General features: G+C 41.5%; 5 protein-coding genes and 2 long non-coding RNA genes across 24 annotated transcripts; 4 read left to right on the top strand and 3 right to left on the bottom strand.

Annotated features, from left to right (window-relative positions):
* Positions 1–25,515: 25,515 nt before the first annotated feature.
* Positions 25,516–39,381, bottom strand: LOC125336259. Its single transcript, XR_007207712.1, has 7 exons — positions 38,124–39,381; positions 34,020–38,010; positions 33,365–33,608; positions 32,852–32,920; positions 32,087–32,180; positions 30,167–31,689; positions 25,516–28,086 (listed from the first exon to the last, which is right to left on the bottom strand). It is a non-coding gene; the product is annotated as an uncharacterized LOC125336259 (long non-coding RNA).
* On the top strand, positions 35,820–55,532 carry SLC13A5 (solute carrier family 13 member 5). 4 transcript variants are annotated; one of them, XM_048324613.1, is made up of 14 exons: positions 39,394–39,477; positions 40,141–40,273; positions 40,755–40,862; positions 43,187–43,315; positions 44,139–44,275; positions 44,700–44,914; positions 46,227–46,398; positions 47,523–47,645; positions 48,181–48,393; positions 49,165–49,286; positions 49,560–49,678; positions 50,814–50,975; positions 51,966–52,103; positions 52,873–55,532. In XM_048324613.1, the coding sequence occupies exons 1-14, from the start codon at positions 39,410–39,412 to the stop codon at positions 52,999–53,001; spliced, it is 1,968 nt and encodes a 655-aa protein (XP_048180570.1). In that variant the 5' UTR covers positions 39,394–39,409; the 3' UTR covers positions 53,002–55,532. The 4 variants fall into 4 exon arrangements, with proteins under 4 accessions (XP_048180571.1, XP_048180572.1, XP_048180573.1 ...); XM_048324614.1 differs by lacking the exons at positions 39,394–39,477; positions 40,141–40,273 and adding an exon at positions 35,820–35,908; XM_048324615.1 differs by lacking the exons at positions 39,394–39,477; positions 40,141–40,273 and adding an exon at positions 35,924–36,011.
* Positions 55,533–62,230: 6,698 nt separating this feature from the next.
* LOC125336472 lies at positions 62,231–63,269 on the bottom strand. Its single transcript, XR_007207760.1, has 2 exons — positions 62,961–63,269; positions 62,231–62,737 (listed from the first exon to the last, which is right to left on the bottom strand). It is a non-coding gene; the product is annotated as an uncharacterized LOC125336472 (long non-coding RNA).
* Positions 63,270–63,863: 594 nt separating this feature from the next.
* Positions 63,864–66,324, top strand: MED31 (mediator complex subunit 31). The gene is made up of 4 exons (XM_048324461.1): positions 63,864–63,966; positions 64,434–64,511; positions 65,116–65,212; positions 65,945–66,324. The coding sequence occupies exons 1-4, from the start codon at positions 63,957–63,959 to the stop codon at positions 66,135–66,137; spliced, it is 378 nt and encodes a 125-aa protein (XP_048180418.1). The 5' UTR covers positions 63,864–63,956; the 3' UTR covers positions 66,138–66,324.
* Positions 66,325–67,314: 990 nt separating this feature from the next.
* On the bottom strand, positions 67,315–69,539 carry TXNDC17 (thioredoxin domain containing 17). Its single transcript, XM_048324462.1, has 4 exons — positions 69,339–69,539; positions 68,514–68,595; positions 68,219–68,294; positions 67,315–67,601 (listed from the first exon to the last, which is right to left on the bottom strand). Exons 1-4 carry the CDS (start codon positions 69,478–69,480, stop codon positions 67,533–67,535), a joined length of 369 nt encoding a protein of 122 aa, XP_048180419.1. The 5' UTR covers positions 69,481–69,539; the 3' UTR covers positions 67,315–67,532.
* KIAA0753 (KIAA0753 ortholog) lies at positions 68,639–83,816 on the top strand. Of its 10 annotated transcripts, none has more exons than XM_048324450.1 (15): positions 68,639–69,032; positions 69,894–70,034; positions 70,825–71,425; positions 71,924–72,027; positions 72,319–72,381; positions 72,506–72,721; positions 73,794–74,004; positions 75,081–75,280; positions 76,388–76,557; positions 77,587–77,674; positions 77,878–78,051; positions 79,110–79,191; positions 79,847–79,967; positions 80,094–80,318; positions 81,106–82,237. In XM_048324450.1, the coding sequence occupies exons 2-15, from the start codon at positions 69,945–69,947 to the stop codon at positions 81,221–81,223; spliced, it is 2,463 nt and encodes an 820-aa protein (XP_048180407.1). In that variant the 5' UTR covers positions 68,639–69,032; positions 69,894–69,944; the 3' UTR covers positions 81,224–82,237. The 10 variants fall into 10 exon arrangements, 8 of the variants coding, with proteins under 8 accessions (XP_048180407.1, XP_048180413.1, XP_048180412.1 ...); XR_007207695.1 differs by lacking the exon at positions 68,639–69,032 and adding an exon at positions 83,423–83,816 and having other exon boundaries at positions 69,583–70,034; positions 81,106–81,313; XR_007207696.1 differs by lacking the exon at positions 68,639–69,032 and adding an exon at positions 83,148–83,366 and having other exon boundaries at positions 69,583–70,034; positions 81,106–81,313.
* Positions 83,817–86,606: 2,790 nt separating this feature from the next.
* On the top strand, positions 86,607–138,288 carry PITPNM3 (PITPNM family member 3). Of its 6 annotated transcripts, none has more exons than XM_048324442.1 (20): positions 86,607–86,739; positions 95,415–95,510; positions 103,134–103,241; positions 111,934–111,981; positions 116,185–116,261; positions 118,247–118,482; positions 119,457–119,646; positions 122,276–122,395; positions 123,268–123,449; positions 124,231–124,400; positions 125,931–126,101; positions 130,653–130,847; positions 131,595–131,743; positions 131,990–132,106; positions 132,760–132,876; positions 134,065–134,213; positions 135,221–135,370; positions 136,202–136,385; positions 136,784–136,912; positions 137,298–138,288. In XM_048324442.1, exons 1-20 carry the CDS (start codon positions 86,718–86,720, stop codon positions 137,604–137,606), a joined length of 2,919 nt encoding a protein of 972 aa, XP_048180399.1. In that variant the 5' UTR covers positions 86,607–86,717; the 3' UTR covers positions 137,607–138,288. The 6 variants fall into 6 exon arrangements, with proteins under 6 accessions (XP_048180399.1, XP_048180400.1, XP_048180401.1 ...); XM_048324443.1 differs by lacking the exon at positions 86,607–86,739 and adding an exon at positions 87,353–87,452; XM_048324444.1 differs by lacking the exon at positions 86,607–86,739 and adding an exon at positions 94,416–94,603.
* The last annotated feature ends 3,876 nt before the right edge of the window (positions 138,289–142,164 follow it).

Raw genomic sequence — 142,164 nt, 5'->3', positions numbered from 1 at the left:
CAAGGACAGTGAATGAAATGGAACAAAACTATAATGCCTTCAGGACAGACACGACCAAAGCAGATATTAAGCTAAAGCAAATCAAAGCAAGTCTACTGACATCGCTGCAGCAATGCCATACAGAGTGTGTGGTCCATCACTGAAGATGAGTTCCTACAGGCTGTTTCCAAGAACAGGGAAGTACAGAAATAAAGAACCTCCAACTGGGATCCACAGTGGGAAGTACAGAAGTGGCCATAATTTTACATTGCACATTTCTAACTCTGTTGCTTTGGTCAGCCTGAATACTACAGAATAACCAAACATGATGAAGATAAACAGTGTGATTGAACCCCCTCACTGTAAAATTGCAGTTCTAATGTCATAAACTGTGATCTCTATGGGGACAGAACAAGTCTGCTTTTCCCAGAATTAGTCTTGGGCTTTGTAAAAGTCACATACTGCAAATACATTTAATACAGTATTTTTGTAACATAGCACTGTGGGGCCCAGAACATTTAGCAATAAACTCTAAGTGCTGATTTGCCATTGCCAGAGCTGTTCCTGTAATAACATTTAAAGTACCATGTTCAATAAAGTCTTTTCTTCATTGTACATGGGTGTGTATGATCTTACTCCGAAGAAACCTTGCTGGCTTCTGAATGCGTACACAGTGTTAACACTGACAGCAACCTGAACGTTCATGTACCCTCCCTTCTGTTCACATAAGGGAGGTGGAAGGGCTGCCCAAGAGGGTCCAGGCCTCTTCCACCATCTCCATAAGTGACAGGCTTTGGCTTGGACACACACTGGAACTGGGGCAGGCAGTGCCAAGCAGCAGCACAGGCTGGTGGGGCAGGGAAAAGCTCCTACAGCATGGGCACACCAGAGACAGCTAGAACTGACATCTTCCGTTCTATTACACTGGTCTTTTCTGTAATAAAGGACAGAATGACCCCGTCCCTTGAAGCGTGATTAAGATAGGGTCTGGTTTCTGCCTATTGTAGGGTATCCTGACTAAGAATCTTATGATATGTATTCATTTCTCAGATCAATGCTTGTTATTAGTTTCAGGGTTAGCTTTGTTCTTCTACTCAGGAGGGACTTCTGATGTGTCCTGACAGCTCTACCCATGTTTGAAGGTGACTATTGATACATGTATATGGGATTACTTCAATTCCCTCTAGACTGTCAGCTACTGAAAATGGATTGACAAATGCCTACTAATAACCTAAACCAGTAGAACCAATCATAGTCTTAGGAGAAAAAATGTGATATCTCAAATTCTGTTTTCTTCCACAAAGCAGAGCCCTACAAGACTTGCTCAGAAGCCATTTCTTCTTTGAGCAGCACATGAAGTTTCCTTCCATCTATAGCTGGCAGATTTAGGTCATTTAACCTCTGACAATAAGCCTTTTCTTAATTTCACACATAAATAATGAGGATTTCCTCCAGACAGAGGACTACGCACCAGAAGGCAATGGCCAAAAGGAAGCCCAAATTCTCATTATACCCAGATGCCCCCAGCAGCCTGAAAGCACCTCAGACTGGAGAGCCCAGCTGTTCCACCCTTAATGAAAAGGTGACAAATAGCCACGTACTGCAGGGGACACCTCCAGAGAAAACAGATTCTCACACACTGTCTCCTTGAACTGGGGAGACAGATTCTTATGGAGTATTTCCATGTGTGGCTTATTAATGCAAACAGCTGCATAGCAAGAAAAAAAAATCAATGACTTGTAAAAAAATCCATAAGTCTCCTGCAGTATGTTGCTGTCTTCTTTATGGTAATGGTCAATACTGAATATTAATTGAAAATCAATGGTACCAATAATATTTCAACTAAATATAGACCATAGCTCTAAGTTTTCTTGTATTTCCTGTGTGACGATTTTTCCAGTATCATCTTAAGCACTTCATTTTTTGGCAATAATTAAAAATGCTATCATGTGCTGTCTGAAAACAGATCACAGTCTGTTCATAAAAACCTGCTAGTAAATGTGTCACTGTGATCACAGCTTTACACAGAAGCTTCTCCATGGAGCCAAGGCAGTGGCATGCATCCATTCAAGATGATCAACTGGGCCTTCAGAACACAGAAAGATTGTTTTTCCTATTAATGGGTACAAAAGCTGCAGTTTAATTTATATAAATGATACTCTTAGTACCTTCCCAGAAGCATGGCTTTGAATGACAGGCACCTTGATTTTGTAAAACAACATCTGAAATAGAGTGGCACAAAAATGCTGTCTCCAGCGTGTCCATAGGGCCACTTCACTGCCCATCAGGACAAATGTCCTGGGGCACTAAAGAGATTGAATTTATAATAATTATGTTAGAATTACAATGATGAATTCTGACAGCTGTATCCTCTTCAGGGTTATGACTGGAATGCAAAATTAATATATTATCTCTTGATCCTTTACCATTTGACTTGCATTTCCTTCAGCAAGATGTAGAAAACCTGAAGTTAGTGTTAGCATTGATACACCTCCCCTGCAGATTCACAGCAAAAAGAAGGGACCCATTTCAACTGATTGCCAAATTCATACCCCTAATAAAGGAGGGTTTAAATACAGTGTAACATTAAGTCTAGTAGTAATACAGAGTAAACAGATTACATCCTACTGACAGTTCACAAGAGATGCTGCTGCATTGTTCACAGAAGTAGATCTTTGACACTGGAGTTACAGTCATTCATCCCCAAGCAGATCCTATAAAAACAATTACAGAAAAGGATTCTCTTAGCAGGTTAAAACAGTTTGATGTCTTGGAAAATGATCCCTTTAATGCAATGAGAGCTGCACAAATATTCTCTCAGCTGTCCTTAAATAGGAACTTTGTACATCGATCATCTGAGGAACTACCAACAGAATTACAAGTGGAGCCATTTTTATATCTTGTGCCATAGGCACAAATTTGTGATGCAGAACCCATCACCCAGATGTGCTGAGGGAGAAAAGTGCTCAGCATGCCAGAAATGAAGGCTAATTACAAGTATCACATGAACTCACTCAACATGGAAATCATTCACTGGTTGGTATCTTCCACTTCATCTCCCAAATATTGTTCCACTGTACTTACTATAGCTTTGTTGTGAATCAGGAACCACTTGTTCACTAAATGTAAATGCTTGAAAAACTTTGCAAAAACATTCAATCCAATATAAATCACATTTGGCAACCTGCTCTGCTTTGATAACCAAATAACCTGGATCTTTCATAGCATCTCTAGATTGCATCTTGTTCCCATGCTCTTCTTGCTGTCTGCAGCCTGATGTTTCAGCACACTCCCATTTCTATGCACTATGAAGCCTCGTTAGCATTACAGGCAGGGAATTAAATTCCAAACTCAGCCCTTGGAGTGCACAAGCAACTCCAGAGGAAAGCCTAATGACTATGAACAGAACCAAAATGAATAAAAGAGAGGCAAGTGCTGGCAAAACATGAAGCAAAGTCTTACCTAAAATCATGCCCTTCTGTGAGTCTTCCAATAGTATCATCCTGATACTATTTACTCCTCCTGTTGGGAATGCCTCAATCAGTGCATTATGCAGAGGGTGTCCTCACATAAAGGAAAGCAGAAGAAAAATTTCAATTGGGCATTTTTCTGACAATAGCCTGTGCAGGTATTTACATTCCATCATTGCTTTCTGGGACCCTTCCTATATCCACAAGTGCATAGAGGGGAGCAGAGTTAAGAGCTGAGACATTTCCCCCCCCCCCCCCTAAACCTATCTAAATTTTGGGGATTGCACAACCAAGTGCCCCCAGCTCCACCATCTAACACCCACACAGACACCCAGCTGTGCCACTCCCACCTGTGATTTAGAGATAGTCTCCTTGCTTTGTGCAATCCAGAGCTACAAGCAGCTCCCCTGGCATCTGGTTCTAATCACATCAGTGGCATTATATGCAATACAAAGGAAAACAAGAAGTGGGATTTTGCTCCCTATGTCAACAGTTGAGGGGAATAATTTATTCATGAGCTCAACCAACCCAAGGCAACTCATACCTGATAAAAAAGAACATCTAAGTAGTTCACCAAATGGTACAACCAGAGTCAGTACGTGAAACAATTACAATTAAAAAACCTGAAAATAGAACCTAAGCTGTAAAACTAATAAAGCTCTGCAGGGATGAGAATTTCCATTTCTCAATGTTGGACAGTTTTGGACTACAACTAATTCCAAGTCAGAAATTACTTTTCTTTTTAACACAATGATATTTTATAGCATTTCAATCCATTACACTACAAACTGCAAGTAAACTTCTGTATGAAATATGAAGATGCATTACTTAACTCTCAAAAGGTGTATTTTGACAATGTTTTGTTTGTCCCTGACTATTTCCTTGATATATCAATACACCCCCATTTTCAGTATTAATGAAGTAGCGATTTCCAAAGGAAAAGTGTCCCATCAGAAAACTCTCCATAGCTGTAATCGTCAGCCAGAAGGCCAGGCTGCCAAAAGGCAGCAGAAAAATTGATGAATGCTTCAGCTGTCTTTCTGGAATACCTTATCTCAGCTATCAGTTCTGAGGTTACCTGTCCAAACCTCTGACCGCAGGTCCTAGGCTGCAGTTCTGCCTTGCTCTGAGCACTTCTGTGGAAAGAACAGCTCTAGGGAATGGGACTTTTCAGGACAGCAGAAACCAGGAACATTCTTTCCTTGGTGCTATTCTTAGACTGAAATATTCATCCTTAAATTGCTTCTGTGTCTCCAACTGGGTTGTCTGGCAAGCTGACAGACAAATCTTAGTAAAAGACATACTTGATAAATATGCCAGAAGTACTTGCAGTCTTGTTACACAAAGAAAAAAAATGGGGGGAAAGTTAGGAAAAGAGCAAAAGAATAAGACAGAAGAAAATGCAAATTGCTCAGCTGCTCTGGCTCTGTGGATAACTTCTGGGAAAAGGCAGTGAGGAAAATGATCATTTATGCCAAACAAGGCAAGGCAAAATATTTAGGCTTTTTCTTTGCCTGATGTACAGAACAGAACCAATCTTCTGGGTCTCCTAGATCTAAGCAGGGGAGACTCTTGCCAGGCTTGCTCCCACTGCAGCTGTAGGAAAGACCCTCCCAAACACCACACCGTGAGTTGAAGTTGGGATGTTCCATTGCTGTTCCGCAGCTCAGAGCTCAGGTAGAGGCTTGGAGACAATGAGCAGCAAGACCACAAGGACAATAAAAAGCATTTCTGTTTCTATTTCATTTTGCAACTGAGCCCCAGATTGTGACTTGAATCAGTTTCTCTACAATAAGTCAACAAGAAAGGTGCTCTTAAATACGGACTTGATATTCTTCTGTAATCACACGCTTTGGAACAGTTTCAAAACACTTTGGGATGTTCATGGTAAGCTATTGCAAGACATCTAAATTCAGGGTACCTGAACAAGCTGCCCCATGCTCCCTCTGCAATGAATGGGTCAGACCCTTCCCAAAAATCACAGGGTGTCAGAAGGGAGGGCTAAGTCACCCTCAGAAGTACTTTTCTACCTCTTCTGACTACTTAAAGTAAAATTAGGCAAGGTAGATCCAAAGCCATCTTTGCATTTTTATGAATATCAGATAGGGATTTGTTTTCTTTCAGCATGGGGCCTGGACAGTCATTGTATTGTTCTTCCATACCTCCTGCCTGCTGGCAGGGTGCCTTCAAGGGATGATCTGAAAGCTTTCCCACCAAGTCCTATTTCTCCAGGCCTGAGCCCACAGATCAGTAAGCCTGTCAGTCTCAGCAGCTTTGCCCAGCTCACAGAGGTAATGAGAAAATGCTGCTTTTATGTCCACACAGATGGCACTTTTGTTCACAGCAGGATACACACAGGAATTAAAAGGAACTGGCTACATTTCCCCAGGTTTAGGTCTCTGGCCTGGAGGATTATTATAGGTTGTTTGCTCTGGCATTGCTTTGACCACCAATAAATATTAAATAACCAAACTGCTCTTTCAGAGGAGGGCAACAACTAAAATTTATTCTGTAAATGACCCAGCCCAATACTGAAGATTGGTCAAGTGAATTCAGTTCTTTTATCAGTGACTTTGTTAAATGTTATGCACTGACTTGATCAAGCTAAAGGAAAGAGGAAGAAATGTAAAATTATAATTCAGAGGACAAAAGATTCTCAGCAGACACAACATGTTGAAACAAGGTAGAACAGCAGACTCGTGCCACTTTGTTACCACAATTAACAGAACACAAAATCAGAGACAGTTATTTTCTCTGTTTTGTTTGAGGGAGCCTTGAAAGCCATTAAAACCAAAATTAAATAAATGCACGACAGCTGAGAGCATATTCACCAAAAAGTGAGTCAGCCAGCAAAATCAGAACCAATTTCAACATGTCTTTAACAGGTATAAGTAGCAGCCACAGGAGTCAAAGAGATTGTGACAGCTTCTTCCACATGTAAACCCAATGCAATGAAAGGGATTGTTCCCCCTCCAATTTTTTTCCTATTTAAATCCATGACAACTTGCACACCAGTGTAAAAATATTATATGCATAGTGTATATCAAAACTGGAAAAGTCCCCAGTTTCCCTCTAAATACAACTGAGAGTCAGGCCATTAAGCTCTCCTCCCCCTGTAATAGAGGTCTTGCTTACTTCAGTGAAAAAAGAGAAAAGTTATATAAAGGATTAGCAAGAATGACAATTTCAACAATTCGCTTAATGTCTTCCAGCAGATACAAGATCTGTTGGCTGCTGAGTTCAACAGAGCCTTGACTTGCAGGGCCATGCAGTGCGACCTCACTTCAGCGTGGTGAGAAAATGATTGATTGATTGCCAAGGCTCTGGTGCTGAGCTTTGTTTTCTCCCTATGGTATTCACAGCAAGGTAAGCAACGTAAATTAGTGGCCCCGAGGTACATTAACTCCTCTGAAAGGAAAACGCATGATCCTGTCATAAAGCATTCATCCAACAATTCTTCAAAACCATAAATTAGGCCGTAATTTGCTGTCGCTGTAATTCAGACATTCATTTACTTTTCCAAAATTGTTCTTTCCACAGAGATCATTCTGCCTCGAAAGCAAAAGTCAAAATCGTATCACTGACCTGTTAGGTTTAGGTCTTAGTTTTGAGGATTTTTGTTGTTTGATTTTACAATGAGAGGGATTAAACACCTCAGAGCTCAGTTGCCCCAGCAAACTGTCTGCATCCAGAAGACCCCCAACAGGGCTAAGCTTCTCCTAAAGAGTTAAAAGAAAAAAAAAAGGCAAAATGAAGAGGGATGTTTCCATGAAATAAACTTTTCAGGAGAAAAGATTTACTGAATACATAATTTTGACTGATTTTTTTTTTTAACCACAGCTAATTAGAATGTATTTTAATAACTCCTGAACCTTTACAAAAAAATTAAGCCCTGAACAACACTTCCTCTGCCACACACACAGTCAGCAGTGCTTCCCTGTGGCAGACTTAATCAGAAATGGAATTCATTTAGCTCATAATTGATTTATCATTATGCCACAGCTCTTCAACAAAATGGAATTAAAAGGACCCATGTAATATTGTTATATAGTTTCCTTGTGGGGAGCAGAGTGAGACGTCTCACAATTCACACTGGTTTTTATTACAATGTCATTTGTTATTTGCAATTTGACTCCTTTTAAAATTGTTTTTTGGCGTAGGATTTATTCATTGTACCACTGTAGTTCCAACAGCCCTGTAGTCAAAGGGCCAGGAGGCCCCTGGGGACAGCTGGCCCCACACACACCCACTCCCTGCGTGGGACTGGGGCAGCGAGACACAGCCAAGCCTCACCACAACTTCCCTTGCAAAATTTTCCACAGGACTGTGGGACAAGGCAACCCCTCTGTGGAAATTTTTTTACACATTTTTCAGAATTTGTAGATCAATGACTTTAGAAACCTTTAGGCTATAATTAAGTGCCTGAACTTCACATGCGAATCAACATGGAAATTAAAACCAATTACACTGCAAAATAACACCGTGCCCTTCTGCAGCACCAAAAAATCTTGTCTTAAAAGAATTATCTCTGATTACAAGGGACTGAAAAAAACCAAGGTAGCCATACATTTAAATTTAATGTGCATGGTCTCATTGAATTTATTAGGCTTTGAAAGCCTGTGGAGGGCTGCAGAGTCTTGGCATGGGCACATCTCCCCTTGACATGCTGAGAGTTTGCAGGTTTGGGATCCACCTCAAGCAGCTCTGCCAGTCACCATGCAGCCAACAAACAGCAGCTCTTGGCAGCTGCACTCCTCAGATCACTGTTTCCCCCTGTAAATCCTGCCATCTCACATCTCCCCCTCGATGTAGTATTTTAAAACATCTCTTACAAGAGTTCCACAGCAGCTGCTCAGCATAAATCCAGTTTTCACACAGAGAACAGTTTTCACATAAAGAACTCGTTCAACTAGAGCAAAATAAAAGAGCACCACTACTTATCTTATAAAAGCATTAACTACACTTGCATTATCTTCTGAAGACATGGCACCTGAAAACACATTAATGCTCTGTTCCTGAGAGAAGCAGAAGAACTGAAAACCAGACAGACCACATGGTGGGTGTGGGAAGTTACTCCAGTAAAATGACCTTCTCACAGTGGCTGAAACCAGTGGGGGAAGCCAAATACCCCACCCCTTCACAAAACAAAACAAAAAAAAAGGCAAGGTGAAAACTGGAGCAAGCGTCCACTTGAAAAGAATTGCTACTACTGCATTCACACATCTGGTGAAAGCTACCTTCTGCTTAAACCATGTTCCTTTATGCTCTTCATTTATGCCAGAAAAAAATGTTAAAAGCCAAAGCACTCCCAGAAGCAACTGCTGATGCCCCATCTCTGCTGGAGCTTGTCCATGTTTTGCTGGGAGCCATTGTTGATAGCAGCACAGAGCAATTGCTATGAACCTCTTCAATATCTCTTCAAGTGACACAAAAACCTACCCTCAAAATTAACCCCAAATGATCATCACAAGAACTGGGGAACGTTCCTTGATTCTGGGCTGCCGTATCACCTGCCCGCTGTTTGCGGAGAGACTACTCAAAGGCTTCTCCCCCTCTGAACCTTCAAGAAGGGACAGTATCAAACAAAAGGATGGCACATTAATGTCTCCTCACTCTGGTGTCAGAGTCCACAGTAGAAAAATGAGCAAGAATGACACCAAACACAGAAAAAGGAACTCACTTTTTCCAGAAAGCTACGCGAGACACTCTAGGCACAGATGTTCATGCAGCTAAAAAACACAGTCAGAAAAATCAAGATGGAAAGATCAGGAAAAAGGTTTTGTAAGTTCCTTTATGTGCCAACCACATGACCTAGGAGCTTCTAAGGGACCTTGCATGAAGTGCACTTTGCTTTCTCAGGCTCATCACTGAGATCCACTACCAAGCAACAAGAGATTCAGCTTAAATAAAGGTATAAGAGGCTGGCTTTAAGAGTTAATTCTCATTTATCAGAGTGTTCTGTTTTACATCACTGACCTTGAGCCAATGCCTTTACACAACACGTGGGGGTGTTTTCTACTTTTCCCAGAGTCAGCAGTCCTGCTGAAATAAACCTTCTTGGTTTTGTTCTCCTCCAGCCTTCAACACAAATTCATGGCAAACATCCCTTCTTACAGTCTTTCTGAAAACTAGGTAATTCTGTCCTTCCTCTTTCAGCTTCCCCAGCCACTAGCAGCTACTAAAACTGAAGTCCATACTCTAATGAAAGCAAAAGTTGAATGCTATATAGCAGTTTGGAATTACAATGCTAATGAAGTCTCTGAAATAATTGCATCTAAGGTTACAATCAATGGCACTAATTGTCTCAGGGATAGGCAATTACAAAAAAAAGGATAATTAGAATCACTTCTGCAAACAAAATCCTTTGTTATTAATTAAGGTGAAAATTAACTGTCAATCGTGTTTACCAGAAGCAAATTCAAGATTTACCTGATAACAGTGTAATATGCATTATCTCACTGCTCCAACAGGATACTGAGCAGACATCTCTGGGCTGAAGCATCCAAGGCTGACACTTTTGAGACAATACACAGCAAAAGCCTAATCTTTAGCTGAGGTCAAGAACATGAGTCATCCTAATTTGATTGCTCAGTCAGAATGAAACATATGTTTATAAGTTTATAAACTCTGTCCTAACCTTATATCTTGAAAAAATGCCAACTTGCAGGAAACAGGATACTTGATACCCATGTGTTTGCTGGCCCAACTCACAACATTGCTGACACCACTAAAAATATAATCTGCAGGTGAGAGCAGAAGAATTTGAGCAAATCAAAACCATCTTCTATTGGAATGTTCTAAATCCCTGTCATGAGCAGCCTTGCACCTGTCACAGGAGCTTCCTGAGAGCCACAGCATGAGGCAACCAGGGGGCTTGCTCAGAACCTGCCCCCAGCAGAGCACAGCGTCTTGCAGGAAGCCCTTGGAGTAAATAACCTTTCTGGGTCAGAGCTTGGCACCCCACTGTGGAAAACTGCATCAGTAGGAAAGCATTAATAGCAGTCCTTACTTCATAACCATTCTCCTGGACAAGCTGGCAGCTCACAGCTTGGACAGGTACACCCTTCACTGGGTTGAAGTAGCTAGATGGCCAGGCCCAGAGAGTGGTGGTGAATGGTGCCACATCCAGTTGGCATCCCCTGGAGATCAGCTTCCCCCCCAGTGTCTCCTAATGACCACCCTGCCTCTTGTCCCATGTTCAGCAAGCACAAGGGCCGCGTGATGGGCTTACAGTGGTGAAGCACCTCACTCAAGGTGTCCTACTGGAGTACAGCCCCCGCCTCATAACCCACTCAGCAAACACATGAGCTCAATGTGCCATCAATCTCTAAATCTCACAGAAGAAACTTGCATATTAGACTTCAGCTTCAAGTCCCAGCAAGGTGTGAATTATTATCCCACAGTGACCATCTAAATCTCATAATGGCAATATGTGATGATAATACCTACATTGTAGATCCTTTTTCCGATAATAAAAAGGACATAATGATCAAGTGAGCAGGTATAAGCCCGGTGACTCTGCTAAGATTTTCAATATGTGAAACAAAATTGGTATGTGTGTCCCTGTACTTCCTGACTGCTCCAAGTGCAGGATTTATTGCTCTGCCTTATGTTTTTAACTCATGCTATGGCTGGAGGAGGCACCTCTTGCTTGGAATATGCACTAACATATCTTCTGTGTCATTGAGCTTTCTGGAAAACAAGATGTAGTTGCAGGAACTATTCCTTACTCAGTTTCACCTAATGACAGGCAGCATTTCATAGATTATTCCAATGCCAGAAAAACAGAAAGAATGAAGAATTTTAATGGATGCAAGGATACAAAACACAGATGGCTGTTAGTGGAAAGAGCTACTTATTCCCTTGGGCAAATTCAGTGGCATCATTGAATCATCTCAGTGACAAAAAAAAAAGCCTAACAAAAATTCCCTGCAAAACCAGTCTCAGAAAAAGTGTCACACTTTGATATAAATGTTCAAATGCAAACACAGACCATCTGCAGGCTGTGGTGAGTTCAGCAAGAGATCGATTTTAGTTCATGCAAACGAGGATCACACCCAAGGATCAGCCAAGTGGCCAGTGGGAGGCAGCAGATAGAGGCAACCTTTATTCCTTCAAATTTTAAAAGTTTGAATCAAAGGCCAGTGAAAATAATGTAAGTCCAATGACCTCACTGGACTTTACCAAGATGTTCATTTCCATGTCACTCCATACAACTTCTGAAGTACTGGTTCCATCCCAGAAACTGGGCCCTGCCTGCCTTGGGTAAGGGCAAGAAGGCACAGAAACTGAGCCACAGCTGCTTTGATAAATTTTGCAATTTACTGCAAACATTAGTATCCAAGACAAATTCAGATACTTTTTGCTTACGCTGACAAATTGGCTGATTTTTGGCACCCTCAAATCACCAGAAATCCATGGAAAGGATGGAACCATCTCAGCACTTCACCACACCCCCAGGGAGGGCTCATCTCCAAGCACACAGCAGCCTGCAGCTGGTGTTGTGGCTTGTATTGTCTAAAAGCAAATGTGAACACCAGCAACTCCTGCTTACAAAGACATGCCAGTTGAAGACAAGCTCTGCTCTTTCTTAACATGACTTCAGTCACAGACAGATGCTGCTTTAGTGACAGCATCAGAACACAAGCAGTGTCAGTGCCAGCATGGGTTGTCTTTCCTCCAGCTGCACACTGTGACTCAAGGCCATTAAACCAGGGAGGAAGATGTTAATCATCATGGGGCTTTTTGTGATTTTGTTCCCCAAGGCTTCAAAGGATAACAGGAAAATTGGAATTTTAGAACCACTCAATGCCCAGCTAGGCACAAAGTCACACCATCGGATTTTCAAGTCAATTAACACAGTAGGAGGGCATTGCACACTTCTGAAAGCATCTCTTGTTTAAACACCTCACTGAAAACTGGGCTCTGAAACTGAGCCTGAACTTTTACTGTGCCCCTGTTTACTGGCTCTCTACAAGTTGCGTTTCATACTTACACAAACGTTTTTTGACATTTCAATAATGTCATATTGAGTAATATCTACCTAAAGCAACTTGTTGACCCATTTTCCAGATGACACTTAATGCTTTCAGAGAGTGACTCCAAGTACGGTCTGAGTGGCCAGGCTCTGGTAACACTCCAGGGAGGAAGAGGAGGGACATTATGCATCAGCTCATTGACCACAGTCTGTGCAGCCTTCTCACACTGTCTTACCCAGAGACATTACAAACAACAAATACCCAGAGTATTTGTTTATTTCCCCTACAGACAAAGCATTTACTATTGATGAAATTCAAAGAAAACAAAACTGACAAAAATTACTAACTTATTTCCAAACTCAGGAAAACTTATTCCAGGAAATCATGGCCAGTTCTTCAGCTGATATAAATTGCATCATAGCAAAAGAAGAATTAACAATTTCAGTAACTCTGGCACTTTCAGTATCAAGAAAAAAGTATGAAAAAAAAATCACATTAATAATTATTAGTCACAGTAGTCAGTAAAAGCATTGCCACACTCTCTTTGCTCCCATTCTTCATGCCTTAGCAGCCTTTGCCACTGCTAAGAAAAATTGGGGTGGCAAAGTCCTTTTTTAGCCAAAAGCCTCATGCTTGTGGCAGGTCCTTTCAGAAGACTTGACTGCATAAAAATATATGAGGCAGTTTCATTTAGCAGCTAATTTTAATCTAAATCTCCAAGCCCTCTTCTGCTCTTTTCACCAGCATCTCACACTGTCCTTACCACATCACTAGAGTCAGCAACAGCTCTGAGAAAACACTGAAAAAAGCATGTTTTAGGATAAAAACAAGATAATTTAGAGCCCCACAATTTTTTTATCGTAGGAATACTACGCATGATTAACTATTTTCTAGGTATAAAATGTAATCAACTTTTTGACCACTTGCCTTCATTCAAATTTAAAGAGCAATTAGTTAACCTATTAAACCAAAAGCACTTAATGCATTTCTTGACCTACTCACAGATATAAAAGTTAGAAAGATGTTCAAAAAGGCAACCCAATTTCTTCCACGAATCATCAGGGCTATTGTTATTGCTCTTTCTTGGCTTTACAAAACAGGAACGAAATTGTTCATTAAATTATACAGCCCACTATTCCATTTATCCCCATTTATAGCATTTTAAGGAAAGAGAAAGTGTTTGAGATGAAATAATGTTGCCTGGGCTGAAATAATGCTGACAATCAGGGGTACATGAGACTGATCAATGCACAGCAGTGTCCAGAAAGGGAGGAAATTGGTATATTTACGACCATCCTCTTGCCCATCATGCAGTAAGTTACTGAAACAAGTTTAATGTACTTCGTTTGCAAACAGTTTTTAGAGTAACTGGCCCTAAGGACAAGATATTTGCTCATAACACCTCATCCTTTAAGTCTTAGAAAGTCCATCCGAAAGGTTCTTTAGAATTATTGTCACTCCTTTGGCAATAATGTGAGCAGCTGAATCAATACTGAGCTGACTTTGGGAGCTGTCTTAAGTTTGAACTATGGATTTATGGCACTGGGCTCATGATTGATAGAGTGCAACTCATACAGACAGGCATCACTGGCCTGTTTCCATCTATGCTAAAAGCCAGTAAAATTTCAGTTGCTGTCAGAGTTCCTGATTGCTCCCAGTACTGCACAGAAAAATGGGGTTCTTCAGGCTACCAAAATACTGCTGAATCCTTACCCCCAAGGCACATCATGCCATGCTCCTGCTCTCCCCTTTTCATAGGCAGGATCAGAGGGATGGAAAAACTAATTAGCTTTCCTAGCCCTTCTAGAACAAAACCAAGACTAAAAAGGAGACTGGGAAACATTGCCTCTTCACATACATACTTGGAAAACTAAAGAATGCTGGTGGAACTGCTGTTTCAGATGTGACATGCACACACACCATTCTGCCATTTGAAGAGCAATGTCCCATGTCTAGAACATTATCTCCACAGCAGAGCAGAGTCCCTGGTGGAAGGAGAAAAAAAATCTCCAAAAAATACTCCTGTGTGACCAACACTCGTGGGCTGCCTTCTCCCAGTCCCTATGCTCAGGAACTCTTTAATTAAAGCCAAACCATGTGCTCCAACAGCTGTGTTTACTTGAGCAACTGTGGCTTGCCCTCCAAAACTAGTTCTTAGATGTTGTCAGCTGTGTTTATACAGACATGGGAAACTTCATGTGGCAAGCCATTTGCCAAATACCCTGTCAATTCAGCTATTTTCCCTATGCTGAGATAATACTGGCATTATCTAGTTTTAAACTTCAACACATTTGTATGACAGCACTGCAGATAAATCCTCAGCTAAAAGTTGAGCCTTGAAAGCAATTCTTTGGCAAGCACGTATATGCTGAACACAAAGGACACCCTGCCTAGTATTTCTTTGCTTTTGAGGATCACAAATCAAAGCCACTGTCTTGCTCAGCCACTGCTATTTTGGGAACAGCACTCTTCCTCCTCTGAGGAGGGAGGTTCACAAGGAGGAAGAGGCAGGAGGTCACATCATCCTGCATGGTACAAGCAGGGTGTCTGGGAACATCACACCTCTGAAGTAACCAAATTCATGTCTTTTCATTACCTGGAGCCCCTAAATTGAACATGGTAGCAATGCTTAACACAGTAAGTGTGTCACAGGCAGAAGCATACAAGAGATACAGAAAGTCTTGCCCATTATTCCCTCTGGATCCTTTTGAGGCATGGATAATTGACACCCTAAACCCAAATGGTGCTGTGCCAGATTTGTGGCCAAAGCAGTGCTGATAGCACAGGGATATCTCAACTGTTGCTAAACACTGAGGCACAGCACCAAGGGTTTTTCTGCTTCCCCTGCTGCCCTCAGTCAGTCAGTAGGGAAAAGGCAAGAATAACAGGCTAGACAAACACACAGGGTAAGAAACATCTGCCTGTGCAGCATTCTGCAGGACGGCATCTATGATCATCATGGATTATAGATGGAATGTGAATCAACTCGTGACATTGCTGCAAAATATCAACTGGAGAGAATCCAGAGGGGAATGATCTGAGTTCTCAAAATTGCTTAGGAAAAACAAGTGAAAGAACAATTTAATCTAAAGAAGATCAGACTAAGGAGATCAGGTACAGATGTAACAGAGGGAAAAAGCAGTGAACATTAACATTATAGGGCTCTTTTCAGAGCCCTATATTTATTTATATTTTCAGAGGCATTTAGACACGCTAAATATTAAACTCTGTCAGGATTATGCTCCAAGTCACTAACCCTACTACTGAAAACAAATGCATGTCTTAAATTACAGCTAAACACTCATACAAGAAAATGGCTTCTAGAAAGTCAGAAGCATCATCTCAGTAGAAGAAGCACGCTTCTGCTCTTTGAAGAGACTTAAATTCAGAGCAAATCAAATTAAACTTGGGGATATTAAATCTAATTCAAGCCATGTCTATGCAAATGATTCCAACAAGACTGATGGATTTTATACAAACGAAAGGAACAGAACAATCCTGCTCACCTGCAGCAAGAGGCAGTCTCATTATGCATTCCACATCAAGTACCTCTCAACAACTTACTGGAACATGATGGTTAAAAATCTGAGCAAGCAGCTGTCAAGAAATTTATCATTCTAATAACGTTTGAGGTACAGAAGTCAAGCGTTAATAGACCTGCTACAGTGTAAAAGAGCAGGAAGTCTCAGACCTTTCAGTTCAAAAGGAATAGTAACTCAAAGTCCTTTTGATCTGGTGATGACCTGCAAATCTGCACTTATCCGTTCATTCTGCTGACTCCCAAGATAGTCAAGCAGAAAAACCTCATGACAAGCAACTTGGCAATGCAGATGGTTACAGGATACACAGCAGAAAAAACCCAGCTGTAGTAAGTTTATAGTGATCCTTTCCCAGTATGCCCCTTTCTCGGGACCTCCATTCTGCACTTGGGCTTTCTGAGTCATATATTTTTTGCATTTCTCAGTCCACAGTAATTGTCAAGGCAGTTTTTTAACTAACTTAACCAACTTAAGTTGTTAAAAAGCAGATGGTACAACAAACATGGAGATTGTGATGCCCAAATGCTAAATACAAGAGAAGTACCTCACCCCACACTCACCAGTTGAAAAAGAGACCAGGCAGATGCAGACAAAAATTTCTTCACTTTGTACATTGCACCTACATGCCTGCCTCCACAGCAGACCAAAACTCTACAGAGACCAATTTCTAGCCTTAGAATGTCACCTTAGCTTTTCTTACTCTGTCATTAGGGGGATTTTCCTTATAAAACTCTTCCATCCTCAAGACGGAAGGTCCAGGATGTGTTTTCCCCTAACAGTATACTTCTCACATACCCAGCAACTTCTGTCATTTATATTTTCCTGAATTATTTACAAAATTTGATAGCAAAGTGTGTTAGAAATAAACACAAACAGTGAATCTATAAATAGAAACATGCAGCACTCAAGTCAGTGAAAAATGGTTCCTGACATGTGATACTTGGTTCACAATTGTTCTGAAAATTGAAAGATGAAGATAAACTATTGCAACAAGAGATTGTCTTTCAGAAAAGTCAATTGATAAAATAGTATATAAACCAACTACTTCAGGAAGCCTCCCCTGACAGTACTTCCAGATGACTCTACAGTTCCCAACATAGGCTGTTCCAGGCTGTCACAGTATTTTGTTCATACACCCAGCAGTAACTCAATAGTCTGATCCTTCACAATGCTGACATTCACTCTGCTAATACAATACAAATCATCCAGCTCTTCCTGAACTTTATGGGAAACAAACGTCATATTACACCAAATCCACTTGCATGGAAGGTTTTGTGGCTCCACATGCCAGTTCCCCCACAGCACAAGAAGCAGAGGGAGCTCACACTCCCCGGACAAGCTGGGGGCACCCCTGCTCTCTCCAAGCACACTGAGGTTGTTACAGGTTATGGTGATATTTGACCTCCCAGGGCAAGCATTAGCCAAGGGGAAAAACCAACAGCAAGAGACGCAGAGATTCACCAGGTTCCAGGACAAACCTCCCGTAGTACAGCTGCAGTACCTGTGATAGAGCTGGGCGTGAGGCTGTGGCACCGCAAGGAAGGGGGAACAGGGTTGGTGGAGCTCAAAGAGGGCCACGGGGGTGGGGATGGTGTGGAATTTCATGTCCCAGGTGAGGCTGCTTGGGTCCAGCTGGCCCATTAGCCACAGGGTCAGGAACACCTGTGTGCCTTCCCACAGAGCGCTCCCCTCCAGCTTGTGGGGTCCTGAACCAGGGGGAGGGGAGCCTTCCTCGAGCCTAAACAATGCATTTCTTAATAACTGCAACAACTTATCTTTTTCTTGGTGTTTCAATTAGACCAGATCCCAAAACCAGTGAAATCAAGGAAAATCTTTCTGCTGATCTCAGGCACTTTGGACTAGTTTCTTATGAAGTGATTTGTGTTTCATTCTGCATTGCAGGTTAAACTTGTGTTAATCAAAGCACTGGTGACACTATCAGAAAGACAATGTGACATTTCCATGGCATTCCACCAGTTTAAACAAGATTCCATGAAGAATTTGACCTTTTCTGAGCCAAAATAAAAATGCCAAACTTGCAGGAATCTATCTTTCAATTACTGTCACCTTGATAGTGAAAAATGCTGTAAGCACTACACCTAAAAAACATTACCAAGACAAGATGTATTTCAAATGCAATCTCCCCTTTCAGGGTGGATTCCTCATTTCTGAAATGCAATGAATCTTATGCAACTTTTCCACACAAATGTGACAATACTGGGGATTAAGACTAGCTTTAAAGAGGGAAGGACTACGAAAATGTTGGGGAATGGCAGGAGCACCAGGCACTTGCCTGACTATGAGGAGGGGCTCTTGGCCACGGGCTGTTTGGGGCAATTAATGCCCCTCAGTCCTGCAAAGAGAGGTCAGAACTCAGGGTCCCACTAAACTGGCAATGTTTCTGCCGGCTCTGTAGGGAATGCTGCCAGCCAGGGGCAGAAGGCACAGGCACCAGTAGCAGGGAAGAGGGGTCCCTACTTCCTGGGGAAAAAGTGTCTTTCTTACCCTCTTCCCAAGGGTTCCACTTTTGCCAGAAAACAGGCTTCCAAATGAGTTCCCTAGGAAGCAGAAAATAAAGCCCAAACCCCAAATTTTTAAAACTCAGCCTGAAGCAACCACAGAAAAGTTCTGTTTAAGAAGAAATGCTGTAAGGAATAAATGATCCAAAGTCCCTGCTGCTCTTTAAAGACATTTTTCCTTTTGCTTTCCTTCTCCTTTGAACTGAATGAGGCTACAAGTCCAGCTTGTCAAAAGAGTAGTAAATATTGCTCTTAAAAGCTCACAGAGCTGAAACTTTACACAAGCTCAATTCTACTTCAGTTTCATTTGATATTCCAGATCAGGATTCTTCTCTACACAGGTGGACGCCAAGTGTTTAATCCATCCCTCTGTGTCACTGTACGTCTGTGCCATTATCCATACACCCGTGAAGTTACAGGATGGTCACAGTCATGATATATAAGCCCCTGCCCTTCAGGGAAAGGATTGCTGCTTTTAACACAGAGTTTTGGCTCAAAAAAAAAAAGTAAACAAGAATTTATACCAAAGTATGTGAAGACCCCTAAACTTCAGTTATTGCTTCAATTTCCCAAAGAAGGCACAAACTGCAGTGCTAAGTGACCGCATAAAACCCTTAGATAGATGCATAATAATTTATTAATTACCTCTAATATAGACAGAAGCCCTTGGACATAGACATGATACAAGGAAATTGTCATGAATCACTACTACAGATTAAGAAATATCTGGTTTTTTGCTTCCTGTTCTCACTCATTCAATCTTTTTCATTTCCTATTCTTTCATCTCATGGTAGCAATGCTGAATACTAACAAGACATATGTATTTAACTGTGCTCACTCATTTCCATGCTAACTAATTCAGGTTCCAATATATGCATTTTGTACAAGTTTGATAAATCCCTCTTAAGCTGGTAATTTGAGCCCAAATCTTCTCCCAGGGCAGAGAGAATCATTCAGCTTCTGGCCATCTCTGCTTATGATGTCAGTGCAGAGATTATTTTAATTAAAATGTAGGTGAGAAAAGCAATCATAAGATAACAAACAGGCCAGATCACCCATTACCTGTAGACAGTATATATATATGGGATTCTAATCCAATTTATGAAGCTTTCAAGCCAGTAAACCAATTAATTTTAAAATGTGTTTCAGTCAAGATGAAAAACTACTTTGTCTTGTGCTTTGTTTTTTAAGGTGCAGGATGAATAAGCCACAGAAGACAACAGAAAAGCATTTCCTTCTTGTTTTTGTTTTTTAGTGACACAAATGCAGTGATTACTCCTAAGTAATATCCATCAGAAGTCTCCTAACAGATTATATACAACTTTTGCAATAGTTGAAGTACCTCAAATACTTTGAGAGTGATGTTAGCAGACTGTTTTTCTGCTCTTATTTGCTTTCATTCTGACACATTAAACCACGAGACAGAGGGAACCTACTATGGTCCTGCTGTGTTCTTCTTGGTGCCTTGCCATTCACAGATGCCAGAGACTCTGAAAGCCTTCAAGGGAACAGTAAATATTCAGGAAAAGATATTGAAATTATTAGATATGGGGCCACTATGCAAGTACATTAAATATAATTACCTTACATCAGGTATTTCACTGACCTAAAGATTGTAATCATTATTTTAGGTTATGTTACCATTTAAAAAAAATAGGAAAAAAATGTGATGCAGCAAAAAAGCTCTTCACTATACAATATTAAGTAAAAGTATTGAAAAACAGGATAGTGTATAATTAGACATAACATGTATCCAAGCAGATATTTACAGTCTTCAGGACAGTAAGACAAACAAGAAGCAATAACCTGCCCAAATACAACAAAAGTCACCTTCAGTTTGGTGTACCAGAGGAACCCTTACAATGAACAGGAAAATGTAATTTCATTCTGCATCACCAAAAATGGTTATTCAGTTGTGATGTGTTCCATTCTTCTGAGCATCTTCTCCCAGTTTTTCAGTTTGCTTTTTTGTCAGGGAGAACAAAAATGGGAGGAGGAAGGAAAATGGGAACAAAAAAATTTCTGTCTCACCCAGCATAAAATGTACTTCATAGTAAAAGCACTCAGGAATCAGAGGAGAAGAAAAAAAATCCCTATTTTTTTTTGCCAAAGCTATAGCATAAAATAATAGTTTAAGAACTGCCTGTATTCATAACCTCAGTTTCAGTACAAATGCTGCATTCATAAAAAGAAATATAGAGTGGTAGGGCTGGATTTATCACTGGAATCTGCACACTGCCATAAAGAATGTCCTCTATTAGTGACAACAGCTGTTGGTTTAATAACCCTAGAAAAGATCATTAAATTCCTTCAAATTTCCCATAAACAGATGGAAGAAATACAAAAGTGTTAAAACATATGGGAGAACATATTGGAATTCTGCAGCCTCCTGGAGCAGCCAGGAATCCCAACACTGCAGCCTCCAGGTTGCCACGGGTCCCCCCACAGCGCTGGAGGTGGGTATGCTGTGGAAATACTGGGAGATGATGGAAGGGGCTGGATGTCCAGGGGCAGGGCTTGCTCTGACAGCTCACCCTCATGGTCTTTGCGGGCATGGATTTCCTTCCCACTCTATTTCCTTGGGAAGTTCTTTGCACCCAGAACTTCAGAACACGCAAAATCTCAACACACAGAGGAACCCCTTCCCCCAAAAGCTGTAACAAACCCGTGACTGTGGATCCCCTCTGCACTTCCTAGAACAAGAAAAAATTCATTTTAGGAAATAGGAATTTCCCAACAGCTTGAAAGGGAAATCACAACAGGTCCCAGATGAAGTGTTTCCTGTGATCAGGGACACTGTGACAGTCCTACATTGACATATAATTTATGCACAAGCCTTATACACCGCATAAGAACATCAGGAACATTTCAATGAAATATTGTTGGCATTGTTGCTAATGCAGGCAAACAATGGTAGCAAAAATTGAGGAAACTCAATTGAGGAAAGCTGCAAGGAAAGTAAAGTGGAAGTATGTTTCAGAGATCTGGCCCTGGGTGTGCTGTCCCCACCACTACCTCAGTCAAAGTGGCACCATTTCTTTTCCTCTGTGATGGGGGCAAATGGGTAGTGTCGGCCTTCAGAGGAACATGTGCAGCGTTTTCATTTTGAGGAGTAAGAAAGCACTAAAATGTATAAACCAGCTGTTCTTTGGGGAAGAAAACACTATTTATAAGAGAGAGAATTCACAAAGGCATCGCCTCCCTCTGTGTTCCCCAGTAGATCCAATATCAGTACACCTCAGCCCTCCCAAATTAGTCATTTAACCTTCACAGTTTAATCATCCCAATAATACTTGTCCTTTCCTCACAGCACCTGACAGTTGCTGTAGTCATGACGTAGAGCCACACATCCTTCTGGAGGAAGCACTCGGATCTCAATCAGCCCCAAGGCTTTTATTTTCTCCCCAGGTGCCAGCCAAGTGTTTGGACATAACCTCCGTGACATCCAGTAACTCCAGACGGTAACAGCTTTTGTTCAGCCACCCAGAAAGGTTATGAAGTTTTTCAGGCATTTGTTCTGGGCAGATTTCCCCTCAGTTCTAAAGAGCACTCCTAAAGTCCTTTTGCTGTCTCTCCTCTCCCTGGTCTAGAGTGTAACAACAGAGTTGTTGCTTCAAGGTCAGTTCAAAGGGGCCCTCTGAAAAGTTCTGTTTTTCTCCCAGCTGTCTTCAAACAGTCCCACCTATTTATCCAATGAAGTCTTTGAATGCGTGCTCCAGTAAAGTGATAAATGTAATAGATTCATCAGGTTATTAATCACTGACGAATTGTCTTAAAAAGAAATATTAATCTTTGCTTGGGAATTTTATTTTTCTGTTCTGATCGCAGATTAAAAGTCTGCCTATTATTAATGTTTCAATTAATGTTCCAATTAATGAACAGTTTGCTTAAGCGAAAAAATAATTCATTAGATTCAAAAAGACAGTCTGATAAAATGTTTTCATTATAAGATGTATATCTTCCCAGTGAACGCAATTCCCACCCAAACAAGCTGACAGGCAGTTCATGAGCCATCTGCAATATGCAGCACCTTCCTTGTGTACACAAATAATTGTAAGTTCGCGCTTTCAAAAGACTACTTTTTCTTCAGTAAAACCCAATTACAATATTAAGCCATAAATCTAGGTCTTGTCTCATTGTTTATTTATGGTAAGTTTTCATAAACAAATGGTTCCTGTCCTCTCTAAATTGATAGCACAAAATGAACAAGTTTATCAAAGTCATCCCAAATTATATATAACATAATAGTGGTTTTGTAAATCCAAGTCAGTCAGGTACATAATTATTGCAAATAATATTTCCTGCATTACTCACTTGAGCAGAAAGGCATTTCAGTGAAATTTTGGCTAGTAATTGACTGTTTTGAAAATCCATCATTTCAACTCACAAGAACACATGCACGTTGATATGTTTTATTTATATACACACACTTCTACTTGCCACCTCACACGCCTGCCTACCAAACCTGCACGTCACCAAACCTGGAAATTCAACAGCTCTCCGTTCTGTCCCGATGAAATGTTATAGATTGAAAGGATTTACTCCCTACACCTTTTTTTGGCTTTTGTTTTGTTCAAAGTGCCGCCAAGCAGCACAGTCCATGGTGAGGATTGTAACAACCAGAAATAGTTGCTCTCTTTTTTGAGCACTGTACACAAGCTGCCAGCCCATGCTGCTTTCTCCTCCTTGCCTCTTGCTTTCCCCTCAGCTCTTCAGCCCCATTTTCCAACCCTAACTATTCTGTGACTTCCTTTTGTAGTGATGACTTCAGACTGGAAAACCAAGTTATCATCCAAATCAATTGCTTGTGCATTCTTGCAGAGCAGGCTTTTGATATACCAGGAGCAGATACAGGTGAGTTGTGGGGAGTTTTAGGAGGGAAAGGTTCCCTTCACTGTTCAATTTCTGTATTGCACTGAGGAAGCACAACATTCTATTATTGGCATCTAATAGCAGAACAGATCCTTTCCCTAGATAAACAGCTGATCTCTACTTGCTAATGCCAATCTGCTACAGTGGGTAATGTAGTGACGGATACAGACCAAGCTCTGCTCCTTCTCAAAGCTATCAGTTTCAAATTCATTCCACGCCTTTGTGTTTAAAACCCCACTCTGGAGCTACAACCACAAACTATTAGTCAGCCAGCCTCTTGCAGAGCTCCAGACCCCTTCTCACACCCACCACCCTGCCCTCAGTTTTTGCAAGTGGTTAGATTCCAAAGCAGCTTTCAGTGACAACCTTTAGAGCCAAGGGAAAATGAATTAGAGTCTTTGTGCTTCAGGAATAAAATATTTCTTGTTTGTCTGCTTGTTTTGCCTAGCCAGTGTTTTGAAGGTCAGAGTATTGTTTCTCATACTGCTGGGTACTTTACACTTCAGTGGAAATAAAACCAGTCTGCAAGCACCTTCACAGCAGTATGCAAACTCCCTCCCACTTCCCACTCAATACATGGGAATGAACTAGCATTCCTACTTACTGGCAGATGGAGATTGGGAACGCTGGGAAATCTTGATTCTGCCAAATCAACTGAAAAACCCCTTAGGAGCCCACCAAGAACTGCTCCTCAACATCCCCATGAAGTTTGGGGATTTCAACTGTTCTTGTCCTTTCTGGTGAGGGAGAGAGTGAGCCTGTCTCCGACTCACCCAGGCATGGCACCTGAAAGGTTTCAGGGAGGGCAGGTTTCCCAGCACATTTCCCCAGCAGTCACACCCTGCCCCAGCAACAAGGCAGCTCTTGGAGATGTCTCTGCTCCCACCAGAGCAGGCTCTGACACGGAAAACACTGCCATGGCCATATTTCAGCATGGTAAATATTTAATTAATTTGCAGATTTTCATTATCGTATACGACTCAGTATTGATTTCTCTTTTATTTTTAGCCAGCTGCAGCACACTTGATACGCCACTTCCCAAACCTTCCGTCTCACAGTGACCGCTTGTCTTGGCAGCGTTCACAGGGTGCTGAAGTGTCACAGGTGTGCTAGCCAGAAAGAGGGAGGTCATAACACCTGTGACAAACTTCCTGTAGCACCAATACCAAAACACAGCAGAGCCAAAACACAGATCTAGGAATGTCTCTTGCCCGTTTCACCCGTGCGACGCCAATGTGTCATTAACTTGTAGGAGGATCCACATGTGGGGAAATGAGATTCAAATCTAGGAGGGTAAGGCCCCTTGCTACTGCTGTGCCTCTAGACCCCCAAGACTGCCAGCAATGGGCCAGCTGGGAAGCCAGATGTAAATTTTTAAAAATGTGAAATGGATGCACAAGATGCTTACTTGAAGGCCCTCATTCAGAAATGGCCTTAAATTGTCATTCCTTATTCCTCCATAGCAGATGAAAACTAATTTATCTTTGAATGGAAACATCTGCAGGAGAGCTAATGTGTTTTAAAATATGCATAGTGACCTCACATTGAGCTGGACCTGCTTCAGCTTTCCCGAGCACTGATGCAGAGATCAGCTGCAATGCAGGGATTGGATCTGCAGCAGGAGCCCCTCTGACCCCCACTGCAGAGCCGTGGGACAGGAGATGGAGAGGAGCTCTTGAGGACTCCACAGAGCCAAGGCTTGGCTGAGCTGACATCCTCTAGCAGACAGAAACACTTCTGCCTCTTTTATTCAATGGCCCAAAGAGGTGCTTCACCTGTGGGCTGACTCCTGCAGTTTTAGAGGGAAGTTGGTCTCAAATAGGGCCCTTGGGCTGTTCCTGTGCTGAGGCTAAGGCTCTCCTGCAGAGACTGGGTACGTCCTGGTGCCTCTGTGAGTCACGGCTTTGCTTGTTACTGATGCCCAATCTCTAATCCCTGCTTCCTGTGAGGCCTGTTGAAAGGGGACCAAAAAAAAGCAAATAAACAAAAAACCAACAAACAAAAAACCCACAAACATCCAACACAAAAACCTCCATGCAAAAACAGTGCTTTCCTCAACAGAATTAGCTAATAAAGAACATAAAGGTACTTGGAGTTTTACTGGGTTAGGCTTCAATCTTTATTACAAAGTTTATCAATTATTGAATAATATTTATCTGAATTATTTAGCAAACCTTTTATTTAAACAGGCATTTGGTAGCAGCGGAACTGGAACACACCATTTCAATCCTCAGTTTTATAATCTAAATAGGTAGGCTTAGCAAAGATAAAAGTCACATTTCACAGGAAAAATCCATTTGCTGGACTCATTTCACCTTCCAAATTTGTTTCCCCTCCGCAGGAACAGCATGAGATGAAATCAAAAAGCACCTTTGGTGCCTGGTGCTGGTGTGGAGCACGACATCCTTCCCAGCACCCCACAATCCCACCACAGCTTCCCCAATAGTGATGGCAGAAGAGGCCAAGGGCCCCTGTGCACCCACCAGCACCATGGGGAAGGACAGGGCTTCTGCCTGGCCCCAGCCCTGCCCTACCAGAGCAGAGGCTCAGGGGGTGGTCCTCATCATTCAGCTAGAGTGAACCTGCAAACCACAGCTCTCTTCTCACTCAGAGCCAGGGGCAGCTCCTACTGTGCCTTTCAGCTCCAAGGCAAACGTTCTGATGGCTACACCTTGGATCTTGCAGCCACTCGATCCTGGTGCTACCACAGGACTCATCCCACTCACACAAACAGGAGACTCACACCCTGAAGTTGGAAAACTGAGGATAAGCCTGTACAGGATTGTGACCAGTAATTCCGTCTTTCCAGTCAATATTTAAACTCCAGCAGTGGAGTTTCATGAGGGAACTTGTCCCAAAGCTCCCTTTGAAGGCCATATGTGCCTTTCCTTAGTGCTCTGCAGCCAGCACAGGGCTCCTTCAGTGCACAGGCTGTGCTGCACCTGGGCTTTATGAGTGTCATCCTCAGGTGACACTGCAACGTACGTGTGTGTGTGTGTGTGTGTGTGTGTTAAGTCTCACCTCACTCAAAGCAATCAAATTGTTTTAATTACTTCAGTGCTCTTTATGCACAGTAATAGAACAGACCTGTTAAAGCTGAATCGTTAAAGATTTGAGCTAGTTCAATAAATAATTATCTGTGCCATACCACTGTGCTCATAAACAGAACCTTCCAGACGTAGACATGCTGGAAATAAGCAACAGCCACACGGACATGTGAAAGAAGGAAAACAGACATTCCTTACAAAAACTACTTTTTTTCCTAAGAGTATAATAATGAGATTTGTGAAGTGACAGAGCTGTGAACTGATAATTTATTCCTAAAACAATTAGAGGCTTTTGAAAACTTTGTTTTGCCAAGAGCAGCTTAATAATTACCATATCTGGTATTACTTCTGCACTATAATTTTAAAACTGACCAGATATGTATACGGGCACACAAACATGAGCAAAGTGATCGTGACACACCAGGGAGCAGTGATGACCTGTGTAGGAGTTTTATGTAACAAATTTCCTGCAATAATCTAAAAGTTGTGAGAGAAGGGGTAACAAAAAGTAGGCATCCAGTCACTGCCACCATTAAACTCCATTTTAATGCCCATGACATTTTGGAGAAATGCCTATTTAATTATCTCCTAAAGAGGAGCCCTCCCACCCCCTCATGTCTCAGATCCCTTCCTCCTCTCAGATAACTCTGGGAACTGGAGCTTTAAGAAGAAACACCAAGCACTGCAAGACTTCAAATAAAAATGGCAAGTCATGTCAGCCCTGCTGCTTGAATGTTTTCCTGTTTTCAGAACTGAGCCCTCTGTGCTCCACCACTGTGCTCACCCCAAGACAAGACGTCACAACCAGGCGCCAGCATCCCAGCTCTCATAAACCACCCCTGCAATGTACCTCTTCAGTCTCTCCAGAGACACAAGTCCTTTTTTCAAGAGGAACCTTGCTCTAGTTTCAGCACGTTTCCAGGACTGAAATTCTTACACAAGATTAAGAAAACAAAAGTAAACAAAAAACAAAATAATTCCTATGCTCCTTTAATAAAACCTACATAAGATAATGCAATTTTTATAGTGCATGAAGATAACAAAGGTTCAGCTCTTGTAGAAATCAATGAACCTCCTATTTCAAAGGCTTCTGGGCAAACAATATTTCCTTGAACTAATACAATACATTGAAGTGAAAATTTTAATTTTACTATAATTGCATCAATAGAGCAGCCACATTCCTCCATACAAAACTCTGAAGATTAAATTTTGAAGCATGGTTCATAAATACAGGAACAGAGAACAAAATAGCTTCTTTTTTGATAATTAAACAGTTAGCAGCTAAATTGCATTGTAATTGATTGGAAAATTGCTTTTTAAATGAGATTTAGTCACTAGGAAATGGCTTTTTTCTTCAATACACCCAATGTGCATTGGGGTCATTTAAAGAGCAAATTGCCTTCCTGGGCTCTCCTGTAGAGACTGAACTTTCTGTAAGAAAAGTCACATAACCCAGCAAAGGAGTCCCAGCCCTGTGAGGCTCAGCCCTGCAGCTCAGCTATGCTGGGCATCCGACAGCTGCAGGGCAGACGCAGGTGGGCACCCAGGCAGGTACAGGTGTGTGCAGGTGGGCACTCCTCACTCCCCCAGGAAATGAACTCGCACCCTGCAAGCTCTGCTGTCTGGCTGATGCTCGGGTGGATCAGGAACAGTGCTCCAGCAGAGGCTCCAGCCTGTGCAGTCTAAATAGACAAAACAGTGTGAGAGAAAGTACTGAAGTATCTTTTTAAAGATGTATTATTTCAGATCTAATATACTACTATGATTAATACAGTGTGTAAAAAGATAAAGTAGCCTTTCTTCAACAGTAGAAAGACCATTAAAATATTTGTTTTCAAGGATATAGGAAACAGTGTAAAAGAAACCTTGTCCAGCTACGTGAAGAGCACTGAATAAGCATGTATTAAATGTAAATTATCATTTGACAACCATCAGTTAAAGGAATTTTCCAAATGCTACAGGAAAAAAAGCTTTCGAAGAATCCTGGTTATTGCGAACAACCTATTATGTACAACAACACATGCATTATACAGTTAAGTCAGATTTTTAGTGTTTAGTTTCCAATATCTCTATTGATGTGACTTGGACTGCAATATAAACAGCAGCGATCGCAATCATTTGTTGCTGCCATAGCAACAGAGAAAATTAAAAGGGCAAACACTGAAGCTGAAGTGGCATCACAGTTGTAGCTTATAATTGCCTGACAGTAAAATGCTGTGTGCAGGGTGGCAGCAGCACTTGCAGGTATCTGTGAAGCAGGTTTGCTTGCAGAGATCAGTGTCATTTAGGTCAGATTCTGAAACCAAGAATGAGCACCAGCTCTCATTTTTCTGCAGTTTGTTCTCTCTTTCTTTCTCTCTCTCTCATGTAGGTAGATTTAAAACAAAAAAAAAGAGTTCAGAGCAATCTTATGGAGATTTAGGCTATGTCTCCATTCCCTAGGCTTCTAATTTGGAACTCAGACATAACTATTATTTGCCACTTCTGTTCTGGATTTTAGAATGTGGCAGAGAACAGAATCCCCACTATTTATGCAGTTGCACTATACCAGTTTCCACAGCCCAAGGAGAAATTTCCTTCTGCTCTGCTGCCTCTGCAAGGTTTGCCATCACTTGGAGACATTTCTGCCTACCTTAGTCCACTCACTCTCCCCCACTGGCTACTTGCACTTTTACTGCATTTCTTTCTGAATTTCAGGGACATGTGTTCATATACCATAGGAGAAGGTGGTCCTGGTCACCTATCTAATAGTTTGTTTACTTTTTGCAGGGTTTTTTCTAAATAATCAAAAAAGTACTTGAGCTCAAGTTTCTGCCGAATTTTATCCCAATGTGACTCAACTCAAGACACCCAGAAAGCCCTTCAGCAGCAAATGAAGAGATGTCAGTCATGAGGTACTACACAAGTTACATAGTTGGGTATGGTTCATAAAATATATGCTGTTTGTTTCAACATGCTGAGGCAGTATGGGGGCCTTGTGTTGGCTCAACAGATGACTTTTACCCTCTGGATTATTGAAAATCCACACCCATAGAAGACAACAGTAAGACAATGAGATCTCACATTGTCTTTTGCAACAGAACCACTGAGAAGCAGCAGTGGGAAAATTCAAAAATAGGTCATTTAGCTTCTCCCCATCAGCTCACTGCAGGGTATATTGTCAGTTTAATTTCCTCATTTAGTTCCTTCTGCTTCCCATAACACTGCTTTCGAATCACAACAGTGTCTGGGAGTAGGATATGCCAGCTGGCTTTGCAATGTTTTGTGTACACACAAAAATCCTCCCTTCAAATGAGATTAACCTTTGAGCAAAATTAATATACACAGAGCATAGTGAGGAGCAGCCACCAGCACACAGCACCTAGGAAATGGAGGAATACAAGGTGTCCTTCATTCTGGTGTCTCAGAGATTGGTGTTAAAGTTGTCACTGTGACAAAGGATTGTTTAAAAAAATACTATATGGAGAGGCATGTAGGTAAGGGGTTACTGGGGAAGGAGGGTCATACAGAAATGGATTGCCTCCTGCCACTGCCAAAGTATAAAAATATTAAGCCTCAAGGTAAAATACTGAAATCCCAGAGTATTTGAAACCTCAGCAGTGCTTCAGGAGTATGATGCCACATCCTCTGAGTACCTGTCCTGGGAAGGCTGAGCTTCCTTTTCTTGCACAGAAATATATTTTTAATCTGATAATAGTTTTGTGCCTGGTAAAGATCTATTTTTTGTAAGAAACAGACAGTAACTAAACAAATCCTCATTACCAAGCAGAACGACGGCACACTTATTTTCTCGGTTTCTCTAGTATCTTCCAGTCCTATCTCCTGGGGCAAATCCAGGCCGAACTCTACAATCCTCCTGTGCCGTCCAGGGAAGAGCACGTCGGGTCTTTATTGCCATCTAGTGACGGAAACGAGCACATTGGCACACCGAACACATCTGGGAATTCGGAAACCGAACAGCGCTGCTTCTCTCTCACCCCGAGAGAGGGTGAGGTACCTCGTGGTACCCTGTTCCCCGCATCCCTTACGGACCTCGGGCCTCAGGTTTGCAGACGTGTGGGAACTGCAGCTTTCACACAGTGACGTGGCTCTGCAAATGAACAGGCCCTTCACCTTCCCACCAGGACCCGGCAGTTTAGACAGAGGCCATTCACAAAATCGAAGAGTCGCGGTTTGTCCCCCGAGGACTCACCGAGCTTGGGAGCAGATTCCCCGCGCTGGGCAGCACATTCAGCACCAGAGTGACATTTGAGGTGGCCGTAACAGCCATCTCCTCACGCTGGGAGGCCGGAGACAGATTGCTTGCAGGTATTCTGAAGATCCATCAGAGAGGTATTTTGTTTTGGAGACTCTCTTGGTATTGAGACAGACTCCCGGCAGCTGGTACGCCTGAGCATGCCGGGGAGGCTGCAGAGTGCTCCAGGCCATGGACACTTGGCTCGCTGCTCTCTTTATCCAGACGCTGTTGTCTTTGACCCAGCTGGGATCCTGACGTTATTAATAATTAATTAATTATTTACCGACCGGTCCCGCGCCCGGGCTGGCCAGGCTGCTCCCGGCTCTCCCCGAGCCCGAGCCCGAGCCCGAGCCCGAGCCCGAGCCGCGGCCCTGCGCGGGTGAGCCGGTGCTGGTCTCACCGTCAGCCACACGGTGCCCCCACCAGCCACACGGTGCCCCCACCAGCCACACGGTGCCCCCACCAGCCACACGGTGCCACCGTCAGCCACACGGTGCCCCCACCAGCCACACGGTGCCACCGTCAGCCACACGGTGCCACCGTCAGCCACACGGTGCCCCCATCAGCCACACGGTGCCACCGTCAGCCACACGGTGCCGCCGCAGTACCGAGCACCGAACACCCTGTGAGCCTTCGCGGAGGAAATACTTCTTCAATAGTCCAGGCCTTCCCACCCCTCCAGAGGGAAAGGCTGGAAGGCTAAAGCCGGCCCTGTGATCTGAGGTAGTTTTGTGGCTCTTTCCAGATACAGTAACTTTGGTCCCGGTGTTGCAGTACGGGGTGTGACCCCGTTTGCTCTCACAATAACCTGTGACAGAGCACAAAGACAGTCTGCAGTGGTCTTGGGGTAACAGGGCTGGTGTGTGCACCATCCCCTTACCTGCCTGTTCCTGCCCATTTGCTGTCCCGTGAGCATCCATTTTCCTGCCATTGGACTCTATCAGTTTCCACTTGTATTTCAGGAGACGAATGCCCTCAGTTATCCCAGGATCTGTCTGTCATCTCCTGAGATGAAGATGTTTGTGCTGGTCCTGGGTTCAGTGGCTCACTGAAGTGATGGAGAGCAGGATTTAATGTTTTCTACTTTCACTGGGCCATGACCTGATAAACACAAAGTTCTCAACTATCAGTGAGTACAAGAGGAATTGGTGGCACTCAACATGACAAGCTATTCTGAATTCCTTATTTCCTTCTCTTCCCCAGAACAAGTATTTTAAAATAAACTGCTCTCCCTGCTGAAGCGGGTGGGAAAATTACATTCCTAAAGCAAGCTTACACAGAAATATTTGAAATTATGACAGCTGTTGAGCCCCCATCACTTTTACAGTTTTCTGGTGAAACCTTTAAATGCTTCTCTTGATAAGGAATAAAAAATCCGAGTCAGTCTTTGTTCTTAATCTAGAGTAGCAAGTTTACACTTTTATTTGCTGATAAAGCTATCATACTTTCAGTGCCTTTTCCTAAAGATGAGCTGAAGCTTCAATCTGGAGACGTGCCTCTATTTCCAGACTTAGTCACGAATGCTGTAGGAACAGTCTTCTGAAAACAAAGACCAGTTATGAGTGGTTTTAAAGTTTCAGGTTTACAGCCTTCCTATGTCATCACTCAGTTGAACAATATATAAAAACTCGCAATGCAGTTCAAATAATCCATGTTATTACCATGTATTCACTTTCATTTCAAGACCAGAGTCCTGTAATTCAAAACTAGACATACCCCCTATTTCTCACTTTGGTGCTTTTTCTCTTTAATTCACCCAGAAAGGAAAGCTTTACAGGGAGAAGTAATACATCATTTACTGAACAAAGTGGAAAAAGGACAGATTGAGAACAACGGCTTTCAGTTTCACTTAATTAAACTGGACCAAGAGGAAATGATTCTGCCAGGATCTGAAAACCAGAGGAGGATATTCTGGTCTCTGCTTCAGTAGGGAAAGTACTGCACTGTTCAGAGTAGATTGATTTGTGAGGCACAAGACATATTAGTCTGAGTCAGGAGAGTGAAAACAGACTGGCTCTGCAGCAATGCTTCTTTAGTGCAATCTCATGGGAACACCCTGTGCGTTGGAATCTAAAGAGCTTTGTGATACTCTGAGTATTAGCTTTACAAGATGCACTTCCTCTGCAAAATATCCCATTGTTCCTGTTAACTCAGTCTAGAATCATCCTGAATGAGGAAATCTATTCTAAATTTCTGAAATTCTGCAGTACCTTTTTCCCTGTGGCTTGATTTTTTTTCATCCTATCATTTTGCAAAGTTGTCCAATGCAGACATTTGATCTAGAAAAATAAGTAACAGTCATGTCAGAGGAGAATTTAACATTATATTCAACAAGCCATCATATTCAGTAGGGAGGCAACTGGATATAATCTTACTATTTGCTTAGCAGGAACAACATGAGCCTTCAGCAAATAAGTACAGTTGCTGAAGACTTTCCAGGATTTGAGCTTAAAATTAATTACTTCAGTCATGGTTATTACTTTCCTAAAACTGAAGCAGACTATAGGCAATGGATCTTGTTTGTGTGGATGTGAGCATAAATAGTCTATGGGATTAACAAATTCCACACTTTACAGACAAGAGTGTACCTGTGGCCAACAGTTCAAGAAGCTTTGGAATACAGAGATGGGCACTGGGATCCTGGGCACTGGGGACATCAGCAGTGATTGTGTAAGTATGGCCCTTTGCAGGTAGGAAGCCAAGTCCAGCGTGTCACTTCTCACCTCATGTTTCTGAAGGGTTGGAAGTGGCAGCAGAATGTTGCAAGAGTCACAGGTCACCAGCATATCAAAAAAAAATTAGTGTCTTTAAGAGCTTGAGGTGGAGTGTAGTCTCTTCTGGGAGAGGGAAAGCTAATCATCTTTCTTTTGTATAGTTTGTCCAATGGCCTTGCTACTATTCAAGACACATCAAGTTCTGCAATCCTCATGGCCCCTTTCAGCCATCTATGAGAGATGGCCAATTACCCTGAACAAAGAAATGAATGTTTTATCACTTAGTTGCAAACATAGCAACAGAAAGAACCACCAGTCATGGGGGGAAATTGAGGCAGCTGCTGGGTTTGGCATGGTCCATGCACTGACTCCTCTCTCTGCCAGATACTGCAAAATTGCCCACAGTGGTATTCTGAAAAGAGAGAACATGCAGCAGGGGAGAAGGATGTGAAAGAAACCTCTGCACAGCAAAGTAGCAAGAGAGCAGCACCTTGGAAATTTGAGATGCATACAAAGTATTTTTCTTTCCTACTCAATGGCTAGTGTACTCCTGATGTGTGGTTCTTCCTCTGCTCCCTCTCTTACAGGAGACCCGGATAACACTAAGGAAAATCCTAGGAACTCTTGAAATCCCCCTCACTTCGTAGGAGTGAAGATCTCTTACCAATTTTTGCAGGACTTGCTCTCTCCTGACATTTTTCTTTTTATTCTGCTGGATATCCTTTCTTCTAAGAGCAGAGAGGAAAAAAACCCAAAAACTGAAAGGCTGTGTTGCAGTAACTCCACCCCAAACAGCTGTTAGCCAAAAAATTCTTTAAAGGAGAAACAGCAGCATTGCCAGAGAAGTATTGGGGTTTGGTTTTCAGTGTGAGTTCCACACACAGATTAGTTCGCTAGTCCTTAGAGAAACTCTGGGGCCTCAGTTTGCTTCTTTCCCATGTAAGTTTGATTTACATTAGCTGGTTCAGTAGATGGCAGGGTTCCTCCACCCCGCTGGTGCTGGTCTGGCTGGCCTCTGCCCCCAGCATCCAGGCATGCTCTGGCCCAGAGTTGAGGGAGCCTGTGGCACCCTGAGGAGGGAGGCACGACATGAGGTCCCTCCCAGGCTGCAGGGCCTCAGGGCTGGCTTGTGGTGAGTAGGAGGGCAGGGGCATGCTGCTATCCACTTCGCCTCTTGAGGGCTGGTCATGGTAGTATTTGGCCCCACAAACCCATCTTGGCCTCCCTGGGGCAATGCTGTTTCCCTTGGAAAAAAGCAGCCAGCTCACGGGAGGTGTTTTCCCTCCATCACCACAGGGGAGAAAACCCATCATTGGTCCCCAGCCTCTCCTCCCCAAGTGCACAGCATGGGCTGCTCAGCCATGCCCCAGCAGATGCCCAGGCCTCACTAATTCCCCAGTTTCCCTTGGACCCATGGTATCCAAATATGTGCCAGGTGAAATCTCTAACCTGCACTAGCCAGCACTGCCTTTCCTCCCTGGGGACACCTTGCTGTGGTTGGGATGGACCAACAGCACGAAGGCCCCAGGAACAGCACGTCCTGTCTCTTGCTGGACCTCAGCAATACATTTTTACATAGGAAACTTCAGAAGAAATATAAGTTAAAGAGAAAAATGAACAGAACTTCATGTTTTCAATGCCTTTTGGAAGGAAGGTCAAGCATTTGTGTACCTGCTGCTACAACTGATCCCTTATAGCTATATGATGTAACCAGTGTCTTTGATGTGACAGACCCTACCCAGTGTGGAACAATGGGATACAGGAGATACAGAAAATACTAATTGACCTTCTTCGTCTGTCAGGTAGGGACACTAATATTAATTCTTCCACCTTGCAGGAGTATCAGAAATAATTATTCACTAGACTTTGCACAATGTATCATAATGCCATAGACAACAGCTGTCACAGATGTTTCTCAGAAATTGGTGTGGTTCATTTCCCATCTAAACAAGCCCCTTCTGTCCCCCATTTTTCTCTGGGAAAAATGAAGGAAGAAGAAAAAGGAAGCGCAATAAGCCATTATTTAAATCTGGGAATAATGAATGTTTATCTGGATTTTGTAACACAAATTATGTAATGAAGCAGAGAAAAGGCTTTTGAACAAATATGTTAATGAGATGGCAGCTAAGGGAGAGGTTACAGAGCTGCCAATTCTGAATCAAATTTTTAACATGATTTTCTTTTGGATCTTTTTTCTTTTGTAGTTGTTAGCCTGCACAGCATTTGAATGGGCTTTAGGGCACTAACTATATGGGAAACACCAGTTCTAGGTCTAGAAAGACTGATCAGCGACATACACTGCCTGAGAAAACCCCACTGACTCAAAATTCATAATGAGGGCTTTTATGTAGAAAGTTGTTGGGCACAGGGATTGTGCCGAAAGGACTGTTCGTTCAGAGTCTCAAGAGCTTTTCTTGGAAAAATATCAGATACTCCACTGGGAACTTAGTTGAAAGCTACTCCTGAAGCAGCACAGTGGACTGGCAGTAGCTGGGAAGTACCGATTGGAGGGAAAATGGAGAGCAATGAAAGAGTGGTTTTCTCTGAATGCTGGTAATAACTCTTTCTATTTAAATTCAGTGTAAACCTTCCAGTGCATAAAATTACCATACAAGACCTCTTCTAGGCATCTTTTTAAGGCAAGAATCACGTAGAGGTAAGTTCTGAGCTGGTTATTTTTTAAATGTGATTTTCAAACGCCTAAGTAGAAAACATTCTTTTTCTGCTAAGTCCTAGAATGACGCAGGGTCAGTTGTTTTAATTTTTGTTTCTCAGTGTCAAATATGATACATCTTACAATCCTGGTTTAATTTTATTTTGTTAAAACTTTTGTACCTCTGGCTGTTGCATGGAGCCTGCAACATGAAAGAACTTTAAAAAGAATGTGAGGAGTTTTTGTCTCGAGAGAGAGTAGCAGTTATCTAGGTCAAATGGACTGCTTTAGAACAAGCAAACTGTACTTGTGTGCTTGGGCAGCATTTGAATTAGAAGCAGAAAATATGTCTATCTGTAATTAAATGAACCAGCTGCTGCCTGTAAAGTCACCTTTTTACAGACCATTCCTATCCACCAATAACTGGAGTAAGTGGGAGGATTGCCTTGTAGAGAGTGCAATTTATCAGAAAAGCAGCTTCTCGGGAATGAACTAAACTATAACAAAATCTTTATTTTTCAATTTTTCCACCTGGACTGACCCTGGAATTCCTACTTTCTAAGTGGGATTGATTTCCAGTCCCTTTCTCTACCAGACAATATAGGTCAGCCTTTCTTAACTGGTCTTCAGCAGTGTCCCACTTCTGACTGCAACTCTTGGCCATGGTTCACATCATTGCCTCTGGTATCTGAAGTATAAAAGAAAAGATTGCAAGACTCTGCATGTGGTTTGACAATGCTGTCAAGCTCATCTTGGCATTTGCTGTCTTGAAAGATGCGGCTGTTCCTGTCACAGCTGTTCCTTGCCCAGCCAGAACTGGCCCAGTCTCTTGAGCTGGCTCTGGTGCTCACTGAACACTTCATTGAACCTATTCAGCTCACTAACAGCAGAAAAATGCTCTGCTTTCTTTGTCAAGTTAAATCAAATGAGCCCCAGAGCCACCAGCTGAGAAAACGTCGCAAAGGCCAGGGAAGGTTAGTGGCGGTGAGCCACGTGATGGGCTTGGCTCTGTTACTCAAACCCTTGATTCTTGACATGCTTCAAAATACCTGTGTTTATTAGGGCGGCAGAACAGCAAATGGGAGAAGTGGTGTCTTGCAGCCAGAAGGGTTTTCAGGTACAAGAGACCTGATTCAGCTCCTGGTTCCACCTCATGTCGCCACCCGTGCCTAAGCCTCTTTGTAATACAAAAATTTGAATTCCTTTGAAAACTGATTTGAAACTTACTACCAAGAAGAACAAGAACAGCACATTATTCAAATTTGGCCCAAAGGATGCTACAATCTTCTGCTTCTAAATGATGTCTGCAATCAAAAGTTAATTTTACCCACTGCCTTTAAAGCAGTATTTAAAACCATTGCTCTCTACTATGTTCAGAGCCGTACTGACTGGAGGAAAGGATTCCTTTTTCTTGAAGGTTTGCAATTAGTGCTCAATTAGCATGAGCCAAATTTCAGGCTGTGGGAGGTTTTTGTTTGAATGCTCTTTGGACCACCTAAAATTCCTCCTGAATGTTTTGGAAGTGCTTAGGCTCTCTGCAGCTCCCTCTACCCAGCTGTCAAACCAGTTCTGTAAAGTAAGCAGCCAAAACTTTGTCTGTCCTCTCCTTGGCACAGTGAAGAGGAAGCTCATCGTCAAATGCTACGAAAGAGCTGCCACTCCTGTAGCACCCTCACGTCCAGACAGTGCCAAATGCACCTTTGTCGTAAGCGTAAGGGAGATGGAGAACAGCTGCAATATTTGCCAAATGGAACATGTTCCTCTGTGTTTCTCTGTGCTGATCCCTTAGCGCTGTGCTGAGTCTCAGCCTGTACTGTAAATTCCTCTTTTCCCCACCTTGATTATGCATTGCACAACTTTCCCACCTGTTTATCTGAATGTAGGCATCTTCTCTCATCCTCTCTCAGTATTCTTTTTTTTGCCAATGTTGTTGCAGCTTGCCATAATACACAATGACGTACTTCTAACATCTGTATTCAGTCAACTTCTCACCCTCCTGGTCCTTACAATAGAACATGAATTGACACATGCAAACCTTCTGTGGTTTATAAAGTAGTGATGAAGTGTGCAGTGGCAGGATGGCTTGAACAAGGTGGTAACAAGGTCAGAATTTACCTTTCAAGTTGACAGGTTCAGTTCAGTACAGGACTTTGGCTTTGCTGCTCTCCCTCAGCCAGCTGCTTTGCTTGATTTTCACTGAATTCTTAGCAGACTTCCACAGGAACTGTAGTTGGCACTAATTTGATTTCTTCTCAGCAGTCAGCCCTGACATTGTTCATGAACAAATATTCCACATGCACTCCAACAAACCTGCTCTCCTCCTGAAGTAAACCTCTAAAAAAGGAGCCTACTTTAGCAAAAGAAGTAAAGAAGTAAAAGTTGCACATTTCCATGGTCCCGCTTCAGATTTCTCCCCACTGCTGCTTTAATCAAAGTCCTGGGAATGCCTTAAATTTAAAGTTTCTAAAGGCAGCTTATCAGTGCTGGTCTTGATTCATGAAAAGATTACAGTGTCCTAGTGTAGGACCAGTGTCTCAGATAAAAAGATGCTCAAATAAAGGAAATCTAGGCATGCTTTCTTTCAAATCTGCACTCAATGTTTTTCCTAGATATCTCTCACTTTTCAACCAAGCAGCTCTGCCAGAAGCAGTATGAAGTGGGTATTTATCTCTAAGGGTCAGGAACTTACTGGTCTTGACTGACACCTCCCTGTTTCCCTCCTTTTCTCCTTCCTTTTTGCTCTGTAATCTCTTGGGAAGCCTGCACCGTCTTCTCATCCCTGTCCAAAGTCAGCTGATCCTAAGAAACCTAGGGAACATTGTGTTTCTCGCATGCCTCTCCCTCTCCTCCCAAGGTACACCCTTTGCTGGTCCAATGCTACATAAGCAGCAGCAGACAGTATCCACTACCTTTCAATCTGGTTCTCTATTATTCAGGTGCTGGTTCTTTTCTATGAGTCTTTCTTTCTCTGTTTTGTTCCATACTGTTGAATGGACTTTGCATGGCACACTGAAGGCAAGTTTGCAATAATTCCACACAATAAAGGAATACTGATTCCCTTTTCTATATTGACAAAAAAAGGACGGAGGCATGAATTAGCTAATTGAATTGCCCGTGGAGTCCTGTGTCTCACCCCCAGGCACAGCAAGCAAGTCTCCTTTCACAAGATTAGTCCATCCAAAGGTATCAACACATTTGTTGTCTTCCTCTTTATTTTCTTTTTTCTTCACTGCATCTTATTGAAACAAGAAAACAACAAATCATATTTGCACTGGTCTATCAGAGTTAACCTTAGAACAACTCCATTAGAGTTAACTGTTTGCATTTTCTTATTTAAGTGCTTGTAGTCCTTTTTCTTTTTTGACTAGGAACCATTTTTTCATTGGAGATAGGCCACAGGAATGCAAGTTTTGGCCGATTCCCCACTTTCTTCTAGACTTTGCACTGGTGTGAAGTTTCCTCTGTGTTGGTAAGTTACCCAGAGGGACTGCTCCGAAAGGTTTGAAGATTTGGAATCTGTCCAGATCCGGTTGGCTACTGTTTTTCTTAGTGGGCATTCACTGCTTTTATAAATGAAAAGTAACATTGGAGTGTCTTGTTTTGAACTTCTGTCACTCAAGTTCCTCTGGTCAGCAGAGGATAAAGAGTGCAAGCTGTAGTCAGAGCTCCCTCATTACTTGCTGTGGAATCTGAAATTCTTTATTTCTGTGAGTAACTGCTTGGTAAGACTGTATTAAGAGACTGCAGGATCAAATTGTTGAGATATGATTTCTGCTGACTTCATTTCAGGTGGCTGTTGCCATCCCAGAAGCAAAACCTAAAATATCAACAATTTGTTTGTCCCCTGTCTAGTTTCCGGTCCCTCTGGTTGTTCCTTTCTGCCCTCTCAGTAGTGCTGGCCACTGTCAGTAGGATCATCCTTTTGGATTCCAAGGCTGCGCTGTAGATGAAGCCACTGAATTCAACAACATTAAAAATAACCTTTCAAGTTAACCTTCCTGGGTTATTTTTAACCCAGATCCAGAGGCACAATGCCTCTCAAAATAATAGCAAAACACAGCCATGCATGCCTGCACAGAACTCTGTTTTGGGGAGACCCCCACTGTGGTTTTCACTCTCCATTTCCCTAAAGGAGCCCAGTCCTTCCCCACCACTGTGTGAATGAGCGAGGGACGATCCTCCCTTGGCGTCACCAGCACCTCCCGAAAGTCCAGCTCCCGAAAGGGGCCGTGTCAGCACCTCGGTCCCTGCACGCGATGCGCTCTGTGAGAATCTCTGATTGCTGGCACCTTTCTGTGGGCTCTGCGAGCAGGGAGAACGTTCTCAAAACATTCGCCCGACTGGTGTGATAGCTGATACACGGCCATTGAGCAAACTTCCCTGGCATGGAGGGGCTGCAGAAGCCCCGCACGAAGGTGGCCGCAAGGGAGGGAGTGCGGGACCGGCCCCTCGCCGCGTCCCGGCGCCCCGGGCAGGGAGGGCGGCTCGGAGCGGGGCCCGGGGCGCTCGGGGAGGCTCGTTCGCTGCCGGCCCTCACCCGCACCGCCGCCCGGGGCGGCCCCGGCGGGGCGGGCAGGACGTGTGGCCCCCCGTCCCTCCCGTCCCCCCCGCCGTGTCCCTCCCGTCCCCTCCCGTCCCCCCGCCGTGTCCCCCCCGCCGTGTCCCTCCCGTCCCCTCCCGCCCCGTACTTAAAGCGGCGGCGGTTCGCGCTGCTCCCACTCGCGCCCTGACCGTGTCACCCCACAGAACATGGCCCCGACGTGCCTGCGGCCCCTGCTGAGGTACCGCTCCTTCGCCATCCTCTTCCTCACGCCGCTGCTGCTGCTGCCGCTGCCGCTCGCTGTGCCCACGCGGGTAAGTGCCTGCGGGGCCCCTGCGGGAACAGAGCCCGGCTCCTGCCCTGCTGCCCCCCAGGTGATCCCCACTCCACCCGTCTCCGGCCCTGCTCCCTGTGGCTCCCATGGACCCAACCCATCGTGCCAAACAGATGCTATTCATTTTGGGCCAAGACAAACCCATGCGTAGCTGGCCGGCGCGTTTGAAATGGTCCCGCATTATGTCGTAGCGACTGGAGTGGGCTGAAGGGCAGGAGTGCGTCCCCCAGCTCTCTGCTGAGGCTCTGCTACTCCCAGCACGTTGCTTGCTGACATTCTCCATCCTGATGCAGTCGGGAGCCGGCGCTGTGTTGTATGTATTGGGCAGGATTTCAAATACCATGTCCTCCAATTCATCCATCTTACTCCAGGGATGGCGATGGCACAACTCCTTTGCGTTCACTGGAGTTACACCAGCATAAAATTGGAATAACCCAGGGAAGTATGGCGTTCATTGTCTTGTAGCCTTCTTGACCAAGTGTGAAAGCTCAGTTCGCATTATTTTAGCCTACTAGAGCTTTGGAGACTATTCTAATGCTAAAACCAGCCTTTCTTCTGAGCAACTTGTGTTGCTCAGTCTGTTTTAAAGTACAGGAAAATTTGATCTGTGCTTATAAACCAAATTGCCAGCTCTCTGGTTTACCTAAGTAATACCAACCTGGCCTTTCAGTTGAATGGTGGTGCTTTATATAGTGAGGAATTCCTGACTGTTAAGCTCTACTTTGGTCAAAGCTAGGAAAGATAATTTCCAAAAAAAAATTAAATATGTCTTCAGTTTGCCATTATTTGTAGGCATATTGTGTCATTAGTATAACCTAAGAAATTACAGTATTTCACAATGGGAAAGTAATACTTCAGTCAATGACTGCTTTTTCATCTCTCAGCCAGGAGGCAGGTCACTGCATTTTGTGTCAACTGTACAGAAACATCAAAGAGACATTCTGTGACTGTTCCCATAAATCACAGATAAACATAGATATACGTACAAATACATATTTAATTGCAAATCTTTGGTCGTTTGAATTGGCCATGGTGGTTGGAGTTAATTTATAAGCTTGGTTGTATTTTTGAACTCCACATAAATTATTTACTCTTTAGTCTCTAAACCCAGTGTTTTGAATTTTATTCACTTAGAATTGTTTATCTGTCTTTCATACTAGCAACAGATTAACCACAGTCAGTTCTAGCCCTGCATTACTGCAGTACAGCATGAATTGTATTGTGGGCTCACCTTATATGTATAAAGGGAAGAGACTTCAATAGGATCTGCCTGGTATCTTCTAGTCTCTGAAGAAATTTTTTTTTTCAAAACTTGTACCTGAGGGGAAAAAAATTCAAATTACTTACGAAAGGTGTTTCCTGGTTCTTAAACTTCTCAACAAAGTTAAGAAAAACGCAGCCCTACTTATAAATATCACCTGATGTCAGTTTTTAAATGTCACTGTCACACCATTTATTTTAGCAATAAAGTCATATTTGTTGTATTAAAGTAAAATCCTATAAACACATGCCCTAAATAGGAGCAAATACTGAACTACAGAACACTGACTTCAGCTTTCAAACAGTTCACTGTTAGCTAATGAAGGCTTGCTTCTCCCAACAATTTTTAGAGTACAAACCACGGAAGGCTGGGATACAGAAATGCCTGATCCACAGCCCAAAAAGACAGGTTGCAAGAATTCTAATCTAGGGAATCCCCTTAGCAGGTAGGGACCATAAGATTTGGGAAAGTTGTTTAATACCTCTAATTTGCTTAGTCACAAAAAAAAAAAAAATTATAAAAGAGTTTTACTTTAGTAGTTACTTTAAAAAGCAGAGAACTTTTAAATTATTCAGTGAAATAGTTTCTGAGTTCAGCTGTGTTACAGGACATACATCAAAGACTTGTGAATTTCAGGCAAGCTAATCATCCACACTGGGAAACTTGGTCATCCGTTTAGAAAAATTAACTCTATATTGCTGTTCTTGGCTTCTAGATGTAAAATCTGCTGACCTCAACCACCAAGAGGTAATTGCACATGGCGAACTGTGCACTTACCTCATGGTGAAAGATTTGTTTTTCTCACAGCATTTATATTGTGTGGATGGATTAAAGCAAACACTATGGTCTTCTTGGTCAAAAAGATGTTTTTAGACAAGTGACTTCAGAACATGATTTAAGAGCACAAGTTTAAGTCCTCATTCAATGTAATTTGTTAAGCTACAGACAGTGGAGTGTGTGAGCCACTTGTAAGAGCTACCAATGTATTTCTTATCTTTAAAAACAGTTTCTAATGCTTAAATGTGTTTTCTATTATGTTGTAGGAGGCCAAATGTGCATATATCATCATCATCATGGCTGTGTACTGGTGCACTGAAGTGATTCCCCTGGCTGTCACCTCCCTCATGCCAGTGGTATTTTTCCCTCTGCTTGGAGTTCAGAGCTCTAAATCAGTAAGGAATTCATTCATGCAATCCAGGTCTGATACAGGGAAATCCAGTGCTCTGATCCCTCATCAATATTTAGCCAACAAGTCTGTATTAGTGTTCAGGGTTCTTATATGGGAAGATGCTGAACTACATACACATTTGCCCAAACTGTTAAGAGGGGAGGGCTTGAGGTGGTAGAGGGAAGGGTCTGTTTTGGGCATGGATCCTGCTGGAGAGCATCCCACTAGTGCCAGCAGTCTGTGTGTTCATAACCTCTGAGAAAGTAGTGCTGACAGATCTTCTGGGAGATCTCAAAATGTATGGGACAAACTTCTAAGAGGATAGATGGCATGGTGCCAGCAGGTATGCTGTGTCCTCTCCAGAACTCATCCTGGACTGTAGCATTAGTACTGTATGTACTCCAGTACATAATGTACTGGAGCATTAGTCCAAGGCAGAGGCTGTATTCAGGTTCTGTAGCCCAGCTTCACTACTGCCCAACAAGCTGGTAAAGGCAGGTGTGGTTGTTGAAGGTGCTGAGAAAGCCATTTTGGAGCTTGACATTTCCAGTGCCTTCCATACTTTGAGCCCCCAGCTGTGTTTTAGGAATCCAGTGTCATTTTGCACAATGATGCACAAAGAGCTCCTGCACAGGCAATTCAGCAGTTACACAGGTGATCAAGGGTTCAGGAAACTGCAGGGAGCTCTCAGGCAGCAGCTGCCTCTTCTGCCAGTGTTGGGTGGGGTTGGGTCCAGTCCGTGGATTTGAGAGGGTAGTAGGCAAAATGCACTAGTGAAGCAAGTAAGAAGCAACATTTGGGCCCGACTTACCTTCTCTGTCTTTCAGGTTTGCTTGCAGTACCTAAATGACACAAACATGCTCTTCGTTGGAGGGCTGATTGTTGCAATTTCTGTTGAACAGTGGAATCTTCACAAAAGGATTGCACTGAGGGTCCTTCTGATTCTTGGGGTGAAACCTGCACTGTAAGAGTATTCCATTGGTTTTTTCTTACCTCTTACCTCAGTTTAGGAGAGACCTAGGGATAACGTTTAACAGTCAGCAGAGAAAGGTTCCTTCAAGAACCAATTGAGCTGTACTTGGACAGAGTTCTCAGAAATGAAGTCTAGCAACAGGAATAGTTTATTTGTCCTTTATCCAAAACTAGCATCTGACTAAATTGTAGAGGCTTGCCATTGGGGACAAAATTATGACAGACTTAATCATGCACTGGGATTCCTTCAGTGAAGGTGGCAGAGCTGTCCTAGAAGGGAGTCTGATCCTGCTCTGTATTACTGGATGCTGCACACATCCCTGTTGGGCTCTGCTCTCCAAATTACAGTGACTACAAAGCTTAGCAGCATCTGTTCACTCTCTTCCCCTCTCCTCTGCGTTTTTCTCTCTTTTCAGCCTCATGCTGGGATTTATGATAGTCACTGCCTTCCTGTCCATGTGGATAAGTAACACAGCTACCACTGCCATGATGGTTCCCATTGTCCAGGCTGTCCTGGATCAAATGGACAACACGGAGTATGATGTGACCATGATGGAACAAGCAGCTGGGCAAACAAATACAGTTATTGAGCTGGAAGAAAAGAGCACATCAGAGTCCACTGCAGTGCATGGTAAGGGCCTGCTCACCAAAAAGCTGATGCTACTGAGCTTGCTACACTCGCAGCTCCCCAACCTAGGATTGCTGTGTACCCTTTCCAAGGAAAGAGGATGGTAACCTGACTGAAACCCCCTAAATACATAACATTTAGGTTTTACAAAATAGCTTCCAATTTTGATGGCTGCCATTTTGTATGCTAGTGCTAGATCCCAGACAGGTTGTTATGTTCTTTCCTTTGAGCTGGAGTCATCCTCCTACAGTTTCCCCAGACTTAACTGCCTGTTTAGGGAAGTGAAAAGCATATCCTGTGGGAAATAACCATCCACACCCCTAGCATCCCACTTTCTAAATCTTGTGATTATCAGTGAGGATTCAGCTTCTAAGCCATGTAGGGCTATTTGAAAAAAATCATGTGAACACAATCTATTTTGGTTCTAGGGTAATAAATATCTCTTTATTGACCAGATTGTATGTGGAGGTGGGGAGAAGAAAGAGGACTACTTTAAAAGCCACGTGGAAAAGAGGAACTGGTGTAATTTGACTCACAGTAGACAAACTGCTCTTGTGTGTGATCTTACCCTGATCTTACCTCAAGGTCCTCTGCCAATACTGTGGTTCTGCAGTAGGTTTTACTTCATTTGAAATATGTGCATAAACTCAGTCCCTCTCATTTCGCTGCTCTGCTGTGCTGTTACAGAGGGCTATATTATTAAATATGATTAAAGATCAGATCCCAAGTGTAGTGAAGATAATTAGAGTGTGCAAAAAATACCCTTTGATATTGTTGAGTTGGTTGTAATTGACATAAATTCTTTGTCCTGCTCCATTAGTCCAGTCAGACTTCAAGATTAGAGTGTTAGCTTCAGAGAACAGTGGACACAGCAGTAAAGTTTCATGGTTATTGTAAACTGGCAGAACATATTGATTAAGTTATGCCAAGCAAGGATTTGGGTTTCAGTGGGGTTTTTTTCTGCCTGTATTCATATCTGTTAAAGCTAGTTGGGTTCTCACTGTGGGATTGGAATGGTTCCAGTGACTACAATATTTGGCTGGTGGTAAGCCTCTCTGTGAAATAAGAAATTACTGATGAGGAACTGTGGCACTGATGTGGACAAGAGCGTCCTTGGATCATGTAAACCCAGACTGTCAGCCTCTTTCTTCAGCTCCTCATGAACATTAGTCCAAAGTATTTAGGGACATGTCTGTGAGTTTTTAAATTAAAATAAATGGCACATACAAACTGGAAGCACTGAGCCTACAGGTCCTATCCTGAACTCTCTGCCTTTCCAGTTTTACCTGAGGCAAGTCATTTTCTTTGTGTCTAGCCATAAGCAATGGACAAGTCCCTGATGACCCCAAATCTTCTGAGGAAAAGAAAATGAGGAAGCGTATATGCAAGGGAATGACACTTTGTGTATGCTATGCTGCCAGCATTGGAGGAACTGCAACACTTACTGGAACAGGACCAAACATGGTACTGAAAGGACAGATGAATCAGTAAGTCATTTTTGCTGCTTCTTTTAGTTATACTGTCATACTGTTTCTGTGACCAGTTGACTGGCCTTAGATGACAATTTGAGTTGCGAACTTTAAGCAGTAAGTTGAGGAGCTGAGAGTGAGAAATGTGTATGAAGAGTTGGGCCTCATTTTTTTTGCCTCAGCATCTTTTAAAAGGAGGCTTTGTGATGGAATTATAGGTCTTCTGAGAAAATTGGAAATGGTTGATTATGAGATATTGGTTCTTGTGTGTCCTCTTTTTCAACTGAAATACAGCACATCAGATGAGGAACTGCAGTAAAGAGCACCAGAAGAATGTAGATTACTTATAAGCACACTGAAGAGCGCCAGAAGGAACTTGGCCCCTCCTATAATACTCTTCCTCCATACTGTGCCTGTGGAAATTGTACAGTTGTGTTGTACTCTCATTGCTAAACTGAGTTTGGGAACTGATTTCCATGACACCCAATCCACAGTGGAAATTTTGCAGACTCAACATCAGTCCCTCAACATTGCTTCCTTGTTTTGAAAGGACTTCAGCCTCAGCTGCTACATTATCTGTTGGTTTTAATACCCAGCTGGAAGTTTGCTATTGATATTTTTCCTCCGATCATTATTGGTGGACACAGGGAAGAACAAAAATTGCCGTTCTTAAAACACTATCTTCATTCTTTCAAGCCAACTAGCAACTTTTTCTTCTGTTGAAGGCAGCAGAAGTGCAGGTATTAATTTCAGGAAAGACATTTCTTGCTCTCTTATTAGAATGAATTGGGAGGAAGAAAAAATATCCTGTCTTGGGATAAATGAGCAGGTGTGCTGGAAGTGAAAGGTACCTAGGATGTATGGGAGATCTTTCAGCCACACTTGTCTGACTGAGACATAAAGTATCAACATAAGCTCCTATATGCATCAAAGTAAGACACGGGGAAAATTGAGGATCATTTGAGTTCTGCTCTGAAATCAGGCTGTCTTCCTCCGTGACTTCAGTTAGGCTGTGGATGTTGCCTATGATTGCTTGTAATGGTTGTCCTAGATGTACATGTATAATTGTCACTAGCACATATTAAAGGGAGAGTAGATTATTAAATGTTTTGACATTCATACAGAAAGTCATTTCTTTACAGGTTATACCCCAACAATAATGATATTGTGAATTTTGCTTCCTGGTTTGGATTTGCATTCCCAAACATGATCCTGATGTTGGTGCTAGCTTGGCTTTGGTTACAGTTCTCCTTCATGGGACTCAAGTGAGTATTTATCTACACAGTATTGTGTAAACCCCTCAGTAAATTAGTGCAGATCAGCTTACTGAGGCATCTGGGTAAAACAAATGCACTGACAAGTTATTAATTTGGTAGCAGAGAGCAGGTCCGTTTCACAGAAATTTTGAGGTCTGGAAACCTTTTGTGTTCATGAGGGTACACTAAGGCAAAAGCCTTATACATTCTTAATCTTCAGACAGAACTGCCTTTTTATTTTTCAATCTCTCATCTGTGAATTTCAGCCCTAGGAGAGCTGGCAAAGCTGGTTTGCAGCCATTGATTCAAATCTGAGTTTTTCATCCCAGGTTACTCCAAATTGCCATCCTTTGATAGATCCCATTCTTCTGTGAGAACTGGCGTGTCCCCACAAAATACTTTGGCACTGTTGTAATTTCTTTATTTCTGGCCTCTGCTGTAGTCTGTGTCTGTCCCCAAGAGTGATAGCTTCAGAGTGATAAGGATGTTAAATCCCTCTAATATGTTCATACTCACAGGGTTTTTTTCTCCATTTTTCTTAAAGCTTTAAAAAAAGCTGGGGCTGTGGGACAGAGAGAACTGCCAAAGAAAAAGCTGCATACAATGTGCTGAAGGCAGAAATGAAGAAGTTAGGCCCTATCTCTTACGCTGAATTCAATGTCCTCCTTATGTTTGTATTGCTGGTGCTCTTGTGGTTTTCCAGACACCCAGGCTTTGTAAAAGGCTGGGCCACCAGGCTCTTCCCAGAAGGAGAAAAGTAAGTTCTTAGGTGTTTTTTCCATCTTTTACCCTCTTGGTTACTAAAAAGATTCCCTTGCTCATATGTTCCATTTTGAGTGTGGGGTCATTAATTCCAACTTTACCTGACTTCATGTTTGCTGGGCTTGATCCAATGGCTTGTACATGACACCACCAATTATCTATGATTTGACAGTTTGTGCTGCAGTGAAAAGGCTGGAGACTGAGACATGGAGCAAGCTGAACCTCCTAAAGGAAGAGAAAATTCTGTAATGCTGGTCTCAGTCACACTGACATACACCTTCGTATTTTGTTTTTATGAGCTCCAATCAGTTGCAGTGACATTTGAATATTTGGTAATATTGCCTCTAACTAATACCTTAGAACTCACTGGAAAATTGATTTTGTGCTTTGAATGGCTTCTTTGCATAGTGTTTGTGCATGGCATGTTAGGAACATAAAATACATGTTTATTATCATTCAGGCCATTTCTTTAGACGTCCATCTTTGAGATACAACTGTTGAATCTTGGCTTCAGCACAGAGAAGGAACCCTGCTCCAGGTGGGATGAGTTGTCATCCGGGACTCTGGTTATTAATGTGTATTGTAGTTTGTTTCTTTTATTACTGTGTTTATGTTATAGCAGGTCTGAGAGACCTCAGACATGAGCTAACGACCCATTTTGCTCAAGCCCCAGATGGCAAAGAGCAGTGACTAGAGTGCTGGAAGGCAGCCCTTTTCTAGGAGAAAAATGTCCATTTTCTAACCTATATCCTCTTTTCTTCATTAGGTATATCACTGATTCTGCTCCTGCTGTGTTTATTGCCCTGCTACTGTTTATCCTTCCTGCTCATAAGCCCAAATTCATAGCCTGGAGTCAAAGCATGTCTGACTCTGAACAGACTGAAGAAGGTATTTAAAAGAGGGACTGTAATATTGTGAAACAGCTAACCCACTCAGCTAACAAGGCAGAAGCATGCACTGGATTTACATGCAGTTCTTTAGAGCAGCTCACCTATCTCACTTGTTGGGCAGGGCTGGGGCACAGTCCGTGCTCACGTGTGTTACCCTCACCCTGTGCAGATTTGTCAGTTATGTGCCTCTGCCCACTGGTATCTTATAGAACAGGAGACAAAGTGTCTTCGCTCTCCTAAAACATGTTCTACTTTTCATTTCTCACTTCAGATATTAAAAAGCCATTTTTATCAGCCCCGCTGCTAGACTGGAATGTGGTTCAAAGGAAGATGCCCTGGAGCATTGTGCTGCTGCTGGGAGGAGGTTTTGCTTTGGCTGATGCAAGCGCAGTATGTCCTGACATCTGTTTTTCTCTGACTCAAAGGCGAACTTCCCTGGTTTGTTATCTAGTCCTGTATTACTGGGCATGCACCCAAAGCCAAACCCAGTAGAGAAGTTCAGATCTGGAGGCAGATCTAAATTAGCAAAAACTGAGGAGAGGTGAACGCTTGTGAGTCTTTTTTAGGAGTTTTTGTGCTCTGACCAAGTTTCTTTAATTTATCTTACCTCTTTGAGACTGCCAAGTAGGTTGGGATCTTCACTGTCTGGACAGTCCAGGAAAGCATCCTTTCTTATTTCTGTAATCATCCCAATCCCAGCCATGGCTAGAAAAATAGAAGCATAGATAACACTTGTAAGATTTTCAGAACCATTTGCGGTTTGTTTAAAGGTTATACATCTTCAGACTTAAACCAAAACCACTTTCAGAAAGAAAATCCTGGGTTGATGCTGTGTTCATAAATTCACAGAAAATGCAGCTAAATTCCCAAACCAGGAAGGAATCTTGAGGTGAACCACATTGTTTCCTTCACCGCTGCTAAGATGCATCTAAATCAAAGCAAGCCTTAGATATCAGTAGGGCCATACTTGGGGGAAAGTCGTGTTCACATCTAAGTTTTGTGGCTAATTAGGTTTAAACCATGGGGCAAATTAAAGCTCTGGGGGCTTACTTTCATCTACATACATCATACATAAATTATTAAAGCTCCAGAGCATTAAAAACCATCAAGTCAGAGATTTTGTAACCTGTTTGTATCAACTACTGACTGTGTTCCTACAACAGAGCATTCAGACAGAATCATAACCTTCAGAAACCCTAGAAGAAGTTTCTGGGCCATACATTAAGTTTTTGCAATGGCCTCAGAAATAACACTTTCTGTTTAGCAAGAAAACCATAATTTTGTAACCTAAGTGTGAGCAAGTATTTGATTTCCAGAAGAATCAGAAAAGTGGGATACAGTATTATGTCTAGTTGGCAAGGAATTTCTTTCCATTTTTGTGACAAATCGTACTTTCCTGGATGGTGTTTGTATAATTCAGGACTCCTTTAGCGTTATTTGACAGGAATGTTGCACATAACATGACTTCCCTGCTTGTGAGTCAGGGATTCTAAACCTCACTGAAACTCACTTTTTTTCTTGTCAGAACTCTGGGCTCTCAGCTTGGCTGGGTCATCAAATGACTCCACTGGGATCTATCCCGCCATGGGCCATTGCAACAGTGCTCTCCCTTATTATAGCTGTCTTCACTGAGTGCACCAGTAATGTGGCCACAGCCACCCTCTTCCTGCCTGTCTTTTCGTCCATGGTAAGACTGCTTCCATCCTGTTGTCCTGTCAGCTGGAAGATCAGAGTTAAACTGGGTGGCAAAGCAATATTACATTTAATGTCTTGGATGTTGCTCCAGTGTTTCCTCACTTAAAAGGAAGCCACGTTGTGCCTTCTGTAAGGTGTGTGCCTTGGCCCTGGAGAAAGTGAAGTCCCTTTTGCAATACAGATCAGCAAACATCAGTTACTTTGGTCATTTTGAACCATCACTTAGAACTGGAAAAACACACACACACAAAACCCAAACCAAAACAAAATCCAGCACTTTCTGATGATGCCTTTGAGTGATGCATCTTCACATTTTGTGCTAAAATACACAAAGTGGCAAGCCTGATTATTAGTAATGTGTCATTTCTCATAGGAACCCAGAACAATTTTAAAACTTAGGGAGGAAAACCTGGTAAGTTTTGCTGCCTTTTCTGAGCAGATTCGAAACTGTGGCATAAAGAGAAAAATAGGTTACTTTGTTCTTTATTTGGGAAAGGAAAAGCACTTTGTTCTAGACTATTTCACCAAAGTAAAATTACCCCAGTCAAGGTACTGAGCTATTAGTGACTTAAATTGGCACTTAAGTTTTGATTCCAACAGAGTTTATGTAAAGTCTTAGAGTGTCACTCCATGTGCCTAGTAATTATAATCCCATTCCTGTGTTCCCTGGAAAAAGGGTGGTCTGAGGTCAAAGAAAAGATTGTTGGATATATTTGAACAGAACTCCAAATTATACCATAGAGCAAAACAAACAACATGAAAGAATCAAACCTTGTTTTTAAGTATCATGGGACAGGAAACAACAGCAAAGTTATGTTTAAGCACATACAGATTTTAGAATAAAATGTTTGTAAATTATTCTGGTGATGTAATACAAGGAAACAAAATAAGCCTATGTATCTCAGTGGCCTGGGGTAGATTGATCCTTTATACTTTTCTTTTCAAACACCTCCAGAGTGATATTCTCTCCATTTCATTTCAGGCTGCATCTGTCAAGATCCACCCTTTGTATGTTATGCTGCCTGGTACTCTCAGTGCTTCATTTGCCTTCATGCTACCTGTTGCAACACCACCAAATGCAATAGTGTTTTCTTACGGCCACATCCGTGTTTTGGATATGGTAAGATGCCTTGTCTCTTATCTGAAATTCTCCATTGCTTTCTTCCTGAAATATGGTGAGCTTAATTTTCTTTGCAGAGTGTTTCCATAGTACTAGGAAGCTCTTACAGGCTGTAACTACCACCCTATGCCCCTCTCTTCTGCAGTGTTAATATTGTGATAAAAATTTGCGTCTCTGAAGTAACAGAACTTTTCTCACAGGCTTTGGCAGACATACAGACTGGCCCAAGTGAAATGAAAAATTGACAAATCATAAGTCTCTGAAACCTGAAGGGTTAAAGTGCGGGCATGCTCTGCAGTGTTCCGGGGCTTTGGCGAGTGTCTGAGGCCTTGTCTCCATTGGAGCTGAAAGCAGAAGGTAGCAATCAGTAGCCCTTGGCTCTGGTCCTCTGATTTTCTGCCAGACCACACAGGGCAGGTTCTGGGCGGAACACACAAACATTACTGGTTTTCTAACTGGACACTTGAAGAGGGCATAAGCAGTTCTCTAACTAATAAGAACAACTTATTACACATGCCTTAAAGCTCCTAGACTCATTATATACATAGCAAAGTGCTCAAAGACTTTGCACAGTGTGTTCCCTGGTATCTCCACCTAAGCAAGAGCATAAGGCAGTGGATACAATGGCTATTTCTGTGATTTATATGACCATCTTTCTTGTGTATGTACAAGTAGGCCTCGCTGCAGTTTGCTGTGCTGGTGTTTGGGTGTTGCTGGTTTGGACTTGCTGTGCTGGTGTTTGGTTATTGTTGGATTTTTTTCCTCACAGGTTAGATCCGGAATAGTGATGAACATCATTGGAGTCTTCTGTGTCACACTGGCCATCAACACATGGGGAAGACCTATGTTTGACCTGGACACATTCCCAACCTGGGCAAACAGCACAACAAATCAGTGAGCGGTGAAGAATTTGTGTGTTAAACAAGGAAAGGACCCTTACTACTCCCTATTGCCTAAAGTCCTGTATAGAGTCTCATCACCACTTTAGATCCAGTGTTGGGTGTTTGCTGCCTTCCAGCAGTCACACATCAGTTCAGGGTTGAACCAACCCAAACGTGCTCCAGTTGTGCTGGAGCCAAAAGTGTTTGCAATTATACAACCTTAAGGATCATGTGTCGGGATCATAAGTATGATCAAATGATCCATTGTTCCTCCAATCAAGGTCAAGAATTAGGATTTATCAAACTTTCAATAAAGAGAGGGGAGGCTGTTGGATGAAATGGTTTGAACTATTATATCACTATATGTACTTGTAAATCATTAGCATTGAACATTGCACTCAGGCAGGGGCTGAACATTCCTTACCTATTCCTTATATCTACAAGTCAGCAACTGTACAGAGAAATCCCTGTTGTCACTGGTCTAGTGAAGAAGGGGTATGTGATGTTATGCTATCTTACGTTTTAGTGGGGCCGCAGCCATGTGGTGGGATCCTTCCAAGTCAAAATCCAGCACTCTTTCTCTTGGCTTGTTTTCACTCCTAAGTCTCACTGCATTTAGACGCCTTTATTGAGGGTTGAGATAACATAATTCCATGCTGGTCATGACTCAGCTGATGTCTCGGACAATGATGCATTAAGGCTGGCTCTGTGCTTCTCGCACTGTGGCAATTAGAGGGAAGGGAGCCTTTCCCTCAGTCACATGTGTGATTTCACATGCCAACCAGTGTTTTCTGAGTGCCAGCCTGGAGATGACTAGTGGCCCATAGGACTTCACACCTATTGCAGAAGTTCCTGGATTAGCCCCTGATGTGCCTTATTAATTAACTCTGGAATTTTGAGCAAAGTCAAGACATGAGAAAGACTCTAATTGATGACCTGGAAAAAATTTAGGGATCCAGATTTTAGTGCTTGTGCTGGCTGACAGCAGTGGGAGTTGTCTTGTGTACTTTGGAATTCATGTCTTGTGAGAAAAGTAGTTTGTAATAGTTTGTAACCTCTTTATGCCATTTCTGTTACAGAAGTAGTCTACAGAATGATTGGTGTAGGGCTGGGTGTACTTCCTCAGTGGTACATGGACGCTTTTCCTTCAGCCCTGGGGATGGAGGCGGGTGGGAGGTAAAGCTGTGTCTTAGAATAGAAGGATGTGTGGGTATGACCTGGGTTTTGCTCCCAGACTTGCTGTATACCCCCGTGCAAGCCAGTTCACCTCTTTTTGACTATTTCCCCTCCTAAAGAAGATGTTATGGAACCTATCTACCTCACCAAGGTGTTGTGAGGACATTAGGGTCAAATTCTGCACCCATGCTGATTTTCCACCTCATGATAATGGGTGCAAGGTGTTAAGTTATAGAATCATAGAATTCTGTGTAGAAGATCTGGCATATAGCATGGTATTGTGTGTAGGCTATTCAGTAGTTCTGTTATTAATGTGAATGTTCTTTATGGAACTGGAAAAACACATTTTTATGTAAAAGTGAGGGAAATATTTATCCACAGAATGACCAGGTGCTTTTTTGAGCAGAAAACTGCTTCAAGAATTGATTTTCGTGCCTTTATCTTCTGTGCTCTTTCAGGGTGCTTAGCACCATAAACTCTCTGCTGAATGTTGTTCCCGAGTGCCACCAAAGGCTCCCTGTCTACCCAGCTGGCTGCATGTGGTGCAGCCTCATACTTCTTCTGGGGAATGGTGGAGCATGTGGATAAGCACGCTTCCACTTGCAGGGTCTATCTAAGGAAGAGGCCAGTTCTAGTGCCAAGAAGTGGCTTGCTCACAGATATTTGTCACCACCTGAAACTTATAACAGTATTTGTTTGAACAAAGTGAAACCAGGAACAGCTGAGCACCTTCTGTTCTTTGGCAGTCACCACTTAATGCTGATTTGCATCTCTAGGTATCTAAGTGCATTTGAGAAAGGGACTTTTTCTGCTTTCTGATGGAGTTCACAGTGTGGGAAGGAGCAGGTTATTGCTTCCAGATACAAGGTGCTTGCTCTGCTCTGTCTTACGAGTAAGATACAGGGGAGCTTGCATAGGTAGGTGACACTGAGCTTGGCTATCTCAGTTCATGCAAACCAAAACTCCTCTAAAACTGGTTCCAGCTAAAAGCTGTAGGACAGCACTTCACTGTCCTGTTTGCCGAAAAGAATGTTCTGAAAGTTTCTTGAAGGGGAGAAGTTGCCCTCACCTCAGCTAGGGAAGAGCTTCACTCTGTTGCTGGACAAGAAGGAAGCAAATGCTATTTTCATCAACAGTCACACAGGGTGATTCATAGTCAGGAGTGCTGGGGCAAGGGAAGTGTGCATGTGGGGTAATAAAGAGTGTTGGGTTTATTGTAACTGTGATTTACTGGATGTGTCACCTCTCTGTACTGTTAACAGCAGTTTCTTTTTGAGACGCTTTTATGACATTCTGTGATTGATTCATATTAATTTAAATGGGTGGGTTGCACAATTAGAGCCTGGCAAATAAAAACTTTCTAGAAACAGCATGGATTGTTTCCTGTGTGCCATAGTGGACCACTTGTTTCTGCATTAGCTTCTGCAGTACCATGGTGTTGCTCCAGTAAGATCCAGGAGGGTACATGCTGTAGTGAATAATGCAAAGCAGAGATTTGGACACCACTCTTAAGTGTCTTCAGACCTGAATATCAGTGGTTTCTCTTCTTTCAACAGCTAAGTGATAACTCAAGTTTGCACCTCTGAAGATGCTCAGGTGGGACCAAATCAGGTGCCATACCCTACTAACTGTCTCATTCATTTCAGAGTAAAGGATTATAAGAATCTAAGAAACACAACCAGTTTTTAAGAATTAGTGTTGTACAAACTTTCCAGTATAACAGGCACAAACAAGCTTTTCTTCAGAATCAAGCATGCATGGTGTCCTGTTCCAGTGCCCTAAGTAAATATACGTTACTTACAATGGACAATGCAAGGACAATTGCTTTGTGATTGGAGCTGGTTTACAGACCCTTCAGCACTGCAGGACAAGTATCATGATAGACACTTACTGGGCATGGCATTTATTTTGTTGCTCATCAAAGGATTATTGGTTTAGATGAAGAAGTTGTGATAGTCCTAAGGTAGTGGCATAAAAGAATCCCTTTGTCCCCCGCTTTAAAACACACAGCCCCAGCACCCACAGAAAACATGGGAGGATCCTCAGTGTGGGTTTTGTCAGGGCAGGTTATTCGGCCACGCTGAGCGAGCAAACAGTACCCATTTTACCATACGAGGGCAGAGTGTGATTCCTCGTGGTCAGTGAGTCTGTCAGCTGGCCAGCTGGCAGCACAGCTGGCAGTGCCACCTCTGAGGAGCTAAATCAATGCTTTCTTATTTTCTTCCCACTCTCTATGGATCCTTGGCTTTTCCTTTCTTCTCTCAAAATACCAGTTTACCAAAATAGCAAGTTGCTAATGCTGTTTCTGCAAATATTGAGTGTCTCAAACCTGCAGAGTCATGATCTGGGCTGCTGTTGCACAGGGCTCCTGCTTGGCCTTGTACCAGTGTGCCAACTTGTTCCCACAATGTACTGGTGCTTGGGGATGGCCTCACAATCATAAATGAGCACATGAATGACCAAACTACAAGAAAACATATAAAGGGAGAACAAAGGTATTTCCTTCCCATGTGTTGAATATCTAGATCTGTGAAATAGAGAAGAAAAACCTTTCAGCATTCTCTATATGATCAAGAAGAAGTCCCCAAGCTGAAAAGTGGTTCAGATTTTTTGGTGTCATCCACTGAATTCAGAGCAGCGGGTAGCGCATTCCAGCTGACTCACTTGAACTCAGTCTTTGGCTTATTCAGCCTTTGTCTTCCAGCTCAGGTGTGTTACCATTTGAAAGAACGACAACCTGGTTGTAGCCAAACCCAACATTTGCAGACAAAGTTGGAATTGGGCAGTCGGTGAAAATCAGCCCAGAAAAAGAAACAGAGCACTGAACCAGTCCTACCCAAAATGCAGCAGTGGTTCCTTAACACACCACCTCTTCCTTTTTAGTAATGACATATCATATACATTTTTCAGATACTTCACATCTTTTTCTTCCCCCCAAATGTCTATGCTAAATATATGAACAAGTGGGTAGTAATGAATCCTGAGCACTTGGATCAAGTGACAGAGTTTCCACGATGTTTTCCAGTGTGGTTGAATAAATGTGTGACTTTTGACAAGTCTGATCAATCTCATTGTGCCACTGAGAGGTCTTCAACACTTTTGTACTTTGCACCACAAGGCTAGCAGTCTGCTGCAAGAGACTTGTTGGGCTCAGCATTTGTCTGCATGGTTTAGTGGCAGGGTGCTGATTCCCCTCTGCTCAGAAGAACCATCTCAGTGGCAGCTCCTCTGCATCAGATTAGACCTTCCCCCTTGTGTATCTTTGCTGGCCCCTGTGTGAAGGATCTGTGGCACAGAGAGGATTTGCCATGCGCTGCAAACTGCCTCTGCTTGGCAGAGAAATTCACCATTGGCAGCACAGAGTAAAAGCAGGCATACCATGCTGCCCTGAGGTGATCAGGGACTACTTAATACAAGGTTTGGCAGTTATTTAAAAATAGAGCTGACTATACTGAAACTATTTTTTGCCCATTTAGGTTTTTCTGGAGCACTTAGTCAATAGCTGCCCATTCATTATGGTGTAAATGTAGATTTACATCTAAGGCTGTAGATTCTGGCCGTAAGAAAGAGACTGTTTCTTCTGTCAGAGAAAAGATGTTATGCTTCCCCAGTTTACTTTAGTGCTTTATTTCCCCCACAAAATTATTTCCCAGTCTTATTTGGCACATGGCACTTCAGTGAGTTTTCATAAGCTGTTTCAGGCCAGAGTGTGAGCCCCATTATAATGTTCATAAAACATTTTTTTATAGACAAATCATTTTCTTGAAAGAACTGAGTGTTCCAGATACTAAATCTAATTTATTGTAGTTTCCTTTGTGAGCTATTCTTTGAGAACAATAACTTGGGTTGGGTCTTAGCAAATATTTTAGAAAGCCAGCTGAAGATCAAATTTCCACCAGAAACGAAGTTAACGCATTCATTTAAGGAATGATTATTCTGGAGGAAGTTTCTATTTTACTTCAATATTTTGCCTTGGCTATAGAGTCAGAAATCAGAAATGTAGGGGTTTTGGGGGGGGGGGGGGGGTTGGGATTGGGGTTTTTTTTTGTTGTTGTTTGGTTGGTTGGTTTGGTTTCTTTGAGGGTTTTTTGTGCACAATACTAAGTTATCCTTCAATTTGGAAAAAAGAATTTCCTCTGAAAAAAGGGATGGGGACGAAGAAAATGAAGGAGCAGGGGGGGCAGAACACAGGACACTTTAACTCCTTTTTTAATAACAAACAATGGGGAAAAAACAACATAAATTTTCCTGGGAACATCCTCCACAAACACAAAATTGTCTTATCTTGCCTCATTTTTGGAGCTCACCTTCGACTGTTTTCATTTCTTTCTTTTTACACAGGTAAGTCAGATCAATACAAAGCAATGTCACCCTAGGATACAAAAAATACCATTAAAGTCACCCCTTTGCGGCGTCGTATTGAGGAATAACTTCAGCCTTGAGTGAAAAGTGGTCAGACAAATAAATTGTTAATGTTTTGGGGATGATCTTGGCCCAGCTCTTTGTTTTGTTTATTTGTGTGTTTTCTTTTGGAATTACTTAAATTGATGATGACCAGTGCTCTGGGAGTTAGGTGCAGGTGTCCTTCATGAAACATCTGTCAGCAGTCATTCTCCTGTGTGGGATGACTCCACTCTACTGCTCTGTGTTTGAATTGATCTGTCAGTAGATTGAGGGCTGCCCAATAAGTTAAACTTGCACAGCAGCTGCCAGAAGTATGGTGTGATTTAGGAAGAAGCTTGGCAATTATTTTTTCATCTTTCTCTCTTTTCCAAAATATTAAAATGAGCCTTTCTGAGCAAGGAATGGAGATGACATTGGCATTCCCAGCAAAAGAAAATGGTATCCTCGAATGTGGTTCCCAGCAATGTGGCCTAGGAAAAGGAGTAGATACAAAAACTGAAAGGCTGTTTTCTCTGAGCTGGGAAAAACTGCTAAAACCCAGAGATATTAATTATTGTAATGCATGGGCAAGGAAACAAGAGAGCTTGAAGAAACCACCCCAGATAAACTGTAGGTTTGTGGCATTTAATCTCCAAATACTTTAATTATATTTTTAACTGCAATACAGAAAGTAAGTGGAATGTAATGCAAGTAACATGGCAAGGTGTGCCTTATACGGTTGTGTACTTAAAAGCTCCAGGTTACTTCATGTTACTAAGTTTATGTGTTAGACATAATTCCAGCATATTCAGCTGTGGGCCTGGTGTTCAAAAGTTATGAACCTTGTCATGAGAGATGTATTTAGATTTGCTCCAAAGAAAATCAGTACTTTTGTTTGCACAAATGATGTATAATCTTGCTCTAAGCACTGGCAGGTTGACTAGCATGCAACTAAAGAGAGGGTTTATATTCTTGCTAAATATTGATGTAGGCATCTGTGAAACTGTAACTATTTGTGCACCACCTTTGCAATGACCAACAATTAAAGTTATTTTCATCCTGAGTGGGTGAGGTTGTAGATGACTGGACAGAATATTTAGTTATACTTGCCAGTAAGAAGGAATCTCACTAATCGTATTTCCATTATTGGAGACTATGCTTTTCTTCATAAAAGTGACTGTAGTGCTAGTCTATATGAGTGTACCTACTAGTTTCAGCACCACATTAACTATTTATTTCTTATCTGCTGAACACATACTAAATGTATTCCAAAATAAAGGAGATTAATTCTTCATTAATTACAAAGTCATGCCAATGATTCCTTTAGTTTTATACTTAATTCTTTCTGGTGTTTTCCCTAAGCCCTGCTGCTCAGTGCCACAGTAGAAGAGCTTAAAAATGAAATAGCACAGAAAGTGGCTCAAACTACCTCATTATGGAAGTGTTATTTGGAGAATAACATAACCATAATGCTAATCTAAAATATCGTGAAAATAAGTGAAATTAATCATATTTGTAATCATTATAAAATAGATAAGATTCCGTTTATTGTTCTGCAAACTTTTCTATGTATCTTGACCTTGAGAAGTTTTACATTCCTTCATTACTGGGAATTAGTTGTTTCTGGCCTGTTTGGTGTTCAACAGAATAAGAGTTCCTTCAGATCAGGCCCCATGTATCCTGGCTCCCTCCAGAATTCTTTCCTTAGAGGACCTTAGGAAGGGCTCCAAACAGTGGCAGTATTTTTTTGGGAAGATGTTCCTTAAAGACCACTGCTCTCAGGTCAATGCATATTGCTCCTGGCAAATGGCTGACTTCAAATTCACCTGCCGTCCAGGCGTCCTAATAGAAGCCTGACATATTTTTAACCAACTTATTAATGAAAAATATAAAATGCTTTCTGACACATGACATTTAATCTTGACTTTATCTTTGATTTCTAACGTTTGTCTGAAGCTAGAGGAGTATCATAGTCACAGAAGTACCAGTGCCAGTGCCTTCAATAAACCAGTCCCTTTACACTATCTCATCCAATTTGCAGCTTGCTTGAATGGTGTTTGGCATCTGCAGATGAAGTGGCTCCACCATGACTGTCATTGGCTGGCTTCTGAAATGCACATTACCTGCCAGTTTCTTGACCTCAAAAAAAGAGAACTCAGTGAAGAGTTAAGCCTTTAATTAAACATGTTCTGACAATTGTTTTAGCCACTGAAAACTATGATCTTGTTTCTATTGAATTACAATTATAGCATTGGAGTATAAAAATTGCAGACTTTGTGCTGGCTTGTTATAAATATAACATAATGCATACTCTGTTCTCTGTTATTTAACCATATTTGAAGCAGGATGCTCTCCAGTCTACAGAAGCTGTCTTGCATTCTATGGGTAAAATCCTGACAGATGTTGCCCATGTTAATATCAGTTTGCATTCTATTCCAAAGCAGTGGGTAAATGGGTGAACAAAATGGGATGTCTTGGGTTTCATGCACTGGGTGTAAAAACTTCACTGTTTCATCTCGACCCGTTTTCAGTGATGAAATTGCTGGACCTTCTTTTCTCTCTGATGCAAATGCATTGCACTATGGTGTCACAGAGGAATCTTTTGTAGCATCTCGCTTCTTCAGTGTTCACATTCAAGATCTAACAGCATAACAAACAAGACATTATTTTCTCTTGTGTCATAAAACCTTGGCGGCTTCAGGTCCCAGAGGTGGTTCCATTTAAGAGCTGTGTCTCTACACCAGTTCTAATAAGTTAAGATATACTTATTGTCATAAACCATCGCATTTCTGGGCAGGCAACAGCAATGATAGCAGTCTAGTCTCTATGAAAGGAGAAACTGAGGCAGTGATGTCATCCTGGTTCTATGACAATAAGGCAAATTCCAGACTCATATTTATGTTAACACATATCCTGCAAGTTTGGCTCACCTGACTTTTAAAAGCAGAAAAAAATCCAAACTTTTCCTAGAGAATGTTCTCAGTTAGTATACTAAAATCCTGATTTTCAATTTTGTTCCTAGTTTTGATGGACAAGAATTGAGATGTTTGACTTAACTCTGGCAAACATACATAGTAATTTATTTTTGTGACCAATCCTTTTTTAGGATTCTCTCCTCTGAAGTCAGTCTTGGGAGAAAAATCACATTCTAGAATAGCAATGCAGACACGTGGGATCTATTTGATCTCTTCTTTTAGCCTAAAGTCTGTGTTTACTGGGGAGTGACTTGTTGTGTTTTGATATAGTAATAGTAGTATTCCACAACCACTAAAATGTTGTCTAAAAAAGCAACCTTTTTTATTAAGAAAAACTATGCACGGATCCTTTTTATATGGTTTTTGTAATCCAATTCCCAGGGAGAAAAATCATAGGAGAAGATAGTATTATAGAAAATTGCTAACTTGGATGCCAAAAATACTTCAACAAATGAAAATAGAAAATAATTAAACAACAAAAAAAGGAAGACATGAGAAGGGTTTCGGGTAAGTTTGTAAAGATTGCTTCCACTGCTGCTGCTGCTCACTCATAGAGTATTTGCTTATTAATGGTTTTACTCTGAGAAAATTGTGCTTTAATTAATGAAGAATTCAGCGCAGAGGTTGACAGAAATCTCCTTGGCTGACTGTAAAGTTACTATGATAAACAAAACAAAGCCCAAAGCTCCAAACTTTGTCCAGTATACAGAAGGAAAATAATACACCAGTTTATTTACCATTAAACTTTAAATACAGTTCAGTATTTTAGGGTTGATTCTCTCTACTTCCTTTTGCTCTGGAAGTGATGAACAGTGGCTTTGTCTAGTACAAAGCTACAATGAATGTTCTGCAAATACAAACAAAAGTTCATCTTCTTTTTATCCTTCCCAGCTCAAGGGTTATCTGGGGAAATAACATGCCTAGAACATTGACCCCAAAGCCACCTTCTAATGGCTCTGGGAGTGACTGGCCTCTGTGGCAGACGGACAAAACACTATCCTTGCTCCTGTCAGAAGGAATGTTCATGTTTGGGGACAGTCGTAGAAGCTGCAGTCCCAGGAATGTCACTCTGTACTCGCACTGGGTCACTGGGTCCCCCTGGCACAAGCAGCGCGTGTCACTGGGTTTTTTCCCCTCAGATGGTGAAATTTTCAAGGGCTGGAGGCTGCCGCAGGACGGTGGTGAGTGACGTCGTCAGGACAAAGCGATTGATGTAAAACTGAAAGTTGGTCGTTCAAAAATACATTGGTTTGCACTTTTATGATTTCTGAGTTCTTTGGGGGTTGCCGTGAGCTGCAGCAGAGCACCGTGAGAAGGAAGGAATTTGTACAGTGCCATATTCAGTGTGGGGTTTATTTGGATATTGGGATCTCTGAATACTCTTTCCAAGAGCAGCTACTCGGTGCCCTGCTGCTGTACCCCAGCAGAAGCTGCTCCCTCACCCGCGGCAGCGAGGGAATGGTGCCAGTTGTTCTCAGCTCCCAACAGCCGAGTGTTTGCAGGCTTCTCTGCGGTACCGGTACGGGGGAAGCGCTCCCGGCAGTGCGCGGCTCCTGGCGGGACTCGTGGGCCGGGAAACCCAACACTTAAAATAACCAGCATTTGTTCAAGGGACGCCGTGTCAGTGTCTAGGGACGAGTGCGAAGGACTGATGTGTCAGCGCACGGCCGGCACCGGCTACGCACCTTCTCCGCGGCAGGGACGCTGCGCCGAAGCGACCGCTCCGCGCCGCCGCAGCGTCCGTGAGGAGAGCCCCGCCTCCGCGCCCCGCCTCCGCCCCGCCTCCGCACCGCCCCGCCTCCGCACCGCCCCGCCTCCGCACCGCCCCGCCTCCGCACCGCCTCCGCACCGCCTCCGCGCCCCGCCTCCGCCCCGCCTCCGCACCGCCCCGCCTCCGCCCCGCCTCCGCCCCGCCCCGCCTCCGCACCGCCTCCGCCCCGCCCCGCCTCCGCACCGCCCCGCCTCCGCACCGCCTCCGCCCCGCCTCCGCACCGCCTCCGCCCCGCCTCCGCACCGCCCCGCCTCCGCACCGCCCCGCCTCCGCACCGCCTCCGCCCCGCCTCCGCACCGCCTCCGCCCCGCCTCCGCCCCGCCTCCGCACCGCCTCCGCACCGCCCCGCCTCCGCCCCGCCTCCGCACCGCCTCCGCACCGCCTCCGCCCCGCCTCCGCCCCGCCTCCGCCCCGCCTCCGCACCGCCCCGCCTCCGCCCCGCCTCCGCACCGCCCCGCCTCCGCCCCGCCTCCGCACCGCCTCCGCCCCGCCTCCGCACCGCCTCCGCACCGCCTCCGCACCGCCCCCGAGCCCCGCCTCCGCACCGCCCCTCCCCGCGGCCGTTGCTAGGCAACGGCCGCTGCGTTCCCAGCGTGCTTAGCGTTGCGTTTCGCCGGGCCGCCGGCAGAGGGGGCGCGTGCCGCCATCCGCCGTCCGCGCCCCGGACATGGACGCAGGTGCGGGACGCTGCGGGGCCGGTGCGGGGCCGGTGCGGGGCCGGTGCAGGGCCGGGACGGGGCCGGGACGGGGCCGGGACGGGGCCGGTGCGGGGCCGGGACGGGGCCGGTGCGGGACGCTGAGGAGCCCCGTGGGGCCGCTGTCGCAGCCGCTGTCGCAGCCGCTGTCGCAGCCGCTGTCGGAGCTTCCCAGGCCCCCGGAGCGCCGGGTCTGACGGGACCGCGCAGGCCGAGAGCTTGCGGCGCGGGAGAGGCTCCGCACGGGCTCTGGGGCCCCTCTGAGCCCGCAGCCCCGAGAAGGCCTCTCACGTACTTGCCCGGGCCGGCCCCCGCTGTGTGGTTCGCTGCCGCCGGCCGTGGCCGTCGCCCACCCCCAGGACTCTTTAGTCCCGGGTTACGCATCGACCGCGATTACTTTCAAATCTGTTGTGTGGGTCCGATTCTTACTGGTTTTTTTCTTGAATCAGATGATACAGGAAATCGACTTCGATTCCAGCTGGAACTGGAGTTTGTTCAATGTCTGGCAAATCCAAATTACCTCAACTGTGAGTACTTAAAGTAAATACCAGGACGCTGAGGAGTTTATATAGTTTAATGATGTTTATTGTTACTGGTAATGTTAAATATAGAGACAGGGCTAAACAAAGGGTTTTTCACAGCATAATCTGTAAATAATTTGTTTAACAGGTGGATTATTATTTTTTAAAATGCAAAGTCTTTTGTTGGTTGGAATGCAAAAAAAAAAGCATTTATTTGATGGAGAAAAAAATAACAAGTTCAAGTCTGTTATTAAACATTAATGTCAAGTTAACAGCATTCCTTTATCTGAAAACAGAATTTTACTAATGTGAATAGTTTCAGGTACTATACATAACTTTCTGCTAATTTTGATGCTACAGTCAAAAAGTTCTTGTTTCAAAAAGCTGTTCCATTCAATGAAAGATACAAACTGTAAGGGAGATGAGACTAATCTATTATTTTGTTGACATAAAAATACTGTTTTTCCCTGTGGTTTTTTTTATTTACCAAATACAAATTATTGAAATTTGATTGTAATGAGAAAGTTTTGAGTTTGTGAATTTGTTCAAGTGTCCAGATTTTTTTCACCCATCTGTAACTGACAATTCCTTATTTGTCATTTTATTTCAGTTCTTGCACAAAGAGGCTACTTCAAAGATAAAGCTTTTGTAAATTATCTTAAATATTTACTTTATTGGAAAGAACCTGAATATGCAAAATACCTGAAGTAAGTGCTAAATTCCCTTAGGTTTCTGCATTTTAATGGTTTGGCATTGACCTCTTTTTACATATTGTACAGTAGCATGTCAGGGTTTCATTTCTGCCTGTAATGTTACTTTTGTCTTCCCTGCAACATAGACTATGCAATATTATGGTTATATGCAACGTAGATTTTCCTGTTTCCAATAGTCCACATGTAGCAGGAATGGGCAAAATTATAAAAATTTCATGAGTTTTGCATAGAATCTTCCTTTAAAGCCTTAGTCTGCACTTTTGATTGATTCAAAATCAAACTATTGAATGTTAGGGTACAAAAGCAGTAAGTGCATTTTAAGATTAATTTTGCGTTATTGATGCTTACATGAGACAAAAGGTGATTTTGTGTTCTTGCAAGTGTGCAAATTCCTTCAGTTTTTGGGAAAATGGTTTTGGTCATCTCCTTTAAGTGGGCTCTGGAAACAGGCATTGTAATTGCTATGGATTTGGTCTATCAAACCAAGACATTGGGGAAGCTACTCTAAGCAAGCAGGAACGTGCATTTATAAATGGAACTGGACTCCTTGTTTCCCGGCCTGATACTGCAGGTACCAAGTCACAGTGTGTAGGCGGAAGTGGTTTCACACTTGGGAAAAGCACATACAAGTCAAAACTAAAGTAATAATCTACAGAAGTATTGGGCACTCTAGATTTAGTGTCCCTTGTAAAAACCTGTATTAACGTGTGTTTGTTTTTAATCCAGGTATCCTCAATGTTTGCATATGCTAGAGCTGCTCCAGTATGAACACTTCCGCAAAGAACTGGTCAATGCTCAGTGTGCCAAATTTATTGATGAGCAACAGATCCTCCACTGGCAGCACTATTCCCGGAAAAGGATGCGCCTCCAGCAGGCACTGGCCGAGCAGCAACAACAAAACAACACCTCTGTAAAATGAAAAGCACGTGCAGTAGTGGTGATAAGGTGTACTTTGTGTTAGTGAAGTATTTACAGGAGGGGAATGAACCCTTGTGTAAGTTTGGCTCTGGATGTGTGTCCCTTTTATTTGAATTTATCGAGTGACTGGGGTTGTTTTTGTTTCATCAACTCTTTTAAAGACTAATAAACACCTGCAATTTATTTTATAGCATGGACAGTTTTGTAAGAGCTTTACTACAATAGTTATTGATTCCTCTTGATTTTGAAAACAAAACCTAGCTTTGTTACTTACTAAGTATCTATAAAAAAGTGTAGCTCTAAAGGCTGGTCTTAGGAAACTTTTTCCCTGGAGAATAATGATGTGTCTTAAAGCATCACTGAGAACTCCCTGCTACTTACAGCTCTGGGACAAGCAAAGGTGAAGTGATGATAGACAAAGTTGAAATGGTGCAGTATTTTTTTTGAAACCAAGCTGAGCTATTACTTGTCATTTCTGTTTCCCTGGCAGTCATTGCTGATGGGCGTTTTGCAGTTTTCCTTATAGCATGTAGTACAGATAGAAATTGAGTGTACAAGGTGAGGACTGGGAAGTGGAGCAGAGACAGGTGCTAATAAACTCTGCAGATAGAGAGGGAAACAAGCTGTAACTGTCTCTGTTCCATTAAACTCGGCTTCCTTGAATCTTGGCCTCTGCCTGTCCAGTGGTGGCTGCTCTGGAGTCTCTTTACACTCCCTGTCATGAGAACAGTGTGTGTGGGGAAACATGTCATTGCTTGGAGTATTGGAGAAGCACTTGCCACTTATTCCTTTATAGTTTTTATTGTAACAACATAGCTCTTGGCAGCAGCCAGGGTTTTTAATTTTCATATTTTTAGACTGTATTTCTGGTGCATTCATGTTGTATTTCCTGCCGTTGTAGGAGCAGGTACTCCCAGCTCTTAACATGTGATCAGTGACACTACAGCTGTCAGCCACCACCTTATTACACTTGGACTGAACAGATAAGCCATTAAACACCTTTGGCATTGAAAATTTATCTTAACAGTTTCAGTAATTATGTGGTCAGGCTTAGAAAGGAGGTTTTTCTGTTTCTCCCCTTCCTCCTTACTCACTGTGAGTGTAACTTAGCAGTTACTCTTCAGTAAGTGCAGGCTAATCTCAGTTTCTAACATGAGCTCAGCTCCTTTGAAAACAGGTTGTTCACAAACTCAAGTTTATTTGGACATGAAAGGAAAGATACAGTTTTTTGTTGTAAGATTTTAGTGTAGGGTTTGGACCCAGAATTTAATGACATTTATCTTGACTAGTCCGAAGTAATTAATCATGAAAGTTTTAATAAAGGTCAGTGATTCCTTGAAAGGACACTGCAGTAATTGAGATTACCATCTTCGTCAATGATTGACTAGGGAGGGCTTTAGTCTTCAGTAAACAACATACGCACAAGCTCTGCTTTAAAACATTCTTCTTCGACCAGCTTCTGAGGCTGAAAAGAAAAGTTCACATGTTTTAGGGGCAATTAAAAAACCTGTTCTAGCCAAGAGCCATCTTAACACACTAACATTAGCCACATCCAGCAACTGTTGTCCGGGGGAGTGAGGTAGTGGGCGCGGAGCAAACAAGGTAATAACAACTGAAACATTCCTGAGGGTTTTCTGACCTTGGAAGAGGCATTTCTAAGAAAGTAACTGCTAATTTAATTAACATGTACAAGTTACAACTTGAGCTGCTGTCTGAGTCGAGCATACTGGTTTCACTCCTGTAGTTCAGCGTTTGGATTTTTCAAAAGTTGAGGAGCTGCAAATCAGGAACATTAACAATATGTAGCTAAGAAGTTTCTCAACCCCTCAAGCACTATGAGCCAAGAGTACATATTCCCTTTACTGCATGTTTATTATAGACATTACACAATAAGCAGAATGGTTCTCTCTTGAGGAACTGTTTGAGTGAGGAACAGGGAGCAGAAGAGCTGTTCAGAATGCTCTGGTCTCCTTGAACAAGAGAAGGTTCTCAGAGAATACACTAACTCATTTACAGCCCTAAACTCCTGCCAGGTCCCCATCTCAATGCCTGTACATCCAGAACATACAACAAATCACTTACTGTTCCGTATTTAAGTAGTGTGGGCACTCCTGTTAGTTTCAGATTCCTCCTGAATTCATTGTTGGGATCCTTCCAGCTGTTCAGAAAGAAGGTGTTAACCACAGCTTGTAGAGGGGCATTTTGAAGTTAAAATAGCTTCAAAATTATTCAAAGGGCTTTGCCTCACACCCTCCCAACCCCTTTCTCAAAACAAGCATGCAGATAGGTCATGTCAGAGATGGTGAAGACCTCGAAAAATGATTGATTCCTTACAGAGAAGGACAGTTCCCACTTGTCAGCAGTCAAAGTTACTTACTAGGCTCTATCTCCTACTAGACAGTAGATGAAAACTGACTCATCAGGCAGGTTATGAAGTTCCTTTCTCACAACTGGCTCAGCTAGAAAATAATTTTTAAAATCTGTTAGTACTTAATACTTGTGACACAGAATCACATGGATTTACTTGGACCAGCAAGGCTGCAGATTAATGTTTTGTCTGCTTTAGTTAGGAATCTGTATTTCATTTCACCTGGCTATCCACAAGTTTTTCAGACTTTATGACATGCTCGAACGTTGACTGGACTTGTGTTTGAGTAAAGACCAATTTCTTCTCTAACACGGAAGAAAAACACTCGTTCGGTCCTGTCCTGGGTGTGGCAGCCCAGAACGGCGCTCACCCTTCTGCAGGGTGACGGTTCCATAACGCACCTCCACTCGTGCTCAGACACGCACGACCCAGGCAGTTCAGTGCGATGATTTCTGAGAACAGCCTTCACCTGCTGCTGCCGGACACCGGCGGGGAGGACACCGCTGCGCCTCGACACGAGCAGCATAGGTGAAACCGACTGTAGGACGCACGTCTGGTTGTTTGCTGGGCCGTGCACCAGTCCTCGCCAACAGCCCGTGCCGTTCGACGGGCGTAACGAAAAGGGCAGCGCGGCAGCTGCGGCTCACAGCCCGCACAGCCCCTTCAGTTCACCAGGGGAAACTGCGCCTAGAGCTTGGGAGCGGCACTGGGACCGGGGCTGCTGTGACCGCCCAGCACGTTCCGGAAAGGCACCCTCCGGAAAGGGCCTCTCCGGCTTCCCCAGCACCGACACGGCCCATGCCGCAGGCAGGGCATTCCCCCCACGGGCCTCACCCGTCACGCAGTCAGGACACCAGCTCCTGCCCTCGGCGTCCTTATCGCCGCAGAAAAGCGCGAAGATGGGTCGGCCGTGGTAGCTCTGCGCTGTCCGCACGAACTCGGGGTACCCGCGGACCTGCATCTCCTCCCAGCCCATGGCGGCAGCGGCGGAGTCCCTGCCCGGCCCAGCCTGCGCGGCCTCCGTAGCTCCGCGCGCTCCCGGCAGCCCCCGCGGCGGCGGCGGCGGCGGGACCGGGTTCGAGCGGCGCCTGGCGGGTCCCGGCGGGTCCCGGCGCGGCCCGGCCGCCCTTCCTTCCTTCCTTCCTTCCTTCCTCCCTTCCTCCCGTCTCTCTTCCTTGCGGCAGCACCCGGGGCCCGCTGGTGCCGGTACCGTCCGGGACGCGATGGGGCGCGGGGCGGGAGCAGCCGCGGGCCCTGGGCGGTTGCAGAGAGGCTGCCCCTATCTCCTCTCCGCGGCTCCTCGGGCTGGTTCTCCCTCTGTTACTCACATCGGACCCGGGATTGCTTCTGCAAGTCTGAAATAACTGTTTATTGTTCTCGCATTCACAGCTGGGATCACAAGCAAGGGGCAACAACGGGGTTTGCTCTCAAGCCAATGCGATGGGGCCGAGCAAGACAGCAGTCCCTGATGATGCGTTTGCATTGAGCACCCAGCGATACGGGAATGAAGCTAAGGCTTTACAAGCACAGGTACCATTCGCCTTCTGCAGCGATGCTGTATTGGTTTCCTTTGTGATTGTAACAGAGAGATGATTCTGACCCACTTTGTGAGACAGCCCAGCAGGGAGTGTCATACTAGCTTTCCTCATGCTGTCACACATAATCTTGACACCGTCCTTTTGTAAGGGGAGAGGTCAAAAAATATAATTATTCTTAATTGTCTGTTGTGGTTCAGTCCCTGTAGGCAGCTGAGCATGCAGCCACTTGCTTACTCTCTCCCAGTTGGGAGGGGAAGAGAACTGGAAAGCAAAAAGTATGAAAAGTTATGGGTTGCAATAAAGGCAGTTTAACAGGGAAAGCAAATGCTTTCCTGTTTTTATGCACAAACAAAGCAAAATAAGGAATTCATTATCTACATCCCATCAGCAGGCAGGTGTTCAGCCATTTCCATGACTTCAGCACATGTTGACAGTGACTTAGGAAGACAAATGTCACCAGTCTCCCCTTCCTCCTTCTTCCCTGCAGCTTTTATGCTGCGCATGATGCCACAGGGTGTGGAATATCCGTTTTGTCAGATGGGGTCAGCCATCCAGTTGTTTCCTTTCTAGTTTGTTGCCCACCCCCAGGCTACTCACTGGTGAGCAGGCGAGGAGCAGAAAAGGCCTTCACCTGTGTGAGCACTGCTTAGCAAGAATGAAAACATTGGTGTGCTGTTAGCACTGTGTTCAGCACAAATCCTAAACAGTGCCATCATGACAGAGTTGCATCATCTGTGTATAGTGTTCTGTATAACATCAGGGTCTTTTTGCACTTTGAACAGCTCCAGTTTAATGGAAATGTTCCTGCAGTTCCAGAGAACTTGGCTCTCAGATTCTCTCACCCTCGTCCAATTATAATAGAAAAACTGAAGGCATCCAATCTAGTTGGAAGTGAGGACCCCAGCCTGAAAAGCTCTGGGATGTTCTCAGTGGTATCTGAAGAGAGACTGAAATTAGCTGTTCAGCTGGCAAAAAGGGACATCAAACAAAGACGTCTCCAAGAACAAGTGAAACAGCGGGAATTTGGAGATGTGGTCAGTAAACCATGGTGGACTCAAAAATCACAACAGCAGAAGACTGAAGTATTTGTAAGTCGAGAAAATAAAAATGCTCTGAAGTCTCAGTCTCGCTTGAGATGTCAGCAGAGGCTTGACCAGCCTTCCCAAGGGGAGTCTGCCAGCTCTGATGCAAACACTTATCTCTGCGTAGTTAAGGAGGGAAAGCCATCACCAGCTGTTTTGGACTCTCCACCCACCCATGACACAGGACCAGACCCCAAGCCAAATTTAAATAAAAAAGAACATAAAAATACGCAGGAAGTCCAGCGTCTGCAGAAAGAATTGAGGAGCTATGTCCAGAAAATCGAAGAAATTATTAAAAAAGGTGTAAGACGGAACAGTAATTATGTTATATAAATGTACACTAGTTTGTTGATTTTCCCCCCCATTTTTTGGGTTGGGGTAGAATTTGTATTTATGTCTGGATTTTTTAGAACCATCTGTTTTTTTGAAAAATAGATAAAAGATAGAATAGCTAGCCAGCTTAAGCAATTGGTTCTTTTGTAATAACGGGCAGGAGGTTTAACCATTCCAAATTTTGAGTGCTTTATCTGCAACTTTGTCATAAAACTAAGGGGTCACATGATTTTTTAAATAACTAATGAGCTATATTGTATGAGACTGTTTCGTCAAATTCTAAACAGAAACAGAATGTAGAGTTTATAATAACTAACTTGCATTACTGTTAAAGGAACCCCCACAAATATGTGGTTTGGTTTTGCATGGAAGAGGCTTATTACTAAGTTATGTCTGTTGTCATGGCTTAATTGGGATTTTCACGGGTTAAATTAAGATATAAAACTTTATATTCTATGCTTTTTAGGGAGAGATAGAGAACTTGATCCTGAAAACAAGCAGCGACTTTGCATTAGGAGACAGCAACAAGCTGCACGGTCAGCTCGGATGCTGTATGTGCTCCAGCAACAGGTAGGAGCCATCATTTTAAACTGGGATGTGTAGTAGCTTAGTTTGTTGTGATAAATTTGACAGACACTAACTGAAACAAGAGAAATTCAATCAGGTTATCTCTGAACTTCCATAGTTTAGATCTGAATGGTGTGACTAATTTCCCTCATGGCTGGACAGAGAGGTGAGCATCAGTGTTGGAAAATCTGGACTTTCGCTCAGATGCTACAGTGAAAATCTATTGTTCATTTATAGACATGGAATTAATTCTGACTGATTTCGCTCCTCTCCATCTGCTTTCTTGATAAACAGGTAAAAGAAATTCAAGATGATATAGAAAAACTGAGTCCTCATACAATCAAACATACTAAAAAGGTAAGATGTAATTATCCTTCAGGCTGTAAGTGACTTATTGACAGAGTTTTCTAGATTACTGGGTTTGATTGTATTCATAGAAACTATAGTTATTAAAGCGTTTATTTGTTTTTCATTTCTCCAGTCTCGAGCAGCATCCAGGTTGGCAGCAGCACACAGAGGAGCTGTACGAACCCTGCAGGCATTTGCCAGTCAGTTTGCAGATCAAACAGATGAGCAGATTCCTGCCCACTACAAGGAACTGGGCAGTCTCGTTCGACAACTGTCTCTATGCTCTGCCAAAGTAGAAGGAGATTCTTCCATTTCTGACGTTATCATAGATATTTTGCTGCAAGTTGAGGTAGGAAAATAACATTTGTTTTTGCTAAGGCAGGAAAGATGTAGTGAAATATGAGATTGTGTTCATGAAATGGCAGAATATATTATTGGTTTTGTTTTTGTTTTTTTAAAGGCCATATTTTCTAAGGTAAAAATGTACTTCTAATGTTTCTAAGTAATGGTGGCGTAAAAGAGAGGTGCATCCTAAACACAGAAACTACCTGCTGCTGGTCTTATTGATTGCTGTTCCTATCTTTCTTGGCTGTCCTGGTAGAATGAGGACTGGTAACAAAGCATCAGTTTCTAATTCATTTGTCATTTTCAGGATTGAGAGAATTAATTTTATAAATTGGTGTGCATTATGTGTTTATTACTTTGGATGCATGCTTTAGTCATCAGTGTCAGTGATGAGCACCTGAGGATCTCATATGGTGGTGGGTGTAGAATTGTCCAGGCAGAAGATAAAGTTGTGGGTACAAGATTTAGTTAGCTCCGTGCCCTTCAAATATCGTTTTTAGTGATATCTGATGGCTTATACATCATTGTCATTGTTATCATAGAAAAGTTCTGATTCATGTTGCCTGCTGCATAAGTAAAAAAAAGCAATACCAGAGCCATAAGATACTTTCCTTAAAATACTGTTAAAACTGTAAGAGCTGTGTTTTTAATTTTACTGTTATGAACTGCTTATGAGAACAGTAATAGTGCTAACTGCCTGGGAATGGGAAAGGAAGTAGTTGTTTAAGTTTGAAGATAGCATTGGAAGAAGTGTCTGTATTACCATAATCATGTGACCATGGGGGTTTTGTTGGTCTGTAGCCTTTGTGTTCAATTTTTTTGAACCTTCTGTAAGCAAATGGTTTGCTGGAGTCAGTTGTAAATACAAAAATGTAAGCCTTTTCAGTAAGATTTAAGTTAATAATATGAAAAAGCTTCTACATGAACAAGCTATCAGGAATAATCACTGTCAGAAAAAGAAAACCAAAACAAAACCAGACCAAAAAAGCTCCAACTGCTTAGACTCTCTTGAATTTGCTTTTCATTACATCAGATTTGCTGAGAGAGTAATTAAAACTCTTAAATATTTGGTGCAGGATCTGAATTCACTGTTGGAAAACAAGCAAACACCAAAAACAGTGAAGAAATGTATTTCAGCTTCTCAGGCCAAATCTCCAAGGAAGACTGAGACATTTCCAGCCAGAAAGCACCTTCTGTCTCCAAAAGGAGAAAACAAACCTGTCCCCTTAAAGGGACAGCTTGGACAAGAGTCTAAAAAACCTCCATGTGCTGGTAGTCTCTTGACTGGTTTGTATTTTGAATTACTAAATACATTTTTATCACCTAGCTCGCCATGTGCAGTTCCATTTTTTAGGATGGTATTGTTGGTCAGAAGTTGGTCAGATGTTAGCAAATCAATCTTAACAAAAACCAGGCTGTGATTGTTTAACTGTTCACACTGAAAAGGTATTCTGTAGCCTTGGCTCAGAATTCCCTTGGTTGGTACAATTTCTCTGCTTCTGGGAGCAGTGGCTGTTTTATCCTGGCCAGTTCATTACTGTCAATGTCTTTTGCACAACAGTCACAGTTTTGTACCTAGAGACACATTAACTGATGGTTAAGCTGAAGACTTGGGGGTTTTCTCCACTATCTTGCCATGCAACTGTTTGGAGTTGGCTTTCTATATTGTTCTTTTACTTTGAAAGAAAAGGAGCTTTATTCTTTCTCAACCTGTTGTGAGATAAATTTACCTGAAGTATTTTGGCAGCTCATGAAAGCCACTGTAAGTTCCTACATTATTATATAGTCTATATTAACTGTTTTTCTTCTTTGTGGTGATTTTCTCATACCTCAGGCTAGTTTTTACTAGAACAGTAAGTATTCTTTACTACCCCCAGGTAGCAAGAATTCCATATGCCAAATTCATCTCTGGCAGTCCTGGGAGACAGTATGTAAACATCTAATGATTTCCATGTGTCTTGCTGCCTAAACGGGGATGTTTTGTTATCACTGCCTGGAGTTCATATGGCAATTGCTACCAAAAGGCTTTCCCATGAGTTGCATATATATGTATATTTTCAAATATCTCTATACATATAAATATGTATATGACCATAAACCCCAAACCTTCCTGTTCATCAAAACAATGGAAGAAAGACAATTTCTTTAATACTTGTCAGGAAATACAAGGCTAGAAATTTTCTTTTTGTCTTTGATTTTTGTAAAATTACGGTGGAGCTTAAAGTTCATGATTCGGTATACCTAGCATAACAGAGGTATCAAATGTAGAAACAAAGACAATTCTTGCCCCTTTCAACTTACAATTAAAAGTTTATGTGTTACTTTTGATACAGATAAACACTGACATGTTGCAAATATTTCAGCAGTTCAACAGGCAAACAGTTGTGCTCATATATTGCACAATAAATACCAAGAAAAAAGTGGCCCACCTATTCCAGAGAGAAATGCCACTTTGCAAGGAAGCACAGTTGCACTGGTGAGAGCTAGAGCTGTAAAAAAAGAGTCTGTCCTTGAAAGTGGTGCTTTGAGGAAGAAAGATGTGTCACTGCCTGCAAAACCACAGGTATGGAAGTGATAAATCATTTATGCTGTCTTCTACTTGTGCTCTGGGATTTGTTGTATAATATAAGACACTGTCAAAGCTTTGCACTTGCTCACAATATTGCCATTATGAGATAGGAGATACAGGAGGATAAACCCTGTCTGTTATTTCTAGTTGTTATGACTATTTTAGCAAATGTTTTTCGAAAATAGTGTTTACTGTTCCTTGGAAATACACTATACAACTAGAAACAGCAACAGAATTAGTAAGGAAAATGCTCACTGAAACTAGTTTCGTGTTTGAAATTAACATGTTTTTTTCAATTTGAAATTAAAGCTGAAGTATTTTCCTCCTATGGTCATCCTCTGTCACAAAAAATGCACTCAGCACTAATGTGCTAATGTTAGTAGGAGAATATAAGTTACTAAGGCTTACTTAATTGATAACAGGAATGATAAAACTTCACTATACAAGTTCTGGTTTCTGCTAAGTCCTTGCAAACAGAAAGAAGCTCCATAGTACAAACAAAACAATTCTTAAAAGACTAGGGCTAGATTTTGCAAATAAGTGTATTTTTCTTTTATTCCTTCCTCAGAGTATCACTTTTAACTAGGAAAATCAAATCTGACACAGTAACATAGATGTATGCTTATGTAACTTTTACTGCTTCCTATCCCTGTGGATCAGCGAGGATCATGGGCAGGAAGGTTAAGCATTTCAATAATTCATATTGAGGGGACAAGTCTAAATGACCTTGTAACAAATACAAATGTGGGAATATTATTGTTTTGTGGCTGAATACAATGTTACCTTGGAAACCTATTTGGATTTATTAATAGTTAGCATAGAGTCTAATTCTGAAAAATCAAAAATAAGTTTTTTCCCCATGAAGAGCAACACTGGAAAAGTTGGAACTGTTTGCAAAAATAATAGTTGCAGGATTAAGCATATGTTCTGTTCAGACACAGCTGTACTTCCCTTTAAAGCACTTGTAAAACCTTCACATACGTCAACTGCAGCAAAGCTAGCAGGTGTAATTTCAAGACAAAGTCTGAAGCAGAATGCAAAAGACTTTAAAAATTCAACAACTGGAATATGTGTTTTCAATGTGATCATGTTAATTTTAAGGGAATGCTGAAATCTTTAAAGTCAAGACGGGTACACCCTCCAGGAAAGCGTGCCCGATTTCGAGAGCCAACTATAGCTTTCCAACTAAAAGAGAACAAACGACCTGTTAAGGAGAGCAAAATGCCCTGCATGCCTTCAAAGGCTCCGCCTCGGTCTGGTTCACCTAAGCGGTATGTTTGCAGTCCCCTGGCAGCCATCTGTACCCTGCTTCCCAGTGGAAATGCTTCTGGATCTGTGCTAGCAACTGGGATAGAGTTGGCCTGGCTTCAGTCCAGGGGGGCCAGTGGCACAGCACAGCTTGCTGTCAGAGAGCTGCTCTGCTTTCCCATTTGGCCCAGAGCAGCCTCATTCCCTAAAGCCTGGGAAGAGCCAGAGCTTTAGTCTTTTGCCTGAGTTACTGCCTGGGAGTCAAAGCCAAACTGTGCAAGGCAGGGCAGTGACAAAACACAGGAGGTGGAGTGGGTATTCCCAGCACTGCTTTGAGAAGGTAAAATATTATCTCCCTGTTCCAGAAGGACAAGATACATGTATTTGTCCCAGACAATAATAAAGTGCAGGTTTGTTTACTCCAAATTTACTTAATTTGGAGACGGGGGTGTCCAAATTTAGGTTGATTTGGGACTGGTGTTTGTAGCATTTGAAGCAGGAGAACCAGATGCTGTATCTATACTAGGCAGTGTGCATGGTAAGATGAGGAGCTCATTTCTCTGGACAGTATTTGTGGATAGCCATGTAGTTCCCGTTTGCCAACAGCAGAAACATGATTCAAGATCCCTCATTCTCAACAGAATTTTCTGGCTTATATGGTCTTAAACTCTATTAATTTTTTCTCTAAAGTTTCTTGTAACTCTTCCAAACTGATGCTGGAAATCACACTACTTCATTCTTCGGTTGTTAGAATGTACATTTTGTAACTCTCTATGCTACTGCGCTGTTTTTGAAGACTAGCAAGGCTTGAAGCAAAAAATTCTAGAGGAGTGAAAGTTCTAACTGACCTTTGCAGAGGAGAAATGGAAAAAATAGAAAAGTTAAGATAATGACTTACTTTGAAAAATATCATAATGGGTGTGAGATCTAATACGAGCTTCTCCCCACTCCCAAAAGTCCCCCTAAAAATACATTTATGTAGTTGGTGTTTTAAATTAATATTGTCATACTAGGTTTCAGAATGGCATTGTCATTTCTTCTTCTTTGTGCAGGTCACAAACTGTTTCTCCAGCCCATTGTGCAGACAAAGATGGGAAGGAGGTACAGGAGTGGTCAGAGCCGCCGTTAGACAGGACACAGGTAGTATAGGCAAGGTCCTGCCACGGGGTGAATGATGCCTTGAGAGCTGTCAAACATTTACAAAGGGGCAACAGACAGTTTTTTTTCAACTTAATGCAAGTTGCTTTTGTTTTGGTTCGGGTTTTTTTTCTTTCTTTCTTTATTGGCTTTGTGTCTTTTTGTTTTCTGTGGTATTTGTTTTTGGGGTTTGTTTTTTTAAGTAGCAGGTTGCAACAAATGCAGATGTTCTGAGTGAAAAGCTATTGGATGACCTTTTGGAAGATACTGCTCAGGAACTGTGGAGCATGGATCAGCATGAGAGACTCCAGACCGAGGCCCTGCTTGTGGCTGACACTCATAGCCTGGAGTCAATGTTGCAAAGAATGGAAGAAATTGAAGTAAGATTTTCTGTCTTGGTTGGTCTCATTAGTGCCAATTTCTTACTTACTGTCCATAAATTATAATATTTATAAGTATCTACATTCTTAAATGAAGCAAGGTCTGACTGGATCAGTGTCTGAGATCAAAGACCTGGCCTGGAGTTTGTGCTTCCAGAAAACACAGTGTAAGAGCAGAAGCAGAGCGTTTGATGAATCTGTTGCTGTAAAGTTAGCAGACCTGAGTTTGCATCCCATCTCAAAACTTTGTGGCTTAAATCATTGTATGTGAATAGGAGAATCAGTATGGTGATTATGTTGATTGTCTAGCAGATTGGAAAGTATTTGAATATTAATTTGAATTTTTCCCTTGTTTTAAACTATAGAATCTCAGTATTCCAGTAGCATGACCATCTTGAGGAAATACGCTCTGGCAATCCAAAGTATTTCACAGGGCAATATGGAGACGTCAGACAAATACATGGTTATCTGTGCCTGTATTTATTCATCTTTCTATATAAATATTCATAAGGTTATTGTTTAGTTGACTTGCGCTTTCTCATATATTGCTTTCTTAAAAATTTTTCTTCAATCAGTTTTTTCATAGTTTCTGGTTTGAGTTCCATTTTGACCTTCCTGTTCTCTGAAATTTATTGTGACTTAGAACTACTCAGTTTAGTGCCATTTACTTGTAGAGATCTGTTCATCAGTTGGAAGTATGAAGCTGACATCCTGCAGTGTCCTTGTCCCTGAGGCACTGGAGCACCCATTTGGATTCACTGTTGGTGAGGCAGGAGCAGCTTGAGGGCCCGTCAGTTGTTTGGCTAAGGGCTGTTGGTCTGAAATCTGAAGAGCTCCCATGGGACTGGCAGTTAGTTTTGTATTCAAGTATGGCATTTTGAATAAGAGAAATATCTGTGTTTTCAATCACCCAACCCTTTTCTATGTTTTGTTACCAGCCAAAATAAGCCTGCTTTGCCCAAGGAGGATCATTACTGGCTTTCCTATTGAGTGATAATCAGTGCAGCTGAGCTGCCAGATACATGGGTGATTGATTGATGTTGTGTGTTCCACTCCAGATGTACCAGGAGGCTGTCCGCAGGAGAGTCACCCAGATTGTGTACAGTGACTCCCAGTTTTGGGCCCAGGAAGACAAAACGGGTAATTGTCTTCTTTAGTACAGGTTGGTTTCCCTATAATCTGTAGGTTTAAATTCAGGTGTTTTGAAATCAAGGTCATTGGATTACGTGTGATCAAATAGCACCACTCAGACACATTTTTTACCATAGGTGCTTCTTTCAGAAGACAGTTTCTAAGATGTAATTCTAAAATCAATACTTTATCAGCATTCCTTTTCTTTATCCTATGGTTTGATTGAGTAGCACAGTGAAGCTACATTGATTTTCCAAGGTATCGGATCACACACAACTTTACTGAAACTGTGTTGTTTAACACAAGTTGGAAAATCTCACAGTAAAATTGGTGAAGATTTACCCCAAATCTATGGATTCTTTTTCCATATCTTGGATGTACCACTAAGTTTAATAGACTGTGCTATTTTTACAGTGGCATTTTCTATCCCTCTGCTAGAATTACCCACTGGCAGCACAAATGATTTATACTAAAGGTAGCATTTCTAAATTGCTAATCGTTAATACACTGAGCTGAATTTGTTTTTTCTTACTTTGAATACTTTACTTACCTGAAGGACTTCCCCTTAAAAGAAACAAAAGTCTTTGTGAGGACTTAACCTGCAGTAGATGTAGTTTTTCCTCTTTCAAAAAACCAATTTAAAATAGTATTTTCTTCCTTCTAGAACAACAAATGGCATCAACAGCTAAAAAACTTACATCTCCTCATCCAGTTCAGATAACCAAATTAACTGGACACACAGAGCTAGAAACAGACATTTTATTTGAAAAACCTTTTGACAGCATGTAAGTGGAATATTTGGCCCTACAGTAAACTGTGGTGCATAAGATCTATGTGACTTCATTACACTGACTCTTCAAAAAGAGACTTAAAAATTTTGTCCTGTCTTGATGATTATTTCATATTTCCAGTGATATTGATGAAAACAAAGAAGCAGAGGAGAAATTGCAGACTGGAGATGACATTCTGCAGCCCTTGCCTCCGAATTCTCTACAGAAAGCGTATTCTGTGTCTCTCTCTGTGCCAAACGATGTGCTCCAGAGCATCTTGGATTATAACAGCAGATACAAGCATCATTTAAAGCTTATTTCCCATGAGGTGGTGGGCAATTTCGATCCATGGCAGATTGCTGAGAGGTATATGAACTATCTTTGTGGTTTGGAAGTGAATGTATCAGCTATTGACAGGTATTTCCATTCTCACTCAGGAGATGAGGGGGGAGGGACCATTTCAATTCCAAACTGAAAGCCAGAAGCAGTTGGCTCTCAGACTATTTCTCCACTGGTACTCAGCGTTCATGGATTTTGAAGGTCTTTGGATAAGACAAAAGGATATTGGAGTAGAGTATCCATCCCTTAGCACAAATAGAAGATGTGAAGAAACAGTAAACTACAGCCTTTCTGCTGTTCACTTCCTGGCAAAGAAAAATTGTTTCTCAGGCTGAATGTCTACTAAGCAAGCAGGGCAACATAAGCCAAAATACACACCTTTGCACTGAAGCTAGAGTAAGTGTTTTGATTGCTCAGTAAAAGGTTTAGCAACTAAATTACATAATTGGTTATAATTTCCTTCCACTTTTCTTGAGTAATTACCTACAAATGCCTAGAAATAATTTATATATTAATATATAATAATTTATATATTTATATATTTATATATTTTTTATATATATATATATTTATATATTTATAATAACTTATATTTCAAAACCTACCTTTGGGTCTTGCAAATTCCAACCCAAAGAAAGCATGGAAATAGAGGCTGAATTTGAACTTTGCTAGCCCTGTTCTTTCAGAACTGCATAAATAGTGGCACAACATCAGTTGGCACAGAGCATTGATATCAATGGCATGAATGACTGGAATTTGAAATCTGACTTTCTGAACCTTTTCCTTCTTTTATTTTGCCCTCCCTCTCCCTTAGTCTTGCAGAGCAACTGACAGAAGAAGCCCTGTGTGACGTGGCAGCAGAGTTGCAGGATGTTTGTGAGGACTATGCAGAAGCTGTGTTCACATCGGAGTTTTTGCAGCCAATGCACTGAATTCTTTCCCACGTGCCCCATCAACGTCAGCCTCAGCCTGACAGTCTGTGAGATTTTCTGCACTGGATCTCCATCAAGGATTCGTCTCAGGTTTTTATAAAACCATTATAATAATGGTTTCCTTTTCAGACTTGATGTTGTCTGATCACCTTAGCACATGCTTAGCACATACACTGGGGTGAGTTCTTTGGGGATGTGGCAATCCAGTGAAGGATTCTCATGGAACAGCACAAATAGATGCAAACACTTGTCACTGGCTGTAGGTGCAGGCTTGCTTGGGCTCTTGCCATCAGCCTCAGAGTGGAGTTCCTGAGTATCTCTAGTACATCATGCACAGGCAAAATGAGACCTTTCAATAGAAGCACATGGTAGAGATCTTACTTTCTTTTTCTTAAACTACTCTAAAATGTTACATTTTTAACAGCATTTAGTGATTCAACCCCACATTCCTTTCTCTTAAGAATCCCAATGAAATCAAGAACAACAAAATAAATGAGCAATTGGCATTTCTGCAACATTAAATTAACTTGTTTCAAGTAATCAAGGTACTAGTTTGGGTTATGTCTGGAGTCAGAGCAATGAGTAATAATTACATATGTAGTATACTAGGGAAATGCAAATTCATCCCTTGAGGTAACTCGAAGAACAATATGAGTCTGTTTCCTTTGTCAATTTTTTTTTCTCCAGTATTATTCAACTTATAACACATTCATTTTTAACCTTCTAAGATTATTTCCTCTAATTAGAACATATATTTTAAAAATAATTTTGTTTCTATTGAAGCCTGGTTTACTATTTCAATCATCTTCAAATTTACATAAAATGTAATAAATGTTACTGCTGAAGCATGACTTTGCTGATACGCGATTCTGTAATTTAAAACAGTTAATTTCTAAGATTATAAGTCAAAAATACTAAAGCAATAGTGTCTCTATGTATGTGTATATATGCGTCTGAAAGTATTTTGAGGATGTCTTATTTTTTAATAAACAACACTTGTTTATTATCACTGAACACAGTTTTAATTTAAGATAACTTCCCTCTGAATCCATTTGGAATAGTCAGCACCCAGCATGCAAGAGAGCACCTGGCAACATTACAAGAGTCAGACTACATACACCTTGAAGTAATGTGGTCATCTGTGAAGGAAGGCATACTTTCTCTCACTTGTGAGGGGTATCCTCTGACTGAGGATGCCAAAATCAACTTTTATTCCGGATGAGAACGTTGTGGCATTTGGCTGCCTTCTGGGAGCAGATATATGTGGAGAGTGAAGGCTTTAAATAAAATTCCCAACTTCACACTCTTCAGTCCTTCTGGAGGAACTTAACTAAGGTGCAGAAGAAAAGTTTGAGACATCTTACTTGTGTCTGCCTCATAGAAATTAAGCAATCCCAAATTTCTGTGGGCTTTAACCTCTTTTAGGGATCTGAGTTTATTTATTGCACTGACTAATTTTTACGTTTGGCTATTTGTTTCCTACTGTGAGTCAGATGTGAGAATAGCAATGTTATGAAAGTTCATGTCTGGGGATTTGGTCTTTAGTTGTTCTGAATTCTTGGCCAGGGACAAGCTCTTAAGGTTTCAGTTGGAGTTTAGGCTCAGCAGGTGTCAGGATTTGGCCTTCAGTTTGGGGCAATCTGCAAAGAAACTGGTCTTCGTATTATAATTTTGCACCTACACCAGTGCAGGCAGCTGAATGAAAGCTAGTTCCCTGTCCAGGTGTTTTCACTGGAACTTTCATTTGCCTCTGATGTTTTTAAATGTGGCTGAAATTCAAGTGCAAGGTTACACTCTCTATAATTGTCTTTTGTCTTTCAATTGAGAAAATAAGCTTGTTCTGAATATGGAACTAAGTAGTACCAATTAAACTAAACATAAGGCAGCAACTGCTGACTCTGGCTTCCGTCTTCTGTTTCTGCAGCCAGTCTGAATATTTAGGCTGAGGGAATAAGCAGCCAAAGAGAACTGGGTGATCTGGAAGGAGACAGAGAGCAAGTAAACTTCAAAGGGGAAAAAGAACAGAGTGGTCAAGACTTCAGTGTGGATTTCTAACCACCTCAGGAGCACGTGCTTAGCAATGATTATATCCGCAGAAGGTGGCACCATGGGTGTCAGTTATTAATAGACTTGTTAAAATGCACATGCTGACTCTTTTTCTTTCTTCTTCCTCTTTTTTTTTTTTTTAACTTTCTATAGCGATTTCTGTCCCTTTTTGAGCTGCCACAGAACAAAACGTCCATAGTATTGGTGAAACATAAATAGCATTGTTCAAATGGACCCAAACTGAGATGCTCAGGGGAGATCGTGCTGGGCTGTTCCATACAGACAACTCCTGGATCTGGCTTTTCCAATGTCCTGAAATTTGTCCAAAACAGAACCAACAGCATAAGATGAAGTCTGCCCAGAGAATGATGCAGTCCATAAACCAGAAGTCATGAAGTACCACATTTGTTTCCTTTATGAAACATCACCCTTTGCTTCTCCAACAGCCCTCATTAGCCTTGTGTCTGAATAGGGGGGAGTGCTGGTGCTAAAATACATGCTCTTGAGGTCTAGCGACTTTGCTTTTCTGTTTGCTGACAAAACTTGATGGCACATTTTTGTCTCATTATTTCTTCCTATGCATTACATATATGGTCCCACACTCTTTTCTTATATGGTACTGGTGAATAAGAGGGCCATGGGTGCTACTGAGAAAAGATATTCTGTAAGTTATTAGTCTGAGAGGGAGCAGAGTGACATTTATCATCATTATTTTTTGAATGCACTGGCCTCTTCTGACTGTCCCCATTTGTGGATTACTGACTTGTTCTGCGTTACACATTAATGATGGCATTTCCCTGCCTTACATCGAGGCCTGATTTTGGAATGGAGCTTATGCATGGTGGGCTGTACAGCCAGTCTCTCCTTGTGCTCCTCTGCCTTACCTGGCTCACGGTATGACTGGAGTGAGCAGGTCCACGCAGGTCCATCATGCAGCGAGCCATCCCTGACCCTGGCTGGGTGCCCTGAGCTGTGGTCCCCCTGGCAGAGCTCGGCCACTTTGCAGTGTTGCTCCTGAGTGCAGGGTGAGCATTTGCCCTGGCTGAGGTCCATCTGTGCCTGAGGAAGCCCATGGAAACTGAGGCTGTCTTTGAAAACAGTTGCTGCACTGTAGAAGAGAAAAGCTCCACAGATGCTTCAAAAAATCCTGGTGTCACGGCTTCTCCCTCTCCCCTCGGCATTCCAGTTAGGAAACATGACTAAAAATAGCCTGCTGCCTAAAGCTCCCAGAGAGCTGTGCTGTCTGATTACTTCCTTAGCATTTAATTTCTGTTCTCATGAGTGTATCCAGGTTTTTGGTTGTGGTTTTTTTTGGTTTTGTTTTGTTGGGGTTTTTTTTCCTAATACCCAGTCCCTCGTTTAACAAAAAAAGCCTGATTTAGGATCAAGCTGGTACTCATCAACAAATCTTGCATTTATCACAGTCCTTCCTTCTGCTGATATTTCCTAATATTTTGCTCTGCTATGGACTAGCAGCCAGGGTCTGGGAAGAAGGCTTCCTAGCACTGCATTAAGCCACTATAGCAATGTTTTTCTAAAACAGGCTGCCTTTTTCAAAATGAGTTTGGGAAACTGATAGACTTTTCCACATGAAAAGAATAGATGCCCTGTGCTTATCCCATGAAATGGAGAGACACTGAAATTTTATCACCGCTTTTCTGTATGGAAAAATCAGAACAGACTCAGTAAAGCAGAGCAAATATCAATAATATTATAGATTGGAGATTCTGGGCTACTCTTTAACAGTGGGGTAAATTATGGGGGAGAGGGGCAAGACAGGACAAAGTCCATACGGAAAGAATGAGATACCTAACCAGATACGCCTTTGGAGTTCAACATGCCTGAGTTCAAGAAGTTTTTAGACAATGCTCTCAGGCACATGGTGGGATTGTTGGGGTGTCCCACACAGGGCTAGGAGTTGGACTCGATGATCCTGATGGGTCCCTTCCAGCACAGCATATTTTGTGATTCCATGGTCTTTCTCTAGGATTGCTTTCTTTGGTGGCTTAGTGACACTGTAGCACCTTTGGGAAAGCAATCCTTGGCAAATCTTTTAAACAGGACTTATGTCCAACAGCAGAGGCAATGTGGCTCGAGGGCAAACTTTACAGCATGTCATAGCACTATCACCCATAGCTGGGGGAAGGTGGACCATAGTTTACTTGCAGCTGGCTCTGGAGGTGGGAACTGCTGGGCATTCTGGCTACCTATTCCACTTAAGGCTCAAGCAAAACCACTTAACTCGCCATGTTCTCAGGGGTATTTGCTGTGGCTCTTGAATGAACTGCTAAGCAATACCCCTAGCAAATCATGTAATTATACTTACCAAGTTGGTGTTGGCACAGAGCCTAGAAGTTGCTTTAGGACTTGGTTGCATTATATTTGCTTGGCTCTTTAATAGTAGGGGTTTGGGAGCAAAACTTTTGTTCACTGCCCTTTATTTGGTGGTGTTCTGACACACTGCAGTATCATATAGTCCCTCCTAAGCTCTCTGCCAGCCTCCTCCCATCGTTTCTACAAGGAGGGCTGTGACTTAAGACGTTCCTTAAGGTGAATTTCTCCCAGTTATTGGGGGTTCTAGAGAAGTTGGCTTCTCTGCTTTTAGAGATATGCTGCTAGTGAGGCTCTTGAAGAGGGACGAACCAAGTCTCACCCTGTAAGTTCCCTAATTCAGCTTTCAGCAGACTCTAAGCCACTTGCCTATGGCTGACTTAAAATGCAGCTTTGCAGTTGTTCAGCCACTGCATTGACACGGGGCTTGGCAACACCCGGAGGAATTTTGCTGTTAAAATCCAGAGCAGCCAGTCGCAGGAACGGCTTGCAGGGGCAGTGCCGCAGCAGCAGCCGAGCCGTGCGCGCCCCAGCACCACGGGCCGGGGCAGGGACAGCGTCACTGGGCTCCCCGGGCAGCTGAGGTTGGGTGCGGGGCAGCAGTGGGGCGCGGGTCTCAGCCCCCTCCTGCTCTGCCCGGCTGCAGCTCCGAGGGGCGCCAAGACGGCGAGGGAGCCCCGACCCGTCCCCGGGGGGCGTGTCGTGTGGGCTGCGGGCGAGGCGAGCTCCGGGCGGGGGGTCCTTGCCGGCAGCGGCGAGGCGAGGCGAGACGCGTCGCCGAGCTCTTCTCCAGGGCGGGGTGCTGCTCGCACCTCGCGGCCGCTCTCTCCAGGCCGTTTATGCGTAGCCAAGTCCCCGTGCTGGCCCGGCCCGACCCTCGCTCTCCGCTCTCACTGCGCCGTTAGCGACGGCGGCTGCGCCTTTAGCGGCGGGCGGGCGGCACCGGGCGGCGGCGGCGGCGTCTCCCGGCCGCGTCTCTCAACGCCGCAGGCAAGGGGGCGGCGCGGGGCCTCTGCTGAAAGCCGATGGGGCGCCGGAGAGCGGGGTGCCGGAGCGCCCAGCGGGCGAGCACCTGATAAGGCTCAGGACGGCTTAGCTGCGAGCGGGCAGCCCTGAAATGGCGAAAGCTCCACTCCCAGGTAAGTGCTGAGCTCGAGGGGCAGTCCCTAGGGTAGAGCGAGGCCGATGGGGCGGCCCCGAGGGGAGCGCGGGGCCCCAGGGGCACGGCGGGGATGGGGCTCCGGCGCGCTCCCCGCCCACCCGCGGCTCCGGGGCAGCCCCGTCTCCGCGTTCTTCGCCTTCGGCCCCGCGGAGCGGTGAACGCAAACTCGCGTGAACGAGGCGCGGATACATTTGTCCTCGTCGTCGTTATCGAGCACGGCCCGCTCTGCCTTCGGCGCCCGCATCTGCCGGTGTCGTGGTCGCGGCACGGCCGTGCGGATCTGCCGGAGCATCGCGGGCGCCCGCGCCAGTCGCCGCTGCCCGGCTTCCTTCCCGCCCTCCGGCGGTGCTGGTCCGGGAAGGGTCTCTCCTAGCTCCGGGGGAATTCCCTGGCTGCCGCCTGGTCGGGCCGGTGCTCGCTGCCGCCCACTCGGGAGGAGCAGACCGGGAGGCTGCAGCCGTGGTCGGAGAGCAATACAGGTGTGCTGTTGGGTGTAATTTGCCGAAAGCCTGCGCTGCGCCTTGCCCATTCACGTGCTGTAACTCGTGCTTCCTCCGGAGCCTGAGCAATGTGGAGGTTGGAGGTCGGTTGGCTGGGACTGAGACCAGGGCTGGAGGATGCTCAGCAGCAGCAGCAGCAGCAGCAGCACCCTGATGTCCCGTGCCCGGCGGCAGGTGCAGCCTTAACGAGGTAGCGTATATTCTGTGTGCACAATGGCCAGAACAGATGAGAGTGCAGTTGCTGATGCAGAAGTGGTTTTCTTATAGGTTGCATGCAGAACCCATTGCTGCTGCAGGTGAAGGCCTAACTGCTATGACTGAATGGTCAGTATGTGACACTCGCCTGGTGTTCGGTGCCAGGTCCGGACACAGCTTTACAGCAGCGTGGCAATATTAAAGCTAAACCTAAAAGAGGATTTTTTTCCAGCACTGTTTATTTCTTTTACTCCCCCAAAGTAAGCATGGATTGGTGGCAGCCCAGAGATGTAATACTCAGGAACATGAGAGCATCAATAATTTCAGAGGATGCAAATATAGAATTGAACTAAATGGTTTTTTTCTGTCTTTGGAAGATGAAGTAGTAATCCAGTGGGGGAAAAGTCTCATTTTTTTTCTCTGGCATTAGTTTACAATCCTTTTAAGTTTGATAAGAAAATAAGGGAGCATTGCTTTTGCTTTCTGTGATGCATGAGTAACGCAGCCTGCATACATAGCTTGCATATTCAAACAGTTTTGGACAGGAATTTTAAACCATGGTACTTGTCTTGGATGTGATTTCACTGACAAACTATGTATTTTGATACAAGCTTTGTGATGTTGTCACTACTTATTGCAAAGAAAAGTAAGAGTAGACCATTCACAAAGGAGGTCTGGAAGAAACTATCTGCTCTAGGTGCAGGGAAAATGTGTTGCTTTTATAAATTGAGCCTACCGAGTTTATCAATGTGAGCTGCAATATGCACAATTATAAAAAATTGCATCTGTTTTGCTTGTATTACCCTACCTTGCAGCCCCTGCCAGTGCTGTAGCCTTACCTCAGATAGAAAGGAAGACCAAAATTGTAGTGAAAATGTGCGGTTTGGTCACTGTTGAATGACAGGTGTGCTTGTAAAGGGCTTTTAGACATGGTCCACACTTGACTCGTTTGAGTAGCCAGATCTCACCTAGTGAACTCCAGATCTTAAGCACTTGAAGTAGTCCCTGCACGGAAATGCGTGGGCATTTGCAAGAGTGTAGATTGTAAAACCACACAGAGACAATTGCAGATCACTACCTGACATGTCCCTGTGGGAGTTGTAGGGTATCTGCTCTTCATCTCCAGCTTCATTTTTAATAGAGCACAGTGACTCAAAAATCCCAGAATCTCTGCACTATGAAAGTAGAGACTTTCAATGTGTTGCAGGCAGTCCACCTACAGTCCTTGCAGGAAAAGGTTAGAGAATATTCATATCTTCTCTGGTTTTGGGGAGTAAGTTTGGAGGAGGTGATGACACTGCTGAGAGGGAGGGTGAAGTTAATTTCTGCTGTGGGGAAGCTGGCATCTGAAACATCAAGAAACAGCTCTGGGAGATGTACCATGTTTACAGGAAAGTTCGATCTAGGTTTTGAAGTCTGAACAGTCATGTTAAACTTCTTCTCTCTCTTCGTCCACCTCACTAGTAATCCTGTAAAGTGCAAGACTGCAAATGTCACTGGTACCTTAAAATGGGGGCTTAAAGGCCTGCATGGCTTAGTTTCTCGATTTGTTTCCTGTACTCAATATTCAAATACATGCCTATCCTTACCAACTGGCAGTGGAGGGATGTACAGAGTAGACAACCAGGGATTTCTCACTGTGAAGTTGCTGTGAGATGATAGAAACCGAATGAGGAATGGGAGAGAGGAGTTGGTTGTGTTGGGCACTTCTGACCACAGTGGCATCTGGACTGTTCCATCAGTTAGTCTTTCACTTCTTGACAAGAGAACCTGCAATTTATGTGGACTTTTTTCTGTCTGTAACTATATCTGGCTTTGTCCACTCTGCATTTTGACAAGAGAACTTGACATCTTGACTTGATCTTCCACTTTTTTCGTCCCCATCCCCTTTGGCCTTTTTTGTTCTCTCCCTCTTGCCTCCCACTGTTATTTTTCTCCCTCTCCCCCTTTAGCCTCACAGTTTTGTAGGCCTCCTTCGTCAGCCCCTTCCACTTGCAGTGTGTTTCATTTCAGCTTCAACTGATTTTGTTTCAGTTCCAGTCTCTGCTGCAGATTCATTCCATGATTTTGGATGAGCTCTGTGTGGCCCTGCTATAAGTGATGGCATATATGGTCCATCTTTTTTGGTGGTCAATGTGTAGGCAAGGACTTCCTCTGATCAGCATCTCCCTCTGTCTTGTATGAATTCCTGAGTCTTAGGAGTGCCTCCAGTAGTTAAATTCACATCCTTGTAACAGTTTTACATTTTCCAAATAGGAAATAAAACATAACTAGAAAATAATAGTGGGTGAACTTGGCCTCCAGTGAGTCTTAACTGCACAGTCACTAGGTAACACTGTGTGGGTAGCTCAGTTAAATCACTTAATGGGTAGGCAAGAAGCATCTGAAACCGGCAAAACAGAAAGAAGTATTATGCAACAGCAGTCAGTAGCAATAGCAAAGGTCATTCTTCCTACCCAGCATCTCTATCCAAATGGAAAAATGACTTGTGCTTTTTGATTTTATTAGGAAAACTGTCCCTGAATTCAAAATGGTACACTTCTAAAACAAGTTTTGACAAGTGGAAATGTTTTAATCTTTGCAATAAAGTCTATTTTTTATTATTTTTTAACTGAGATTAATTCAACCCTCAATATTTGACTATGTAAAAGACTGAGTTTCCAGTAGCTATGAGAACACTGTGTGCTGTTTCATCTCCACCTAGGTGTCGTGGTAGTATTCAGGAGTGGTTTTTTTATGATTGCCTGTCTTCTGGCATGTGCTTATGTCTAGGCTTGATTGGAAATTGGGAAATGTTTGTTACCAAGCAAAAGATGTAGAAAAAGGCTGGGCCTGCTGCAAAGCTTGAAATCTGTGATAGTATGACGGTGAAGTGAATAATATTTAATTAGTTTTACAGTAAAGCCCACTGCTGTAATTGCATCCAATGAAAACTGCTGCTCTTATCCCAAGCTGCTTGAATGCATCTTCCTGGCAGCTCTGGTGTGAGCACACCTGAGCTGGGATGGCCTCTGGAACCAGCCTGTAATGCTGCCAGTACACAAGGGGCTGGTATGACTGGCATTTGGGTCATCCTGCTTACTTTCCATCTGTCCTGTTTGCCTGACAAGGTAGCCAGTGATACGTGCATTGGTAAGGAGAAGAGGGAGATGTGGAGTGACTCTTACGGTGATGCTTCTGGACTGAGCCTACTGTGCTGCTACTCTGCCCTCACAAGTATGTTTTAGGAATGAAATCACTGCTCTTTCATTCCCAAAGTGTATGTGCTGGTCCTGCTCGTGAAGTGCTTCTGTAAACAGTGATATGATGACTCCAGTAATAGTTTTGTTTTTCTGTTGCGGTAAGTGTTTTTAAAAGCTATTTCAAAATGAGGAGAAGGCAGAACCAGTGACGAAAGGTAACATGGCTGTGGTTTCACAGCAGGGCTAGGCTTACTTCCTGCTGCATTTGAAAATTAATTTTCTGCTCATTAGATCCAGTAGCAGATTCAATCCCTGTCTTGGCAAAGTGTGCTTCCACCAGAGGGCATCATTTCCACAGGAAAATGTTCCTTCCTTTTTCCAGAAGATACTCCTGTGCTCCTCACGTTTAACCTCCAGGTGTTTGGCACCTAAGGACCTGGGGTCTGTAGTGTACAGTGTTGCTTTGTGCTGTCAGAATTGATGCCGGTTACTGGAATGGAAATGGAAAGTACATGCCTTTTCTTTCTCCTGACGTGGTATGCATTTTAAATATGATCTTTGCCTAACAAGTAATATTGAAGAAGCATTTTTGGGACCGGTAGCAGATCATGTGCTTATTATTGAGTGACAATGGTGAGCTGTTCTGTCTTAGGATGCTTGGGACTTAAAGGATGAGTGTGTTTTGGATACCAAGCCTTCTAAAGGTTATAGGAAAGTGATTGAAGTTGGGAATCAACAGCATTAGCTATGCAGTTTTCAGAGGAAAACCTTTGTTTCTTAAAGTGTTTTTCAGAGCCTCTTCAGCCTTACTTCCCTTCTTATATGTTTTTCTGTTTCCATTTCCTTAGTCCTGAGAATGTTGGCTACAGACCAGTAGGGTCACTTCAGTTCCTCTTGTGTTTTTCTTTTTTTTTTCTCTTTTAGAATTACCCTCATATCACATGGAATGAAATGTGCTCATGCACTGCTCAAACATCATATCATTGCTAGTTTGATAAAAAAAAAGAGGCACCTTGGAAAGAATTTGGGTTTATGTCCCCTGACCAGAGGAAGCTGGAGCTGATCTTCTCTTATGTATACTTTCCAACTGCTGTTGATTTCTTACAGAACTATGGTAAAATGAGCTCTGCTGGTGTTTGTGGGTCAAAGTGGAATTGGCATTTTCCATGGCTGTTCTGCTCCTTAGGTCTATTTGTGGAATATATCAGAGATTGCGTCATTTTAGTGGGTTGTTCCTTCTCTGAATGGACAGCATTAGAAGCTGCTGCTATGTGAGTGGGAACTGTTCCTTCTGCTGTTTGCTGGAATTATGTACAGTCACTAAACACCAAGGATGAAATTTGCCTCGCATTTGAATTAGGATGACGTGTACAGAGGTGCAATCTGACTTGCCTTCAACCGGAAGTGCGAGTGTTGCATAATAGAACATGGAACTATTTCTGTAGCAATTTTTAAGTCAAATAAGATCCTGACTATTTTGCTGCCTATCACAAGATATTGTAGCTGATTGTATCTGTGGCTCTTCCCCTTTATGGAAGCTGTTGTGCAGGATATAGGTTTCAGTTGTGATCCTTAGTTGTACATTGCAGGGGTAAGGAAATCAATATCTAACAAGAGTAAATTGGCTAATGAGTATGTTTATTATTTTGTAAGTCTAAAAATATTACTTTAACTGATTGCTTTTCACAAACATTCAAAAGTGATTTTGTTTTTAATTAGCCGTTTACACAGTGACTGCTACTGTGAGGTTGGGGTATATTGTGAAGCATAGTGAATCACAGACCCAGATCTAGTATATTGATGATGCGTGTGTATATGTATTATGGAATGGTATACATGTGGGAATACTGTTTTCTGTAGGTCCTACAAGAGTTGTCTTCAGGTGGATATGATAGCATCAGCCACAGAAAAAACTAAAATGTGAACAAAATTAGTGCAGGGAAAATTAAGAGATTGCTTTCCAACATTGCGTTTTACTCATGCATCACAGCACCTCCTCTCATGTCACCCAGATCACTGATGCAGCAAAGTACCAGTGAAATTCCAGCTGTTCTTCATTGAAGAAAAAAATCAAGACTTTTTTTACTGAGGAAAATCCCTGATTGTAATTGTGAAAAACGAGGTTCACTCAATCTTAATTACAATTAATTACAGTTAGTGCTAGCCTAACTAGAGCATTCAGCTTCTGTTCATAATGCTGCAAGGATGGCTCTGCTCTTGTCTTCTCCCTAGCTTTTACTGTGGTTCTGTGCTCAGGGAAAGTCTCTTCCAGCTCCCTCCGTGACAGGTTGACTGTCACAACCTGCAGTTCTGTGCAGAGAGAACAGGTTAGATAGGAAATTTTACTTCTGCTTCTTCTAGAAGAAAAGCACCTGTGCGTTTCTATGGGCTCTCCATCTGCCTCTAGGAAATGTTACCCTTGTATCCTACTGTCCGTCTGTCGTGCTGCCCCAACAGCTTACGGGGAACTACTGTATGTACTTCCAGTGCAACTATTATGACTTGCAAATTGGTCATGTAGTGTTCAAAGCATTTCTACGTGCTTTCCCCTTCTATGATCAGAAATTGTGATCCTGAACAACTGAAATGAAAGTTGCTACCCTGGGTGCAAAAATCGCTGAAATCTGGCTAAGAGTCAGCTGACTGATCTTATAAAGAGTAGGTTCACTGCCATAGAGGCATAAAGTGTCATTACCAAGGAGCTCGCCTGTGTTCTGAAGTAGGGCTGGTCTTTTCATTCTCTGAAGCAAAATTATAAAATAAAATATGCAGCAGTTGACAGTGTAAATCAAGTCAGTGAGTCCAGGTAATGCCAGTGTCTAATAAAATCAAGAAATGTTAATAGAGTCCTCTGAAGGTGCCTAATGCTAATCTGCTGGCACAGAAGGAAGCAGACTCAATAGCACCAATGTATGAGGGCAATGCAATGCAGTCCAGCCAGCAAATCAATCTAGATGTAGAGAGCTGTTGCAGTGAGCTTTATGCAGATTTGTGCTGCTGACTGTGGTTATGTTTAAGCTGCTTCTAAATCTAGAAGCATTCCCAGTGCAATATAATAAAACTGATGCTCCCAAGAACTTTTCTCATGGCCAGAATTTATGCCTGGATATTTGTGACTCTTTCCCCTGCCCTCCCTTCACATTCTACATCAAACTCCAAGGTCCTTAGAACCATGAGCTTTTTTTGTGGGGTGAGTACTTCTACTGATTTTCAGCCAGGCTAGTGGCAGTTCTTCTCCAGGGAATTGCTCTTTACTTTGGAGTACTTTGGAAGTTTTTACAATTTTTTATTTGTATAGCCTCCTCCCTCCTTTTGTTCTCCCTCTCTCCCTCCCTCCCTTCCTCCCTCTGTCCAACCCTCCATACACCACTCCAGTATTTTTGTGGTGCCTCCCATCTTGTGCTTTTGAAATTTTGAAATGCCTTCTCTTCCGAGCATTGACCCAATGCAGACTTTTTGTCCTTAGAAGTTCAGAATAGTGTTCTTTCTACCACTATTTTGGTGACTATAGCAATACATTTTAGGGTAGATATGAATCTGAATGGACGGACTCCATCACCTGCCAGATATCACTGGACAGATTCCCAATACATGCTGTACTCTTGTAATGAATACTGAATACTGTAATGAATCCTTAATAAACATTTTTTTAAACCATATTAAAATACTATTAATTGATTATTATTTTTACTCACTTTATCTTGGTCAGCTAAAATCTGCTTCTTCTTACCACCCTTCACTTATATTTCTGATTAATTCAGCTATAGGTGGAGTAAATGAAGAACAAAAGGCTGTGACCTAGAGGCATGTTTTCTCCAGAATAATACAGAAGGATGCATCCTGTGTTTGAGTTGCTCTTTTACTACTGAGAGAAGAACGCTTTTGTGGCCAGGGGCTCAGGATATTAGAATCAGGTCTGATGTCATCATTTGCAGAAATGAATAAAATGAAGGACACTATTCTGGTGGGTAATGAGTGTCCTTTCTACAATAGTGTTGTTAGGGGTATGGTGGATTTGATCCCTGGTTCTCCACTGACTGTGGGGAGACTTTGTTGTTAATATAAGGAATATATTTCACTACTGCTTTCTAGTGTTGGGTTGCTCAGATGCAAGGAGAATTCAGATATTTAGACAAGTCTGGTTTACTAACTACAAATTAGTTTGAGTATGATAATCTATAAGGACCATCTAAGGTGTCATGACTATATCTATTACTGTACTTATTCTAATGTGCTTTTGCCTTCGTCTTCAAATGGCAAGCTTCAAATAAAAGCCCCAGGCTCCAGCACAGCAAAGCTCTCTGGTGAAAGCAGTTCACTGAGTGAGAATTGAGTAGCTTGTCTGCAAATCTGTGAGCCAAATAAGACGGCACTTCTTTTAGGAGTTAAATTGAATTTAAGTGGGAGCTACTGCCATGTCCTGGGGAAATGCTGCTGTATGTCTTAGAAACAATGTGCAGTTTGCGTGTTGGAATGGAACAGCCAGATGAATTCCAAAGGAAGGAATTTATCTTTTGAGGTCACTGCATTGGCTGAAAGTGATGAAGGCTTATCTTTAACATGAACTTGTTTTAATCACTTTGGTTAAGTGGAAGTATTTTTTTTTTGCCATCCTGAGAGCTCTGGCTGGCTGACAGTTGAGATTAAAGTGTGCATGATGACCATCCTCCTGAGGCACATACGCAAACTGTTCATTAATGTGTTGGGTTGGGGTTTTTCTCTGGAGCAGAGGTGAGCATTCCCTCGTGTTAATGTGAGTCTCCTTGTATTTCCAGCTGGCCCGTGCCAATTTGGTGGTGCTCAGCGGCACATGCAGAATGTTCTCAGAGACTCTGTAGAGAGCTCCGATGATGAATTCTTCGATGCACGAGGTAAGTACACATTTTTGTTCTCCCCTCCCCATTCTTTCCCCCAATTTTGAAACAAGTAGCTAACCTCCTTTGTGGATGAACTGACAACATTGTCCTCATCAGACAAAACATCCATCAGTTCTTCTATCCAGGATTTGTGGATGGACCTAAATTTACAGGAGTTTGGTGAGGTGCTGGGGTGGATGAGTGAGCTGCCCTGAACTGAGTCTAGTGTCGGAAGCAGCAAGACACCACCAGTGCGGACCTCACGGGGTCTCTTGGGCCCAGGTCCTTCCCAGGTCAGACAGTGTATGACACTACAATGGGAGTGCTCTTGTTCGCAGTTCCTGAGGAAGGCCATGAGCATCCATGTTACTGATGGCCAGCTTTTAAGACCAATGTCTTAGGTTTTCCGCTCTATAAAAACTTTCACTGGAGGGACTGGGACCTCTGCTTGTTCAAGGAACAATATTCAAATGCTTGTGGATTTAATCACAGGGTATTCTGACTTGGAAGGGACCCACAAGGATAATTGAGTCCAACTCCTAAGTGAATGGCCCATATGGGGATCAAACCTGTGACTCTAACCAGCTGAGGTAACTGAAGCATTCCCTACATCATCTGAGACCCTGAATCTTGACATCATCAGTAGCATGCCGAGTTTTGAAGTGGGAGAAGAATCTGTAGGTTGTGTGCATACGCAATCTCCCTCCTCCAGTGGGAGACTGGGGCTCTGGTTTTGGTTCTGTTTAGGGTTTTTTTTAATATTTATAGGGATGCTGAGGCGTAAAGTCTGACTACATGTTATCTGGTGTCAGAAAGCCAGCTCATGCCTAGCCTGAAATCAGTTCAAATTTGCTCTTTTGAGCTGAGATTTAGCAGCCCTTCTCTACTTGAAGAGAGGTTTGAGAGCTTTCAGCTCTGCCTGTGTGCATGCACGAGTCTGTTTTTCAGAAGATACATTGCTGAACACTGATTATTTTCTCCTTGTTCTGAACCAAACAGCTGTCTTATCGGAAAGAGACTTTTAGCACAAGGATGTTCCAGCTGTCTGCACAGATAGAGGAAAGAAATATGGATGGTGTATAAGCTCATTTGTCTCTTTTAATCTTTATTGTCAGTTGGTAGGCGCACAGACACTGCAGCTGGTACTCAGATGATCTTTCATTATTATGGGAATGTAAATTGTCATAGCTACAAAACTGATATGGGTGTGTAACTGAGATTTTGGGGGAGAAGGTGTGTGTGGCATGTATGTGTGGATACATATTTTGTTTGCTTTGTTACCGGTAAGAATGGCAGCTTGTTTTGTTTGTTTTGGAGGCAAACGCAAAATCTCCATTTATGGTGTAATTTCTCATGAAAATGCGTGCCCTTGAAATACGTGTCAGTCTGTGGAAGTCTCTTCACCGAGAGAACTAGTCCCATGTGGACACTGGACTCTTTAGAGAGGCAGTATTAGGTAGTGGGTAAAAAACAGGTGGACTGTGGGTAGATGTGGGCTATTTTAGGGCACTGGTTTTTTGTGTCATATACAACTATTAATTTTATTTCTAGATTTTCATTTTTCCAGTGTTAAAACTATGAGAAATCTTTTCTGGCAGGTGAATGAAAATTAGAGTAGAATTTAAGAGGAAGCTGATGATGGTTGTTATTATTAAAGTACCTTGGAGGTGATTTCAGGCTTTTTGTGGCCTCCTGCAGAAGAAGCAAAGTTAACAGTTGATACCATGTTTGTGGTAAGATGCAGATGGTAGTATTGCTGTTCACAGGAGATCCTGTCACCACCTTCTGACCTACTTTAAATTCAAATGATCTCTGACCTCAGCAGTTACTCTGCATTTAGACTAGTCCAGCAGATGAGAATCTGACCTATCAGAAACATACCTTCTTTATAATTTCTTTATCTGTGCATTAGGCTTCTAATTTAGAATGTTAAGAGTTAGGGTTTTTTACTTCCTAAGTTTCTAACTAGCAGATGTTACAGTCAAATGCTCTCTTGACACCTTTGCTAAAGATTCAAGTGGTGGCATGGAATATAGCTGTCTCCTTGTCCCGAGCTGAGTTTGCTTAGCCTGCATAAGAACTTTTGTCATTAGTTTTGCCTTCTTACCTTGAGCCTTATGGCACTGTCTTCTCTATCACTGTGTTCATACAAAGCTGAAGCCAATAAATACATGGTATGTATTTCAAGCCAGTCTCTGTGTGTTCTTTCTCAAGATTCTTATTCATTAAAGGAGGCTAGGCTAGCTCTCTGCTAATTAAGAGCTGTTCTTAATTTGCTGAACTTTCCTCTCCTGAAATTAGATCTGTCTAATTTATTTAATTTTAAAATGCTCTGCTATGCAACCTGAATATTATTTGGAAATGCTGCCAATGAACTGAGGTGGCAATTTGGGAGGTCTAAACACTCCTCAGCATGTTTGTGCTCTAAGGGATGTGATGTAAAATTCTGTTGTGCTCACCTGTCAAGGTGTGAGCATGCTGACTCTCATTCACTAAAGTATGTAAATTTTAAGAAGAGGCTGTATTGCAAATAGCTTGTGAATGTCTTGATGTCAAGATATCTGTCTTCTGCTGCCTCAGTTTTTAGTGGGTGTTGTCACTTCTGGCAATTGTGGTATGTTGCTTGTTCTGCTCAGTGCAGATGGTGAAACTAATGTATAGGCAGTAAGTTATTACTGCACCAGATTAACACAATGCTTCAGCAATGTGAGGAAAGTTATCCTTTTCTTGGAGTTCATGCATGTTAATCATCCCTATCAAATTAATCCCTATCAAATTAAAACCAAAGTCAGCATTTGACTGCTTAAGTACTGTAAATTTGAGGTGTGTCATTTGAAGGGGATTTCTTAAATCTAATTTTTTCAGCATACCCAGGCTCTGAAAATGAGGAATACAGAAAATTACGTACAATCAGAATTGGAAAGATTTGGGGGAAAAGGAAGACAAAATCTGTTCAAAAATGTTTCCATTTCTAATGCTGTCCACTATGTATGTATAATATTTTATGTATTATATCTTAAATGTATTTTGGAGAAATGTCGTGGTACTCATAGTTTATGAGCACAGAATGCTGTGTGTAAAGTATATTGTATGGTAGGCTTTCCTTAAATACTTACATTTTAATGTCAAAAGTAGTCTATGTAGTCTGAAATGCTTGTAATGATAGTCACTATCATTTTTATAATGGTTACTTGAAATAAAATGTCACTGCTATGTAAAGATAATGAACAACATCTGTTACTGAGCTGTTAATCCCCTAATAACAGACTTTTAGTGAGAGATAATAATACCTGATAAATTACTTGTGTGGATTAAAATTAAATGTTCATTGGAGACATCTAAGCATGAAGAGAATGAGAGATGGTGATCTGTTCCCACTGGGTATTCAATGAGAATAGGATACTCAGATTGTTTAAGCTGCATTTAAATCTTAAGCTTTAGTGAGTGGAAGAGTTGGAAATAGAAAAGAAATACAGCCTATGCTGATTTTCCTCCACACTGCCTTTGTGCTTTGCAATGTTCTACTGCATGCTTAAAATAGCTGTCATGATGATTTCAGTAATGTTTCCAAATTCCATGTGAAGCTGGAGTTGTAACTTTGAGCACCAAATCATACTTCAGGTTTTTTCTCCAAAAAGAGAACCAAAATTATGATGTGTCAGACATTTTAGATGGTGTAGTTTTCTTTGGTGTGAATAGATCAAAAATGTGATTAGATTCTGTCTTTGGGAGTATGATCACTTACTCTGCTTGATGGAATATTCTTTTGAATCATCAAGATCCATTGTTCAATAATGCTTTGAAAGGTCAGTTTGATGGCTGCATTTTTGGAGTTGGTGAGGCATGCATTGTAGACTGAGAACAAGAAATGCACTTGGAATTTGCTGGACATAGTCCATATTGAGTTGGCACAAGTATTTCCAAGTTTAGATTACTTGATAGCTAGCTTGCAAAGATGCTCTTCAAATCAAGTTTTGTTTAGATAGGTTTTCATTTCTTCGTGTCCTGTCACTGGTCACCAGAGAGCTGTCAGCACCTCCCTGTCCATGGCCCAGCCTGAGGAAGTTGCAGACTGCAATGAGGTCTCCTCCCAGTCTTCTCTTCTCCCAGCTGAACAAACCAAAGGACCTCAATCATTCCTCATTAATCTTGTCTTGAGGCCTTTCAGCATCTTGGTTGTCCTCCTCCAGATGCTCTCTAACAGCTTTAGATCTTTCTTGTATTATGGTGCCCAAAACTGGACACAGGACTCGAGGTGAGGCTGCAGCAGAGCAGAGCGGGACGGTCGCCTTCCATCAGCAGCTGGGCTGCTGTGCCTGATGCACCCCAGGACACTGGTGGCCTTTTTGTTTGCCAGGATGCACTGTTGACTCGTATTCAATTTGCCATCGACCTGAACCCTCAGATCGCTTTCTGCAGGGCTTCTCTTCAGCCTTTTCTCCCCCAGTTTGTAGGTATAACCAGGATTACCCCATCCCAGGTGCAGAATCCAGCACTTGCACGTGCTAAATTTCATATGGCTGGTGATTGCCCAGCTCTGTGGTCTATTCAGATCTCTCTGCAAGGCCTTGCTACCCTTGAGGCAGTCCATAGTCCTCCTAATTTAGGAAATCTCTGGTTTCTCCCAAACAGCCTTTCAGAAATAAGTGTATAAATGTCAGGAAAATAAATGTACACACAAATATAAATACTAGCAAAAGAGGCAGAAGGCATTTCTGCACTCAGAAGCTCCCTTGGTCATAAGGGAACTTGTGTCTTTGGTAGAGGAAAACACGTGTGTGGGCTGAAGTAATTTGCATTATCAGTAGATTAAATTTAGCACCAAAGAAACAAGAGGAGTTTGTTTGTGCTGGAGTGAGGGAAACCTGTCCAGGAGAGAGACTGTGGCTTTCACCACCTAAAAATGAGGTAGCTTGTTACCCTTCTTCTGTCTCCAGCATAACATTTTCTGCAGTGTTTCTTACAAAATTTCTCTGGTACTTATACAGGGTGCTTCATCAGTGTTTGATATTCTTGGCAGCTGCACAGTGCAGCTGGAGTTGAGTACTGTGGAGTTTCTTCATGGGAGAATCTGGAAGCTATCCCACGTCTACCCATGTGCAATTTGTACTTCATAGACAGTCTGAAGTAGGAAACAGTGGGCACAGCAGTGGGCACCGTTAAAACATGGCAATAATGAGCTGCTTTTGTATTCTGAAAAACAGCTGGGGTCAAATCTCAGTTTCTCAAACAAAGAAGTTTCTGGCTCGCAGCCTTGTAAACAGAGAATCAAGCACCTGTGTTTGAGATGAAGCAGCTGTACATGTTTTGACTGTTGATTCATCTGTCATGGCTAACTGCTTAATTTAGTGAAATCCATACAGAAATGGAGAAGTAATATTTTACTGTTTAATATTGTAGTATAAATATATGTTATATTTGCTTTCCTTTGTTTCTTGCTTTCCATGTGACAGGCCATAAGTTAGACAGGAATTTTACAGTGTCAACATGTAAAATGATATTTGGTGCAGGAAACGACCTTATAATTTAACTGCAACATACCTCTGATCACAGAAGATGAAAATTACAGCTGAGTACATTATCACAAAATTGTCAGAATATGAAATTCCACAGTTAACTAGCATTTTTCCTCAGATTTGAAAAGCTGCTCAAAGAAGCTTGCACATTCCCATTTGGCCATTTTATCAGACTTCCACAACAGACAGGCAAACACCCCCATACAGATCTTCCCACATGCCTGCCCCACAGCCTTTAAGCTGAGAAAAAAATCTTCCATAACACAGCCCTGGAGGCACATGTCTCTCAGTTGTTCTCAGTTCTTTTCACTGGTCTTCGTGCCTGCTGTACACACCTGCCAGTGTAAAGGGCCATCGGCTGTGCTGCTGCTGCTGCTGCTTGGTCTTCCAGTGCCAACGCTGGAATTCGCTCAAGAAGAACAAAGCAGGAAAACAAAACGTCCAGCAGAGAACCATTACTGCCCATTTTTATCTATGGATGAAATGTTACACCTCTCAGCCAGACACTCACCATTAGGCCTTAAGGAGGTCTTGAGGGCTGTGTTTGTTCTATGCTGCTGCTAATTTGAACACTTTTCCATCTGTATGTGCAACTACACTGAAGGGCTGGTGTGAGGCTCAGGGGGGCAAGACACTTCTTGTTACTTCCAGTTGGCAGGAGGAACAGCAGTAAGGACCAAGCACAAAACATCACTGAAAATACCCATCATAGTTAGATTGACTGTAAAACCACTTGTGGAGGGAGGGAGGGAAGAGACCAAAACCACCATGGCTCCTTCCCTTCCTCCTTATAGAACTTCAAATAAATCAGCCTTTGAGAGAAAGTAACAAAAAACCTAAGCAAAATCCTGTGCTAAGTGGTTGGTTCTCTCTGCCTCAGGGAGCAGCTGAGATTGCATCAGATGTCAGGGGGCTTTGCTGGATCTCCCTTCTCTGATAAATCTGATAAATAACCTTTATCCTTGTTTGTTTGTAAAAGGCATGGCATACGGAGAGATAAGATATGGTGGTGACTATGAAGTGATTTATACAGTCCTTTATGCAGATCCATCTTTCTCCAGTACCAAGATCTCTCTAAATGAGAGAGGTACATATGAGAGAATGTGAAAGAACATAAATTTTTATATCATTTAGAGACCTACTGAAAGGTAGGTATTTGAAAATGATTATTTTAGCCAGAAATGTCCTGACTAAATTATTCTGTGTTTACTCCCATATTAGAGCCATTCTCTCTACAAAAGGCTGTAAGAGAGGACAGAATTTGACCCATTCTCTGAATCTGCCTTAACAAGTAAAGAATTGTTATTTCTTATTTTACTTATTTTTTTTTTCCTGTGTGCTTACCCTAGGTACAAAGACCATTCTGGGCTGTATCCAGCCAGACTGAAGTGCTTTTAGTAAATTTATTCAGAAAGGATTAATGCACCCTTCTTGCTAAATAGCTGTTAAATTGAAGGAAAATATTTTCCTACAGCTTCTAGGCCTGTTTGGTTTTGGGTTTGTTTTTTTACAAAAAAGAGTGAATATCTATCTGCAGGTTGGGTTTTGTGCTTTCCTACCCTGCTCCCTGGATGGGATCTCAATAAAAGAGATGGTTCTCTGTACTGTGAGCTTGGTTCCATTCCATTATGTCTCTGTGTCCCTAGATGAAAATGTAAAGTTTTATGTAGCACAGGCGGCTTTGATAAAAGGGGAAAAAATGTTCTTGAAAAGTCTTGAACTGGTCTGTGTGTCCTTGCTTCCCTCTGCTCTGCCTTTTGAATGTTCTTAAAACAAACAAAAAAAAAAATTAAAAAAAACAAACCCAAAACCAACCAACCACTCAAACAGTCAAGTGATTATTATCAACTTTGTTTTACAGTGACTGCTCAAGGCAAGAGAAAAAATTCAGACAGTCCTCTCTTTTCCATGTTTTTCCTGCACATAATCTGTGAAACATATAGGATCTCTGTAGATCATATGAGTAGGCAAGAAGCTTTCCTGGACAGTCCTGCATAACCTGTTATCTGTTCCCATTAGGAGCTCTAATGAGTGTTTATTTCTCTCTTAATTACTAGTTCTCACCCTGTCTTTTTTCTCTTGTTTGTCACAGTAATTTATTCTATTCTTTTTCCTGTTACAGAAGAGATGGTGGAAGGAAAAAGTGCTATTCTCATAGGCATGAGCCAGTGGAACTCAAATGACCTTGTTGAGCAGATAGAAACAATTGGGAAGCTTGAGGAAAATCAAGGTAATGTTTAGCTTGTATTACCTATTTCTTTAGAGTTAACAAGAACATCTGACTACCGAAGCAATTCATTTTTAGATACTATGTAAATGCTCTACAGAAGTAATGTAATTTTACAGCATCCCATAGTTAAAAGATTAACATGGATATCTAAGTAGCATTTTAGTGCTGAGAAATGAATTGCAATGATCTCTTTCAGGAGAAAACTTTGTCAGACCAGGTAATACAAATTTATTGGCTTCAGTGGGAAGTCAGTGTTGGACTCAGCTGAACAACTATGACATAGATTACAAGACTAAAACTTATTTTTTCTTGTATTCAATGTGTGAGAGACTTCTTGTTGTCACCGGGTTATTTTGCTCCTAAAAGTCGACGACTCTTTATCTGGAATTTCTATGGAGACGCATACTTTCAGGTATTTGGGGCCATTTTTATATAAATATATATATAACTATGTACCAATGAAAGGAGTGGGAAATGGGCGCTGATACACCAGTAAGAATCTGGGACTTAGGGTAAAGGCCCAAGCACATCATAGTTATGCATTTAAATTCACTCCTGGTGCAAAGTATTCTGTCCATTACATGAAAGGAAATGCATGTACTCACCACTAGGAACAAATTCAGACTGGTGGATTTCAGTCCTCCAGCTATCTTGACATCATATCCTTACCTTAAATATATATTGTTAGTGTTTCTAAGGTCGAAGTTATTGTTGGTTTGTTTTTGTATAGTGCAAGTGCAGTGAAGGTAAGTTGAGGTAAGGTGAGGAAGACTTTTTGTATACTTTGAATTTAGTATATGCTTTATATTGCATTACTTGAGTTTTTTATGGTGGGAAATGAGATTACTGTACATGTTAACTTGCAAACCAGGCAAATACTTTTTACAGAAAAAAATGTCATTCAATTCAAGCTAGTAATCTTAAATTCAAGCATGTAAACTTAAACCTATGTCAGCATTTTAAAGGGTGAAATCCTGAGGAAAAATGCTGGAGTATGCATTATCCATGAGGTCAAGACACATTTGTTTGAGACCAAACCTGCATAAGACTTCAAATAAGGTCATGTGAATATTAGGGTTGTCCTCTCTCCCTCAGTTGCTATCTCTTGTTATACTGGTCTTTTGTAAATGTGGGTTTGAGAGCTGGAACATACCATATCTTATTTCTTTTCTCTCACACATGCAAATTAAAATATGAGAGAATCCAGAAACGTCTCAAGTGGATGAAGAACCACAGAGCTCCATAGGGAGATAATAAATGCTTGCCAGTGCAGTTGGAGTTTATCTGTATTGTTATGATTCAATCTCTGTATACGGCCAGCAGACTTTTCAGCTCTTCAGCCTTCATTTTGTCACCTCTTTCCCCTGTTCCCTCAGTTCAGTTTATTTTTTTAAAGAGTAGAAGAACTGCAGCTGCCAAGGAATGGCCAGTGCAGCTCGAGGCCGGGATACCTTGCCTTTGCCAGCTGAGCAGTGTCACACATCCATGGACATGAACCAGCTTTAATTACACTGAACAGCAGTAACAAAAAGGTTGCAGCTTTAGTAGATCAGACTGCCCTTCCTGAGCTGGTAACTTCCACGCTAGGGAATTTTATTTACTTCTGCCTTGCTAACTGGTGAGCAGAAGCAGTTGGCATTTTCTGGGTCATTAACATAGACAGAACTACTGTATTACTTCGTGCAAGCTACATTGCAACATCAGACCTCTTTTTTTGGTCACATCTAATAAAATATGCAAGCTTGGAAGTTTTTCTTGTATTGAGCTTCTGTTTTTTTCTGTGACTGTTTGGTTTTCTGCCTGTCCTCAGTGAACCGACCACTGTTGCTGGACAGCTCTGATTCTTGGCCATTTTACCAGAAATTATAGGACAGGTTTTATTTCATTACAATTGGTGAATATCCCAGAACCAAGTTTGCAAAGCCAAGATTTCAGAATTTAGCAAATGCCAAGCTTGAGATCTTAATGTGATCTTCATCAATTTCCTTTGTCTATTTGCCCCAACGCACTAGTTTTAATTACTTAGTAGTGTGATAGGAATGGATTGTATATCTCAGGTTTGCTTATGGTCCTCGACATGAGTAGCAAGAGAGGTTTTGTCTTTAATGATGGTGGGAGACGTCTTGAAGGAAAGTTTGTCTAGCAGTGAAGAGAAAGTGCTTGTGCATCTTTCTTGTCTGTGGATAGCTTTTTCATAAAAAAGCTTCCTATAGAAATTTAGAGAGATGTGAAGATGATCTTCAGAAACATAGATGGATGAGTGAGTAGGAAGGTTGAAATGGTTGATTTAGATTATGTATTAAAATCACAGTAACAAGATATTTGCAGTAATGTTAGTTTGTGGTGTCGTTGTGGGAAAACAGGTAATTGGCATGTTTTTGTTTGGTTATTTCTTTTAAGGAAGAGAAATATACATCTTTGTAATATGTGACCAAGTTAAATAACATCTGAAACTTGGTGTGTACAATCTCTTTTTTTTTTTTTTTTTTTGACTGTGCATTCTTGCACAACTCATGGTTCTCAGGAGCACGTAATTTCTGTCTTTCACTAGAAGGTGTACTTAATTATAGAGTGATTTGCGTTGGAAAGGACCTTAAAGACCATCTTGTTCCAACTCCTTGCCATGGGCATGAACACCTTCCACTATCCCAGGTTGCTTCAAGCCCCATCCAACATGTGCTTGAATATTTCCAGGGATGGGGCAGCTACAGTTTCTCTGGGCAACCTGTGCCAGTGCCTCAGCACCCTCAGAGGCATTAATTTCTTCCTAATGTCCAAACTAAACCTACTTTCAGTTTAAAGCCATTCTCTCTTGTCCTACCACTGCATGCCCACTGGCCTGCTGAAGGGAAAAATCAACCAGGCTGTTATTCAAGGCCACAAGTCCTGCCAGAAGTGGGCTCCTTTTCTCTGGGCCCCGGGTCACAACATTTGTCACAATGTTTCCCTCTGCATCCAGTAAAGGATGGAGATTCTCCTTGGCCCTCTTTTTATGGCCGACATATTTGTAAAAAGCATTTAATGTTGTCTTTTATAGCAGTAGTTTGAAGACTAAGTTCTAGTTGAGCTTTTGCCCTTGCAATTTTCTCCCTGTGTAACCTCACAACAGCCCTGTAGTCTTCCCCAGTTGCTCGCCCCTTCTTTCAAAGGTGATGCACTCTCTTTTTTCCTCTGAGTTCAAGCCAAAGCTCTCTGATCAGCCGGGCTGGTCATCTTCTTTGCCAGCTCAGCCTGTGTTTTCCAAAATGTAAACGCTACAGAAACCCACACATGCACACACAAAAAAAGTGAAACAGGCAAAGCCCTAATGAATCTTGACTGTTTCCTTGTTTTAAAACCTAATTTATTTAAAAAAAAATAAAAAGGCCGTATTTGGTATTTTTGTAGAAAATAAACAAGCAAGCAAACAAATAACAATGTAATTTCTGTAATAAAGCTTGCCACAAATGATGACTATTTATTTAATACACCCTAATTAAATTTTAAGAGCCATTAGTCAATTTTGTCAGCAACATGCTACTATTTTACTCTGCAAGTCCAGTTAATTGAATTAAAATGCTTCAAATTAGGATGAATTCTCAGGTATATTGACAAAATACGATTTAATTTTTAGTTGTTTAAAACATAACTGACTGTAAAATGCCTGTGAAATTCACTTTTCCTGTGCTTCATATGCCACACATACAGACTGATGGATTGCTTTACTGGTTACCAGCAAAATACATGGACATGATCAGCTTTCACAACTGGAAATTTTCATATCAGGTGAGTGAACGGCCTTTCTTGGTCCCATTGCACAAGAGTAGGTTACACAGATCTTTTCATCTTTTACCAAATTGATTGTCTATCTGGAAAGTAGTGCTGACAGGAATATTGCTTTCTTTCTGGGAGTCATTTGAATTGCTGATTTAGATCAAATTTATTCTTCATATCCACCCCGCTACAAGATAGTGGATAGAGCTGGGAGATGCTACTGTTGTGCAAGTTGTATTTGGTCTGTGTTTGGAAACCTGCAATTCTTTCCCTTTCTGCACCACCTAGGATTGAGCTTTTCAATTTCTACTGATTTTTTTTTTTTAGTAACAAGCTTTGTGTTTCTCAGTGGACTATAAAATGCTGTTGAATTCACGACATGCACTATGACTCCCCACTACTCTATCTGCTCTTTGTAACTTCCCTTTAAAAAAATATTTCCTGAGATTTTAAGTGCAATAAATGCATCACTGAGTGATTTTTTTGTTTGTTTGATTTTTTTTTTTTTTTTTGTTCTCTAATATAGTATCTTTTGGATCTCATTTTTTCCCTATCTAGAGTAAGGGGGAAAAAAGGCTGGTTTATTTGTGCAGCAGCCAGTTTCTAGGAGTGTCAGGAACAATTTCTTGTTGATTCCTTCAACTGCTCTCTCTGTTCTCCTGTCATAATAGCCACAAGGCAGTGAACAGAACTGAAAGACTAGAATAACGTTTTTGGTTAAGATTAAGTTTGATATACATCTGTGGAGTAAGCTAATTTATAAAATCATAGAATATCTCAAGTTGCAAGGGACTCATAAGGATCAAGTCCAACTCTCTGCTCCTAACAGGACTCCCTAAAGCTAAACTATATGACTGCATGGCAGGAGGTCGCAATTCGTATGTTCTGTTGTCTTATGTGCACAAGGCTGCTAGAAAGACAACTCGATGACAGTGATTCTTCTGTTTAGAGAAGGTTTGGTTTTGCTTTGGGCAGACTGCACGAGGAGTAGCTTTTCAGAGTGCACTAAGCTCCCAGAAATTGTATTGGGCATTCCAGAGCATTAAGCATATATGAAAATGCCTTTGTCTTGTCCCAGACTTCTTGAATTTCTGGTTAGGCCAAATTAATGCACGAGGTAAGACAATACCAGTCAGAAGGGTAAGATATACTGACAGCTGCTGCAAAAATTTACCGTGACCTTGCCCTGTAGATGAAGGTAGAGATAGGAAAGCAAATGAGAAAGTAATTGCTATTTTATTACTTTGTAGGACAGAAACAGTTTTTAGTTTGTCTGTGGAACAGTATTGCTTTATCTTTCCATCAAATTAAGAGTCTAACTAGTCTGGTATCATGGAGAAACATTACTGTGAGAGAGAAGTAATTAATCAACTTCAGGAGATTTTTCTTCATCAAATATTCAACTGGGTTGTTGCACAATAGGTACAAATCTTACATGTAAGAGGAAGGTTTAGCTACATCATTCTTCAGGTTGATGTTTTTTCGGAAGGAGAAAGACTGTAGGCTTTCTGAAAACCATCTATGGTTTCTTGTGAAATAAAATTAATCCCAGTTTAGGTCAATAATAAAGGCTGTACAGTGTTTAACCCCTCTGAGGGCTGCCTTGCCTAATTTTGTCCACAGTGAATGTTCTGTGTAAACAAACTGCTCTCTTCCTTCCCTCCAGCAGCATGTGATCTACCCCTCCTCGTCATGCCCTCCTGGAGTCACATAATTAATTAAACGGTGTTTTTACATAGCTGACTGTGATGCTTATGCTGCTATTAAATTTATTGCAATAGCATCTGCTGCTGCCTATTAATATAAAGAGTGGCAAACAGAAAATTTGGCTTGGTGAACAGTAGAAGGGAAATATGGAAACTGCAATAGTCATCAGCATTCCAAAATGCATCAGATTGCTCATATAAAAACCAGATTTTACTTCTAGCTGCAGGTTTTGGAGAGAAGCAGTGGATTGGACTTCTGCAAATCACTACTGTTAGCAGTTTACAGTAGGGCAGGTTACTAGTGTTGTGCAACTGCTGTCATTTAATTTTGTGATGCTGTATGTTCTAGAATACAGCACAGAAGATGCATGCAAAATGAAGGAAGCTTAATCTACCTGCTAAGATATTTTTTACTGAGAGCTGAGTCCTGCTGCAGAGAGCATTGCTTTCCTTGCAGTCTCTCCCTTTTCATTTTTTAATCTGTATTAAGATCCGGTCCACATGCTGAAATCAGCATGTGTTCTTGCATCATTTTCACTGGGCCTAGAGTTTCCCTGGCTGCCATTCCCATGGAGAGGATCATACCATCTGTAGGTATATTGCCTCCTTTCCTTTCCCTCTGTTTTCCCAAGTTTGACATATCTATGCTCACACTGGTGTTACATTTGCTACAGCATTTTTAAAAAAAAATTAACAAAACAGATTTTTCTATTCAGAAGTTAATTTTCACAGTATTCTTGCTGAGGTGAAAGTCATGTTCTAAAGAGGAGCATCAATGTTGTTTGTTCCAGTGGTATGGTTATGTTGTTACACAAATTCAGATTATTAGAGCACAGAAAGTCATGTATACCATAAAGCTTGCTGGCGCCTTTTTGGCCAGTATTGCAGGACTGGGTGTGTGAGGGAAGAAAGAAGAGAACAATTCCCCTGGTATCTCCTTGGTCCTGAGGCACTCTGTTCTGCTGTGCTATCCTCTAACGCTGAACCCATTATTGATGTAATCCCAGGTGAGAGCAGAACAAGAGACAAGAATTGTACAAAATGCCCTCTGACATCTCAGGAGCACATGTGTGTGTAATGGCTACAGGCTACAAATCTAATGTATGTGTATTGGCGGTGTACCACGGCATGACACTAAAGGTAACTTTGTGACTCTTATTTTTACCTGCAGCTGCTTTCTCTGAAGAATACAGAAGGTTATTTCTACTGGTTTTACCAATCTTTTGTGGGACAATAAGATGGCTTCTATTCTGGTTTCAACACTGCCCAAAAAACACCTTCCTGATTTTTTTTTTAATTTTATTTTTTTTAGTAGCATGCAAGTAAGAGTACTTGCAGATCATCCTTCAATTCTGGGACAGAGAAGTGGCATTTTTTTCAGAATCTGTTAAATATATTGTGTGATGAAAAATAAAGTAACTGTCTGTTTCTTAAACCTACCAAATAAAAATTAATTTTAGTTCTGTAGTGGACGTCTCTTCAGTTTCTGTCGAGAGCTGTTCTTTTGCGAGGTAGAGTTTCTATCTGCACAGCCACTCAAAGCCGCCACAGGAAGGAATTTTATTCATGAAACCCATTGTTTTACATGTTGTAATTTGTGGGATTGTGTATACAAGCACTTCAGAAAGCTGGTCTGTGCTCTTGGCACGGAGGTCTGGTTTTTGCTTTTAGCTCTCACATTCCTGAGAACTTCACACGTTGTTCCCAAGGGAGTGACTGATGGCTGCTTTGCCTCAGCAATGACTCTCTCTATGAGCTGTTGCAGTTAATACTTCTTCTCTGGTAAGCTGAAAGCAGGTAACAGTTGTGACCCAACCTCTTTGGCAGAACAACAGTCTGTGAATTGTCCTGGAAAGGAACTGAAAATGAAAGATTATATGTGAAGTTTGGAAATAGCTAATTCAAATTATTTTCATTCCTCAAAGGTGAGGTACAGCAGTGTACTGCAAGTACAGCTTGCACAAAGAGTGGACTAAAGGAGATTTCTTTGCTGTATATTAAAAGCCTGACATTTTTTCTGTTCTTTTTATTCCCTTCAAAACCAAATTGTCAACTGTGGTAGTTGGAGCACCTGAAAAAATAGAGAATAGTTGCAGTACTGCTGCATCCATCAGAGGACTTAAACATTATTATTAGTCTTTATGTATTAACACTAGCTGGATTTAGCATAACAGTGTTTTTAATTCATGAGATTGAGAAACCGTGCAGACAAGTTCTAAAGTCTTAGACACTAGGCAGAAGCTTTCATTGAACGCAAGCAAATCAGTGGGGAGGCAACAGCAGCACATGCAGTTTTATTCACAGTATCGTAGAGGGCCACCGGCGTCCCTGGTCCTTGTCATTTGCCGTTCTGTTCTTTGATTCCAAACACCTGCAACAGGATGTTGCCTCTGTTGTTGAGTCAGGCTGTGCTCCAGGAGCAGCGTGCTGTGTCTGTTGCAGGTGTGAATGTACTCAAGTGGTAGGTTGGCTCTGGAAAAAAAAAGTAAATGTTGCCTGGGCCTCTGAAGAAAGAACCTAGAGAAGGGATTGAGAGACCTGTGTTCTCATTCCAGCTGTGATGGTAGGTGTAGGTAGAGGTAGGCTGATACCTTTGGGTTTTGTCATGGACAAATGATGGCAAAGGTGTTTACCCTCCATGGTAGTAATGGCCAGAGCACTTTATCTATAGGAAGGGCCTTTATTCCCGTATCCTTATGTCTCTGTAGATTAGGTTTTTGTATTTAGATCTGAGAAAATCTCTTTGTACTTGCAACTTTCCTTGGACGGGTAGACTGTGGAAGAGAATGGAAGGACAAAAATATTCTTTAAACAACTGCTAATTAAATATTTGTAATAAGAATCTGGTTTGTATTGCTAGGTAAGTTATGCCAATTCTTAGTTATTAAGAGATTCAGTGACTAGTGCTGCAGGTGATCAAATAGATTCCTACCTACATTTCTCTATCAAATAGATTCCTCCCTACCTACCTACAAGTTTCATTTTTTATGATGCCTTTCTTGAAATGAAGAATAAAATCTAGCTTCTAGCATAACCATTTTGATTAATAGATTCCAGAAGTTGTCAGGTGTGTCATATGCTGATCTATTCCCACGGAAGCCAATGGGGGTTTTTGAAATCTGCATAGTAGTAGTCAGTTGCAAAATATTTACAGCAACACAGGAGAAAAAGTAAAGAACTTGATGTTCATGTAAAGCAATTTTAGTTTACATTGTGGTTTCTTTCTTTTGCAGGTGAAGAGTCTGCATTTTGCTCATCTGGCTTTCTACAGGAAAAACAACGTGAGTTGTTCTAATTTTTCTTTGTACCAAAGCTATTCAACAACTAGAGATAGTAATAGAGTCGTTAACTAGCACAGGCCTTGTGGTATGTTACACTGAGAAGAGAAATGCATGTGGAGGGATCATGATTCTTTTAAATTTTCTTTTAAATTTAATTATTTTCACCATGGATTATTAAAATGTACCAGGAAAGTGCCTGTGACATTATTTAATGCATTATTGTCTTATAGTGTTGGCTGGAGTGGTGGAGGTAGAGCACTGGAGAGTGAAGCTGCTGGTGTACACAATAGCTCACACAGGGCAGTACAACATGGCTCAATTTGGAGTGTAGGAGCCTTCAGTGCTTTGTGCTCTGGACTTCCTCCTTCCATCTCTGCTTAGGGAGGTGCAAGAAGTGTTACTGTTAAAATTTCTGAGTGCTATAAGAATGAAAAGTAGTGCCAAGCCTGGCATTGCTAGGGTTCCTTTGCTGCTGGTGCCCAACTTCAAGGAGTGTATTTACATGTGGCTCTGCTTTTGATATTTCTATGGTTTTGCATTGCTTGCTAAAGAGTGAGAATTGACTTATAGAAGTGTATGGTGTTAATGAGGGTGTTTTCTTTCATCACAGTTCTCTCTGGGGACATTGTCCGTTACCTTCCTGGAGTTCACAGTGAAATGTTGGTTCTTTATTCCTGCAGCTCTGTTTGTAAGGACATGCTGTCACTAGGTGCCAACCCCTTCCTTTTTGGAAATCATACTTTTCCCATCTGGCCAGGTCTGGTAACTGGAGCTGTGGAGCATTTTGAGTCAAGATCCTCAGCTAAATCCTGTGTGTTTCTTCTTCTTCTGTTCTCTATAGTAGTAATTTATGAGATCTGGTAGCATGTGTATGTATAAGACTCATTCAATGAAGAAACTGTGAAAGTTAACACAGGAACTATCTCATGTTGTGGTTTTCAGAGCACGATTGGGCTCAGTGATGCATGCCATTATTTTCCTATAAACAGTGCAGTTTGCAAAACTGCATCTGCAGTATATTTACAGTATTCTTTCTCATTTGTTAATAGAAAGCATATGTCACAGCCTTCATATGAACATATTTCTTATGATGGATTTGTCATTATAAAGGGCTAGCAATAGTGCAGCAGATGGCAAGAAACGGCATCATTTCTCATGAGGGCGTGATAATGGAAATAGCAGTTTTCTTTTGGGACTATTGCCACTTTATGTTTTGTAGCCAACACAAGTTCTCTTTTTTTTTCTCCTCAAATTTTTTTTTCTCCTCTAAATTAACATGGCAAAATATTAGGGATATTTGAAATGGTCTGTGTCATAGAAAAAAGAGGACCTCACTTGATTTTTAGTATGGCTTTGAACTTTACCTCATGATCTCAGAAGTTTGGGAATGATCGTACGAATTCTCTTCTACTAGATTCAGGGAAATAACTTATTTTTTTGGTCATGTATCAAACCCCTGCCTTTCATGCCTGCTTTGAGGGGTTGAATCACTCAGAGTTTTTCCTTTCACCTGGCTTTCTTCTCGTGGCAGTCTTGAGATCTGATGTACTCCATGTGAAGAGACAGGGCAACAAGTTACTTCAGACAAAGTAACTGAGTAGAGATGCAGAACTTGCTTAGTGCCTCTCTAAATCACTGATGAACATGTATGCATGTGTATATATGTATATTTATATACCAGTTCCAGTGGGAATTTGAGTCTGAAACAATCCCTGCCAGACACACTAGCTCACTGGTATCTGTGTTAGCAGGATATGTTTCTGTCTGCAGAAATACTTGGTATATCACTCATTAAATAAGTTAGTTTAGATGGTGTCCACTGTTCCTGACTGTTGACTGCTAGAATGAAAAGCAGTTTTTCTCTTGGGGTTGCATTTGTTTTAGGACTGTGTGCTGTCTTCCTTATAGTTCAGTATCTGGTAAGCAATAGGCAAGTGTCACTTTCTGTTTTGATTCACCTACCTCACCTAAGTTTGTTTTGGTACCACATGTTACTAAGAGCCATTTAACTAGTAGGGTAGTTCTCAATGGGCTGATACATGGTCCTGACCAAAAAGTGCTCAATAGTTCCTGCTGATTTTTTATAATGAAGACTTAAGTTTTAAATCCCTTTAATTTAATTTAAATGTTTTTAAATTGATGATCTCCCCAAAAATGGAACTTCTAAATTTCTATTGTTGACATAGTTGTTTAATAATGAGGTCAGCATTACATTGCAGAGAATTTCAGAAAGCAGTTGCATTTGGTGGAATTTTAGGGTTTATGATGTTAGGTTTGCTTTCTGATGTTGTGGGTTTTGTTGTACTCTTTTGTTTTATACAAGTATTAAATTACTGATACATTAAATCCTTGCCTGTCAGAAAGGCAAGAATAATTGCCTCAATTTTAAATACAGAGAAGTGTAGACACAGGGGCTAAATAAATTTACAGTGGCTGTAAGGGATAATATTGGTAGAATGTGCTGTAGAATTCAGTCTCAGTCCTAATGCAGAAGAGTAGAATGTTCAAAATGTGTTTTGGACTAAATTCAGGGCTTTCAGAATAACCTGGCCAGACCCTGCTTAAGCAGTGTTCTTGGTGAGGTGAAAATTACATTCCACTCTCTTAAGGTCTGGCAGACTGCCTGTAGACAAATGGCATAGAACCTCAAAGAAGGTGTGAACTCCTAATGCCAAGGAAAAGTAAACTGAGCCAACTATAGCATTATGGGGTGTATTTATTTTCTTCTGGCATGCTGGAAGAAATGAAGGTAAATGTGTCTAAATCCTGAAAGCTGTCTGTTATCTATTTTGGTGTAATTATTTGGTACAATCATCTCTCTTTAACTCCTAAAACTTGTGTCTGTCATGGAGGGAGGAAGGCTTCCTAGTTTCTCTAGGAACAGCTAACATGAGATGAGTGGAATTTTAAGACTGCAAACTCAATCAGCTGAAATTTTAAATTACAAATTTCTAGCATCATCACTCACGAGGGTTTAAAAGCCTCCTCCTCCCCTCCCATAAGAGTGAAGAGGAGTTGTTACAGGACTAGTATTCACATCTTGTCTGGAATTCCATCACTGTCGGAGGGAAAAGCACATTTTCCCTCCCCAAAGAGCTAACCACAACATTTGCTAATCAAATTTGATCTTACAGCTGTTTCCCAGGTAACTAAGATGCAACGGTAGAAAAAAAAAATACTGCATTGTGAAGAGACCAGAAAGAGCTGGTAGCAATTTTCTTCAATGAAGAAACAATGCAAAAAAAAACCTGGATAGTGCTGTATCATCTTTTTCTCTGACCTTAAGGCCAGAGAAGATTTGTTCAGAGGTCACGCTTTTTCACAGCCAGCTGTAAAATTAATAGAATAGAATAGAATAGAACAGAATAGAATATTTTCAGTTGGAAGAAACCTGTAATGATCATGTAGTCCAACTGCCTGACCACTTCATGGCTGAACAAAAGTTAAAGCATGTTGTTAAGGGCAATGTCTTAAATGCTTCTTAAACACCAACAGGCTTGGGGCATTGACAGCTCTCTAGGAAACCTGTTCCAGTGTTTGATCACGCTTTCTGCAAAGAAAAGCTTTTTAAGTGTTCTTTCCCAAGGCAAGACAGTGGACAATCTCTTAATCTTAAAGCTGGTATCAGGAATTTTTCACCACTTAGATCAGGCTGCTGCCCAGCCAGACTGCCTAAAGAGCAGACAAGTAGGTCTTTGAGTCTGTTTGGTCATGCTCCAAAGTCAATGCAGAAACTTTCATTGTTGTGTTTATAATTGAAGATGTTGGATGCATGAACCTGTTATGAAAAGGTATTGGCAAAGCAGTGTGTTTCTCTGCAACGTCACTTCCTATTTTTCAGCTTACAAGACATACCAAAGTATCTAAGATACCTTTATGGGATGAGCGGAGTGATGCAGGACCTCAGGTGACCTCTTCTGCTGCTGCTTCAGAAAGGCACAGATGATCAACAGCAGCTGTACTGGCACTACATGCCTCTGTATAAGGACCTGAATCCTGTTCTGTATGTTGCTGCTAAGAATAGAAGAGCCTCTAATATGTAGGCCTGCAAGAAACTTTGTGTATTGTTCTGTTTGTCTACAGGATTTCATGTGAACAGAACTTTCTCTCTTGAAATTAGAAATGTGCCTTACCTCCATAGATGTCTGTGAAAGATGTAGCAGGCAGATACTTATATGACTAATATGTCTCTTTTCCTTTCAGGTGAATTATATAGAGCCTCTTTAAGAAAACAAAGGTTCCCTGCACAAGGCAGTATTGAAATACATGAGGACAATGAGGTGAGATTGTTTCCTAAAACAAGCTGTGCTGATTTTCAAGTAGACAGGTGAAAATACTGTCATATTGTATTATGAAATTGTAAACTCATTTGATGGTTTAGTTTAGTAGGTGCACATGCAATCACTGAAAATCATCACAAGGTTTTTAGACATTGCATACTTAGGTGGAAAAAGGACTCCGTTTTCTGAAGAGAAATTGTTATGTCTGCTTAGTAATTAACTGGAAATACAGGTTTTGTGAAGCAGCAGTCATGAAATTGGTAATAACAGAATTGCCTGGTTTTAGAAGCAGGAAAGAATCTCAACACATTGTAGACCTTCCAGCAAACTGATTAAGGTCCTCTGTCTACACGTAGGACAGGTAGTGGAAATGTCTACTTTACCACTTTTGAAGAACTCAATCCTACAACCCCCTGAAAATGGTGACAGTCATTGATTGACTTCAGATGTCCAGTTGATTTGTTCTTGAGCACCTTCTCTAAGTCATGGCTGAGCTACTGCTGAGAGGCAAATTAATTTTATTCCCTTTGAGTCTTCCTGTGAAAGATACCAGTTAAATCCAGCTGAGAAACTTCTCATACCAGTGACTTCAGCAATATTGACCCACTTGAGTTTTTGCTTTTTGAAGCTTTCAGTTCCATCATCTCCTCAGCAGTGCTGCTTATTTACAAGCAGGCATTGTCCATGGAAGGAACTACATTTAGCTTCTAAAGGGAATTAAATTTCTCTTATGAAAGCTGGAATGACACCTTATGGAGAAGGAAATTGTAAATTAGTGCATGGAAAAGTGGAACCTGAAAAATGCTTCTATGATTCTCCTGTATTTAAGCAGATACAGGTCAGGTCAGCAAAATGCCTTCGCAATGAATACTTCTGGATACTAAAATTCATGGGCTGAAGAGAGATAGTGGAATAACCTACAATTCTTTCATTTTCAGCCATTTCTCTGTCACCATTATACAAGTGCTTAAGTTTCCCATTTCCCTTCACTCCAGAACTTAAAAATAAAGTGTCCAGAACATTGCCTGATGCTGAGTAAATCACCCAATCTAGCATTTAACAATCTTTAGACAAAAAATATTACTGTTGTTTTTGCTGTGTGTTCATATTTGGTCAGGAAGTAGAAATCTTCAGGAATCATCTCATCCAAAGTGAAGAAGAAAATAGCAGCAAGATTTAACAACAAAAAATCTAATCTTTTAATGTATTACTGAGTTCTTTGAGTACACACAAGTCTCAAGGGGTAAAGAGGAAAAAAAAGGTGAAATTGTGAGATATTTAAAATGCTTTTCCAGTTTCAAGTAGGAAATATCTGTTATCTGCAAAGCATGCTGATTATTGTCTGTGTATGTGCCTATTTACATATTAATAAATTTGTTTGTGAGTTTTATGGATATCAGCAATGATGCATTTTTTTACTTTTTCATTAAGTGTCTGGGTGAATTACCGCCATCTTTCATTTTAATAAGAAGCTGCCAGTGTCAAAAGTCTGAGATAATGGTATCTTCTGCTTTTGCTGAATGTTTTCATTTGCAGAGAAATTTGTCTATTTTGGGCTTGTGGTGATTTGAATGAGAACCTTGCCAGTAAATGAAGCAATCATTAGGATACTTAGATGATCGCTTACGCTGCCTGTGGAGGTTGGAATTTTTCTCCAGGCTCAGAGTATTTAAAGTAATTTCTGATGTACACAAAACTGTCTTAATCTTTGTTGATCTGAAACCTACATCTGTGCTGCACAGGGTTTGTGTCAGAGCATAGTGGGCTCTATATGATTCAGACGTACTTGAATTAAATGGAACAGGACATGTGCATGTGCACACGTGCACACACATGCCCCCACCCACTCCCGTGAAAGCAAATACCACAAAATTATCACAGTGGGGGTGGGAGAAAAAAAAAATCACTGCTAATGTTGCCACCAAATAAACTAACGAAGTCCATAAAAATGCCGCCTCCTTTCTTATTTCCTGTTTTTCTCACAGGAAGGAGTTCAACACCAGAACTGCAAAACTCACGTGTTAATTTTGATCCTACATGGGGGAAACATATTAGACACTGGGAGTGGAGACCACAACAGCAAACTGGCAGACATCAACACCTTCAGTTCTGTGTTTGAGAAAGTGACCCGAGCCCATTTCCCTGCTTCTTCAGGCCACATCTTAATGAGACTTGTTCCCTGCCCAGCAATCTGTTCAGCAGCTTTCTCTCTTGTTTCCAGGTAAGTTGATTTGTATTTCCTGGTGTTTGGTTTTGCATTGTGGTTTTGAATAGCTTTCTGTGACCCATATATTTCATAATGAAATTTTGCTAATCATTTCTAATCTTTTGCTGACTGCAAGACTTGCGCCAATCTTTCATCCTAAGTGGATGAATTTGTTTTAAAAACCATTTTTATTGGATGTATCCACTTCAGTAGCTGCTCTTCCTCAGCTGCTTTTTCAGTCTTGAAATTCACTCATTGAATGAGAGAATGTTTTCAAGTAACATTACTTTCTGTGACATAAATATTTTAAATGGCACGATAGAGAAAGGAGAAAGAAACATATACTCCTGGGACTGCTTCAACTCTTCTACAAGTGCAAACCAGGATTAACTGTTGAACTCTGGTGAGGGGAGGAGAGAATCAGATTTTCTTGATTTCTGTTTTTCTAAGCATGAAAATGTTGCTTTTTCAATCAAGTTGCCTCCTTTTTGCCAGATGTTACTATGCAAATATTTACTATGATTTCAGAATGTGTGCAGCTTTGTTTCATCTTTTTTGAAAAGATTGGACACTGGGAAAAACATCTTTATATGCTTTTGAACAATACACCTGTCACACTGTGTTCTAGGAAACTGTTTCATTGTGATGGTTGGATCCTGCTCTTCGGTGTAGGGAGTTATTATACAGGGGGAAAACAAAAGCTGAAATGTAATCATGTCATTGCCATTCAAAATTACGTCTAGTTGTATGTAGAGCAATTGCACCAAGTATGTTTAACTGCAGAAATGCCTTCTAGTATGATCCCATTCACCTAAAGCAGTAATGCCTTGGTTTTTCTAAGCAGTTGAATTCGATGAGAAAATGATCCTTCCCACGTTCGCTCATTGTGAACTGCAATAGCCCAACCCATTTCTGTTGCTAACTGCTCATTCTCTGATGCTGTGTCCTGCCTCTTGAAGTTTTCCTGATGATAACATGTCCTTTTCTAGCCTAAATCCCTACAGCTATGATGAGAGCTGTCTCAGCAGCAGTGAAGACCACATCCCACTGGCTGCCTTGCCTTTGCTGGCTGTCTCATCTCCTCAGTATCAGGATGCAGTTGCCATGGTGATCAGTAGAGCAAATCAAGTTTACAATGAGTTTCTCAAATCTACTGATGGGGCTGGTTTTAATGGGCAGGTAGGACTATTTTCTCTTACATCAAAGTAAAATTCCTTCAGAGCGAGGCTATTTCTTTTTAAGCCGTTGTGTTGAGGGGTTTGAGTTATGAGTATGGGACAACACTACAAATATGATGAATGAATGTTAGCATGGGATCACCTACACAAAATGCTCTCTCAGTGTCCAGCACAAGACAGGCACTTCTGGGATCCCATGCACTATCTCGTGTGGATTTACTCAGCTGGTGGAAGACTATATACATTCTCCCACAAGCATTTTGACTCCTAACCGCTTGCTTTGCTATGGTACTTTAAGCAGGGTATGTAGTGAACAAGCATGCCAGCCTGAGACAAATGATCATCTGTGTTAATGAGTTCTTCAGACACAGCTGATGGAAAAATTGGGACGTATTTAAGATCCTAAGAAATCCAATACCGATCTATTATTTCTTCTTTGCCTCCATCACTATATTAATAAAGCAATAGTCAGTAATGAAACATAGAAGACAAATACTCAGCTGCTAGTGGTGGTGCAGATTTCTTCTCTAACTCTGGGGAAATTATGTGATTTTCTGTTGTGACCTGCACACCAGTGAAGTCACCTACAGGTTTCTTCCAACTGACAGTAACTGTCAATTACTGTTCCTGCTTCACCATCTTTAGTTTTCAAAATCTCCTGCTTCACATAGAAAAATGATATTGATACCCTGTGTGAGTTACTGGTATTATTTTGTAATGGGGCCACCTACAATGGCCAGAAGCATGCATTTCCTTTAAGAACAGTGACCTCCACACTTCAGAAAAAGAAAGAAAATACATTTAATATAGAGTACAGTGTAAACTTTGAAGGGAAGCATGTGTCTTATTACACAAACAGATTCTTTTCCATGGCACTAATAAGGTTATGCTGTGATATATCAGTATTTTTAGGCTAAAATTTGGTTTGAAGCCATTTTTACTACACATAGTAAACTGTTATTGCTTAAAGCATAAAACCAGCCCAATTGCAGTGACAGAACATTATGAAAGGTGAAATTATGTAAAGAGTGATACCAGTTACAAAAATAGTATGAAAATTTTCTCAATAGAAACTTAGTGTTATGATTTTTTTCTTTGGAAAAGGTACAAAAAAGTCTCCCTGTTGTAGTTTACAAATAATATATATTATTTCCTGTGGAAGAGTCTGCTAGACCTCTGTATGTTCCACAGAATTTTCACTATCAACTAGCAGCACTGTTAAAGTGGAAGTGACTTCTCTTTCTACAGTGCTTTGCTTTGCTCCTTAAATAGAAATGTCAGGTCTGCCTCTGAGTAAGTCCTGTACTGATCGAATATATATCATATATCCTGACACACACCCTGTGTGTGTCTTTCCTTCCATATTTTTGTCTCTTCTGTCAATTTACATTGCAAGTTCATTAGATCAGAGGTTGCCTTTTTGATTTTACGTAGTATCTGGAAAAAATTAACTCCATTACCTTAATGCCAATAATAATAAGGATTAGAAACACAGTGGTAAATTGAAGAAGGTATTGCCAATTCCCTACAAAAAGTGCTGTTAATTTTATTAAGGTTACCTGTATCATATGATTTTCGGCTCTTTGTGGACTTCATTGTGCAGCATAGGAATTTGAAAATCAGAGAGTAAATTGGCATGCTGTTCAATTATATACAACTTTAGAACCAGAAATGCCTTAGGATAGATATCACCTTAATGTATTTTGATATTTTGTTTTATTTTTAAAGTGTTTTTTTATAATTTTAGTTGAGTACAAGAAAGGTACTCGCTTTTCCTAACATTCTTCACTTCAGAGAAAAAATGCACAACATGCTATATCCAAAACTTGTAGTTTAGTGTTGTAGCCAAGCTGAATTAAGTTTAGAAGTAAGTTAAAGATTTGTAATATTTTCTGTTTTGCTAATCGGAGTTGGGAACAACAGATTAGACAATTGCTTCCGTTTGAGGATTGGAAGGAGAGACTTGCTGAAGCATGTTATCAAGCTATTACTCATGCTCAGACATGGACAGGGGAACAGGGAGAAAGAATCATCTCATGTGGGATGGGGAGGGGTTCAGTGGAATTGGCTTGTGAGGGAGATTCTAGTGTACCATAAAATTACTCCAGAATTCTCAATTTTAGTAGTATATGTATTTTTAATTGCCAGATCCATACCTTGAAGATAGCTTCTATGTTTATATTAAATGTGAAGCAAGAGTGAATTTCTCTGCTTAATACCTCATTTTAAAGTTTTGTTCCCTTGTTCTGACAGGGGAGTGCCAATCTGTTGAAGTTCTCTCCTCTGTATGACTCTGAAGGAAATGTTAAGTGGCTTGAAATCTTTGTGACACTGGTCATCCAGTGATCTGGACTTTTCCAGCTGGAATCTGGCTGCAAGCAGCTGGAAGAGTTCTAATCCATTTGGCAGAACTCCCACTCATCAAAATAGTTCCTGGGACAGATATTCTTGGTGTAGGGCATATTTCTGGAGATAAAAGAAAGTAGAAGAAAGTAACTGCAACATAAACCAAAGTATAAAAATGAGTAACAAGGGTATGAAGTAAGACAGAAACTCCTCTGCAGTGCTGTGATGCTTTTTGTCTCTTTTAAAAATACTTGCTACATCTCCCAAAAAAATCTTTTTTTCAGGTGTGTCTCATAGGTGACTGCATTGGAGGAATTTTGGGCTTTGATGCCATCTGCTATAATTCTAATACAGCTTACGAAAGTCGGAACAGTAGCAGGAGAGGAAGCATCAGCAGCATCCAGGTGAAGAGAAAAAAATACACACAGCTGAAACCCTATAGATTCATTCCATGGAGGAAATCAGCTCCATATGAGCCAGAGAAAATTTAAGGATTTGGTAAATTGCAATGATAGAGTGGGATTCTGCCCGTCTATCAAAAATTTGCTGTTAAAAATTAAGTTGTCAGCTTCAGTTTATGATATACAGAAATCAGTAGTGAAGGCTTTATCTGTTAGCCTTTGCAGTAGGGTTACCAAGTGCTCTTTATTGTATCCCTAACTGTAGATGCAAATACGTCCTTGCTCAGAAATCTCTGGCAGGCTGCCATTTTTGTCAAAATACCTTCCTTTCCTTCCCTTTCCCTTTCCCTTTCCCTTTCCCTTTCCCTTTCCCTTTCCCTTTCCCTTTTCCCTTTCCTTTTTCCTTTCCCTTTCCCTTTCCCTTCCCTTTCCCCTTCCCCTTCCCACCCTGCCCCACCCTTTCTCAAAAAAGCCGATCCCATATCCATGGAACACGATGAGCAGGACCATTAATGTTGTAATGTGCATTTTGTGCACTCAGGTAAGACCCCTTCTGATTACCTTATGATATTTTTAGTTCTCTAAGAATGATGAAGTAATGAGGGATAAAGCTTTTGTGTTACTCCTCCTTTCCACCCCTCACACCCCTCTCCACCCTCAAATTCCTGATTCTCCCTCCAGCTTTTAGGCTATTTATCTTGAAGGGAAATTTAGTTTTCATCTCTTTGCTTCTACTGCAAAGAGAAATTTTTAGTGCCTTCCACCCTTTGTTGGATAAAGTGAGGTCATATATATAAATGCAGGCATTTCATATAAGCTCTTTCATATTTTGTTACCTGTCTGAATCTTCCCTTTGCTCTGCTCATTTTCTGAAGGATAATCCACTCTTAGCAGAGGACTCCAGTCTGGGTGACAGCAAACACCTGAGCAAAAGCAATATTGACATCTCGGGAATCATGGAGGATGAGAAGCAAAGGCAGCTGGTGCCTCGGAAACAGAGTGACTCATCCACTTACGACTGTGACACTATAACCCAGCATCATGCATTCCTGTCCAGGTAGCTAGTGGTAGATGACTGAGTAAAAGAAATGGGCTTGCCAATGAATGGAGCCTGTTAGCACCAGAGCACAGAGGCATTGTTATTATTTCTGTTCTGTCTCATGGATGGGCAGCAGGTTCATAGGCTACTTTTCTGCTTCTGAGTGTAGGTATTTATTCTCCAGCAGAACTAAATGATAGATAAGTCTTTTTCTGTCAGTAAGAAATAAGTGATCTGTATTTACCTCATGCATACAAAGTAAATGGATGTGTTTTAAATCACTTAAAAGATTAAAAGCTGTCTATAAGTATCATTGATTTTGATCTGTTAAAAACAGTTGAGAAGTAATAAAATTCTAGGTCATAGCTCAAGGAGCAGATTACAACAATGGTTTTTATGTACCCAGATTACATACTTTGACTGTAACCTTTTAATACCATTGTCCTTACACAACTTTAGTAGGTTAACGTTTGTAGCAGAAGTTTCAGAATGAACTTGCATACATTTGTACTGCTAAAAGGGGGGGGAGGTAAACTTGAATATTCATGATTTTGGGAAAACTTTACCAAGTGTTCTATAAAATAACTGTAGGAAACTCTTGCATGTTGAAGGTAGTAAATTTACTTAATAGCCGCACTGAAAATCATGGCTGCTATATTGCAATCATTCTACAGTTTTAAGGTGTATGGCTTGGATCTAAATGCCAGTGCTAGAGCTTTCTAAGCATCCTGTTTTGGGAATGTTCTTTTTTTCTGAATGCCCTTTTTATTATTTTTGATTCAGTATTTTCTTTATTCAGTATCCACTCAAGCGTGTTGAAAGATGGTGCAGACCTTCCTCCTGTGGATTCCAGTCTCTCAGAAGTAAATCTGGGCCGATTTGAATTTGAGGTGTCTGATTTCTTCCTTTTTGGATCACCGCTTGGTTTGGTGCTGGCCATGAGGAGCACTGTTCTGCCTGGTCTGGATGGTAAGCTCTTTTTGGGGTTAAAATACAGGTTGTGTAATGACCTTTGTAAACAAAGAGACTCACACAAAAAGGAGGTAAATAAAGGAGCCTGGTTAAAGATCACGGAGTGAGGTAAGTTTCTTCCTTTAAGAGATGGGAACGTTAATGTAGGTAGGTACTGAGGTGACGAGGATTGTTCCAGGGATTTCACTGCTCACTTACAGAAGTGTGTCTTATGTTCTGCTGTTAATCATATATTCCATGTCATACAACATGAAGCTCACACTTCACCAAGGATCAGTCCTTGAAAACAATACCAAAAATAACATCTCTTCTTGGTTCAGCATTGCCTCTTGTTCATGTCTGGCTTCATGGGTGGATTTGGCCCTCGGGTGTGTTGCCTGTGAGCCATTCTTCCTCTCTAGTAACAGAGCCTAGTGATCAGACACAGAAAGGATTTTTTAGTTTTATTTCTAATGCATCTGGATTTTTTAAGTTTTTCATTTAAAAACTTACTTTATTTTTCATTATTCAGCACATGCTTTGTCTCTTTGCATGGTATGAGCTTTGGATAGCACAGCATCTTTATAGGAAATGATGCATTCATTTATCAGGTGAGGGAGAAAATCTGTTGCAATAATGAGAAGAGACAACAATTCAGAACTCTAAGGGTTTTTTTTTTCCTAGCCAGTAGTCCTTCCCTCAGTCTCTGCTCTGCTACCCTCCAGACACTTTGACAGGAAATTTTCATGTTAATTACTAGTACTTTAAACTATTTTTTTCGAATTAGTTCTCACTTCTATCCTTCCTCTGGTATCCTGCAAAGGAATATGCTTTGAGAGCAGCTCAACTGATGGGCATTTCAAACACATTCTGAGGTGAGCAGTGTCTACTTGAAGCATAATTAGTCTTTAGAAGTGCATATGATAAAAGAATCCTGTTTTAAAGTGATAATTGTGACACAGTTGAGAGGGAAAAAGACAAATTTAAACCTATCATGCAGACAGTTGGAAATTAGTTGAGAAGAGTCAGGTGCCCTCTTTACTGAAAGGAAAGGTAGAAAGCTACCTGAACATGTGACAAGTAAAATTCAGATGTATTTATTTGTTTTGTTAGAATCAATTTTTAAAATATAAGGGAAGCTTCTGCTGTCACCTAGGTTTAAGTCCTCTGGATGTCACAGGCCCATCAGACCATTTTGCTGGTCTGAAGCACATTTGAAGTGCTGAGCATCACAGCTGTAATGCTCAGTAACATATTTACAAGATTTTGAATTTCTTTTTCCTTCCTTGCTTCCATCTGTTTCTCTTCTGCTGCTCTTCACATCTCCTATGTGCCTGCATCTCAGATTGTGATGTCTCTGTAAATTCCTGTGCAGTGAAGTGTTCTTCACTGAAACAGGAAACAATTCAGTTACATTTCTTTTGGCCTGATGTGTGCTAATCTGGAGTTTGCAGAAGACTATATTAACTATGTTTCTGTACAGACTCCTTGAAAATTGTAAAGCAGCAATACTGACCCCTGTCTTTCTCTGTCTCATTCTCATCCAAGTATGCCAGGTCCGACCAGCCTGCAGCCAAGTGTACAGTTTCTTTCACTCTGCTGACCCCTCTGCCTGCAGACTTGAACCATTATTGGAGAAAAGATTCCATCTTCTTCCTCCATTCAGTGTCCCACGGTACCAGAGATACCCACTAGGGGATGGAAGATCTCACCAGTTAGGTACAGTGCCTGTTTTTGTAGGTCTCATTGCCTGTTGTTAAGTGTTCTCTCCTTACACAGCTCAAGAAAATTTGAAATAGCAATGTGCTAACATGCTGAAAACAAGTCATCTGGGACTGAGTAGCACAGACATACTTAGCAAGTGTGGAACTGAAGAAGATTACTAAGAAAAAAATTATTCTTATGCACGAGGTTTGCGATACTAGTTGTTTTAAAGAGGAGCTGGAAGGCGGTATCACTGTTCTAGTTGAAGTGTCACTTGAAAAATTTCATGTCTTTTACTATCCTTTTAAACAATTTATTTTTACAATCAGTTGACCTTTGCCTAGATCTTCACATGTTGTTTCTTTTGGTCACTTGTGGTTGGTTTGTTGTAGATATCTACTAGGACAAATCAGACCACTGAGCAGTCTTGATTGCTTTTCTCCTAGGTGGGCTACTAAACAACATTTTGTTGGTAATAAAGATTTGAATCCAGGAAAAAAAAAGCAGAAATAGATTGTTTTCTGGGGAAGAAAGAGGAAGGTGTGGATGAGCAAGGTGCTAGTAGAAGGAATTGTGCTTTTTTGACTTTATAGAAAATAAGGTAAAATCATATAGGCATGAAGTATCTTTGACTTGTGACATTATGCAGAAAAGGACTTCGGCAGTCTGTATCTGTACATGCTTGCATATTAGATTAATTCTTTTTGCTCTGTAGCAGACATGAATTCAAGCTTCAGCAGGATATTGGGAAAGGTTTCTCAGGATTCAGAGTTTAAGGTTGGAGGCTAATACAATAAAATGGCAATGTTTCTATTTGTTGGAGCTAGAAGAATTGTATTTGGGAGCCAGTTCTGTGCAGTAGGGTACACACAACTCCTTTCCTTTACCTGCTCAAATATGGTGTGCATTGGATGCAAATCAGTTTGAAAAGTGACAGTTGATACTGAGTTGCTGAAGGCTTGTTTCTAGATATTGGCTTCACTGAAATATGTAAAGATCTGGCTGTTCCTCATGAATTGATTTAGGGAATAGCTACGGTGAGAAACAGTCCAGACTTGGGAATGCATGCTTTCTCCTCATTGAATTTTCTTGCAATGGAAATACATACCTTGCTTTGCTTTCTGACTTGGACTTACTGTAAAACCTGACTAATCAGTTACGATGAGACCTAGTTACGCCAAACCTTAATTATTATGCACTGCCCAAATCAGCCTTTTCTGATAACGTTTCACATCATTAAATGATCCCATTCTTTGTTCCATTTCTCATGATTGGTTAAAATAAGAGTGACTCTTCTGTCTACCTGACGTTCCTGATTGGTTCCTCTCTGAAAAAATAGTTCTGATCTGGAAGGTGCCTGACAAAAAATGTACTACTGGAAGACAATTTCACCATAAGATTCATAAGAACAGTTCTGCAATAATGCAGGCTGGAGAACGTGAAAATTGGGTAGGGGTGTGTAGAGGGATATTTCTGTAGCTGTCTTTCTGTTCTTGTCAATCAAATTAAGCTTTTGAAGCCAGATTGCTCTGTGCATAGGGTTTATCTTGAAGGTTTTATTCTGTCAAATTCACTTTTTCCCTTGAGATTCAGGAAACATCTAAGACTTAAATGGTGGTATACAAAGAGCAGGACACACGTTTATCTAAACAATTGCTGTCTATGTCCAGTAGTCCTCAATAATTGCCACTAATCAGTGTGTAATAATTGTGGTATTATTTTGTGTGTGAGGGATTGATCTATTAAGTGCTTACTGAGGATGAAAGCTTACTCTTACTGGGTTTGGTTTTGACTTTTACAGAGACTGGACTAGCCCAAAGAATTATTCCTCTTTCTGTCAATGACTTGGTCAGTTGCAACGCTATCTCCTGTTGCTACGATTCCTAATGCGGACATGATGCCAATATTAGGCAATTGGTGAAATAGCTTAGTAATATAAAATTATTTGAGGCATAATTTAAGTTCATTTTTTTGAGTGTGATATACAGACACTCCACCGTAAAAGTAGGAGACTGAAAGCAGATTGAAAGCACTGCCAGGCATGTAGAGCAAGTGGGGAAGACATTTCCCTTCCTCCTCTTTTGTCTGTGGTGATTGCTGACAGAAGACATTGCAGGAGGTAATGGTTCAGACAAAAGTGTGATCTATTAACTGGTGTGGTTCTTCACTGTAAGGGCAAGGTACAAGTTCAGGTTGTGTTACAGCCCAGAGAAAGCCACACTGTCTTGACCTTTCATTAAACAGCAGCTTTCTTAGCTGCTACCTAACTGACATTTTGTAACTGAGGTGCTTTTGTGGCTGTTATAAGTTAACTTTAGCTTTGTAACAGGTCTCTCATTTACCACTCCTGCTTTTGATACTTACTAACATGTGTGATTTAATTCCTTTCCTTTGCTTTCCTGCTTATGACAAGACACATTATATCTACTAGGGGGCTAAAAGCATGATTGTTTTATATTAATTCAAAACACCTGGTTTCAACATAGCCTACTTTTTAGACATTTGGCGTAGCAGGAGGTAGATAATCATTATCTTTATTGTTCGAGCTTCAACCTCACATTTAACTTTGCAACACAGTTTAAATAATTGCAAAATTCTTCTCTTGAGATGCTTTCTTTTTAAGGAATATGCAGGAGTGCCAGTCCAGACTATGGCTGATCCAACTGGTCTGCTTCATTATGGATAGACAGAAGTAAACATCTGAAAGCTCAGTACTTCTCCAGCTGTATATGCATGAAATAAAGTATTGTTAATTTTGTCTGGAGATAGTTGCTGTGACTTTGAGGAAGCTTGCTTTGTCTCTTTGTATTGGCTGTGACTATCATAATTATCCAAGATGAGACTCTGTAAAAAGATCTCTCTTTAATTTATTTCTTATCAAGCATGATGGTAAATTTAGATTAGTGGGACAAATAATAACTTCTGGTCACTCTCAGAGCCATGAGAAAGGTTGCTTCTTTCAGTACAAAAAGCATAATAATACTGCCTTGTCTTGCGAGATAAGTAATAGCAAAGTAGCATTGTGTTTTCTTTTCAGTTGACTGTGTTGGGATCTATATAGTTTGCCTGAGACAAAATTATCCTTCCATTCTTTTCACCTCCATCCTGTAGCCACATTTAGCTACACTACGTGTCAACAAGATTTCTTTGAAAGAACAGTACACTGCAGTTTTTTGATGAAAAACATGTTCCCATGGAAACTGCAGTTGAACATATTCTGTCCAAACTACATACCCACCACAAAGTGTTAGAACTGAATGTTGTTCTCATTCAGTTGCGGGGCAGATCTCAATATTGTTTCTTGCAGTTGAGATATTCATGCTTATGTCAAAACAAGCCAGAATCTTTCTGACCATGTCTCCTTTTTGGAAGGGAGGGGATTTTAGGGAGCTATACTGCTATTCCTTTTCATTTAATGATAAATTGTTTTACCAGCTCTGATAAGCTATAGACATGCTTCCAGTGGTTTGGTTTTCTTTTTTGAATGGTGTCCTTGAAAGCAGAAACATGTTATTGTGTTCTCCTTTGTGCACCATTGAGGTATGCATTGCATTGAGAGTTGGTAAGACTTGAAAAGTTGCAGAGAAACTTATTTCAGACCTCCAGCACATAAAGAATCATAAAGTTCCCCAACCCAAGACCGCATGAATGATGAGCACAGCATGACTGCAATTATTTGTCTGAATGGAACTGAAATATGCTCAAAAATAGAGCAAGACATCAAGGGCCATCTCCTTTCTTTTGTGTTATGTGCATTGAACCAGGTCTCCTTTTTTTTTTTGTTCACTATTTTTACATCTCCAACAGGTTTATTCTCTGAGGAGTAACACTGAGGAGTCAGCTGCTTTTGATATGTACTTTGCTGTGTAACCTATATCTAAGTTGAGGTTCTGCCTTTCCTGGCTATGAGGAATGTGGCTGCTTCAAGCAAAGATACCAGTAATTTTTATTTAAGTGCATGTCTGTTCTTACATGTTTCAGAAGACCTCGCAGAGAAGGCTGTGTTTCATTTCACTGAGTAGAGGTATTACTCTGGCTTTGTCAGAATGGCATGAATAAATGAGAATTCTATTCCATTCTGTTCCACTTGGGAAATGCAAACCAGTAGATAGCCTTGCTGAAGATTCTCTTTCTAAAGTAATTTTGCTCACGTCAGAAAGAGGACCAGAGAAGTATCCCAGAGAAGCTCCCAGGGCTGTGTAGTTCTTCTCCAAAAATGACTTTAAAATGAGTAGGGTTGAGTGTGAAGTAAAATAGCCTCCCAGCATTACTACACAGTTTGGAAGAGCCTGACCAAAAGCACCAGGGTACCATTGCACATTCATGGCAGTAGGGTATGCTTTCTCCATACAGTCATGCTGTGTCATGCTATTCTCACTCTGAAGGAGGAAGTTTCATCCATGGGCATTAAATGTGATATTATTCAGGAAAACACTCATTAGCCCTGTATTTAAAAATAAATTAATAAATAAACAAATAAGATATACACACAAACACTAGTTTCAAAACCATTGTGTGCATCCTTTTTTTTTTTTTTAATGTTATTTTCATTTTTGTAACCTGCAGGTGATGCTCTCCACAATCACAGTGGTCTGTTCCTTGAGAATAGCTCTTTGAACATACCTTTCTCTCAGGAGAGTCCTGGATCTCCAAATACATCTGATCAACTGCAAGGGAAAACAAGAAAGTTGAGCTTGGGCAGCACAAACAGTGAAAACTCTGGGTCAACTGAAAGCTTGCCATCAGCATGCCTCACCAACAGTGAGTGAAGCCTGACGCCATGTGCTATTGGACATGGCAACAGCCTTTCCCTTCACATTGTTTCTGTGAAAAAGCTGATTATGAAAAGAAAAGGTATCTGCTTGGAAATTGGGGAGAATGAGAATAGCCCAGGTTTCTGCAATTTTGCATAACACAAGTTATCTTCCTGTTCTGTTTGTAATTAGATAAAGTAATAGAAAAGAAGTCACAGTTTTACATTAAGGTGCCACTCATAAATAGCCACAAGAGTTTCACAGTAACGGGTTTATGATCATGTTCCAGGCATGAAGCAGTATAGATAGATAAGGTTTGTGGTTTGTTACTCATAATTAAAAGTGCTATAAATCATTATATTGTCCTGTTATGGACTATAGTCATGCATGTGTGTGTATATATATGTATCTATCTCAGTATTGCTTCACTGTTTGGGAAGCATTTGCAGTTCTTACCCTATAACATGATCGTAAAAGTACTAGTCTTTCACTGCACATTTTCCGTGGACCAGAAAGCTGTGGGAATCATGCTGAGGTGATTTCTACTTCCCAAAACTTGAACCCAGAAGAGCTCTTTAGATAGCAGGCAGTTAAGTGATGATGCAGTCAGTAAAAACAGTACTTGCATGAATGATAGATACCTTTAACAGACTCAAAATGTCAAGATTAAGAAAGCAGAGGACTTAATTCCATTATCTAGCTTAAAAATGAAGACAGCAAGAAATTTATTGATATTTTGTTTCATTTTTTGTAGTTACTGCAAAGTGGTGGGGAACAAAACGAATAGATTATGCCTTGTATTGTCCAGATGTGCTGACAGCTTTTCCAACGGTAGCCCTGCCGCATCTCTTTCATGCCAGCTACTGGGAATCAACAGACGTCGTGGCCTTCATTTTAAGACAGGTAATTAATTTTTTTTCTTCTCTCTGCAACAGATAACCTTGGGATTGTTAATTGCATCTTCCAAGGGTCAGTCTTCATATTTGTGCAATTAATGTGAACATATGGCTTTACCTCTCTCTACTTCCATGGTGCTTTTGGCTCTGCAGTGTCATTCAACTGGGGCAGCATTGTAATTTCTCTTTCTTTGCCAAGTACCGGGACTCCCCAGGCCATACACTATTTATTAAAATATTAATATAATTTCAGGTGATGCGGTATGAAAATGTAAATTTCAAGGAAAATTACAACCTGGATCCAGAAACACTAAGTCCATCCAATCCACGAGAAAAATGGCTACGCAAGAGGACACATGTCAAATTGAGGGTAAGTTTAAGTCTGAATATATATGGCAGCTATGGAACATGGGTTTGGCAGAAATTTAAATGGAGTTCAATCTCCCCGAGTAAGAGTTTACGTAACTGAATATGAATAAAGAGCTGAAAATGGCTAACTTAATCCAGAGACAGGCAGATTAATGGTTAGGGAATAGGAGCAATTTCTTCTTGGTTTATCACTACATGTTGAGAGAAAGTATATTTCTTTCTTTAAATAACAGACAGGCCCTAAGTTTCCATTATGCAAAGAAGTTTCTTTATGCTAGACAAATCCATAAGCCAAGCAAAAATATTTCCTCCATTCTTCAGGTGCTAAGTCAGTTATTAATGTCAGTTAAAATGCATGTGCCCTGCATGTAATGATGTGGATCTATGGCACCACTTGAAATGAAGGATAATTGGGTTTCCCCTAAAAGTTCTCTCTTGTTTGGTCGTCTGGAGCACTCTCTCTAGAAAGTCTATTCAGGAGCCCACCATTAGTGGAAATCAGGCTCCAGCTGAAGTGGGAATGCAGTGCACTTGACATACCTCAGACATACTGTCCAGGACTGTGTTTCTGTGTCACTGTTTGTAACATAGTAGAGAAAGTAGCCTCGTGACAAAAACAAACAGTACCCTTCCCATCTTTTGCTCTTATTTCAGAATGTGACTGCTAATCACCGAGCTAATGATGTCATTGCAGCAGAAGATGGTCCTCAGGTACTAGTTGGGCGCTTTATGTATGGACCTCTGGACATGGTGGCTTTAACAGGTGAAAAGGTGAAGTCTGAGTAATCAATTTTCTTAGTTTTACAGAGACAGTTGTGGAATGTAGCACACATGTATAGTGTCAGAGAAAGCCTTACAGTGAGGGGAAATGTGTCACTAACCCCCTAGTACTTCAGCAAAAATAGGCTGTAAAGTGGGCTTTCCTGATAGGTCACCTTTTTCTGAGCTCTCATCTCTCTTACCTGATTATGGCTATCTCCTTTGGTTGGTGGTGAGCGTGCTGTGCAGTGGTTTCTGAACCTACCATCCAACTGTATCACCTACTGGAGACAATTAACTTTCCGAGGAAGAAGGAAAAAGAATTTTATAGTAGTTGACAAAGCACTAAAAGAAAATCATGTATCATCCTGCCCAGGTAAAACAACCAGATAAAAGAATAGGCATTCTAGAGGTTAGGTGGCTGCCTACACATGGGTGTGTAAAGATTAGTTCTAGAAATCAGTAGTAATGTGACACAATTGAAACTCTCATTCCTAAAGCTGCCTGCAGAAGCCACGCTTACAGCTAATAAAGCCAAGCATCAAGTGAACACATTTTTTCATATTCACTGAGGTTGTAAGATTTTCTGCGCAAATTAAGAGAGCAATGCAGCTGAGCTGAGGGAAAAACTGAAGCATGGAGGCTTCACTTGGCCTGTTTCTGGTCCAGCAAAGTATTTAATATCCTTTATGTTAATTTTTATGAAATATTTCAGTTGAAGAAAACCATATTGATGAAATCTTCTGATAATTTGAAGTGTTTTGGTTGTAGGCAAAATTATGATTTGAGAAAGATTTTGTCTCAATAACCAGATGAAATTTTCCATTTTGTAGGTTTAGTGTGCAAAAAGGTAATAATAGCCATGCAAGATAGAATTGTCTTTTTCCTAGTTTAGGTTCCTGCCAAATTTCTGACCTCTATAACTATGTTTGACATGTGCAGTGCTAAGATCAGGGCTTTAAATTATTAAGACTGTGAATTATGCAGGCAATAAACTCTTGTATGTTAGGAAGCATTTGCTTATTGCAAGGACTCTCTTTGAAGTTCTTACTGAGTCATGAAGTTCCTTCAAAATTCCTTGTAAGCTTTTACAACTAGTCATGGTCGGAGATACTAATATTATCTGGTCTTGGCAGGCCTGGTAATTAGGGGGTGTTTTGTTGACTATCACACTAGATTACTGTTTCATTGGTTTTACAGGTGGATATCTTCATAATGACTGAGCCATCTTCGGGTAGGTGGGTGTATTTTGACACAGAGATATCCAACAGCAGTGGACGAATATCCTACAATATACCTGAACAGAAGAGACTGAGAGTTGGTGTGTATCCCATCAAAATGGTGGTCAGGTAATAGCTCCAAGCTGGAACTAAAGCTGTGATGGGTTGTTGTGATCAGGAAGGAACTTCAAAACTGAGTAAAAACTTCGTTTGAATCCCTACTTGGGAGATTAAATCAATGAGGTGAATTTAGCTTCAATAGAATGTGTTGTTATCCACCAGTTAACAAAGTCCAAAGTCAGCTTACAATCCTATGTAGTGCTATTTGAGGAGGAGAAAATGTTTTACCTCACTTTAATAAAGAAGGCAATCAATTCAAGAAAATGGAGTTACTGATACGCAAATAAACTCGTATTCAGAAGTGAAGCTTTAGAGTGCAGGAGTACGTTTCAAAGAGGAACAAAATAAATTGTCCTGTCTTTGTTCATTAGGCTGTGAGCACATATTGTAAGAATCTTCATCACCAGACATAAACGCGGTCTTTAGATTACAGGTTTTAGGGAACATGAGGTGGTAGGATGGGAAGAGCTTTGGATTTCCTTGTCATTTATCCATTTTTTAACATCCAATTCTCTTGGGGAAAATACATCACAAGGAAATGTGTTTCACATGTCTTTCCATGAAAAGAGTGATGTATGACTGCATCGTTTTGGGGTGGGCTTCTTTTTTCTTTTTTTTTTTTTTTGACTTTTCTCGACTGGCATTCCCATCATAATTTGCAAGGATTGAGGGTGGCTAATGCTCGTATTACCAACTGTTAAGCTTATGGAGAAAGTTTGAGTAGTAGTTTGAGTACTTCAGACTGGTTTGCATTTTTTTTTTTCTAATTCTTTTAGTTATTTGTTTGCATGTGATTTCTTATTAAGGTCAGCTTCCAAATTTGTCTTTGGAAAACTATTTCCTAAAAGTGTAAGTTTCAATTGCCCCATGTAAGACTGAAATCAGAAGCCGTATTTGACAGTGATTTTTAAAGCTGTAGGTCCAGACAGATCTAATTTCAAGTCTTAACTAGAACGTGCAGGAAATACATTCTGACATTTTGCTTTTTAAATTAATTTATTGCTTTGACTCTCCAGAGGAGACCAGAGCAGTGCTGCAAGTTACCTGACTGTACTGCCCCGAGGAATGGAATGTGTTGTGTTCAGCATTGATGGTTCCTTTGCAGCAAGTGTTTCAATTATGGGAAGTGACCCCAAAGTCCGAGCAGGGGCCGTTGATGTTGTCAGGTAAATGAGCTTTGAACACTTCAAATCTCTGACTTTCTGCTTGAACACAGTAGGAGGGAAAAGGGTTGTTATACTAAACAGACAGCAATTTTCTAAGGACCAAGAGTCTTTGCAGATACATTTCTGTATTTTCTTGGACATCAGGTCTGCCTGAATTTCAGAGTAATATTAGAATGCTGTGGATTACATTGAAATTTGTAGTTTAAGTTGCCTAAAGATAAAAAGTTGCTTCTTGGGAATATGCTCTTGAAGTGTGTGCAGTGAATTAATAATGATTCCCATGTGTATTTTGTGTTTCACTAATTTCAAATAAGGACATATTTGTACTTCAAAAATATCAGGTGCCAGGAATGCAAGAATGTTTTTTGGAGGAAAAATTAAAAGGCCTTTTAATCCATTCTTGCAGGTCTGTTATTTTTGCACTGGATGGGTAGAGGCAGTTCTCATTTTGGAACTTACATGGGAATGTAGAAATGTCAGTTTGCAAGGGTTTCCATTCCTTACAGCTGAAATGGCAGGAAATCTCATTAAAGATTTCAAAAGTAACAATACCTGATGTGTTGCAAGGTTTATTCTTAAGTATATTTTTAAATGTCTCTCATACTTTAGATAATATTTTGTATAAGAATGTCTCTTGCTTTCCTCCATCTCCCCCAAGGTGTAGGCATTATTATTTAGTTTCTTGATTAGAGCAGAGACTTAGGCATGCTCCTTTCCACTTGTTGAAGGATAACATCTGACTCCTAACTGATCTGAGAAAAGATGCTGACCTGACCTGTGAGTGTTGCTTCTCTTTCTGTACTTACATAATTTAACTGCTTCTTCTGACAGGCATTGGCAGGACCTGGGATATCTGATTATCTATATCACCGGCCGTCCAGATATGCAAAAACAGCGTGTGGTTTCATGGTTGTCCCAACACAATTTCCCACAAGGGATGATCTTCTTCTCAGATGGACTTGTCCATGACCCACTGCGACAAAAGACCATTTTTCTCCGGAATCTCGTGCAAGAGGTACTAGAAACCTATTTATAGCCTTGAAACCTCTTTTCAGAGAACATTATTCAGTAGAGATCTCCCTTCTTTCTGAACAGTAAATCTTTCTGGCCATCACAAAGTCTTTTTGCCATTCCTCATTTCTTTTCTCACTTTTTAAAGAGCAAGGAAAGCTGATAAAACATCCAAAGGGACTTCCAATCATGACAAATAAGTAAATGAACTGCTTGTTCTTTCCTGTGCGCATAGCTGTAGTTCTTGCTCATATGCAGGCAGACCGACTTAGCTTTCTGTGGTTTACAGATTGAAATTGTTAACAACGAATTCATATGCTGCTTCATTGCAAATCAAGCACCAGCCTTGTAGTTGCATGGTGTTCAACAGTGTGTTCACTTTGGAAGTAATGTTTGTTTCAGTGCCACATCAAAATCTGTGCCGCATACGGTTCCATGAAGGATATTTCTGTGTACAGTGTCTTGGCTCTGTCACCATCCCAGATCTACATAGTTGGACGATCCACAAAGAAATACCAGGCACAGTGCCAAGTAAGTAACTCTTGCTATTCAGTCAGGAAGTCCTAGGGAAAACAAGGAAATGCATGCAAATGAATGCATGTGCAAACTCACACACACACAAAGCAGCGGCAGTATTTCAAAGAAAGGCTGTTTGGGTTACAAATGAGGCATTTTCTGGAAGAGTGAATAGTAAAGAGTATCAAGTGGTTGCAAGTTGTATCTACAAGTGCATGCATTGCATATTTCTGAATGACAAAATGGAACAGGTCACTTGAAAAAAAAGTGAGGGGAGAGGAGTATTAACACTCTGTAGGTGTCTAACTGGAATGCCAGTGATCAAAACTTAATTCCTCATAGAGCTCATAGGTCAAGGCAGCAATAATTTGTCACTCCCTTTCTTTCCTTCCTATTTCAGTTCCTCAGTGAAGGTTATGCAGCCCACTTGGCCTCGCTGGAGTTCAGTCTCCATTCACGACCCAAAAAGAATAACTCTCGGATGATCTTGAGAAAAGGCAGCTTTGGCCTCCACTCGCAACCTGAGTTTTTGCGCAAGAGAAACCACCTCCGCAGGACTATGTCTGTACAGCAACCTGACCCGCCTTCTTCCAACCCCAAGCCAGAGCGTGCTCAGAGCCAGCCTGAATCAGACAAAGATCATGACAGGCATTTGCCTTCCATTGCTTGGGTTCGAGGTGGAGTTCACAAATTTGAATCTATTCCCTAGGAGGATTGGGAATGTAGATCTTGGGTGCACCCCATTAAACTTGTAGGCATGCCTCAAAGATAGTATTTAGGCAGCTCCAAACTAAGAGAAGTAGATGGGAATTTGTACCTTGGAGTCTTCCCTGTTCTGAAATCTGCCTTCTTACACCAAGTGGGGCACTCCCAATCTCTTCCTCTTGTCATGTTTATTGGGAAACTATAAAACAATCTAAAATTATCACAAGTTTATCATCATAGCAACAGGAAATATCTTTGGTTGTTTTTTAACACACGTAATATGTGCAATAAGAGGAGAAGATACTGATTTTACTCAGAAGGATTGTGGTATCAGCTAACTAGCTGCACCCAAAACAGCATAAAGGGTAGGTCCTGTAGGTTACAGAGAAGATTTACACTTTAAACATTAAGTAGTCATGTCTGTTTCCACTTCACTTTTCAATAAAAGTGATAAAGGGAAGCAGCTATAGGAGCTACAATAACAAGTGGTTAGGATTTGTATAACAAGATGCTTTCTGGGTGCCTTAAACCCAAGGTTTCCTTTCAGCCTACAGTGTTGATCAGCAGACTCCAACATGGGCACTCATGTTTGTGTGAGGTGCTGGACAAATAAATGAGAGAACTTCACTTGTGAATCGAACATAAAAACTTCATGTTAAAAATAAATGTGTCTGCCACAGTTTGAACACGGTTAGTGTTGTTGTAAACAAAGTAGTGTGCAACTGTACAAAGATCACATTGTTTGTGGAACTTGGTGACTGTGCAAAAATGTGTGGACTACTCCAAAGAAGATGGCTCTGATGATCTCAGTCTGAGAGTCAGATCCTAAGAGGGCAAGTTAAAGGGAACCGTTTTACTAAGGGATCTGCAAACTTCAGAGCAATCACTTTTTAAATTATTCTAACTAGAATCTTTACACTGGAGGGGAAAAAAAAGTTAATTAAGTAAATTGATAAATTGTTTACCTTCTCATGCTTTACAGCAGCTGCTGTATTAAGACAATCTGTGGCATTCAGAATTATAGCATTTGAGCTTCAAAGAGTGGACATGCGAAAATACAGGTGCCAAATAGACGTTTTTCTACTGATTTAAATTTCTCTCTGATCTTTCAATGGACTTACTAGAAGTAAAATGTGTGACATTTTCCCTAAGTAGTAATATTTCTAAAGCATTATAGTTACTTTTACATAGTAGCAGTTTGCAGATTCTTCATGCAGATACTTCCATTGAAATTAATCAAGAGAACTTTAATGACTGAACTGATGCATGTTTTAAAACCTGCAATGAAGTTAAAAGTGCACATAAAAAACCTTTTTTTTAGAGTTAAAAACGTACTATTGACACTGAGAAAGCTTGAAGTCAACAGGACATTCCTTTTTCAGGTTTGTTGTTTGTTTTTTATTTCAGGGAATTGGGGTGGAGAGGGTGTTGTGCCTCTCCATCCCCCTTTCAGGTTTTGCTAGACCAGAAACAATCTCTCGACAAGTTGGTTAATGATTTTGAAAGTTAACATGTAAAACAAGAAATGCAATGGAAAACTATTTAGACAGTGCAGAAGTAAAGTAAGTCTATACTCCCTGTTAACCTTGAAGTTTCGGTGTGCTTTTGGAAGGGTATAGGAGTGTAGCTTTTGCCTAAGAGGCAGCAAAATAGCTTAAAAGTGGAGATCTTTGATTTATATTTTCAGACGTTACTTGGCAAGATGGTCAGTTACCTATTTCAAACTTCCTGAAATATCTCTGTCACATCAGTAGTTGGTTTGGGTTTTTTTAATAATGCTTACTTGAAGGGAAGGGGTAATCTCTGCTGAAGATTAAGGAAAGATATAAAAAGTTTGGTAGCAAACACTTATTGGGAGCAGGTAAATACATTACAAGGGGCGGGGGTTTTATGCTCTGTTGCCAAGTCAGCCAGCTACAAAAGCTAAATGAAAGTCATTCGCAAACTGCATTGAAGCAGTCTTTACATTTACAAATGCTTTCCCAGTAGTATCATAGTTCTTGTATACGTGAAATTGGAGGAGTTATTCCATGTTCTGTCTCAGCCCACTGCATGTATTAATTCTAATCACATAGTGCATTTCTTCTCCTCTGCTCTGCACTAGGAGGAGGTTGCACAGGTGCCCCAGCCTCCATCTCCTTCCAGTGAGTTTACTGTTAGCATGCTCCTGCTTGTTAGTTTTAAATAGGTATGGGAATCCAAGGCTTGTGAGAGAACTTACTAGGAAAATTTTAAGTTTGCTGAGGGGTCTAAAATATTGACTGATCAAAAAGTTCTTTTTAAGCATTGGGTGTTGTGTAGCATGTCTCCTGACAGTAATTGCTATTCCTGTTCAAAGCTACTGTTGCTTTAGCCATCTACCTCTATCACCCAAGAGACTTGAAAACCTATGTTTGTTTTAAATTGCTGTAGTAGAAAGGTCTACTTCCTTTCAAAAGAGGGATCTGTGTGTAATTCTGTAACTGTATTGAAGGAAATAGTGTCTGAATACGAGGTTAGAAAAATCTCCTAGGTTATAAAGGGCTGCCTTTTACTCTTGGAAACATAATGTCATTTTGCAGGGTACCATGTCATGAAAACTCTATTTTGTGTATTTCTATTAGTAGCTGGGTCACCTTTACAGTAGTCACTGTGTTGGCTTCCCTTAGGAATATTAGGAGCTAATAGCAGTAAAACGTGTGTGTGTGTGTGTGTGTGTGTGTGTGTATGATTTAGTGTGGTAACAATTTCAAAGTTTCACATGGTATTATAATCAAGCTGAAAATATTCTCCCTAACTTTGTTTTCATACAATATATGAGAGCTTATATAGTATTTGCATAATTCCAGCACTGCTTATTGCTCATGGCGAGAATGGTTTATCTTGTGATCACATGCTCCAGCTGTGCATTTTAGCAAAACAGTGATACAGGCATTTTAGTTAAACACTTTGTCCACATGAAACTGCATCCAGTCATTCATGGGCATTCAGCTTGCAATTGGATTTCAGTTTTACTTTTGTTTTCATGGAAAATCAGTCCCCTAGGCAGGCCATTTACTGAGGGTAAGTTTGATCCTACAGTCATCTTATTCTTAATTGCAAGTCCTCATCACTGCAGTTTCTGTGCAGCCAGCACTTAGTTAAACTATACAGGCTATGAAAGTGTTTTAGCATACACGAAAGGGAAGGGGATAGAGAAGTCAGGTGGGTGTGCCCACAGAACACACATTAGACTCATCAGTTGGTTCAGCACCATCAGTTGTTTAGTGCCCCCAGCGTGTAACAGAAAAGCACATTCTTTTAATATGCTGAATGGAGGAAGCGTAAATGAAATTGTAAAATGCAAAATTGTTAGTCCAGTGGGTGCTAAGGCTACTATACAAGTAAGCCACAGTTGGAAGCATTTACTTCTTTGTCCTGTTGATATGGATCCATTTTAAATTACTGTAAAAAAATGGCTGTGGTTAATAGCAGTGGTAAAGTTATTTGAGATATTGTGAAAACACACCTTCACAACTGTGGTGCTTTGGTTTTGTTTGTATGTATGTGTGTATAGCTACTGGAAGACATTTAAGTTTTGGTTCTGCTTTCACAGCAAATTTGTAACCAATATACATTAAAAAAAAAAAGAACAAAGCCAACTCAACAGCAACAATGGCTGTCTGTTCAGTTTTGTTGTCTAGCTAGGTAGGTTTGGAAAAAGATATCGTTGTATAGATTGCAGAATTGAATAGTGATGCTAATCCAAATCTGCTAATTTTGAATAACATTTTTGTTTGCATAAACTAGTGCTCTTGGAATAGATTTTTGCTTGACCAAAGTATTCCTGTTTAGTTTTGTGGCATGGTTTGTATCTATTCAGCATAAAATTTTGTTAGGTGTAAAAATGACAAAGTATTGATAATTCTTACTCATTGGGGTTCATGAGAGCTGTCATTTTTATTTGTTTACATTAAACTAGTCTTAATTTATACAGATTACTTCACTTTTTCCTCTAGTACCTAGGGAAGTCACTTCCAAACAGGTAAAACTTTCACTGCTTATGTAGAAGTGGAACTATTAGTAAACTAGAGAAAAAAAGTTACACACCCTGGTCTATGCAGGACAATGACATTTTTTTCAGAAGCCCCACTATTCTGCAAAATAGCCTTTGTTTGCCATTACTAGTGAATAAGTTGTCCTGTTTATACATTGCAGTCTTTCTTTAGCCAGGACACTACTAATGTGTGTATTTAACAAATCTTCAATATTTAGATCTATAGTATCATCCCGTCCTTCATGGAATAAATTTAGAAAGGGAAAAAAGGTTTTTTTTTTCTTTCCTTCTGCATCGTTTTCTATTTTAAATTTGCTAAAAGCTTTGTTTATAAGCATTTTAAATAATACCCAAAGCCAGTAGGTATTTTACATTTCAAAATTTGTAGGTCCAACAGTTGTTACTGAACAAATAGGATTTCCCCAGGTTTCTTTTCCCCTCTTGCCATCTAGGCCACAGAAAGGTGAGTACATCATCGCAGGACTAGATGATGGGGTACCTTTTTGACAGGCTCATTGGTTTGATAATGGAGAGATGAAGATTATGC

Source organism: Corvus hawaiiensis, chromosome 20, assembly GCF_020740725.1.
Source record: "Corvus hawaiiensis isolate bCorHaw1 chromosome 20, bCorHaw1.pri.cur, whole genome shotgun sequence".
In the NCBI taxonomy this organism is placed as follows: Eukaryota; Metazoa; Chordata; class Aves; order Passeriformes; family Corvidae; genus Corvus; species Corvus hawaiiensis.
The sequence above is the reverse complement of the archived record's forward strand: the minus strand, read 5'-3'. Positions and strand labels throughout refer to the sequence as shown.

Bases quoted from the DNA above. Each gene is read 5' to 3' on its own strand.
- KIAA0753 (XM_048324450.1), top strand. From the start codon at position 69,945: ATGGGGCCGAGCAAGACAGCAGTCCCTGATGATGCGTTTGCATTGAGC. The intron at 76,558-77,586 runs GTATGTTTGCAG...TTCTTTGTGCAG, and splicing joins CGGTCTGGTTCACCTAAGCG to GTCACAAACTGTTTCTCCAG. The intron at 79,968-80,093 runs GTAAGTGGAATA...TCATATTTCCAG, and splicing joins GAAAAACCTTTTGACAGCAT to TGATATTGATGAAAACAAAG.
- MED31 (XM_048324461.1), top strand. The intron at 64,512-65,115 runs GTGAGTACTTAA...ATTTTATTTCAG, and splicing joins AAATCCAAATTACCTCAACT to TTCTTGCACAAAGAGGCTAC. The intron at 65,213-65,944 runs GTAAGTGCTAAA...TTTTTAATCCAG, and splicing joins GAATATGCAAAATACCTGAA to GTATCCTCAATGTTTGCATA.
- PITPNM3 (XM_048324442.1), top strand. From the start codon at position 86,718: ATGGCGAAAGCTCCACTCCCAG. The intron at 130,848-131,594 runs GTGAGTGAAGCC...CATTTTTTGTAG, and splicing joins ATCAGCATGCCTCACCAACA to TTACTGCAAAGTGGTGGGGA. The intron at 132,877-134,064 runs GTGAAGTCTGAG...TTGGTTTTACAG, and splicing joins TGGCTTTAACAGGTGAAAAG to GTGGATATCTTCATAATGAC.
- SLC13A5 (XM_048324613.1), top strand. From the start codon at position 39,410: ATGCAAGTTTTGGCCGATTCCCCACTTTCTTCTAGACTTTGCACTGGT. The intron at 46,399-47,522 runs GTAAGTCATTTT...ATTTCTTTACAG, and splicing joins CTGAAAGGACAGATGAATCA to GTTATACCCCAACAATAATG. The intron at 49,679-50,813 runs GTATGTCCTGAC...TTTTCTTGTCAG, and splicing joins CTTTGGCTGATGCAAGCGCA to AACTCTGGGCTCTCAGCTTG.
- TXNDC17 (XM_048324462.1), bottom strand. From the start codon at position 69,480: ATGGGCTGGGAGGAGATGCAGGTCCGCGGGTACCCCGAGTTCGTGCGG. The intron at 68,295-68,513 runs GTAAGTAACTTT...CTTTCTGAACAG, and splicing joins CTAGTAGGAGATAGAGCCTA to CTGGAAGGATCCCAACAATG. The intron at 67,602-68,218 runs GTAAGTGATTTG...TTTTCTTTTCAG, and splicing joins CACTACTTAAATACGGAACA to CCTCAGAAGCTGGTCGAAGA.